Source organism: Dermochelys coriacea, chromosome 9, assembly GCF_009764565.3.
Source record: "Dermochelys coriacea isolate rDerCor1 chromosome 9, rDerCor1.pri.v4, whole genome shotgun sequence".
In the NCBI taxonomy this organism is placed as follows: Eukaryota; Metazoa; Chordata; order Testudines; family Dermochelyidae; genus Dermochelys; species Dermochelys coriacea.
In genome coordinates this window covers 59,588,650-59,732,198 of record NC_050076.1, presented here as the reverse complement: position 1 = coordinate 59,732,198, position 143,549 = coordinate 59,588,650, and the positions used below count along the sequence as shown (strand labels likewise).

The 143,549-nt window shown below is 48.1% G+C and overlaps 2 protein-coding genes and 2 long non-coding RNA genes across 7 annotated transcripts; 3 read left to right on the top strand and 1 right to left on the bottom strand.

Annotated features, from left to right (window-relative positions):
* The first annotated feature begins 41,474 nt into the window (after nucleotides 1–41,474).
* On the top strand, nucleotides 41,475–49,001 carry LOC122455946. Its single transcript, XR_006274487.1, has 3 exons — nucleotides 41,475–41,948; nucleotides 46,935–46,941; nucleotides 48,676–49,001. It is a non-coding gene; the product is annotated as an uncharacterized LOC122455946 (long non-coding RNA).
* Nucleotides 43,674–101,499, bottom strand: LOC119861220 (protein eva-1 homolog C-like). 2 transcript variants are annotated; one of them, XM_038416037.2, is made up of 8 exons: nucleotides 100,722–101,416; nucleotides 84,865–85,064; nucleotides 68,484–68,607; nucleotides 67,666–67,818; nucleotides 66,466–66,609; nucleotides 65,372–65,443; nucleotides 62,730–62,819; nucleotides 43,674–45,293 (listed from the first exon to the last, which is right to left on the bottom strand). In XM_038416037.2, the coding sequence occupies exons 1-8, from the start codon at nucleotides 100,828–100,830 to the stop codon at nucleotides 44,905–44,907; spliced, it is 1,281 nt and encodes a 426-aa protein (XP_038271965.1). In that variant the 5' UTR covers nucleotides 100,831–101,416; the 3' UTR covers nucleotides 43,674–44,904. The 2 variants fall into 2 exon arrangements, with proteins under 2 accessions (XP_038271965.1, XP_038271966.1); XM_038416038.2 differs by lacking the exon at nucleotides 62,730–62,819 and having other exon boundaries at nucleotides 100,722–101,499.
* On the top strand, nucleotides 82,952–91,217 carry LOC122455945. Of its 2 annotated transcripts, none has more exons than XR_006274485.1 (3): nucleotides 82,952–83,199; nucleotides 84,479–84,603; nucleotides 88,921–91,217. It is a non-coding gene; the product is annotated as an uncharacterized LOC122455945 (long non-coding RNA). The 2 variants fall into 2 exon arrangements; XR_006274486.1 differs by having other exon boundaries at nucleotides 84,479–84,567; nucleotides 88,921–91,216.
* An 8,717-nt stretch (nucleotides 101,500–110,216) lies between the features above and the next one.
* On the top strand, nucleotides 110,217–128,179 carry CLIC2 (chloride intracellular channel 2). 2 transcript variants are annotated; one of them, XM_038416039.2, is made up of 6 exons: nucleotides 110,217–110,703; nucleotides 118,740–118,849; nucleotides 119,847–119,972; nucleotides 122,644–122,750; nucleotides 123,801–123,982; nucleotides 125,870–128,179. In XM_038416039.2, exons 1-6 carry the CDS (start codon nucleotides 110,647–110,649, stop codon nucleotides 126,029–126,031), a joined length of 744 nt encoding a protein of 247 aa, XP_038271967.1. In that variant the 5' UTR covers nucleotides 110,217–110,646; the 3' UTR covers nucleotides 126,032–128,179. The 2 variants fall into 2 exon arrangements, with proteins under 2 accessions (XP_038271967.1, XP_043348941.1); XM_043493006.1 differs by lacking the exon at nucleotides 119,847–119,972 and having other exon boundaries at nucleotides 110,280–110,703.
* Nucleotides 128,180–143,549: the final 15,370 nt, after the last annotated feature.

Here is a 143,549-nt window from a genome sequence, read left to right as displayed (position 1 = left end):
TTAACCTGGGTCCAAGGCTCTCTCAAGCTTTCAGAGGTGCGTATGGCTTGTTCCTCTGTCTACCATAGCAGGTGAGGAGGCCAGGCCTGGTCTGTGCCCTGCCAACATCCTATGGGAAGAATTCTGTTTTCATTGCTTTACAGTTTCTGCTTGTTTTGTTTCCTATTGTTTAGTTCTCCAGAATTTCAAGATATTCTCTCTCCTCAGGCAGTACCTACAAGGTCACAGTTACAGGGACATCCTACGAATTCCTCCTCCTATTGTTATTGGATCCAAATTGCTGACTGCTTACAGAGGTGGTCAAGGCTGATTCCCCATTCTGGCAAGAAAGGAAAAAAACCTCCCTGGCTTTGCAGGCTGCCAAAAGGAAAAATGTGCCCTTTTAAAATCCTGAGACCCTTGCTGCCCTCTGGTTCAAAATGATCCCATCGCTCTGCCACCATGTCAAGGCTGATTCCCCATTCTGGCACTTCGAGTGCAGAAGGTGGGAGCCCGCAAGGACTCTAAAAATTAACACTTGCCACTCCAGCCTGGTATTAAACTCCCAAGGTTACAGCTTTTCTCTGACCTTGGATTGGTAGATGCTGCCACCACCCAAATGGAAAACCCCCTTGAGAACTCAAGAAGGTGCACTTGGGAATTTCTTTCTTTGGGATACCAATAAGCCCTTTTACCACCACCACCCCCCATCTGGGAAAGAGCTGAGAAGAAAAAGAAAGGAAATCAGCTGTTGCCACCAGCTAATTAAACAAACATGTGCACAAACCTCTTAGGACCACAAAAATCCAATTTTGTTCTTAAAAAAGATAAATTTTATTAATTAAAAAAAAAAAGAAAATAAATTTGGAATTTAGGCTTTTTCTAGATGAAAAAAAAAACAGTTACAAGGATTAAGCATCAAGAAAAGCTCTTTTGAGGTCCAGCTTAAAGGTTACAAGCAACCAAAAGCGCCTGTGGTTAGCACAGAGGAATCCATAAGCTATAAAGAAATAAAAGGGATAAACCTAATCACATCATCTGAAACATTTCCTGATCTACTTACATATTTGGAGTTTTAGATGAGTAGTTTTTAGGTATGATACTGATAATTTTTCATACCTGCCTAAAGCTTTTCACAGCAAAACTGCTCCCTGTCTGCCTGTCCCCAAGAACAATGATAGACAGACAAAAGTGGAGTCTTGTTTTAATTTTAAAAAGTTCTAGCATTCCCGTTGGCTCTTTTGGCCAGGTGCCCACTCACTTAATCAATTCTGAAGCGCTTAGAGGATAGGAAAGTGATCAGGAACAGTTCAGCATGGATTCACCAAGGGCAAGTCATGCCTGACTAATCTAATTGCCTTCTATGATGAGATAACTGGCTCTGTGGATGAGGGGAAAGCAGTGGACATGTTGTTCCTTGACTTTAGCAAAGCTTTTGGCACAGTCTCCCACAGTTTTCTTGCCAGCAAGTTAAAGAAGTATGGGCTGGATGAATGGACTATAAGGTGGATAGAAAGTTGGCTAGATTGTCAGGCTCAATGGGTAGTGATCAATGGCTCCATGTCTAGTTGGCAGTCGGTATCAAGTGGAGTGCCCCAAGGGTTTGTTCAATATCTTCATTAATGATCTGGAGGATGGTGTGGATTGCACCCTCAGCAAGTTTGCAGATGACACTAAACTGGGAGGAGTGGTAGATATGCTGGAGGGTAGGGATAGGATACAGAGGGCCTAGACAAATTAGAGGATTGGGCCAAAAGAAATCTGATGAGGTTCAAGAAGGACAAGTGCAGAGTCCTGCACTTAGGACGGAAGAATCCCATGCACCGCTACAGACTAGGGACCCGAATGGCTCGGCAGCAGTTCTGCAGAAAAGGACCTAGGGGTTACAGTGGACGAGAAGCTGGATATGAGTCAACAGTGTGCCCTTGTTGCCAAGAAGGCCAATGGTATTTTGGGATGTATAAGTAGGGGCATTGCCAGCAGATGGAGGGACATGATCGTTCCCTTCTATTCGACATTGGTGAGGCCTCATCTGGAGTACTGTGTCCAGTTTTGGGCCCCACACTACAAGAAGGATGTGGAAAATTGGAAAAAGTCCAGCGGAGGGCAACAAAAATGATTAGGGGGCTGGAGCACAATGACTTCTGAGGAGAGGCTGAGGGAAGTGGGATTGTTAGTCTGCGGAAGAGAAGAATGAGGGGGGATTTGATAGCTGCTTTCAACTACCTGAAAGGGGGCTCCAAAGAGGATGGATCTAGACTGTTCTCAGTGGTAGCAGATGACAGAATGAGGAGTAATGGTCTCAAGTTGCAGTGGGGGAGGTTTAGGTTGGATATTAGGAAAAACTTTTTCACTAGGAGGGTGGTGAAGCACTGGAATGAGTTACCTAGGGAGGTGGTGGAATCTCCTTCCTTAGAAGTTTTTAAGGTCAGGCTTGACAAAGCCCTGGCTGGGATGATTTAGTTGGGGATTGGTCCTGCTGTGAGCAGGGGTTGGACTAGATGACCTCCTGAGGTCCCTTCCAAGCCTGATATTCTATGATTCTATGATTCCTTTTACCAATCCATAGAAGTGAATCTTTTTAACCCTTACAGGTAGAGCAATTAGAGAACAGCTACTAAGAGGGATTTTATAGCTACTGGCTGGATGGGTGTCCATAAAAGGGAGCTATCCCCCCACTTCATTTGTCACATGCCCCCCAAATCACAGACGGTGTTGGCCAGCCTGGTTCAGGTCAGGTCAACACCGGCTGGGATTTCTTCCTGGAGGTTTAGGAAAACAGAGTTCATACAATACATGAACCTCTAATTTTACTAATAATTACATGAAGAACTAAACAGTATTTTTAGTTATAAAAATAAGAACTGAGCAGTTTGGGTCCAAACTGCTGACACTTACAGAGGTGATAATGCAGCATTAAGGGCAATTATTGTAGCATATAGGAGTGATTGTCCTCAGGAATTCCTCTCAGCCTTTCTCCCCTTCCTTTCTACCTCACCTCTTGGTCACCAGATAAGGATGCTTGAAGCCCAGAATCGCAAGGAGTATTTGTACTGGGTGTGCGGAAGGACAGGACACTGGGCAGCTGGAGAGAGGCACTTGGGTTCCTGCTCTGATTTAACCCCTTCTGATGAAGAGTCCATGCTTTCCTCCTGTTGTCTTTTGCTCTTTGCCTGACATACGTGGTATAAAGGAGCCACCTGGGCATAGTGAAGTGCAAATCACCCATGTACTAAACATACATAACATGCCAGACCTAGCTACTTATATACCCTACTGGTCTGGCAGGGTCCAAGTGGCTTCTGAAACCTAGCCCATGGGGGCCATTAGAAGGCTCACAAACTTTTTAAAGGGATACGACCCAATTCTTATATGTTATACCTTCCTAGCAAACTTCCCCTCCCTCCCTTCAAATTCCAGCAAGAAATCAGAGAAGGAGCACAGACCTGCGGTTCTTTTGGGACTCGAGTCTGGACGCCTTCCTAAACTCTCGCCATAGCTGCCTCTGCCCTCATTTCATTTGCTCATTGTGGGCCTGATTCTGCCACCCTTGCTGCCCTAAGTGCCATACTATGCAGTTATTCGCATTGATTACAGTAAAATATGGAACCACGGTTTGAGAGTCCAACTCTACTTGTCTATCCTGGGATCTCTCTGTATCAGAGATCTGCTGGGCTCAGGGATGGATTGCTTATATCCATCTTGATTCTCCAAAAGATACAGGAAGTCACTGCTTCTAGGGCTGTGACGGATTTGACTTGATTATAACCACGGATCTGGCAGGATACAACACAAAGGACAAACCTCTTCCTAAGGCCTCGTCTACACTAAACAGTTTTGTCGACAAAAGTCAGCTCTTGTTGACAAATCAGTGGAGGTGAATACCCTGAAATGCTCCTCCTGCTGATGTAACTCTCCTGCTATGCCAACATAATAAACCACCTCAACGAGAGGCATAGGGCTTATGTCAGTGTAGTTAGGGTGATGCAGTGTGTGTGTAGACACTGTGTCTCTTACATCATGGCTCTGCTGAGCCATGAAATTGACAAGAAAGCCAGCTCCCAAGCTGGGCTGCTGCCTGGTCTTTGCCTCCAAGTTGGGCTGCCACCCAGGCTCCCAGCTTGGGCGGCTGCCAGAGCTCCCCACTCCGCCCTGCTGCCCCCCAAGGTTCTGTCTCCCTACTCCCCTTTGGGAGCTGGGCAGCCAACCGGACTCTGGATCTGGCTCTCCCCATCAAAAGCCCAGGCAGCTTCTCTCCCTACTCCCAGCTTAGAGTGCGGAAGCAAGAAACAGGGGACAGCTGGGCTCCTGGTCAGGAGCTGTGTGGAGGTGTGAAGTTTGTCTCTCAGGTGTAGGATGGGCTCTCCCTCCCCTGCACTCACTGTCTGTATAGGAAGGTAGCAGCACAAGGGAAGAGCAATCTACACATGGCAGCTACTTCCTGTGCTGAGACCCCGTCATAGTGGTGGATGGATGTGTGGATATAGATCCAAATTCCCTATAGTTTGGGGGTGTTTGACTCCAGGGTTTAGTTCTGGCCCCTCTCTACTGGCTCCACCATCATTCTCAGTCATTCCTGCCTGATTGACTAGTTACGGGACAGAGTATTGTGACTGCTCCAGTTGTCACTAGCTGTCCCCTGTAGGCCTTGATGAACTTCAGACAAGTGGATATGGGCAGCAGGTATAATAGGCCAGGAGAGGGTAAGACTCCCCATACACCACCGACGCTGCCCCACCGCCAGAAGACCTGGGCCTTGGTGGCCAAGCCTGGGCTTCGCCTCTTCCCCTCCCTGCTCCACCCGTTCCTCGAGGCCCCACCACCTGCCGTTGCCTGGTGAATCCCTCCTCACTTCTCTACTCCATTCCATCCCCGCTCCCTGTGAGACCCCCCCACCCGTATCCCTCCTCTCCTCCACCACCATCCCCCGTGAGACCCCTCCTCCCACTACATCCCTCCTCATGGCCCCACCCCTGTGGGGGAGGGGAGCAGAGGGGAGCAGGGCTGGAGCACCCACGTGGAAAAAATGGTGGGTGCTGAGAACCCACTGGCAACCAGCTCGTTTCCCACCCCCCCGGAGCCTCCCGCCTGCTGACAGTGCTGCCAATCAGCACCTCCTCCTCCCTCCCAGCACCTCCTACCCACTGCGATCAGCTGTTCCATGGTGTGCAGGACGCACTGGGGGGGGGAATGGGAATGGGGCGCACTCGGGGGCGGGGGTGGAAAGAGGTGGGAAAGAGGTGGGGCAGGGCAGAGCGGGGATGGAGCCTTGGGGGGAGGGGTGGAGTAGAGCTGGAGTGGGGGCAGGGTGAGGCAGGGCAGGGGAGGCTTGGAGGAAGGGGTGGAGTGGGGAATGGGCCTGGGGCAGAGCCCGGGGTTGAGCAACCCCCTGGCAGATTAGAAAGTCAGCACCACTGGCAGGCGGTGGAGAAGCTCGTGGAGGAGCGGGGAGGAGAGGAGGGATGTGGAGAGCAGTGGGGAGGGGGCTGAGTGGGGAGGGAGTGGGCCTGGGGCAGAGTGAAGTGGAGTGTGGGTGGGGCCACTGTTGGAAGAGGTAGGACAGGGAGCTAGCCTCCCCCAGGGAAAGCTTTGCCCAATGCCCAGACATATGGAGTTGTGTTCAGTGTGAGGGCCAAGAATGTGCTCAGTTACTGGCCAAGAATGATGTGATTTGGCATTTCCTGATATGTGCCCCAGAAATGCCATTTGTGTGATGATGTATTTTGTCAAGTTCTTTTAAAAGTAAATAAGAAATAACATTCTCTGTCCATTCCCTCTCCTTAACACGAAATCATATCTAAGTGGCTGCTATAAATATGTTGTGTAGAAATTCCTCGGCCTCAGCTGAGTCTGAATAAACAGACTAAAGATTCCTCCTTCTTTATCAACAAGAAAGTGAAACCAGTCCCAGTCTGACCTACAGTGTTGGCTTTTAGCATCTCAGCAAGTTGCAAAGTTCATGGTCTCATACACACGTTCAGTTCTTGTGCAAGACAAGAAAAAACATTTCTGAACCGTGTTTAGAACCTTAGATTAGAAATATAATAAAAGCATATGCAAAAACCCACATTAATGCAATTTGTACATCTGAATTCACAGCTATCTTCGAGACACCACTGACTTCCTGAGGAAACTACAATCTATCGGTGATCTTCCTGAAAACACCATCCTGGCCACTATGGATGTAGAAGCCCTCTACACCAACATTCCACACAAAGATGGACTACAAGCCATCAGGAACAGTGTCCCCGATAATGTCATGGCAAACCTGGTGGTTGAACTTTGTGACTTTGTCCTCACCCATAACTATTTCACATTTGGGGACAATGTATACCTTCAAATCAGCAGCATTGCTATGGGTACCCACATGGCCCCACAGTATGCCAACATTTTTATGGCTGACTTAGAACAATACTTCCTCAGCTCTCGTCCCCTAATGCCCCTACTCTACTTGCACTACATTGATGACATCTTCATCATCTGGACCCATGGAAAAGAAGCCCTTGAGGAATTCCACCATGATTTCAACAATTTCCATCCCACCATCAACCTCAGCCTGGACCACTCCACACAAGAGATCCACTTCCTGGACACTATGGTGCTAATAACTGATGGTCACATAAACACCACCCTATACCGGAAACCTACTGACCGCTATTCCTACCTACATGCCTCCAGCTTTCACCCAGACCACACCACATGATCCATTGTCTACAGCCAAGCTCTATGACACAACCGCATTTGCTCCAACCCCTCAGACAGAGACAAACACCTACAAGATCTCTATTAAGCATTCTTACAACTACAATACCCACCTGCTAAAGTGAAGAAACAGATTGACAGAGCCAGAAAAGTACTCAGAAGTCACCTACTACAGGACAGGCCCAACAAAGAAAATAACAGAACGCCACTAGCCATCACCTTCAGCCCCCAACTAAAACCTCTCCAACGAATCATCAAGGATCTACAACCTATGCTGAAGGACGACCCATCACTCTCACAGATCTTGGGAGACAGGCCAGTGCTTGCTTAAAGACAGCCCCCAACCTGAAGCAAATACTCACCAGCAACCACACACCACACAACAGAACCACTAACCCAGGAACCTATCCTTGCAACAAAACCCATTGCCAGCTCTGTCCACATATCTATTCAGGGGACACCATCATAGGGCCTAATCACATCAGCCACACTATCAGAGGCTCATTCACCTGCACATCTACAATGTGATAGATGCCATCATGTGCCAGCAATGCCCCTCTGCCATGTACATTGGTCAAACTGGACAATCTCTACGTAAAAGAATAAATGGACACAATTCAGATGTCAAGAATTATAACATTCAAAAACCAGTCAGAGAACATTTCAATCTCTCTGGTCACTCGATTACAGACCTAAAAGTGGCAATTCTTCAACAAAAAAACTTCAAAAACAGACTCCACGAGAGACTGCTGAATTGGAATTAATTTGCCAACTGGATACAATTAACTTAGGCTTGAATAGAGACTGGGAGTGGATGGGTCATTACACAAAGTAAAACTATTTCCCCATGTTTATTTCCTGCCCCCACCTCCCACTATTCCTCAGATGTTGTTGTCAACTACTGGAAATGGCCCACCTTGATTATCACTACAAAGGTTTCCTCATCCCCCCCCCCCCCCGGCTCTCCTGCTGGCAATAGCTTATCTTAAGTTATCATTCTCCTTACAGTGTGTATGGTAACACCCATTGTTTCATGTTCTCTATGTATATAAATCTCCCCATTGTATTTTCCACTGAATGCATCCAATGAAGCTTATGCTCAAATAAATTTTAAGTTCTAAGGTGACACAAGTATTCCTTTTCTTTTTGAGAATACAGACTAACACAGCTGCTACTCTGAAACCTGAATTCACAGTATTATTATTAATTATTATTATTCTAGCATTATTAGAAGCCTCATCATGTTCCCATTGTAATCAATGGGAGTTTTGGTTTTGGCCACAATGAAAAGCACCAAAGTGAAAATATGTACAACCATGGGATTCGGGGTGTTTGTCACCCCTCATCCCCTGGACAAACCTGCGTCTCTATTGATTTGCACAACCCTGTGGAGATAACACAAAAGGTAACAGCTATGTAAAAAGGAATAGCTCCTATGGGTCATTGTAATTGGCAAATGGTTGTCACATTGCTGAGTGTTGTGTCATTTTTTAAACAAAAGGCCCTATTGTAATCCATAAATCCAAGGGGGACTCATTGGACCAGATTTTCAGCTGATCTACATGGCACAGCCCCAGTGAGTGCAATCAATGGAGCTACGCTCATTCGCACCAATTTATGATGTGTCCCATTATTCCGAATCACCTAATACGAGAGAAATTAAAATCTGAGCACCTCATTATCCTCTCACTTGTTTCAGTGTAAACCAGGTGTAACTCCAGTAAAGTTAATATAGCTATCCCAGTGTGAGGGGAGAATTAGGGCTTGGCTACACTTGCGAGTTAGAGCGCATTAAAGCAGCCCCGGGCTCCATAACTCACGATGCGTTCACATTGGCAAGGCACGTTGAATGCCCAGACGCCACAGCTGGAGCGTTCCTGGTAATCCACCTTGAAGAGAGGCATAATGCTTGCTGCACCCCGGCTGGAGTGCCGTGGCACCAGAGTGGACGCCCTGGTCTATTAATACGCTCTGATCGGCCTCCAGAAGTGTTCCACAATGACTGTTCTAGTCACTCTGGTCATCACTTTGAACTCTATGCCCTGCCCTCCGGTGACCAACCGTCAGACCCGCCCTTTAAATTCTCTGGGAATTTTGAAAATACCCTTCCTGTTTGCTCAGCAAGGCATGGAGTGCTCTCAGAGAATCTTTCCAGGTAACCATGCCTCCATGTGCCAGGCGATTCCTAGTATGGAGCAATGGCAAAGTTCTGGACCTCATCAGTGTTTGAAGGGAGGAAGCTGTCCAGTCCCAGCTGTGCTCCAGCCGTAGGAATTATGATACCTTCAGGCAGATATCAAGGGACATGATGGAAAGGGGCACACTGCAGTGCAGGGTTAAAGTGAAGGAGCTGTGGAATGCCTACCACAAAGCCTGTGAGGCAAACTGCTGCCCTGGTGCTGCCCCCGCGACCTGCCATTTCTATAAAGAGCTGGACGCAATACTTGGGGCTGACCCCACCTCCACTCCGAGGACAACCATGGACACTTCAGAGCCCAGTTCAACAAGGCAGGAAGAGGAAGAGGAAAGCAGGAGTGAGGGTGCTGAGGAGGAGGGAGACACCCCAACATCCCTAGATGCATGCAGCCAGGAGCTGTTCTCAAGCCAGGAAGAAGGTAGCCAGTCTCAGTGGCCAGTGCTTGGGGAAGGACAAACACCAGAGGAGGTGCCCGGTAAGCGGCTTTTATTTTGGGAAGGAAGTTGTTCGGTGCTGGCTCTTGGGGCGAGGAGGGCTAGGGCTGCAAGCATGCCTAGATGTGGAATAGGACATTGATGTGCTCTCTCGCATCGCGGTAATCGGCCTCAATGATCTCTTCAAAGGTCTCATGCAGAAGCTGGGCAATGCACTTGCACAGGTTCCTTGGGAGAGCTACTGTATTCCTTGTCCCAGTAAGGCTAACGTGTCCATGCCACTGTGCCGTGAGGGGCTGGGGGGACCATTGCTGCACACAGGCAAACTGCATATGGACCAGGGCAGAAGCCACATCATAGTAGAAGACCCTCCTTTGCTTCCCAGGTCACCCTCAGCAGCGAGATATCTTCCAGGATGAACTCCTGTAGAAAATGTGGGGACAATGTTCAGTATAGGGGGCCCCTGCAGCTGTTAGCTCTCCCCAAGCCACAGAAACCCAGAGGACAGTATAGCTGTGAAACAATCAGTCCCCCTTACCCCTGTGCTTACTCACCATTTTGGGACTCCTGTGGGTTATGTGCACTTGCTTTGGGACAGGCAAATTCTGCTATTATGTAGACTGTGCTTGTCTTTAAGTACGGGCAAATCATTACTCTCTCTGGTGTGAACAATGCTGCCTCTGTTAAGTGTTGCATTTTGCCTTTATAGATGCAACCTGAGATCTCAGCCATCTGTGTTATCAACAGCCGAAAGACTCCAAAGAATTAGGAAGAGGCCACGTAGAAGCAAAGACAACATGCTGCATGAAGTAATGCAGCAGTCCCTTAATGAAAATCAAAAAGCGCAGGAGTGGTGGGAGAGTAAAAGAGGGTCCGCCAGCAGAATGTGGATCGCCAGCACCAAAGCATGGAGCGGCTGCTAAGCATTATGGAGTGCCAAGTGGACTCGATACAGGCACTTGTAGCCATGCAGGCGAAGCACTACCATACCTGCCCCCCCCCTGCAGCCCTTGTCACAAATTCTTTCCCTTGTGCCCCCATCTGACTTCCAATCCACTTTCCCCCACATCCAGGTTCTTCTCCACCAGCTGCCTCCAGCACCTGTAGCTTCACTACCCAGCCCTGCAAACTATAACCCTTACCCACTGCACTCAACCCCTGTCATAACCATACAGCTAAGGGTAGTCTAGAATTCCTCCTTACCTGTAAGGGTTAAGAAGCTCAAATAACCTGGTTGGCACCTGACCAAAAGGACCAATGGGGAAAGAAGATAGATACTTTCAAATCTTGTGGAGGGGGGGGGGAAGGCTTTGTTGTGTGTGTTCTCTTGGGAAGCAGAGAAGCATCAGATCAGAAAACTCCCTCTCCTATAATCATCCTAAAGTCTCTCATATTACAAAAATTGTAAGTAAAAGCCAGGCAAGGCATGTTAGATTATCTTTTGTTCTGCTTGTGAATTTTTCCTTTGCTGGAGGGAGGTTTATTCCTGTTTTTTGTAACTTTGAAACTAAGTCTAGAGGAAGTTCTGCTGTGTGTTTGAATCTTTTGTTACTCTGTAAATTTATTTGTCATTCTGATTTAACAGGGGTGATTTTTACCTTTTTTAAAAATAAAATCCTTCTTTTAAGAACCTGACTGATTTCTCTATTGTCCTATGACCCAGGGGTTTGGGTCTGTGATCACTTTGTAACCAATTGGTTAGGATATTATTCTCAAGCCTCTCCAGGAAAGGAGGTGTAAGGGCTTGGGGGGATATTTTGGGGGAATAGGACCTCCAAGTGATCCTATCCCTGATTCGTTGTTAAATCACTTGGTGGTGGCAGTGTACCGTCAAAGGGCAAGAATTTGTGCCTTGGGGAAGTTTTAACCTAAGCTCATAGCAATAAGCTTTGGGGGTCTTTCGTGCGGGTCCCCACATCTGTACCCTAGAGTTCAGAGTGGGGAGGGAACCCTGACAACATCCATTACCATGCATTTTAGCCAGCCTGAAGTGCAGCACTCATCCCACAGCACTCCAGACAGGAAGGTTGAGTAGGATAACAGGACATGTGGAAATCTATGATTGAACCATTCACCACCCCACCCCCTTGCTCTTTCTGTTTCCCAAGCAGTTGTGTTTCTTTTCAATAAATGAATTTTCTTTTCAATAAATGGATTTTTTGGCTTTGAAAACATTCTTTATTAGTGCATTAAGTAAAAGATACCTTAGCCCAGGAAATCAATAGGCACTGCAAGTCAGTGTAGCAAACACAGATTCCTACTAACATTGGAACCACCACTTTTCACTCCCGTGCAGGGCACCAAACATTACTGGTGACTTTCAACCTCAAATTGCTCCCTCAAGGCATCCCCAATCCTTGCAGCCCCATGCTGGGTCCCTCCAATAGCTCTGCTCTCTGGCTGTTCAAATTCAGCCTCCAGGTGTTGAACCTCCGAGTTCCATGCCTGAGTGAATTATTCACCCTTCCCGTCACAAATGTTATAGAGGGTACAGCACATGGATATAACCGTGGGGATGTTGTCATCGGCCAGGTCCAGTTTCCCATACAGACAGCACCAGCGGCCCTTTAAATGGCCAAAAGCACACTCCACAGTCATTCTGCACCGACTCAGCATGTTGTTGAACCGCTCCTTGCTGCTGTCAAGGCCCCCCTGTGTAGGGTTTCATGAGCCACGGCATTAAAGCATAAGCGGGGTCTCCAAGAATCACAATGGGCATTTTGACTTCCCCTACAGTGATCTTCTGGTCTGGAAAGAAAGTCCCAGCTTGCAGCTTCCTGAACAGGCCTGTGTTCTGAAAGAGCATGCGTCATACACCTTTCTGGGCCAGCCTGCGTTAATGTAAATGGGATCCATAAGCGCCTGGGGAACCATAGAAAATACCCCTTCCAATTAACGTACTCGGAGGCTAGATGGGCTGGTGCCAGAATTGGAATATGCATCCCATCTCTCACCCCACTGCAGTTAGGAAAACCCATTTGTGCAAAGCCAGCCACAATGTCATACGCATTGCCCAGAGTCATGGTTCTTCTGAGTAGGATGCGATCAATGGCCCTGCAAACTTGCATCAACACAATTCCAACGGTCGACTTTCCCACTCCAAACTGGTTAGCGACCAATCAGTAGCTGTCTGGAGTTGCCAGCTTCCAGATTGCAATAACCACCCGCTTCTCCACTGGCAGGGCAGCTCTCAATCTCCTGTCCTTGAGCCGCAGGGTGAGGGTGACCTCATCACATAGTCCCATGAAAGTGGCTTTTCTCATCTGAAAGTTTTGCAGCCACTGCTTGTCATCCCAGACTTGCATGACGATGTGATCCCACCACCAGTGCTTGTTTCCCGAGCCCAAAAGCAGCATTCCACAGTGGTGTGCATGTCCGTGAATGCCATAAGCAATCTCATGTCATATGCGTTATCATCATCGTCGGACTCCTCACTGTCAGGTTGTAGCTTAAGGAGTAACTCAACTGCCAAACATGACGTGCTGGCGAGACTCATCAGCATATTCCTCAGCAGTTCGGGATCCATTCCCACAGACCGAAAGGGAAGACAGAGAGCGCAGTACAAAAAATGTTGAAAGATAGCGCCAAATGTGGATGGAAACATAGGGATTGCTGAGCTGTGAAGCGATGCATCACGGGGCATTGGGACAGGACCAGAATGCCCCGCACCCCCCACCCCTTCTCACAAGCCACTGCACCAGAATGGGAAGAAGTGCTCTGTGGGATAGCTGCCCATAATGCACAGCTCCCAATGCCGCTGCAAGTGCCGCAAATGTGGCCATGCCAGTGTGACAGTATGAACACACCGCAGCGCTTTCCCTATTGTGCTCTCCGAGAGCTGGTTTAATTCACAGCACTCTACATCTACAAGTGTAGCCGTGCCCTTGGTCTCTAAACCTTTCATAGAATCATAGAATATCAAGGTTGGAAGGGACCTCAGGAAGTCATCTAATCCAACCTCCTGCTCAGAGCAGGACCAATTCCCCACTAAATCATCCCAGCCAGGCTTTGTCAAGCCTGATCTTAAAAATCTCTAAGGAAAAGATTCCACTACCTCCCTAGGTAACCCATTCCAGGATTTCACCACCCTCCTAGTGAAAAAGTTTTTCCTAATATCCAACCCAAACCTCCTCCACTGCAACTTGAGACATTACTCCTCGTTCTGTCATCTGCTACCACTGAGAATAGTCTAGATCCATCCTCTTTGGAACCCCCTTTCAGGTAGTTGAAAGCAGCTATCAAATTCCCCCTCATTCTTCTCTTCCACAGACTAAATAATCCCAGTTCCCTCAGCCTCTCCTCATAAGTCATGTGCTCCAGCCCCCAAATCATGTTTGTTGCGCTCCGCGGGACTCTTTCCAATTTTTCCACATCCTTCTTGTACTGTGGGGCTCAAACTGGACACAGTACTCCAGATGAGGCCTCACCAATGCCAAATAGAGGGGAATGGTCACATCCCTCGATCTGCTGGCAATGCTCCTACTTATACAGCCCAAAATATAGTTAGCCTTCTTGGCAACAAGGGCACACTGTTGGCTCATATACAGCTTCTCATCCACTGTAACCCTAGGTCCTTTTCTGCAGAACTGCTGCCTAGCCATTCGGTCCCTAGTCTATAGCGGTTGCATGGGATTCTTCCGTCCTAAGTGCAGGACTCTGCACTTGTCCTTGTTGAACCTCATCAGATTTCTTTTGGTCCAATCCTCTAATTTGTCTAGGGCCCTCTGTATCCTGTCACTACCCTACCGTGTTTCTACCACTCCTCCCAATTTAGTGTCATCTGCAAACTTGCTGAGGGTGCAATCCACGCCATCCTCCAGGTCATTAATGAAGGTATTGAACAAAACCGGCCTAAGGACTGACCTTTGGGGCACTCCGCTTGATACCAGCTGCTGACTAGACATGGAGCCATTGATCACTACCCGTTAAGCCCGACGATCTAGCCAGCTTTCTATCCACCCTATAGCTTTCTATTGAAGTCCATTCATCCAGCTCATATTTCTTTAACTTGCTGGCAAGAATACTGTGGGAGACCATACCCAAAAGCTTTGCTAAAGTCAAGGAATAACATGTCCACTGCTTTCCTCTCATCCATAGAGCCAGTTATTTCATCATAGAAGGCAATTAGGTTAGTCAGGCATGACTTGCCCTCGGTGAATCCATGCTGACTGTTCCTAATCACTTTTCTCTCCTCTAAGTGTTTCAGAATTGATTCCTTGAGGACATGCTCCATTATTTTTCCAAGGACTGAGGTGAGGCTGACTGGCCTGTAGTTCCGCTGATCCTCCTTCTTCCCTTTTTTAAAGATGGGCACTACATTAGCCTTTTTCCAATCATCTGGACCTCCCCTGATCACCATGAGTTTTCAAAGATAATGGCCAATGGCTCTGCAATCACATCTGCCAACTCCTTTAGCACCCTCGGATGCAGCGCATCCGACCCCATGGACTTGTGCTCGTCCAGCTTTTCTAAATAGTCCCAAACCACTTCTTTGTCCACAGAGGGCTGGTCACCTCCTCTCCATGCTGTGCTGCCCAGTGCAGTAGTCTGGGAGCTGACCTTGTTGGTGAAGACAGAGGCAAAAAAAGCATTGAGTACATTAGCTTTTTCCACATTCTCTGTCACTAGGTTGCCTCCCTCATTCAGTAAGGGGCCCACACTTTCCTTAATCTTCTTCTTGTTGCTAACATACCTGAAGAAGAAACCCTTCTTGCTACTCTTAACATCTCTTGCTAGCTGCAACTCCCAGTGTGATTTGGCCTTCCTGATTTCACTCCTGATGCCTGAGCAATATTTTTATAGTTTATATATTTATAGTCCTCCCTGGGCATTTGTCCAAGCTTCTATTTCTTGTAAACTTCTTTTTTGTGTTTAAAATCAGCAAGGATTCACTGTTAAGCCAAGCTGGTTGCCTGCCATATTTACTATTCTTTCTACATATCAGGATGGACTGTTCTTGCAACCTCAATAAGGATTCTTTAAAATACAGCCAGTTCTCCTTTACTATTGCAAGGACAAAGAATCAATCTAAAGCCTATTTACGTCAGTGGGAGTCTTTCCATTGACTTCAACTGACTTTGAATCACGCCCTTAATTTTCAGCATAACATTTCCTGTTCATAAGCTTTTATATCCTCCTGCAGTGACAGAGCAATGTATATAACACCTTCGTAATATCAGTTGAGTAACATGAACAAACACAGTGAACCCACTAGATAAAGGGAAGTGAGAGGTTGAAGACTGAAGGAAAGTGTTTGAACAGGCTGAGTGACTGAGTCGAGTTGCCAGATGCTGCCCTAAGTACATAAATTTGCAGTGTGCTAGCCATATAATTCTCCTCACCCTTAGCCACTCGACATGCTGCTAGGAGAATCAATGCATTTGCAGGGGTTAAATGGATATGTATTCAGAGACATGGTAGGAGCATATTTGCACTCTTGGCTAGCTCAGGAAGGAAGGATGGTCCAGTAGTTAGGGCTTAGAAAACTCAGGTTCAGTTCTCTATTCTGCCACAGTCTTCCTGTGTGACCTTGGGCAAGCCACTCTGGGTGCATCTTTACAGACCCCATGGCAGCGAGTCTCAGAGCCTGGATCAACTGACTTGGGCTTGCACTGCAGGGCTAAAATTAGCAGTGTAGATGTTCCCACTCAGGCTCCCACTCCCTTGGCCAGGTTTCAGAGCCAGGGCTCCAGCTCAAGCTTGAATGTCGGACCTGCTATTTTTAGCCCTAGAGCACAAGCCCTGAGAGCCTGACCCAGTTGACCAGGGTTCTGAGACTTATGGCTGCGGGGTCTCTTTTTCAGTGTGGACATACCCTTAGTCTCTGTCTCAGCTCCCATCTGTATAATGGGGATTACAGCACCACCCCATCTCATAGGGTGTAGGAGGGCCAATACATTAAAATTGTGAGATGCTCAGATACTCCAGTGATGGGGGGCACATACAGGCCATAGATCGGAAAGGAAAATATGTGTTTATAAACCCCCTTTCCTCTCCCCATTAACAAATCTGCTTGAGGGCTGAGAGCAAGTGTCAGAGATTTGAGCCCAGTGGTTATTCTTTGAGCCTGTTTTATATGGTTTGAAAATTGGGGCTTAGGACCTAATCCTGAGACTCTGTTTCCAGTTAAGATAAGGCCCCCAGCAGGGCCATCCATAGCTATTCTGGGGCCCTATGCAGCCCCCGTGGGGGGGGCAGGCCTCTTTGAGGGTGCAACGGGGAGATGGCCCAGGCCTCTGTTGGGTGGGGGCAGTGCTGGTTTTGGGGGAAGGGGAGAACCACCCCCCAGCATTCACCGGTGGTGCAGCTGGGGCCAGGTCGCTGCACTTCCTGCCACCGGTGAGTGCAGGTCCAGCCCCGCTGCAGAGCTCAGGGGAGTGGGGGCAGGGCTGGGACAGAGCAGGGGCAGGAAGAGGCAGGCCTGGGTGGAGCAGGGGTGTGGGCCCTGTGGAAGAGCTGGAGCAGGGGCTGAAGCAGCACGCAGCTGCCCAGGGCACCAGGAAACTGCGTACTTTGCGTATGGGTAAGGATGGCCCTGGCCCCCCAGAATGCAAGCGCACCACTCAATCACATCTCTTAGCAGCACTATCAAAAGAATAACTTGCACCTCATCCTTGGTCAATATTGTGGTGATAACGATAATGAATTGTGGCTATTTCACCTAATCGCCAGCTGTTTGTGACACACTCACTTCTACACACATACCAGATATTTCATTGTCTATGCTCAAGATCTGTGGCTCCATATGCCAGCCAATTATCAGATGTCATTAGAGATGGAGAAGCCACCATTTCTCACATACACACCTCTTAGAGCATGAAATGATAGCACTTCCATGAGAATACCCCAGGGCAGAGTGGTGACAAAAACTGGCATCTAGTATTACAGCCGTGTATAGTCAACTGGCTGTAAAACTGGTATGTAAAATCATACTCCCTGGTGCCATTAGATTCTCCTCCTGTAGTGGCAGATGGATGGGAGACTGGCTTCTGGAAAAGAGCAAGGAGGAGGCAGACCAAATGCTTCATAGATTATAAAGCTAGAAGGGACCTCTGTGATCCTGGTGTGACATTGCACCCCATAATGCTTTATAGAAATATGCTTATGAGTGTAAATATGACATAACTGGAATATGTTTTATGCTACATATGCCATGTAACATATATTTGCAAAGGTTATGTTCTACTGAATGTATTCATCCTATTTGTATGCATGTATCATTTTTATATCTGAAGTTATGAGTGTTGGCTCTATGCTTGTATTTAAAGCTTATATAGAGTAAACTCACAAATTGTTTGCCCTCTACAACACTGATAGAGAGATATGCACAGCTGTTTGCTCCCCCAGGTATTAATACCTGCTCTGGGTTAATAATAAGTAAAAAGTGATTTTATTAAATATAAAAAGTAGGATTTAAGTGGTTCCAAGTAATAACAAAACAAAATTAATTACCAGACAAAATAAAATAAAACACATAAGTCTAAGCCTAATACAGTAAGAAACTAAATGCAGGTAAATCTCACTCTCAGCAATGTTCCAATAAGCTTCTTTTACAGACTAGTTTTCCTCCTAGTCTGGGTCCAGCAATCACTCACACCCCTCTAGTTACGTCCTTTGTTCCAGTTTTTTTCAGGCATCTCTTTGGGGTGGAGAGACTCTCTTTTGTGCCAGCCGAAGACAAAATGAAGGAGTTATCCGGGGCTTATTAGTTGCTTTCTTGTGGGGAAACCCCTCTCTCCCCCTGTGTAGAATCACAGCTACAAGATGGAATTTTGGAGTCACCTGGGCAAGTCACATATCCAGGCATGACTCAGTTCTCGACAGGCCAATGCCATTACCTTCCCAAGAAAACTCAGATGTGGATTTGGTTTCTATCAAGTTTCATTGTTAGTTAAGTACTCCCAATTACTTGAATAACCCCTTCACACTATGTTGATCTGCCTTAGGTGCTTCCTACAGCAAAACACTTGAATACAAGCATAGAGCCAATGCTCATACTTCAGATATAAAAATGCCCTCACCCTTGCTCCTATCCCTGTTGACCCCGTGGCTCCCCCCTTGCCACTGCCCCTGCCTGCCCCAGCGGCTGATCTCTTGGGCCACCTCTAGCCCAGACTCGTCACTGCCATGGCCACCCCTTCCACCGGCAAAAAGGGCCAGGGGAACAAAAGGGCACAGACACCGGCTGCAAAACAAAACTCCCACAGGCGGGGCTGCCCTCCCTGCCGCAGCCCTGACATCTGCTGCAGCCCCTTCCTCCCCAGCCGTTTCCCTCCACCAGCTTGGGGGCTTTCCATCCCTAGCCCCCAGGAGCATATGCCCAGGTGGCAGCCACCCCTCCATACACCGCTGAGCCATCTGCCTTACTGCTGCCTCCAGCACCATCCCTGGCATCCGGGGACCTTCCCCTCGCTGACAGGAGCACGGTATCCGCTGCTCCCGGTTCCTGCCTTGTCCCATGTTGAAACATACGTGCAGGCGCTGGCGGAGGGTGGTGGGGTGAGTGATGTATGGTAAAGTCGTTGTTCTTCCTAGTGTCGGATGGCTGCCGCACAGGAGGTGGTAGAGAAGGGCCCTCGGTGGTGGGGGGCATGTTCGTCCTCTAGAACCTCTGGAGGACTGTGGCGTACGGGTGGTATTGACCTCCATCCGCCCTTCCTGCCCAACGCTGCCCTGTTGCTGCCCTCTCCACCCTGGGGAAGCCCATTTCCATCATCAGCCTCTCCCGCGGGCTGCAAGGGACCCCGCCCTCAGCCACGTTCTGTCTTCTGCCGGCAGGTGCAGATCCAACTGCCACCCAGCAAAACATGGCGGGGTGGCACTCAAGGGGTCCTTCATGGTGCCCTATCAGGGGGCCATTACAGGGTCCATTATTGGACGGGGGAGGCCTGGTGCTTCCTCTGCCGGGCAATGGGCACGTCCGGAGGGACTGCCCCCGCCCAGCCTGGAGGGACATCTGGGACCCCGAGACCCAAGAGGGTACCAGCCCCAACTCACCAATGGACCCCTGACGGCACCCAGCCGCCGCTGCCCCTACTACCTTGGAGGAGAGAGTGGCAAGACCCCTTGCCAGCTGAGGGAGAGGGCCCGCCCCAGGAGGAGGTTCCCTTCTCCCGGCTGTCCTGCCCTTGCTGCCCTGTGCCCCAGACCCCTTGCCCCTGGCCCCGCCCCTGCTGACCAGCCCTCCACTTCCACCTCGGAGGGCAGGGTACTCTTCTGGGGACAGTGCAGCACCCACAAATCGCAGGCTCAATCCCCTCCCCTCTGATGAGGAGGGATGAGGAGGCCCCCCCAAAAGATGCTGCAGGGGGCTGATGTTGCTATATCTTCCACCGCACCCCCGGAAGGAGCCGGGCAGGAGGCGCTAGCCACCGGGAGCCATGCAGCAGACGGAGACTCCACCGTCCTCCTTGTTGAGTCCCCACCACGAGGAGGCTGCTGCAGAAGTTCCCAAGGCCCCTATACCACCTGTACCCCCCCGCTGTCGCTGATACTGGGGCCAACTGTTGCCCCCTGTGACTGGTGGGGAGGTCGCTGCGGCTACCTCAATATTTGATGAGATCGGGGCCTGGGTCTGACCCTGGTCACCCAGGGGCTGGACGACCCTCTGCCCGCAGGCCTTGATCTGGGCGGCGCCTTACTCCCGCTGCCCCCTCCTCCTTTTTTCTGCTCTCACCCCCAACTGTTGCCCCTGCACTGGTCCTCGGGGCGCCCCTGGCCCCTCCCTATCTGTCCGGCCACGGATGGCAACTTTGCCTGAGGCCGCTGAGTCCCTAGAGGGGACAGCTGGTGCTGAGCGGTCGGGCCCCGGGCCTGTAGGCACATCCTCCACCACCCGGAGAGAGCGGTTAACCTCCACTCTGGAGGGGGGCCACCCATGAAGTTTCTGTTGTGCCTGACTCTGTGGCTGAGGGTGACATGTTTATCACAGCTCCCATGCCCGGCGTTGGTGAAGGCTCCCCATTAGCCCCGTCCCCTTGGCCCCCATCCTGGTCAAGAGAAGCTGCCCTCTAGCAGCACGGCTGCTGGGGACGTGAACCCACTCCTGTTTTAACTATGCTGGCTCTGGGTCGACCCAACAGAGAGTGCCAATTCAGGACAAATTGCTTCAAGCAGGGCAGTTACAGCCCAGGGCTGAGGTTTTTTTCCACCTCTAAGGCAAACCAAACCAGCCAAACAGAGTAGACTTTGGTTTCACCCACTGGCTAACCAAAGTCACACAAGCAATTCCCTTAGACACTCCAGTTTCCCAGTATCTCACCAATGCCACTCATCAACCATATGAATGGTTGTGAAAACCAATACCCCAGTAAAAGAACAAAAGGTTCTCTGATCCCAAAGGACCAAGCCCCAGACTGAGGTCAATATACAAATCAGATCTTACCCACAAATCACGCTGTTGCCAATCCTTTAGAATCTAAAATCTAAAGGTTTATTCATAAAAGGAAAAAGATATAGATGAGAACTAGAATTGGTTAAATGGAATCAATTACATACAGTAATGGCAAATTCTTGGTTCAGGCTTGCAGCAGTGATAGAATAAACTGCAGGTTCAAATCAAGTCTCAGGAGTACATCCACAGCTTTCAGTCCTTGGTTCAAAGCTTCAGTGTAGCAAAGTTCCTCCAGAGATATGAAACAGGACTGAAGACAAGATGGAGGAGCTGCAGCAGCTTTTATATTCTCTTGCCATGTGGTCTTTCTTCTTTGTCCCAAGGACAATCCCGTCCATCACATGGCCTGGAAAACCTCAGAGTTCTGTCCATAGGCATGTCCCTGCATACCTTGCTGAGTCGCAAGACATCTGCCTTCTCTCAGTGGGTCAATTGTATAGCTGATGATCCTTAATGGGCCATCAAGCAGGCTAGGCAGAGCTGACACCAACCTGTCTGGTGTGTCACCCAGAAGCATAGCATATGTTTGAAATACAAAAGGAGTACTTGTGGCACCTTAGAGACTAACACATTTATTTGAGCATAAGTTTTCGTGAGCCACAGCTCACTTCATCGGATGCATTTGGTGGAAAATACAGTGGGGAGATTTATATACACACACAGAGAACATGAAACAATGGGTTTTATCATACACACTGTAAGGAGAGTGATCACTTAAAATGAGCCATCACCAGCAGCATGGGGGGGAAAGGAGGAAAACCTTCAATGGTGACAAGCAAGGTAGACTAGTTCCAGCGGTTAACAAGAACATCTGAGGAACAGTGGGGGGAGGGGTGGGGGAGAGAAAAACATGGGGAAATAGTTTTTACTTTGTGTAATGACTCATCCATTCCCAGTCTCTATCAAGTCTAAGTTATTGTATCCAGTTGGCAAATTAATTCCAATTCAGCAGTCTCTCGTTGGAGTCTGTTTTTGAAGTTTTTTTGTTGAAGGATAGCCACCCTCAGGTCTGTAATCGAGTGACCGGAGAGATTGAAGTGTTCTCCCACTGGTTTTTGAATGTTATTATTCTTGATGTCTGATTTGTGTCCATTTATTCTTTTACGTAGAGACTGTCCAGTTTGACCAATGTACATGGCAGAGGGGCATTGCTGGCACATAGGGCCTAATCACATCAGCCACACTATCTGAGGCTCGTTCACCTGCGCATCTACCAATGTGATATATGCCATCATGTGCCAGCAATGCCCCTCCAATCTATCCGGTCACTCGTTTCACAAAGTAAAACTATTTCCCCATGTTATTCTCTCCCCACCCCACCCCCCACTGTTCCTCAGATGCTCTTGTTAACTGCTGGAAATAGTATACATTGCTTGTCACCATGAAAGGTTTTCCTCCTCCCCCCCCCGCTGCTGGTGGTGGCTCATCTTAAGTGATCACTCTCCTTACAGTGTGTATGATAAAACCCATTGTTTCATGTTCTCTGTGTGTGTATATAAATCTCCCCACCGTATTTTCCACCAAATGCATCTGATGAAGTGAGCTCTAGCTCATGAAAACTTATGCTCAAATAAATTTGTTAGTCTCTAAGGTGCCACAAGTACTCCTTTTCTTTTTGCGAATACAGACTAACACGGCTGCTACTCTGAAACCTATCGTTTGAAATACAGACAATATAGAGCCAATATTCATAACTTCAACTACAAAAATGATACACACATATCAACAGCATAATCATAACCAGCAAACCATACCTTGTCTTAGACGCCTAATTTGACCACCTTTATATAAGATTGGTGCCACTACAGGACCTTGGTTGCAATGATGATCTATACGGTCCCAGATTATATCAAGAACATCCACACCTGTCCCCGCCTCCTGCCCCTATCCCTGTTCCCTACCCCTCTCCCTGTCCCAGTCCCAATATCAGCCCTTGTCCCTGCTCCCGCCCTTTCTTCTGCCCTAGTCCCTGTCCCTGTTCCTTCCCTGATCCCACTTCTGTTCCCAATATGTTGCTCACCCTGTTCCCCTCCACCTCCCATGCTATTGCCACCCCTGAGGTTGTCTCGTTCCCGCTACTCACGGACAACCCTCAGGGGGTAGTTTTAGTGTCTCCTCTCCCCAACACAATGAAGGCTGCCTTATTCCCTCCACCCCTTGCTTGCCTGTCTCCACAGGCCGCAAAGATCTTCAGGGGCCCCACTGGAGGATGGCAGCAGGTTGGCTGCCGCATCCCTCTCTGCGTTGAGAGAAGAACTGCGCCATTTCCTAATGGACACCTGTGGCTCAAAGGGCAAGGTGCTAGCTCACCCTCCAGCACTGGGGTGACTCCATCACGTCCTCCGGGCCATGAAGGCCCTTCTCGGAGCGGGGAGAGGGACCGGGAGGCAGGGCATCGCAGCCTACTAGCGGGCTGGCAAGTTCCCCAACTCCTTGATGACCTTTGGGGTTGAACATGGGTTGTTGTGGGGCCCGTGGAGGCTGTCGATCACCCTGCCTGTGAGGATTCGCCCCAGCCCTCCCTATGAAGGACACCATCTTTGCTACAATGAACACCAGGGGCTGTAGCGTGGGTCTCCGCAGGAGCCAGGTGCTCGTCTTCCTTCAGGAGTGGGGGTACTCTGATCTCCCTGCAGGAGACCCACATGGCTCCAGTCAATCGAGGCTAGTGGTGGCTGGAGTGGGGGGAAAGAGGTTTACTTTAGCCACATCAGTGCTCGTTCAGCTGGGGTGGCCACCCTGTTCTCCCCAAGCTACGGCCTGAGGTGCTGGGGGTAGCCGAGGTCGTTCCTGGCCGCCTGCTGCATGTCCGGGCCTGTGTGGAGGGGATGATCTTAAACCTAGTCAACATCTACGCCCCGAATGTGGGCCCGGAACGAGTGCATTTCTCCCAGCAGGCATCAGCCTTCCTCAACACCTTGGATCCTCACGAGTGCCTGGTCCTGGGATGGGACTTCAATACCACCCTCGAGGACTGGGACTGCTCAGGAGTCAAGACATCCCAGGCATCCTGGGTGTCCTCAGGGAGATCGTGGACCATCACAACCACCAGCCAGATGATGATGCCACCTTTACCTATGTCCAGGTGCAGGAAGACAGGTGACGCCACTCCCGGTTGGATCGCATTTATTCTCATGTTTCCGTCTGGCCCCGTTCTCAGATCACCACTTGGTGATCGTGATGGCCTCTCTCAGTTCAGAGAGGCTGGGGCGGCCTATTGGCATTTTAACAACAGCTTGCTGGAGGACGTGGGCTTCTTGGTGTCCTTCTGGAAAGTTCTGGCTGGCTTGGCGGGGGCAGAGGTGCGCCCTTCCCTCGCCGAGGTGGGTGGTGAGATATGGGAAAGACGCGCGCATGACTCTTCTGCCACGACTACACCTGGGGCGCCACCCAGCGGAGGGATGCGGTGATAGAGCAGTTGGAACGGGATGTCTTAGGGCTAGAGAGGCATCTGGCTCGGCCCCGAGGATTCACCGGGAAGAGTGGGAGGAGCTCCGGGCCCTGGAGAACCATTGGGCCCGGGGTGCCTTTGTTGATCCCGCATCCATCTCCTTGGGAGATGGATCCCGGCCTCCCACTTCTTCTATGCCCGGAGAAAAGGAGGGGGGCCAAAAAGCACATCACCTGCCTCCTGCGGAGGATGGTACCCACCCCTCATGGATCCGGAGGAGATGCGTGGAAGGGTCAGGGCCTTCTACGCTAGCCTCTTGTCCAGGATTCGACAGACACTGAAGCCTGCAGGGTGCTCTGGACACGAACTCCTGACTGGAGCTGCCTCTCTTTCTGGCAGAGCTCTCGGAAGCCCTCCACTGCATGCCCACCAATAAATCTCTAGGCATGGACAGGCTGACGTGGAGTCTACCGCGTGTTCTGGGGAACAGCCTCGGCCCAGACCTTGTCATCTTCTGGCCGAGTCCTTGCAAAGTGGGGTCCTCCCTCTCTCGTGCAGGCAAGCCGTGCTCACCTTATTGTCAAAGAAGGGGGACCTCTGTAACTTACGGAATTGGCATCCCGTCTCACTCCTCAGCATAGACTACAAGGTCGTAACAAAGGCCATCTCACTGCAGCTCGGGTCCGTGTTGGCTGACGTGGTCCTTCCCAGCCAGACCTACACCGTCCTGGGTCGGACCATATTTGATAATTTGTATTTGGTCCTGGACCTCTTGGAGCTGGGGCGTAGGGATGGTCTGTCATTCGCCCTCCTGTCCCTGGACCAGGAGAGGGCGTTCGACAGGATGGACCACGGATATCTCCTGGGCACCCTGCGAGCATTCGGCTTCGGGCCCCAGTTTGTGGGTTTTCTCCAGGTGCTGTATGCTGACGCAGAGTGTCTCGTCAGGCTCAACTGGACCCTGACCGAGCCGGTCAGCTTCAAGCAGGGAGTACGGCAGGGGTGCCCCCTCTCTGGCCAGCTGTATGCTCTGGTGATCGAGCCCTTCCTCCGTCTCCTCTGCTGGCGGTTTGACAGGGTTGGCGCTGCAGGAGTCAGAGCTGCGGCTGGTCCTGTTGGCGTACGCCGGACGATGTGCTCTTCGTGGTCCAGGACCCGGACGACCTGGTACGGGTGGAGGCTTGCCAGGCTGTTTACTCCGGCGGCCTCCTCTGCCGGGTCACTGGGTCAAGAGCTCTGGCCTGGTGGTTGGGGACGGTGGTAGGTGAGCTCCCTCCCGCCCACGCTTCACGCCATCTGGTGGAGCGTGGGTCGCTGCTCTATCTTGGCATCTATCTATCCGCCCATGCATCCTTCTCCACTGGAGAACTGGGAGGATTTGGAGGCCAGGGGGGTGAGCGGCTGCAGAGGTGGACAGGAATGTTCTGGGTCTCTCCTGCGAGGGAGGGCACTGGTGTTGAACCAGCTAGTCCTGTCCATGCTCTGGCACTGCGCTCAACATCCTGAGCCTAGCCCTGAGGAATCCTGGCCAGGCTCCAGAGGATGGGTCTGGAGTTCTTCTGGCCAGGGCTGCAGTGGGTCTCTGCAGGGGTCCTGAGTCTCCCCCTGGAGGAGGGAGGACAGGGCCTGGTCTGCCTCCGCAGCAGGTCCATGTCTTCTGCCTCCAGGCCCTGCAGAGGCTCCTTTATGGTGCGGTAGTCTGGCATGGAGCACGTTGGCCACATGCCTTCCTCCGCCGCCTCCTAGGGCTCCCAATCGACTGGCAGCTTTTTTCTCCATCCGAGCGGTCTTCCGCAAGACCTCTCCGAGCTGCTGGTCTCCTCCGGACCTGGAAGTTTTTTCGGTGACCATGGTCCTTTGTGGCCACTGACGGGGTGGGATCGCCTCATGGAACCCCTGCTACAGAACCTCGATCTACATGTGCAGGTGGCGGAGTCTCCCTCAGTGCATCGGAGACTTGGTCCTGGCAGAAACCACCAGAGTCGGGAGACCTCCTGGACTACAACAGGGGGAACTGGGTGACGCCCCTCATGCTCGGTCGATGCATGGGTTCTCCACACTTCCAACCCCCAGGCATGTACTCCAGGAGGTGGAGGCTGCCTTGTCACCCGATTCTCTCGTTTTCCTGTGGCGCTTTCTGCCACCTCCTCATCCCTGGCTCTGCGGACATTTTTCTTCTGCCCCTGTTTTGTGAGCCCCCCCTCAGCCTTCCTGCTCCCCACACTCTGAGCCTGGCTGCCACACTGCAGCACGGTCTGGTTTCGAACCATGCCCAGAAACCATCTATACACGCTCCATGCTCCATACACTGCACTTCCTCACCCTTGTGTCCCGCCCCCAACACCAAATGGCCAGACTATCTTCCAACTAAAAAGGGTGAGGAGCCCCGGTGGGCCAGCCTTATTCCATCTTGGTCCCATGCCTGCCGGGGACATCGGTGGCGGCTCCTTATGGAAGCTGTGAGCACGGGCATGCACCTGGCAAGGTTCACCCCTATATCAGAGGCCTGCCCCTTTCAGGTGAGAGAGAACTGGTGCACACTTACCTTGAATGTGCCAGGTTTCCAGCCCCTATCTGGCTCCTCCAGAACCCCTTGTTGAGGTTCTGGCTGCACCTCATCCCGCTCTTGTTCCTCTTTGCACACCCTATCCGTGGCCCCACGAAGACGCCGAGACCTCCTTGTCAAACCTCCTCCTGGCCCAGGCCAAGCTCTCCATCTATAATACCAGGAGGAGGATGTTGGATGAAGAGATGCTCTGCGTCTGTGGGGCCTATTTCAGTTCCTCCCTAGTTTCATGCATCTGGGCAGAGTTCCACTGGGCAGCGACGCTGGCTCCCTTTGACAGCTTGATGGAGCAGTGGGCGCTGTCCAGGGTTCTCTGCGGTATCCTCCTCCCGGTACCCTACATTTTGAACTATGACCTTCACTCAATCCCTGTTTTTCATTAGTGTCCCACGCAATCAGTTGGTCTCTGGGTCCAGTGGTCCCTCCCGCTAGGCTGGGGGAGGTGCCTTTAGAAGTGGGTGGGCTTGCACCCGCCCACCTCCCCCGTTTCCAATATGATCCCGCTACAGTAGCATTAAACACTTCTAGTTATATCATAATTACAGCCATAAGCATATTTCTACAAAGCATTATGAGGTGAAATGTAACACCTGGCAACTCTGCATTGGCTGGGGAACTCCTTACGCAGAGGGTATCCCCAGGGGCATTATTTTCTGCAGCGTTAGGACCCCTTTGTGCCGCCTTGATGCAGGAGGAAGCGGGCTTACTTTCTACATTTTCACTGATCAACCAAATAGCTTTTTCCCCTTTTCAGAACACGCTTCCCTGGCCTCTACCTCCATCCATGAAATTACACTGAATCGACTCAAAAGCACAGGACCTGAAACACACTAAAAAACATTTATACCCAAAGGGTAATTGTAGTTCCTTTTAACGCCGCGTAGCAGCTAGGACAGAGGAGAAGCCAGAGTCCATATGAGGAGCCAGCTCTCTGCGAGTCACTAGCAAGCATCTGCAGGCCACAGTCTGGGAACCTCTGTTCTCTGCCAAACACACAGGCCAGGATAGCAGAGCGGAGCAACTAATGATTTTTTCAGGAGGCCAACACAAAGCTGGGGAAAAAATCTGCTGGATGTGAACCCAAACTGATTTTTTTCAGGTTTTTTTCGTTTTTTTAACAAATTTGAAAAAAGAAGAAAAGAAAAGACACACTGTTTCAGAGCAACTGACACGGCTCAGTCAACCCCAAATTAATTTGGGGAGTTTTTGGTTTCATTCTGGGTTGTTTTGGGGTGGTTTACACCATCTTGCTTGCTTGCTTGCTTCTCTTAAAATCACCCAAATTTGGAACAAAGTTCTGTTTTCAATGGAAAAACTGGAATGAAATGTCAACACGTGTTCTGAAATAGCTTAAATGAACCATTTTGACTTTTCTGATTTTTTTTTCAGCTGAATCTATTGGCAAATTTGATCTAATTGCAAAATCATTTGGCACCCTGAAAAAGCATTTTCTGGAGCATTTACTATTTGCTGAGAGGCTTTGGCCATCTCTCCAGTGCAGCACATACCTCTCTCCCTGTTGAAAGGCTTGTACAGATTTGATCACTTGCTTGGAGTGCGGCTGACTGCTCCCACTTATGACCATGCCCCAGAGATCAGCCTGGCCTGTCCCTTCCCCTGCACCGCCTGGCAGGAAGATAAACTTGTACATATACAGTCACATTTGCAGCTACTGTCTGAAAGGAAAAAAAAAACTGCCTTCAAAGTCTTCTTATTGGCACTCCAGTGTTGGGTCCAATTGCCCTATGTCACAAGAGCCACCTATTTCCAGAATTAATCCCACCTAGCGCTTGTGACAAAGTCTCCTGGTCTACACTTGGTGGGTCTTGCGGCTTATTGGCGGATTTGCTCGCCTTGGAGCTTCACGGCAGCCCTCAGCTTGGCCGTTTTTCTGAACCCACAGTCCAGGTCAACTCCTCCTGTGTCTGACCAGGAGTTGGGAGGATTTGGGGGGAACCCTGGTCCGCCCTCTACTCCGGGTTTCAGCCCAGGGCCCTGTGGAATGCAGCTGTCTAGAGAGCCTCCTGGAACCGCTGTGTGACACCTACAACTCCCTGGGCTACTTCCCCATGGCCTCCTCCCAACACCTTCTTTATCCTCACCATAGAACCTTCCTCCTGGAGACTGATAATGCTTATACTCATCAGTCCTCCCTCTCCCTTCTCCCTCTCCCTCTCAGCTCCTAGTGCCTCTTGCTCCCAGCTCCCACACACACACACAAACTGAAGTGAGCTCCTTTTTAAACCCAGGTGCCCTGATTAGCCTGCCTTAATTGATTCTAGCAGCTTCTTGATTGGCTGCAGGTGTTCTAATCAGCCTTAATTGTCTCCAGAAGGTTCCTGATTGTTCTGGAACAACAATTGTTCTGGAACCGGTCAGTTTCGGGCGAGGAGTATGGCAGGGGTGCTCCCTCTCAGGCCAGCTGTACGCTCTGGCGATCGAGCCCTTCCTCTCTCTCCTCTGTAGGAGGTTGACAGGGTTGGCGGTACGGGAGCCGGAGCTGCGGGGTCTGTCAGCGTACGCCGACGAAGTGCTCCTCGTGGTCCAGGACCCGAGCGACTTAGCGGGGGTGGAGGCTTGCCAGGCCGTTTACTCAGCAGCCTCCTCCACCTGGGTCAACTGGGTCAAGAGCTCTGGCTTGGTAGTAGGGGACTGGAGGCAGGCGAGCTCCCTCCACCCGCGCTTCAGGCCATCCGGTGGAGCGTGGGTCCGCTGCTCTATCTCAGTGTTTACCTTTCTGCCACGCATCCGTCTCCGCCAGAGAACTGGCACAGTTTAGAGGGCAGAGGGTAGAGCGGCTCCAGAAATGGACAGGACTACTCCGGTGTCCTCCCTTCGGGGGAGGGCACTGGTGCTTAATCAACACTAGTCATGTCCATGCTCTGGTACTGGCTCAACACCCTGGTCCCGGCCCCAGATTTTCTGGCCAACCTCCGGACGTTGACTCTGGAGTTCTTCTGGTCAGGACTGCACTGGGTCTCTGCAGAACTCCTTCATCTACCCCTGGAGGAGGGAGGGCAGGCCCTGCAGAGGCTCCTTTATGGTGCAGGTAGTCTGGCGTGGAGCGTATTGGCACACGCCTTCCTGCGCAGCCTCTGGGGGCTCCAATACGACCGACAGCTCCTTTATTCCATCCGAGAGGTCTTCCGCGAGAAACTGTTTGCAGTGACCAGGTCCGTGGCGGCCTCCGAGGGGGCAGATTTCCTCGCGGAGTCCCTGCTACACAACCCCCAGCTTCGTGTGCAGGTGGCGGAGTCCCCCGCAGTGCCCTGGAGGTTGGTCTGGCAGAAGTCACCAGAGTTGGAGACCTCTTGGACTACGACGGGGGAGACTGGCTGGATTCCCTGACACTCGCTCAGCACATGGGGCTCTCTAGACCTTGTACTCCCCTGCGTGTACTTCAGGAGGTGAGGGCCGCTTTGCCGCCTGCTGCTTGGGTTTTTCTCGACCGGGTTCTAAGGGAGGGTGTGCCCCACCCACCCTCCATGCCAAGCCCTCCGGACCTTTTCATCGGGCCCCTGCTCCGTGGACCCGACTGGCCGCACTGCCTCTTCACTGTGAGCCGGCTACATGGGCTGCAGCCGGTCCGTTTTCAGACCGCGCCAAGGAAACATCTGTACACGCTCATGCTCCACACCCTTCACGTCCTCACCCTCGCGCCCCACCCAGATACAAAGTGCCAGGACCTCCTGCCACCCTTAGAGGGTGAGGAGCCCCGGTGGACCGGCCTCTATTCCACATTGGTCCCGAGACCCGCCAGGGATATCAGTTGGCAGCTCCTTCACGGGGCCATGAGCACGGGTGTGTACTTGGCGTGGTTTACCCCAATCCTGGACACCTGCCCCTTTGCGGCGTGAAGGAAACCCTGGCACACGTCTACCTAGAGTGCGCCAGGCTGCAGCCCCTATTCTGGCTCCTCACGAATATTCTGTTAAGATTCTGGTTGCACTTTTCCCCTCACCTTCTTATCTTTGCACTCCCTGTCCGTGGCCTCACCAAGTCACGGGATCTCCTGGTCAACCTCCTCCTGGCCCTGGCTAAAGTGGCCATCTATAAAACCAGGGTGAGGAGGTTGGCCGATGGAGTCTCCTGTGACTGTGGTGCCTATTTCCAATCCTCCGTCCGTTCACACCTCCGGGCAGAGTTCCTCTGGGCAGCGTCCACTGACTCCCTTGATACCTTCGAGGAGCAGTGGGCGCTGTCTGGGGTTCTCTGCTCGGTGTCCCCATCCCGTTCCCTTCGTTTGACCGCACCCCTGTCCCTGTTGTCATTAGTTGTCTCCCATAATTATTTGGCTTTCCAGGTCCTGTGGACCCTCCTCTTAGGCTGTGGGGGGATCCTTTAGCAGTGGATGGGCTTCACCTGCCCACTTCCTGGATCCCAATACGGCTACTGCTGTTGCTGATCCAGCTGCTCCCTGGCTGGGCCAGACACTACCCCCTTTCTCTGCTACCTGGTTGGGCTGGCTGCTGGACCCCCACCCTGGGTGCTGCTACTGCTCCAACTGCAGCCCCTTGGGGGGGCCAGCTGGCCCACTCCCCAGAAGGGGGGAGTGAGGGACCCCAGCCCCAGCCGTTGCTGTGGACACCACCACCACCACCACCTGAGAGGGGTCCTTTCTGCCTGCCTGGACCATCACCTGGAGTTCCTGGAGCTGCTGCTGCTGCGGAGTCTGCTGCCTAGAGCTGCTGAAGCCCCAAGGAGGAGAAGAAGAGGACCATCTACCAGTGGGGGGAGCACCTAGAGACTTTGTAGACCACTGTGGAGGAGGCCTTAAGACTGAGTAACTCTCGAACTGTGCTCTTGTGATGGGGGTCTTGACTGTGTTTCCAGGGACACAGGGAGTGTGGTGTGGAGCTGCCCCCGATCCATCTGTGTGTCCCCCCAAACCCCCCCACTGCTACCACCACTGCTGCCCCCTCCAACACCTCCACTGGCTGTATACCATCTGCCTCAGCTCCTGCCTCTGGACTCAGCTGCTTGCTTGGCTTGCCATGCCCTGATTCCACCCTTTGGCCCAGGAGCAGCAACCAGCCTAAACAGACTTTGTGCAAGCACACGTGGGCGCATGTCCCCCCCCAGACTGCCCACTCCACAGCTTTGCCCTTGCAACCTGCCCCATTTGCCCTTTGCAGCTTTTGCCCCCTTATGCCCCAGCCCCCCCTTACTAGCTTCAGTTTGTTTGCCTGCCCCACCCATTTCCTTCTGCAGCCTTTGTTTGTTTGACCTGCCCCAGCCTCTGAAGCTAGCCCCTTGGTTTCCCTGCCCTAACTCCAGCCCGCTTAGCCCCTTGCTCTGTGTGCCCATGCCCTCTCCCAAGCGCTTGTGCAATTCCCCATTTTAGTTTCAACCCTCTTCACTGCACCCCCAATGCTGTTGTATCCCCCTCTCCCCTAGTGCAGAAAGAGGAGCTGGAATTCCACCCTGTGTTGGTGACTGATCCCTAACCCCTGATTACCTCCCCATCCAGCCCACCCTTTTGGCGCCCTCCTCCCCTGCCTGCAGCCTAGCGGGGAGGAGTGGTCGACATGCTTCCCCTTTCCCCTCCTTCTTCTGGTGTCTCCACTTCCCTCCCTGCTCATGATGGCAGCGGAAGAGAGGGGTGGGGCCCCTCCAGCAGCCCGAGCTGCCCCTCCCTGCCTACCCCTCCGTCACCCCCACAAGCCTCTACCTCCACTGCCGCTGCTGAACCATCTGCCACCGCCCCCGCCAGGGCACCAGCAGAGACGGGCACTGGGATGACCTCCGCTGCTGCCATGTCCTTCCCCCCTCAGATTCTGGGGGAGCCCCCCAGCCAGTGGGAAGGGCCAGGGTAAGAAGAAGGGTAAGGGCCCCGTTAAAAAGACCAGGCCCTCCATGGCAGGAGTTGCTCCCACTGCCCCGGCCCCACCACCGGCCACGGCATCCATCCCCTCTGTTCCCTCCACCAGCTATGCGGGTGTCCTTCCCTGGGCCCCCAGGGCGTATGCCCAGGTGGTGGCAGCCCCCTCGCCTGCCGCTATGTCATCTCCCGCCCACCGTCTCCGCTACCATCTATAGCAGCCGGGGCCCCTTTCCCACCATGACTAGGAAGCACGGTGTCTGTTGCCTCCTGGTGCCCGCCTCGCCCCACGTGGAGACCTATATGGCATTGGCGAGGATGGTGGGACCCACGGCCATTGTGGCGGCCTCCAAAATGTACGGAAAGGTCGTCTTCTTAGCATCGGAGGCCGCCACCCAGGAGGCGGTGGAGAAGGGCCTAGCAGTGGGGGGGTGTTCGTCCCCCTGGAGCCGCTAGAGGACCTGGGCGTCTGCCTGGTCATGACCTCCGTCCTTGCCTTTCTTCCCAATGCTGCCCTGTTACCCGCCCTCTCTACCCTGGGGAAACCCATCTCTGTCATCAGCCCTCTCCCGTTGGGCTGCAAAGACCCCGCCCTCCGTCATGTCCTCTCGTTCCGCCGGCAAGTGCAGCTTCAACTGCCGCCGGTGGCGCTTGACAGAGAGGCGCTGGAGGGGTCCTTCCTAGTCCCCTACTGGGGGGCCATTACCGGGTGCATTACTCCACGGGGGAGGCCCGGTGCGACCTCTGCCGGGCGATGGGGCATGTCCGGAGGGACTGCTCCTTGGCCTGGCAAGGAGGGGCATCCGGGACCCCCGAGCCCCGGCAGGGCACCGGCCCCGCCATTGCCGGCGCCTCTGGTGGCCCGGCACCCAAAACCACCCCTTCTCCTTCCCAGTCCACCATTGCTCCCGCTTGGAACCCACTATGCCCAGATGAGCGGGAGAGCCCTGCCCCCGCTGCTTGCAATCTGGCGGGGCCTGTGGAGGAGGGTGCGGCAAAGACACCGCCAGGCATGGGAGAGCGCCCGCCCCAAGGGGAATCTTCTCTCCCTTGTGCTGCCCCGCCTTTACCCCCTCGAGTCCCTGAGCCACCGCCTCTGCCCCCTGACACAACCCCTGCTAGCCAGCCACCGGATGATGCCATGGAGGGCTGGGCCCTAGTCCAGGGGAAGTGGGGCAAGCGGAAGGCTTGAGCTCTGCTCCTCCTATCTGATGCAGAAGCCCCCGGAAGACCAGGAAGGGGGCACTGATGCCGAGCCTTCAGCTCTACCCATGGGTGTGTTCCATCCACCAGTGCTGGCTGGGGAGTCCCTTCTCTCCGAGGTCCCCGAGGGAGCCCCCACTGCCCTGGCACCATCTGAAACCTCAGTAAGCCCCAAGGCGACCATCGCGTCGGGTGCTGGTGGGGAGAATCCCAGGGCGGCGGAAAATGATTTCCCATCCATATATGAGGAGATTGAGGCCCTGGGTCTGATCCCGGTCACCCAGGGGGAGGACGATCCTATGCCAGCGGGCCTTGATCTGGGCGACTTCACTCCAGCCCCCCTTTCCCCATGCTCCCTCCCCCTAACTTCAGCTCCCACCTCCGAGGAGCCCCCGGACTCCTCCATCAACCCGGCTACAGATGGCACCCTGCTGAGAGCCGCGGAGCCTGTTGAGGCGACGGCCAGTGCCATGCGGCCAGGACCTGAGCCACCAGGAGCACCCCTCGTTGATGAGGAGCATTCGACCTCCTTCCCGGGGGGGGCCCTATAGAAGACAGTCCACTTCTGATGCCGTGGCTGCCAAATCCACCATAGAGCCTGCACCCGGCATCACTGAGAGCCCTCTCCCCGCCCAGAATCTCACCTCTAACCCTGCCCTGCCCCTGCCCCTGTCCCTATCCCTATCCCATCCACCTCCCGAGATGTTATTGCCGCCCCTGGGGCTGTCTCCTTCCCTTTTCCAATAGATGACCCCCAGGGAGCGGCCTTTGTGTTTACCCGTCCCGACCCACCAGGGGCTGCTATCCTCCCTCTGCCGCCCCCTATTGCCCCAGGGTTCGAGACGGGCCTAGTGGCGCCAACCCATCAGCAGCCCCGGCGGGGGTCCGCACCCTGTCTGCCAGTCTCGGTGGGCCACGGGGCTGTACCAAGGGCCCTGTCGGGGAGTAACCAGGATACCGTAACCCCACCCCCCATGTGCTGCGAGAGGAGTTGCATGAGTCTTTAGAAGATGTCCGTGGCTTCTGCAACAAAGTACAACTTGCTCTCCAGTGATGGGGGGACTTTCATCAAATCCTCCGGGCCGCAAGGGCCCTCATGGGGGAGGGTAAAAGGACTGAGAAGCAGGGCGCCGTGGCCTACCAGCGGGTCTGCCTCTTCTGTGACTCCTTACTCACCTACGGGGTAGGTCACGGACTGCTGCGCAGCCCGTCGGGAGCCACGAGCGTCCCTGCCAGCAAGGATCCCCCAGCCCTCCTCATGGCACCTCTTACCATCGCAACATTGAACACCCGCGGTTGTAGCATGGGTCTCCGCAGGTCCCAGGTGCTCTCCTTCCTTCAGGAGGGGGGTTACTCTGTGGTTTTCCTGCAGGAGACCCATATGGATCCAACTGCCGAAAACAGCTGAGGGCTGGATTGTGGGGACAGGCTCTACTTTAGCCATCTCACATTCGTACGGCTGGAGTGGCGACCCTGTTCTCCCAACCTACGGCCCGAGTGCTGGGGGTTGCCGAGGCTGTGCCGGACCGCCTGCTGCACCTCCAGGTCTGCATGGAGGGGCTCATAGTCAACCTCATTAACATCTATGCCCCGGCAGCGAGCCCGGAGCGGCTGCAATTCTATCAGCAGGCGTCTGCCTTCCTTGGTACCTTGGATCCTCATGAGTGCCTGGTCCTGGGAGGGGACTTTAACATCACTCTCGAGAAGCGGGACCGCTCGGGGACCGAGCAGAGCCCAGCCGCCGCCACCGTCCTCCAGGAGATAGTCAATCACCACTCCCTGGTGGACGTCTGGCACGACCACCACGGATGACACTTCCACGTTCACCTTTGTCCGGGTGGAGGCCCATCGGTCGCGCCACTCCCGGTTGGACCACATTTATTTATCATGCTTTCATCTTTCACGAGCCCACTCCTCCAGCATCCGGCCAGCCCCATTTTCTGACCACCATTTAGGCACAGTGATGGCCTCCCGCTGCGCGGAGATGCCGGGGCCGGCCTATTGGCATTTCAACAACAGCTTGCTGGAGGATGCGGGCTTTGTGGCATCCTTCCGGGAGTTCTGACTGGTCTGGCGGGGGCAGCAGCGTGCCTTTCCCTTGGCGCGGCAGTGGTGGGAGTTAGGGAAGATGCGCGTCCGGCTCTTCTGCCGTGACTACACTCAGGGCGCCAGCCGATGGAGGGATATGGCGATAGAGCAGTTGGAACGGGAGGTCTTAGAGCTGGAGAGGCATCTGGCTGCCAGCCCCGAGGATCCGCCCCTCTGCAGAGCGTGCCAGGAGAAGTGGGAGGAGCTCCGGACCCTCGAGGACCATCGGGCCCAGGGTGCCTTTGTTTGATCCCACATCCGTCTCCTTCGGGAGATGGATCGCGGCTCCCGCTTCTTCTACGCCCTGGAGGAAAAGAGGGGGGCCAAGAAACATGTCACCTGCCTTCTGGCAGAAGACGGCACCCTCCTCACGGATCCAGTGGAGATGTGCGGGAGGGCGAGAGCCTTCTACGCAAGCCTTTTCTCCCCAGATCCGACCGATCCTAATGCTTGCAGAGTGCTCTGGGAGGAGCTCCCGATGGTCAGCGTGGGTGACCAAGACTGGCTAGAGCTGCCTCTCACTCTGGCCGAATTCTCGGAAGCCCTCCGTCGCATGCCCACCAATAAATCTCCGGGCATGGACGGGCTGACCGTGGAGTTCTACCGCGTGTTCTGGGACGTCCTCGGCCCAGACCTAGTCACCTTCTGGGCCGAGTCTTTGCAGAGCGGGGTCCTCCCTCTTTCGTGCAGGCAAGCCATGCTCGCCTTATTGCCGAAAAAGGGGGACCTCCGCGATTTATGAAATTGGCGTCCCATCTCGCTCCTCAGCACGGACTACAAAGTCGTGGCAAAAGCAATCTCTCTGCGGCTAGGGTCCGTACTGGCGGACTTAGTCCACCCAAACCAGACCTACACCATCCCAGACCGCAACATCTTCGAAAACCTATATCTGGTCTGGGACCTTTTGGAACTCAGGTGTAGGGATGGTCTGTCGTTCGCCCTCCTGTCCTTAGATCAGGAGAAGGCGTTCAACAGGGTGGATCATGGGTATCTCCTGAGCACTCTGCAAGCGTTTGGCTTCGGACCCCAGTATGTGGGTTTTCTCCGGGTGCTGTATGCCTGCGCAGAGTGTCTGGTCAGGCTCAACTGGACCCTGACCAAAGCGGCCAGCTTCGGGCGAGGAGTACGGCAGGGGTGCCCCCTCTCGGGCCAGCTGTACGCTCTGGCGATCAAGCCCTTCCTCTGTCTCCTCCATAGGAGGTTGACGGGGTTGGCGCTGCGGGAGCCAGAGCTGCGGCTGGTTCTGTCAGTGTACGCTGATGAGGTGCTCCTCGTGGTCCAGGAGCCGGGTGAATTGGCGCGGGTGGAGGCTTGCCAGGCCATCAGTTCGGCAGCATCCTCTGCTCAGGTCAACTGGGTCAAGAGCTCTGGCTTGGTGGTAGGGGACTGGCGGCAGGCGAGCTCCCTCCCACCCAGCTTCAGGCCATCCGGTGGAGCATGCGTCCGCTGCTGTATCTCGGCATTTACCTTTCTGCCATGCATCCCTCTCCATTCGAGAACTGGCAGAATTTAGAGGGTGGGGTGATAGAGTGGATCCAGAAACGGACAGGACTACTCCAGTGCCTCTCCCTTCGAGGGAGAGTGATGGTGTTTAATCATCTAGTCCTGTCCATGCTCTGGTACCGGCTCAACACCCTGGTCCCGGCCCTGGGTTTCCTGGCCAACCTCCGGACATCGATTCTGGAGTTCTTTTGGTCAGGACTGCACTGGGTCCCTGTAGAGGTTCTCCATCTCCCTTGGAGGAGGGAGGGCAGGGCCTGAAATGTCCACTTACTCAGGTCCATGTCTTCTGCCTCCAGGCCCTGCAGAGGCTCCTTTATGGTGCAGGTAGTCTGGCGTGGAGCATATTGGCACACACCTTCCTGCGCCACTTCCCAGGGCTCCAATACGACCGGCAGCTCCTTTATCTCCATCCGAGAGGTCTTCCGCGAGACCTCTCCCGGCTGCCGGTCTTCTACCAGGACCTCCTCTGGACCTGGAAACTCTTTTCAATGACCAGGTCTATGGCGGCCACCGAGGGGACAGATCTCCTCACAGAGCCCCTATTACACAACCCCCAGCTTCGTGTGCAGGTGGCGGAGTCCCGCTCGGTGCACCAAAGGTTGGTCCTGGCAGAAGTCACCAGAGTCGGAGAGCTCCTGGACTATGACCGGGGAGACTGGCTGGCTCCCCTGATGCTCGCTCAGCGCATGGGGCTCTCCAGACCTTGTACTCCCTGGTGCATACTTCAGGAGGTGAAGGCCGCTCTGCTGCCTGCTGCTCGGGTTTATCTCGACTGGGTCCTGCACGAGGGCATGCCCCGCCCACCCTCTACCCCAAACCGCCGGACCTTTTAATTGGACCCCTGCCCCGTGGACCCAGCTGACCCCCTCACCCCTTCAGTGTAAGCCAGCTGCACGAGATGCAGCCAGTATGCTTTCAAACCACGCCAAGAAAACATCTATACACGCTTATGCTCCACACCATTCACGCCCTCACCCTCGTGTCCCGCCCCGATACAAAATGGTGGGACCTCCTGCCAACTTTGGAGGGTGAGGAGCCCCGGTGGGCCAGCCTATTTTCCACCTTACTCCCGAGGCCCGCCGGGGATGTCGGTTGGCGGCTCTTTCACAGAGCCGTGAGCACGGGCGTATTCTTAGCGCGGGTCACCTCAATCCAGACACCTGTCCCTTTTGCGGCGTGAGGGAAACCCTGGCACACACATACCTGGAGTGTGCCAGGCTGCAGCCCCTATTCCGGCTCCTCACCAATATTTTATTACGTTTTTGGTTGCACTTTTCCCCTCACCTTCTTATTTATGCACTCCCTATCCGTGGCCCCACAAAGTCATGGGATCTCCTGGTCAACCTCCTCCTGGCCCTAACTAAAATGGCCATTTATAAAAACCAGAGTGAGGAGGTTGGCCGATGGAGTCTCCTGTGAGTGTGGGGCCTATTTCCGATCCTCGGTCCGTTCACGTATCCAGGCAGAGTTCCTCTGGGCTGTGTCCTCTGACTCCCTTGACGCCTTTGAGGAGCAGTGGGCGCTGTCTGGGGTTCTCTGCTCGGTGTCCCTGTCTGGTTCCCTTCGTTTGACCCTTTGACCACACTCCTGTCTCTGTTGTTTCATTAGTTGTCCCCCAGAATTTTTTGGTATCTAGGTCCTGTGGATCCCCCTTTTAGGCTGGGGGGGATCCTTTAGCAGTGGACGGGCTTCGCCCACCCACTTCCCAGATCCCAATAGGATTACTCTTCTATAGCCATCTAGCCCAACCCTGTCACAGCACTTACAGAGACCTGTCATCAGTGGATCTCAAAGTGCTTTACAAAGCAGGTCCATAGCATTAGCCCCATTTTACAGCTGGAGAACTGAGAGACAGAGTGGGGAAGTGACCTGCACAGCACAAAGGCACCCAACAGGCCAGTGGCAGGGCCCAAGACTAGAACTCAGGTCTTCCAAGTCCCTGGGCTGTATCCACTAGGCTACATTTTCTCCAAAAGTGCCAAAGGGGCTAGGAAAGTTCACCAGAGACTTTTTGAACCAATCAGAACCAAAGACTCCCATCCCATCCATCCCCCAGGGAGTGGGGCAGTAAAAGGGTGATGAGAGGCCATCCGAATCTGTGGAGTCAGCTGGGAGCTCTGGGGGATGGAAGGCTCAGCCAGAGCACTCCCAGGTAATCCTCTGCAAGGCCCAGGTTGGGTGGCAAGGCTAGACAGAGCCTGCTTGCTGATACCAGGGACCATTATCCTACTGCTCAGTTACTAGGGCAATGGGGGCCAGGAAGACAGATTAAGAGATAGGATGAAGAAGCGAAGTTGAGTGCTGAGGAGGAGTGCTAACCCATGGCAAAATGGCTTTTGTACCTACCACAAATTGGATTCTCCCCTTTTCACATTCTAAACTCTCCTACTGTTTCCAATCCTAATATACCATCTCGCTCCCCAGATAGAGCTCTGCCCAGCAGCCAGTACAGAGATTCCTGCTTTGAGAAGTCTCTAGTCAGTACCAGAGCCCAGCTCCACAGTGTTGGAAGCTCAGCCTGGTAGAGCTGTGCTCTGGGAAGCTTTGTCGTTCTCATTTAAATACTCCTTGGTCAGTAACTGGGCTGTGAACTGCCCTTGCCCTTGTTGCCCAGCTGCAGATGCAAACGACTGGCCCTCAGCAGCAGGTAGATGAAATCTCTGCATCCCCCCTCATGGAACCCCCAGCAGCATCAAGCTGTCAGACTGGTTTATTGGTTTTCATTCTGGGTATGCATCCGATGAAGTGAGCTGTAGCTCACGAAAGCTTATGCTCTAATAAATTCGTTAGTCTCTAAGGTGCCACAAGTACTCCTTACTCCTTTTCTTTTTGCGAATACAGACTAACACGGCTGCTACTCTGAAACCTGTCATTCTGGGTATGGATCTGATCACCTCTGCAGCCCCCTAACAGAAGGGCAACAGCCCTCGTCATTAGTAACCCAAAAATCTTTTATCCTTTAGTTCATCCTTTAGTTTATCCTTTAGTTTCTCAGCTGGAGGTCCTGCCCCTGAGGGGGTCACAGAAGACAAGGGTGGGGGTATGAGAGGGGGTTGTGAGACACAACTGTAAAACCAAGTGTGTAGCTCTGGTGTTACATACACACATGGTACATACACACTGTCTATGACACAAATGGCACACATGCATGTCTAATACACCATTGGATCTGCAGGTGGGAGGCATGTGTTGGCATCAGATGCATTAAGAGGAGACCAAAGCCCGCTATCTATCCTCAGGCAGCAGCAGCTTTGCCCCAGGCTGCTCTACCAAAGGGCCACAAGGTGCGTTGCTAAGAGGGAACAAGTCATTCCTTGTCTCCTGGCTGAGCCTGCCCCCAGAGAAGGCTATAGCTGACACCAGTGCGGGTGCTCCACCAAGCCAGGACGGCTGTGCTACATCTATTTCTCCTCAGATTCTCTGGAGCTAAGGGAGGCAAATCACTCAGTGTAGGATATTTGCTCTAGATACAGGTGATTCACTATAGACAACTGACCCTTCACACACGGAATGAAACCAGGACACGTAACTCCCAGTCCCAGCCCTCCCCACGTCAAAGGAGAGGGCTGCTCTCCCAGCTCAGAGTAATATGGCAGCCCACTGCTAAAAGGACAGCATGCATTTGTTACAAGTGTTTCCAACAGTAACGTCAATGTCTGATGCGAACACATCCAAGCCAACAACTGATTTTTTGGTTTGATGGGTGAACCACAAAAATCAGGGAGAAAAATCATTTGGGGTCGACTCAAAATGAAAATTTTTTGAATTTTTCTCAAACCAAAAAAGTTTTTTTAAAAAAATGGGTTCAGGTGGAACAAAACGTAATGTTCGATGCAAAATGAAACATTTTGTTTTGGTTTTGAGAGTTTTTAACCCTTTAAAAACGACATTGAAATAAAATTTGAAGCAAAAAGTCATTTTGAGTCGAAACATTGAAAAGTTTTGATGTTTTCAGAATTTTTTTTCTGATCCAGACAATTCAGCAAATTAGACCCAAATTCACCTGATGTTTCAAACAATCTGACTCTGCATTTTTCAGTGAAAAAAGACTCTCCCCATGCCCCTGTAATTGGTAGCAGTCCAAGTTTAATGAAATATTTAGTTTTTGCTTATTTATTGAAAAAGGACCATGCCAGTTTAGCCTGTTACCTAGAAACTGAATCGCGTTGGCCAAGCTAGAATAAAAGCAAAAGAATTTCACAAAGCTTTCAATGAGAGTTGAGTGATTCCTTACTTTTGGAGCAGTTATGCAAGCACCATGAAGGGATAATTCATTTACCTCGAGCTATGGAAAGTAAACGTATCAACGTTGTTTGATACGTTACAAGTGCATAGCACATTATTGATATTTCTGGGTGTGATTTTTCTTTCGGGCAATAGCTGGTCTTCCTGAAATTGAGAGACAGAAAACAACAGCTGGGGACAGAAGAAGGCAAAACTTCAGTTGCCAGTTTGTTCCCAGGGATCGGCAACGTGTCCGTACACGGACACTAGTGTCCATGGTAAAAATGTTGAGGTCCGTGGGGGCGCTCACCTTGGAAGCCTCCCCACAACTGGCTCTCCATCCCTGCTGTTGCTGGCGGAGGCATGGCCAGGTGGCTCTGCAGGCTGCCTCTGTCCCCCGTCCCTGAGCGCTGACTCTGCAGCTCCCAACCTATTGGCGGTAGTGGCAGTAGCGGTGGCTGTGAGCCCCCAGGCCCTTTTAAATTGCCACAGGGCTCCTAGGCACGTGCCCCATAGCTACCCAGAGTCAGCGAGAATGGGGGGCAGCAGCAGTGCTCGCGCCTAGCACCGCCCCGCAGAGCCCTTCCCTTTCCTGGTGGATCAGGGGATTGGGAACATGGAGAGGGGAGGGGGCCTCTTGGCTGTGCCAAGATCCAGCCTTCCCCAATGCTCCCCTTTGGGGGCCGCTCTCCTGTGGGCTGGCCTGAGAGTGCACGGAGCTGATCTCGAAGAGGGGTCTCTCCTTATGCCTGGTCAGGCCCTGTTTGCATTAAAATCCCCCTCCGCATTTAAATAGCACCAGCCAAATATTTCACGCAGTTCTCAGAGGTGTTGAGACTGTGTCAATCTCCATTTCCCCAGGGAGTAGCGAGGAGCTGTCTGCACCTTTGAAGAGGCACTTTGAAATGAGAACTGGGCTGCTCAGGTTTATCTGCATGTGAATTGCTGTGAATCAAGGCAATCAACTGGGGACACTGTCCCTTTACAGGTTTCAGAGTAGCAGCCGTGTTAGTCTATATTCGCAAAAAGAAAAGGAGTACTTGTGGCACCTTAGAGACTAACAAATTTATTAGAGCATAAGCTTTCGTGAGCTACAGCTCACTTCATCGGATGCATTTGATGAAGTGAGCTGTAGCTCACGAAAGCTTATGCTCTAATAAATGTTAGTCTCTAAGGTGCCACAAGTACTCCTTTTCTTTTTGTCCCTTTACAAGCTCACGAGGGGTTCATCCCCCAAACCAAGGGGAGACCCCATTGCCAAGGTCATCCGTACCCATATGCAAAGTATGCAGCTGCATAGGGCACAAGGAAATGTGGGGCACTAAATTTCCTGGTGCCCTGTGCAGCTGTGTGCTGCTCCAGCCCCTGCTCCAGCTCTTCCCCATGGCCCCCGCCCCACTCTGCCCCAGCCCCGCCTCTTCCCACCCCAGCCCTGCCCCCACTCCCCTGAGGAGTACAGCAGGGGTGGGCCTGCACTCACCGGTGGCGGGAAGTGCAGCGTCCAGGCCCCAGCCTTGCCGCCAGTGAGTGCTGGGGGGTGGTTCCCTCCAGCCCCCAAGCCAGTCCTGTCCCCTCACAGACGCCTGGGGCCACACACACACACAGACCATGGGGGGGCTGTGTAGGGCCCCAGAATAGCTAGGGATGGCCCTGCCCATTGCACTGCCTGGTTTCCACTCCCAGGCCTTGCAGGCGGCTCTGAATCAACTCCCTGAAGATTAGAGCAAAGGCCAGTAATGTTACACTGCTGCTTCAAAACCCATTCCCATACTAGGTTACTGTTTTTTTTCAGTGTGGAAAATTGTGTGTGCTATTTTACAGGTTGAATGGCTGAATGACATAACCTTCCGCCAATGTCAGTCACTAAGTCAGGTAATTTTGTCAAGTGTCCGTCGTGCAACATGGTGATACTGACCTGTTTGTTCCTAATACACTCAACCTTGTCTGTAGCATTGCTAATTCAAGTACTGGATCTTGCACAGCTCTGACCTCTTGTACCCACCTCTGTTCTAGTCCAGTGCCTCACACAGCACTGTCTGTCTTACTCATTCCTCCCTCTCTCTCTCATTTTTACTTGGAATATGCATCTTTATTGATTTTCCCATACACCCCAAAAAACAGACTCTGATCTCCTTGGCTCTCTATCCACACAATGTTATCACATATCATTAAGGAACAGTGACCATGAATTGTAATGTAAAATGACATAACTGGAATAAAAAACAGAAGACAGTTAGGAATCAGTGAAAAGGAGGATAAAGGGGCCTTATAAATAGGCCTATAGACAAGAAGTTAACAGTAATTGAGTGTTAGCAATTGACTGCAACACAACCATGAGTAAGCAGAACATTCAGTATGAACTGCATCATTAATTGGCTAAAATTAGTCACATGTCAACAAGAAAGCAGACAAAACACCACATAATGTACCAGTCTGATTCCTTGCTTGATATTATTGAGATAGCCTTTCATAACTGGTAGGTTCACTGACCCTACAAACACCCAACTGTAATGACAATCAAGGTTTCCACTTCTGGATTCTTCTTGGTAACCAAACCAGGGTAACTCCCAGTCAGAACTTCCAGCTGAAATGACAGACAATCCCATTCAATCCTGCCCTGCAGCACTCCCTGCTGTTTTAAACCAGGATCTCAGGGAGGACAGAAGGATTTTGAGATTTCAAAATTTTTGTTTTTTCTAAATTGAAGATCTCAAAGTTTTCTGCAAAGGAACATTCCAAAAAAATATTTCATTTGGGGTGATCCAAAACATATTATTTCAATTTTGACTTTTTTCATTTTGTATTATAAATACATTTTACTACAAAATGCAAAAAAATTGAAACTAAAAGTTGTTTCAAAACAAAAAAATCAAAAAAGTTTCATTCTGAAAATGTTGGTACAGGTCATTTCAACATTGTTGAAATCCATTTTCCGCCATGTATTTCTTCCTAAACAAAGTTCAGGCAGAATTCAACCCAATTTTGTGAAACGTTTTGCTTTCAACAGAACTGTATATTCTGATGAATACAGTTATGTCTACATTTCTCCAACCAGCTCGCCTCTTGAGCAGAGACTGCTAATCGTAACAAATATGCTTCTGTTGTGTGTGATATAAATACTGATTATGGAATCTATGGTTTCTATAGCAGGAAAGTTATTACATGGCGTTCACAGAATCTATACTAATTTGCCTAGCTTTGTTTGAGTCATGACAAATCTCTGTCAGGGATCTGACTGTTATCAACATACTCGTTGCACATGACCTAAGCCTGTTATGAGTTTGGGTCCCCAGAGATGAAAATTGTCTCCCTTCCCACCCCGCCCCCAGTCCAGGAAAAGCTGCTTGCTGATGTGGAGCCAGTGCTGGCTCATTGCTCTCACGGGTGGCCCCTGCTCCTTGTTCTCATTTGGTAGCAGATTTGAGTTTGTGAATAGCATAGGGGCTGGACTCTTTGAGCATCCAGATCTCCTCTCCCTCATGGGCCCTGTGCTCAGCGACACTCTCCAGGGCTGCGGTCAGCTCTGGGCTGAAGACGTTGTTGGATGCATGGTAGGTGCGGCTGAGGTGGCGGAACGAGGAGTCTGAGGAGCTGTCGTCGTTGTGATTGTCCTCATTGTGGTCATCCTGTAACTTGCCCTGGCTCAGCTCTAAGCTGCTCCCCACTTTTGAGTCTTTTAAGACCTCCTTCATGTCCTGTATGAAGGCCATTTTGGGGCTGAAGATACAAAGCAGGAACACCAGGCCCCCAGAAACCCCACACAGAAAATAGAGGCCCATTTTCTCGGGGACACCTAAGGAGAGAAGTGCAAACAATTCAGAAGAGAATATTAATTACTCCTAAAGAGCAACAGGTGTCATTCTCCCTAGCAATGAGCTACCAGTCTTGTAGCCCTACTGAGCAAGAACGAGAGCAAGTGGGAAGAAGGGATGTAAAAGAACAAGGGCCCTCAATCTTCATTCTTCACAGTATAGGGGTCAGGAAGGAACCTCCCCTGTTCCCCATGATAACATATTATGGAATTAGGAGAGTGTGACATTCTATACCTTGGGGGAGTGTCCTGTAACCCCCATATTCCTCATTTTTATATAATCAGAATCTTATGTATAAAACATGCCTTGCAAGGTATCAGGGGAAAGGGTATGATTTTCTGAAAGTCATTTATCTATCCATATAGGTATATCATTAATGCATATGAAGTTATGAGAATTGTGTTGTATGGTTGTCACTAAAACATGCTGTAAATTGGAGAATTAGCCAGATATTAGCTTCCCAGAGGCAACACCAAGGAAAGAACCAATGCCGGGGCGGGGTGTGAAACAACCCATCATCAGCCATTGTCCAGCAAGGCAGCTACAATTCAGTGACTTATCTGCATGAGGCCACACCAGGGGAATTGCTCAACCTTGCCTTGGGGACTCAGCAATTCCCACCAGACATGCTTGGACTTGAGTGTTCCCAAAGCACATGGGACTCAGGGTATAAAGCAGAACATAGCAGGCCCATGATGGGCCTTTCTCCTGCCCCCACCTATGTTGCAAGCAACAAAGACACTGAGAAGAACACCGAAGACTCCAACAGAGGAGACTGGCCCAGATTTAAGGGACAAAACTGTATATTAAGGACTGCAATATCCAGTGAGGTGAGAAAAACTGCTTAATCTAGATGTTGCCCAGTCTAATGGGGTTGAGAGTTTAGACTGTGTGCTTATATTTTCTTTTCTTTTCTTTTGATAACTAACTCTGACTTTTGCCTATCACTTAAAATCTATCTTTTATAGTCAAAAAATTTGTTTTACTGTTTATCTTTGCCAGTGAGTTTGTATGAATTGTGTGGCAAATCTGCTCATGTTTTGCAAAGGCTGGTGTATATCCACTTTCCACTGATGAAGTGGTGAACCAATTAATAAATCTGCATTGTTTTTCTTGAGCAGAGCAAGACGGTATATTTCCTGAGGTGCAAGGCTGGGACGATTGGGCTGGTGCCTTTCCCTGTGCGATTCATGAGTGGCTCTGGGAGTATTCATGTAATATAGCTGGGAGTGGGGCTTCACATGCTGTTGTGATGAGTGATCACAGTGCCTGAAGGGACTTGCTGCTTGTCACTTGCAAGGCATTGTGAGAGACAGCCTGGGCTGGGAGAGAGTTCAGGGGGCACAGCAGTCCCACCGTCACAGGCTGCACCCGGGGGATCCCATCACAGTGGCGCAGCAAGCAGGGTGACATACACAGCTTGTTGTACTGAGCAAGACTTGTACTTCATACACTGATGTAAAGATTTTAAGTGAGGCTTTAAGTGTGGTGGCTAAGGACAGTGAGGAGGAGGCTACCGATTTGTTATTTTCTGTTTGCTTATTTTGAGAAAGGGAAGTAGGGACAGAAAGGCAGGAACCTGACTGAAACAATGAAGCCATTGCAAAGCTGGAGCTTTTTAGACTACAGGTTGCAGAAAAGGAGAGAGAAACATGGGCGGCGAGTCCTTCAGGCCCATGGTGCCTGGGCACCAGGAATATTCCTGGCCTGGGCCCGGCTCCGGCAATGTCTGAGGCCAGGTCTCTCCCTCGGCCCTGCCTGCCTTCCGCCCTGGGTGCCCCCACCCCGCACGCCCCCCAGGCCATTTAAAACAGCCCAGGGTCCCCACTCACCACCGGCAGCGCAGTGGAGCTGGGTGGCTTCCTGCCTGCTCGCTCCATGTGACTGCTGCCCCCTCCCTGCAGCCCCTGGGCCGGATGGGTCTGTGTCCTGCCCCAAGTGCCCTGCAGCCAATAGGAAGCTGTGGGGGCAGTGTCTGGGGGTAGCAGCACATGGAGACTCCCGACCTGCTCTACCTAGGAGCCCCAGGTAAGCTCTGCACCCCCGCTTTGGTCCCCAAACTCCCTCCCAGAGCCTGCACCCCTCCCATCACCAAGGTCCCTCCAAGAGCCTGCACTCCTGCCCAGAGCCAGCACCCAAACTCTGTCCTAGAGCCTGCACCCCTCACCCCCTCCTACACCGCCACTCCTTGCCCAAGATAAAAGCCTACACCCAAACTCCCTTCCAGAGCCTGCACCCCATCCCTCTGCACACCCTCCCATCCCCAAGTTCCCTCCCAGAGCCTGCACCCCAGCCCTCTGCACTCCCTCCCAGAGCCTGCACCTAAACTCCTTCCCAGAGCCTGAACCCCTCCCCCACTCCTGCACCCCCACCCCTTGCCCAAGCCCAGATCCTACACCCAAACTCCATCCCAGAGCCCGCACCCCAGACTCCCTCCCCCACCCAAACTTCCTCCCAGAGCCCAACCTCTCACCTGTCCTGCACCCCAATCACCTGCCACAGCCCAGGGCCTGCACCCCAGACCTCCTTCCTCCCATCCAAACTCCCTCTCAGAGCCTTAGGCAGGTGTGGGGTGCAGTTTGGGGGGGATGGAGTTTGGGGGGGGCAGGTTCTGGGCATCACCAAAATTTCTACAAACCTGCCACCCCTGTTCAGAGACTATTGGAACTGAAAGACCTGGAGATAAAGGAGAAGCAGGAGGAAAGAGAAAGAGAGCAAAAACACCAACTGGACTTGCTAGAGAAGCAGCACCAGAACACACCGACCCCAGCGATTCCCATCACTCCAAAAATCCACAATTTTGAACAATTTATGTCCTGCATACAAGGAGACAGATAATATTGCTGAATATCTGACTACCTTTGAAAGGCTGTGTGCAGTGCATGAGATCCCTGATGCCAAGAGAGTTCCTAGCCTGATTGCAAAATTAACTGATAAAGCTCTGAATGTATTCAATGAAATGCCTATTGAGGATGCTTTAGACTACTGTAAATTTAAAACACTGTTTTGCAAAGGTTTCAGATTACCTCTGAAACACATAGAGTTAAATTTAGGAATCTTGAGAGAGATACTGGTGTGAGTAATGGGGAATATATGAACAAAATGAAAGATTTGATGGGAAAGTGGGCGAGGAGCAAAGGTGTTACGAGCTTTGAGGGAATGTTGGATCTTGTTGCTCAAGAGCATTTCCTAGGCATATGTAAGGCGGATGTAAAGCAGTGTCTATGGGACAAAACTGTGAGTCTGTGGATGGAGATGGCGTCTCTAGCTGATGCCTTTGAATAGACCCAGGCATCTATTTAAAACAGCACTGAAAGAGGCATTTAAAGCTGGTGGGAAGGGAAGATCCCATTTTATCCCTAGCAAGAGGGAGGGTGGCTGGGAGGATGGGTACTCACCTCCCCAAAACCATTCCTCTAACCCTCATCCCAAATCTCCTGTAAAAGCAGAAGAGCCCAAAAGGGCTATCAGTGTAATTCCACTGATCACCTGAGAAATAAATGTCCTGTGCTAGGAGGAAGCAGGCAACCAATAGCTCATGTTAGTTCTGCTGTCCTCAACACAGAAGTCCCCCAAGCAATTGAACCCTATCATATTGGTTTTGTGAGATTAGCCTCTGCAGAACCAGAATGGAGCACGTTAAGGTTGTCAGAATTAATGGCAGAGAATACTTGGGGCAGAGGGATACAGGACCCAGATCTCTCTGATTAAGCAGAGTGTGGTCCCAAAGGCCAGTATGTTACCTTGCCAAATGGCAGAGATTGTGGGGGTGGGCGAAAGCAGATTCCTTGTACCACTAGCTAAAATCCATGTGGTGTGGGAAGGTTTTGGAAAGCATTTTGACTGTAGGGGTAATGGAACACCTCCTAGTTGACCTGCTTCTTGGTAATGATTTTTCCATGTAGCTCAGGTTAAAGTATTTGCCTGCAGCAGGAGGGAGTTTCATGCTGGGACCCCAAGGGAAAGGGTAAGGTCTCAGGAACTGCTGAGAGAATTGGATTCCTCTGCACAGGGGGAAGCCACATGCTTCCAGGTGTGGGGGTGGTTGAGACCAGCTCCTGCATTGCAGCTACAGGCAAAACCAGATTAGGAAAAGATGGGGATTTAATGCCTGTCAGGGAGAGAATTGTCCAGGTAGTTAGCTACCAGCAAGTTGCAGATGAACCAGAGACAGCCCCCACTCTAGGAAGCATAGGGAAATATGTCCCAAAGGGGAGTCCAGAGAAGGGGGAGGGAGTCTCAGAAACCACTGAGGTGGGTGAGGATCCCTGCGACTCTGTAACACAGGGAAGCACTGTGCTTCCAAGTATGGGAGGAACTGAGACTAGCTCCTTTCCAGCAGAAGGCAACATGTCCTCAGGAGCAGGGGCACGAGAGGTGTTGTCAGTGATAAAGGAAACTGTTCCAGTTATTAGCTGGCAGAGTTTTGCTGATGAACAAGGGACAGACAGTATAGGGTGTTACACCTTCCTCAGAAGCATCTGTCACTGGTCCCAGTAGGAGACAGGGTGCCGGGCTGGAAGACATTGGTTTATTCCAGCAGGATAAATTCTGTGTTTCTCTGACTAGCACAATCAAAGACGGGTTTGACTCCTGGCAGGGTGGGGGCAAGGCAAACAGTGAGTGGACTGGTAACTCCAGGAGTTACTTTGTAACTCATTTACACTAGTAACTTTCCAGAATGAGGGGTAGTTTGCCAAATGGTACAGCTCACACCGAGCTCGGGGGTCTGAACAATAAACCTTGTGAGGCACTGTCCTCCCTCTCTACAGAAATGGATGCAAATCAATATCCTGCAAAAGGCTATGGCTCTGGCTACACTGCAGTCAGAGGTGTGACTGCAGCATGTGTAGACAGACCCAAGCTAGCCCTGGTCTAGCTAGCTCCAGTGACAATAGCAAGGAAGTTGCGGCAGCATGGGCAGCAGCATGGGCTGTACAACTCCACCCAGGACCCTGGGTATGTTACTTGAGTGGCTAGCCCGTGCTGATGCACCTTCTCTGCTATTGCTGTTGGAACTAGTTAGATTAAAGTCAACTTGGGTCTGTCTACATGTGCTGCAGCTACCCCCCTGATTGCAGTGTGCAGACCCTTAAGAGAAGGGGGCCAGGAAAGGGGTGGCCCTGGAGTTCCAACAAGAGGCCAACCAGACTGGCATCTTTGCTTCTCCCCAGAGTGAATGAGGAATTCAGCAGAAATCACATTCTTTAAAGTCCTCTCTCAGATAGACTTAGTACTGGTTTCAGAGTAGCAGCCGTGTTAGTCTGTATTCTCAAAAAGAAAAGGAGTACTTGTGGCACCTTAGAGACTAACAAATTTATTAGAGCATAAGCTTTCGTGAGCTACAGCTCACTTCATCGGATGCATTTGGTGGAAAAAACAGAGTAGAGATTTATATACACACACACAGAGAACATGAAACAATGGGTTTATCATACACACTGTAAGGAGAGTGATCACTTAAGATAAGCCATCACCAACAGCAGGGGGGGGAAGGAGGAAAACCTTTCATGGTGACAAGCAGGTAGGCTAATTCCAGCAGTTAACAAGAATATCAGAGGAACAGTGGGGGGTGGGGTGGGAGGGAGAAATACCATGGGGAAATAGTTTTACTTTGTGTAATGACTCATCCATTCCCAGTCTCTATTCAAGCCTAAGTTAATTGTATCCAGTTTGCAAATTAATTCCAATTCAGCAGTCTCTCGTTGGAGTCTGTTTTTGAAGCTTTTTTGTTGAAGTATAGCCACTCTTAGGTCTGTGATCGAGTGACCAGAGAGATTGAAGTGTTCTCCAACTGGTTTTTGAATGTTATAATTCTTGACGTCTGATTTGTGTCCATTCATTCTTTTACGTAGAGACTGTCCAGTTTGGCCAATGTACATGGCAGAGGGGCATTGCTGGCACATGATGGCATATATCACATTGGTAGATGCGCAGGTGAAGGAGCCTCTGATAGTGTGGCTGATGTGATTAGGCCCTATGATGGTATCCCCTGAATAGATATGTGGACAGAGTTGGCAACGGGCTTTGTTGCAAGGATAGGTTCCTGGGTTAGTGGTTCTGTTGTGTGGTGTGTGGTTGCTGGTGAGTATTTGCTTCAGATTGGGGGGCTGTCTGTAAGCAAGGACTGGTCTATCTCCCAAGATCTGAGAGAGCGATGGCTCGTCCTTCAGGATAGGTTGTAGATCCTTGATGATGCGTTGGAGGGGTTTTAGTTGGGGGCTGAAGGTGATGGCTAGTGGCGTTCTGTTGTTTTCTTTGTTGGGCCTGTCCTGTAGTAGGTGACTTCTGGGTACTCTTCTGGCTCTGTCAATCTGTTTCTTCACTTCAGCAGGTGGGTACTGTAGTTGTAGGAATGCATGATAGAGATCTTGTAGGTGTTTGTCTCTGTCTGAGGGGTTGGAGCAAATGCGGTTATATCGTAGCGCTTGGCTGTAGACAATGGATCGAGTGGTATGATCTGGATTGAAAGCTAGAGGCATGTAGGTAGGAATAGCGGTCAGTAGGTTTCCGATATAGGGTGGTGTTTATGTGACCATCGCTTATTAGCACCGTAGTGTCCAGGAAGTGGATCTCTTGTGTGGACTGGTCCAGGCTGAGGTTGATGGTGGGATGGAAATTGTTGAAATCATGGTGGAATTCCTCAAGAGCTTCTTTTCCATGGGTCCAGATGATGAAGATGTCATCAATGTAGCGCAAGTAGAGTAGGGGCATTAGGGAACGAGAGCTGAGGAAGCGTTGTTCTAAGTCAGCCATAAAAATGTTGGCATACTGTGGGGCCATGCGGGTACCCATCGCAGTGCCGCTGATTTGAAGGTATACATTGTCACCAAATGTGAAATAGTTATGGGTCAGGACAAAGTCACAAAGTTCTGCCACCAGGTTAGCCGTGACAGTATCGGGGATACTGTTCCGACGGCTTGTAGTCCATCTTTGTGTGGAATATTGGTGTAGAGGGCTTCTACATCCATAGTGGCTAGGATGGTGTTTTTAGGAAGATCACCAATGGACTGTAGTTTCCTCAGGAAATCGGTGGTGTCTCGAAGATAGCTGGGAGTGCTGGTAACGAAGGGCCTGAGGAGGGAGTCTACATAGCCAGACAATCCTGCTGTCAGGGTGCCAATGCCTGAGATGATGGGGCGTCAGGATTTCCAGGTTTATGGATCTTGGGTAGCAGATAGAATACCCCAGGTCCTGGCTCCAGGGGTGTGTCTGTGCGGATTTGTTCTTGTGCTTTTTCAGGGAGTTTCTTGAGCAAATGCTGTAGTTTCTTTTGGTAACTCTCACTGGGATCAGAGGGTAATGGCTTGTAGAAAGTGGTGTTGGAGAGCTGCCTAGTAGCCTCTTGTTCATACTCTGACCTATTCATGATGACGACAGCACCTCCTTTGTCAGCCTTTTTGATTATGATGTCAGAGTTGTTTCTGAGGCTGTGGATGGCACTGTGTTCTGCATGGCTGAGGTTATGGGGTAAGCGATGCTGCTTTTCCACAATTTCAGCTCGTGCACGTCGGCGGAAGCAGTCTATGTAGAAATCCAGGCTGCTGTTTCGACCTTCAGGAGGAGTCCACCTAGAATCCTTCTTTTTGTAGTGTTGGCAGGAAGGTCTCTGTGGGTTAATATGTTGGTCAGAGGTGTGTTGGAAATATTCCTTGAGTCTGAGACGTCGAAAATAGGATTCTAGGTCACCACAGAACTGTATCATGTTCGTGGGGGTGGAGGGCAAAAGGAGAGGCCCCGAGATAGGACAGATTCTTCCGCTGGGCTAAGAGTATAGTTGGATAGATTAACAATATTGCTGGGTGGGTTACGGGAACCATTGTTGTGGCCCCTTGTGGCATATAGTAGTTTAGATAGCTTAGTGTCCTTTTTCTTTTGTAGAGAATCAAAGTGTGTTTTGTAAATGGCTTGTCTAGTTTTTGTAAAGTCCAGCCACGAGGAAGTTTGTGTGGAAGGTTGGTTCTTTATGAGAGTATCCAGTTTTGAGAGCTCATTCTTAATCTTTCCCTGTTTGCTGTAGAGGATGTTGATCAGGTGGTTCCGCAGTTTCCTTGAGAGTGTGTGGCACAAGCTGTCAGCATAGTCTGTGTGGTATGTAGATTGTAATGGATTTTTTACCTCAGTCCTTTCGGTATGATGTCCATCTGTTTGCATTTGGAGAGGAAGATGATGTCTGTCTGTATCTGTGCGAGTTTTTTCATGAAGTTGACAGATTTCCACTCTATACGGCTAAATTCAGTGCCTTGCATAATCACAGGTTTCAGAGTAGCAGCCGTGTTAGTCTGTATTCTCAAAAAGAAAAGGAGTACTTGTGGCACCTTAGAGACTAACAAATTTATTAGAGCATAAGCTTCGTGAGCTACAGCTCACTTCATCGGATGCATTTGGTGGAAAAAACAGAGTAGAGATTTATATACACACACAGAGAACATGAAACAATGGGTTTATCATACACACTGTAAGGAGAGTGATCACTTAAGATAAGCCATCACCAACAGCAGGGGGGGAAGGAGGAAAACCTTTCATGGTGACAAGCAGGTAGGCTAATTCCAGCAGTTAACAAGAATATCAGAGGAACAGTGGGGGGTGGGGTGGGAGGGAGAAATACCATGGGAAATAGTTTTACTTTGTGTAATGACTCATCCATTCCCAGTCTCTATTCAAGCCTAAGTTAATTGTATCCAGTTTGCAAATTAATTCCAATTCAGCAGTCTCTCGTTGGAGTCTGTTTTTGAAGCTTTTTTGTTGAAGTATAGCCACTCTTAGGTCTGTGATCGAGTGACCAGAGAGATTGAAGTGTTCTCCAACTGGTTTTTTGAATGTTATAATTCTTGACGTCTGATTTGTGTCCATTCATTCTTTTACGTAGAGACTGTCCAGTTTGGCCAATGTACATGGCAGAGGGGCATTGCTGGCACATGATGGCATATATCACATTGGTAGATGCGCAGGTGAAGGAGCCTCTGATAGTGTGGCTGATGTGATTAGGCCCTATGATGGTATCCCCTGAATAGATATGTGGACAGAGTTGGCAACGGGCTTTGTTGCAAGGATAGGTTCCTGGGTTAGTGGTTCTGTTGTGTGGTGTGTGGTTGCTGGTGAGTATTTGCTTCAGATTGGGGGGCTGTCTGTAAGCAAGGACTGGTCTATCTCCCAAGATCTGAGAGAGCGATGGCTCGTCCTTCAGGATAGGTTGTAGATCCTTGATGATGCGTTGGAGGGGTTTTAGTTGGGGGCTGAAGGTGATGGCTAGTGGCGTTCTGTTGTTTTCTTTGTTGGGCCTGTCCTGTAGTAGGTGACTTCTGGGTACTCTTCTGGCTCTGTCAATCTGTTTCTTCACTTCAGCAGGTGGGTACTGTAGTTGTAGGAATGCATGATAGAGATCTTGTAGGTGTTTGTCTCTGTCTGAGGGGTTGGAGCAAATGCGGTTATATCGTAGCGCTTGGCTGTAGACAATGGATCGAGTGGTATGATCTGGATGAAAGCTAGAGGCATGTAGGTAGGAATAGCGGTCAGTAGGTTTCCGATATAGGGTGGTGTTTATGTGACCAACGCTTATTAGCACCGTAGTGTCCAGGAAGTGGATCTCTTGTGTGGACTGGTCCAGGCTGAGGTTGATGGTGGGATGGAAATTGTTGAAATCATGGTGGAATTCCTCAAGAGCTTCTTTTCCATGGGTCCAGATGATGAAGATGTCATCAATGTAGCGCAAGTAGAGTAGGGGCATTAGGGAACGAGAGCTGAGGAAGCGTTGTTCTAAGTCAGCCATAAAAATGTTGGCATACTGTGGGGCCATGCGGGTACCCATCGCAGTGCCGCTGATTTGAAGGTATACATTGTCACCAAATGTGAAATAGTTATGGGTCAGGACAAAGTCACAAAGTTCTGCCACCAGGTTAGCCGTGACAGTATCGGGGATACTGTTCCTGACGGCTTGTAGTCCATCTTTGTGTGGAATATTGGTGTAGAGGGCTTCTACATCCATAGTGGCTAGGATGGTGTTTTTAGGAAGATCACCAATGGACTGTAGTTTCCTCAGGAAATCGGTGGTGTCTCGAAGATAGCTGGGAGTGCTGGTAACGAAGGGCCTGAGGAGGGAGTCTACATAGCCAGACAATCCTGCTGTCAGGGTGCCAATGCCTGAGATGATGGGGCGTCCAGGATTTCCAGGTTTATGGATCTTGGGTAGCAGATAGAATACCCCAGGTCCTGGCTCCAGGGGTGTGTCTGTGCGGATTTGTTCTTGTGCTTTTTCAGGGAGTTTCTTGAGCAAATGCTGTAGTTTCTTTTGGTAACTCTCACTGGGATCAGAGGGTAATGGCTTGTAGAAAGTGGTGTTGGAGAGCTGCCTAGTAGCCTCTTGTTCATACTCTGACCTATTCATGATGACGACAGCACCTCCTTTGTCAGCCTTTTTGATTATGATGTCAGAGTTGTTTCTGAGGCTGTGGATGGCACTGTGTTCTGCATGGCTGAGGTTATGGGGTAAGCGATGCTGCTTTTCCACAATTTCAGCTCGTGCACGTCGGCGGAAGCAGTCTATGTAGAAATCCAGGCTGCTGTTTCGACCTTCAGGAGGAGTCCACCTAGAATCCTTCTTTTTGTAGTGTTGGCAGGAAGGTCTCTGTGGGTTAATATGTTGGTCAGAGGTGTGTTGGAAATATTCCTTGAGTCTGAGACGTCGAAAATAGGATTCTAGGTCACCACAGAACTGTATCATGTTCGTGGGGGTGGAGGGGCAAAAGGAGAGGCCCCGAGATAGGACAGATTCTTCCGCTGGGCTAAGAGTATAGTTGGATAGATTAACAATATTGCTGGGTGGGTTACGGGAACCATTGTTGTGGCCCCTTGTGGCATATAGTAGTTTAGATAGCTTAGTGTCCTTTTTCTTTTGTAGAGAATCAAAGTGTGTTTTGTAAATGGCTGTCTAGTTTTTGTAAAGTCCAGCCACGAGGAAGTTTGTGTGGAAGGTTGGTTCTTTATGAGAGTATCCAGTTTTGAGAGCTCATTCTTAATCTTTCCCTGTTTGCTGTAGAGGATGTTGATCAGGTGGTTCCGCAGTTTCCTTGAGAGTGTGTGGCACAAGCTGTCAGCATAGTCTGTGTGGTATGTAGATTGTAATGGATTTTTTACCTTCAGTCCTTTCGGTATGATGTCCATCTGTTTGCATTTGGAGAGGAAGATGATGTCTGTCTGTATCTGTGCGAGTTTTTTCATGAAGTTGACAGATTTCCACTCTATACGGCTAAATTCAGTGCCTTGCATAATCACAGGTTTCAGAGTAGCAGCCGTGTTAGTCTGTATTCTCAAAAAGAAAAGGAGTACTTGTGGCACCTTAGAGACTAACAAATTTATTAGAGCATAAGCTTTCGTGAGCTACAGCTCACTTCATCGGATGCATTTGGTGGAAAAAACAGAGTAGAGATTTATATACACACACACAGAGAACATGAAACAATGGGTTTATCATACACACTGTAAGGAGAGTGATCACTTAAGATAAGCCATCACCAACAGCAGGGGGGGGAAGGAGGAAAACCTTTCATGGTGACAAGCAGGTAGGCTAATTCCAGCAGTTAACAAGAATATCAGAGGAACAGTGGGGGGTGGGGTGGGAGGGAGAAATACCATGGGGAAATAGTTTTACTTTGTGTAATGACTCATCCATTCCCAGTCTCTATTCAAGCCTAAGTTAATTGTATCCAGTTTGCAAATTAATTCCAATTCAGCAGTCTCTCGTTGGAGTCTGTTTTTGAAGCTTTTTTGTTGAAGTATAGCCACTCTTAGGTCTGTGATCGCAGCCTGGATTTCTACATAGACTGCTTATTTCTACATAGACTGCTTCCGCCGACGTGCACGAGCTGAAATTGTGGAAAAGCAGCATCGCTTACCCCATAACCTCAGCCATGCAGAACACAGTGCCATCCACAGCCTCAGAAACAACTCTGACATCATAATCAAAAAGGCTGACAAAGGAGGTGCTGTCGTCATCATGAATAGGTCAGAGTATGAACAAGAGGCTACTAGGCAGCTCTCCAACACCACTTTCTACAAGCCATTACCCTCTGATCCCAGTGAGAGTTACCAAAAGAAACTACAGCATTTGCTCAAGAAACTCCCTGAAAAAGCACAAGAACAAATCCGCACAGACACACCCCTGGAGCCAGGACCTGGGGTATTCTATCTGCTACCCAAGATCCATAAACCTGGAAATCCTGGACGCCCCATCATCTCAGGCATTGGCACCCTGACAGCAGGATTGTCTGGCTATGTAGACTCCCTCCTCAGGCCCTTCGTTACCAGCACTCCCAGCTATCTTCGAGACACCACCGATTTCCTGAGGAAACTACAGTCCATTGGTGATCTTCCTAAAAACACCATCCTAGCCACTATGGATGTAGAAGCCCTCTACACCAATATTCCACACAAAGATGGACTACAAGCCGTCAGGAACAGTATCCCCGATACTGTCACGGCTAACCTGGTGGCAGAACTTTGTGACTTTGTCCTGACCCATAACTATTTCACATTTGGTGACAATGTATACCTTCAAATCAGCGGCACTGCGATGGGTACCCGCATGGCCCCACAGTATGCCAACATTTTTATGGCTGACTTAGAACAACGCTTCCTCAGCTCTCGTTCCCTAATGCCCCTACTCTACTTGCGCTACATTGATGACATCTTCATCATCTGGACCCATGGAAAAGAAGCTCTTGAGGAATTCCACCATGATTTCAACAATTTCCATCCCACCATCAACCTCAGCCTGGACCAGTCCACACAAGAGATCCACTTCCTGGACACTACGGTGCTAATAAGCGATGGTCACATAAACACCACCCTATATCGGAAACCTACTGACCGCTATTCCTACCTACATGCCTCTAGCTTTCATCCAGATCATACCACTCGATCCATTGTCTACAGCCAAGCGCTACGATATAACCGCATTTGCTCCAACCCCTCAGACAGAGACAAACACCTACAAGATCTCTATCATGCATTCCTACAACTACAGTACCCACCTGCTGAAGTGAAGAAACAGATTGACAGAGCCAGAAGAGTACCCAGAAGTCACCTACTACAGGACAGGCCCAACAAAGAAAACAACAGAACGCCACTAGCCATCACCTTCAGCCCCCAACTAAAACCCCTCCAACGCATCATCAAGGATCTACAACCTATCCTGAAGGACGAGCCATCGCTCTCTCAGATCTTGGGAGATAGACCAGTCCTTGCTTACAGACAGCCCCCCAATCTGAAGCAAATACTCACCAGCAACCACACACCACACAACAGAACCACTAACCCAGGAACCTATCCTTGCAACAAAGCCCGTTGCCAACTCTGTCCACATATCTATTCAGGGGATACCATCATAGGGCCTAATCACATCAGCCACACTATCAGAGGCTCCTTCACCTGCGCATCTACCAATGTGATATATGCCATCATGTGCCAGCAATGCCCCTCTGCCATGTACATTGGCCAAACTGGACAGTCTCTACGTAAAAGAATGAATGGACACAAATCAGACGTCAAGAATTATAACATTCAAAAACCAGTTGGAGAACACTTCAATCTCTCTGGTCACTCGATCACAGACCTAAGAGTGGCTATACTTCAACAAAAAAGCTTCAAAAACAGACTCCAACGAGAGACTGCTGAATTGGAATTAATTTGCAAACTGGATACAATTAACTTAGGCTTGAATAGAGACTGGGAATGGATGAGTCATTACACAAAGTAAAACTATTTCCCCATGGTATTTCTCCCTCCCACCCCACCCCCCACTGTTCCTCTGATATTCTTGTTAACTGCTGGAATTAGCCTACCTGCTTGTCACCATGAAAGGTTTTCCTCCTTCCCCCCCCTGCTGTTGGTGATGGCTTATCTTAAGTGATCACTCTCCTTACAGTGTGTATGATAAACCCATTGTTTCATGTTCTCTGTGTGTGTGTATATAAATCTCTACTCTGTTTTTTCCACCAAATGCATCCGATGAAGTGAGCTGTAGCTCACGAAAGCTTATGCTCTAATAAATTTGTTAGTCTCTAAGGTGCCACAAGTACTCCTTTTCTTTTTGAGAATACAGACTAACACGGCTGCTACTCTGAAACCTGTGATTATGCAAGGCACTGAATTTAGCCGTATAGAGTGGAAATCTGTCAACTTCATGAAAAAACTCGCACAGATACAGACAGACATCATCTTCCTCTCCAAATGCAAACAGATGGACATCATACCGAAAGGACTGAAGGTAAAAAATCCATTACAATCTACATACCACACAGACTATGCTGACAGCTTGTGCCACACACTCTCAAGGAAACTGCGGAACCACCTGATCAACATCCTCTACAGCAAACAGGGAAAGATTAAGAATGAGCTCTCAAAACTGGATACTCTCATAAAGAACCAACCTTCCACACAAACTTCCTCGTGGCTGGACTTTACAAAAACTAGACAAGCCATTTACAAAACACACTTTGATTCTCTACAAAAGAAAAAGGACACTAAGCTATCTAAACTACTATATGCCACAAGGGGCCACAACAATGGTTCCCGTAACCCACCCAGCAATATTGTTAATTTATCCAACTATACTCTTAGCCCAGCGGAAGAATCTGTCCTATCTCGGGGCCTCTCCTTTTGCCCCTCCACCCCCACGAACATGATACAGTTCTGTGGTGACCTAGAATCCTATTTTCGACGTCTCAGACTCAAGGAATATTTCCAACACACCTCTGACCAACATATTAACCCACAGAGACCTTCCTGCCAACACTACAAAAGAAGGATTCTAGGTGGACTCCTCCTGAAGGTCGAAACAGCAGCCTGGATTTCTACATAGACTGCTTCCGCCGACGTGCACGAGCTGAAATTGTGGAAAAGCAGCATCGCTTACCCCATAACCTCAGCCATGCAGAACACAGTGCCATCCACAGCCTCAGAAACAACTCTGACATCATAATCAAAAAGGCTGACAAAGGAGGTGCTGTCGTCATCATGAATAGGTCAGAGTATGAACAAGAGGCTACTAGGCAGCTCTCCAACACCACTTTCTACAAGCCATTACCCTCTGATCCCAGTGAGAGTTACCAAAAGAAACTACAGCATTTGCTCAAGAAACTCCCTGAAAAAGCACAAGAACAAATCCGCACAGACACACCCCTGGAGCCAGGACCTGGGGTATTCTATCTGCTACCCAAGATCCATAAACCTGGAAATCCTGGACGCCCCATCATCTCAGGCATTGGCACCCTGACAGCAGGATTGTCTGGCTATGTAGACTCCCTCCTCAGGCCCTTCGTTACCAGCACTCCCAGCTATCTTCGAGACACCACCGATTTCCTGAGGAAACTACAGTCCATTGGTGATCTTCCTAAAAACACCATCCTAGCCACTATGGATGTAGAAGCCCTCTACACCAATATTCCACACAAAGATGGACTACAAGCCGTCAGGAACAGTATCCCCGATACTGTCACGGCTAACCTGGTGGCAGAACTTTGTGACTTTGTCCTGACCCATAACTATTTCACATTTGGTGACAATGTATACCTTCAAATCAGCGGCACTGCGATGGGTACCCGCATGGCCCCACAGTATGCCAACATTTTTATGGCTGACTTAGAACAACGCTTCCTCAGCTCTCGTTCCCTAATGCCCCTACTCTACTTGCGCTACATTGATGACATCTTCATCATCTGGACCCATGGAAAAGAAGCTCTTGAGGAATTCCACCATGATTTCAACAATTTCCATCCCACCATCAACCTCAGCCTGGACCAGTCCACACAAGAGATCCACTTCCTGGACACTACGGTGCTAATAAGCGATGGTCACATAAACACCACCCTATATCGGAAACCTACTGACCGCTATTCCTACCTACATGCCTCTAGCTTTCATCCAGATCATACCACTCGATCCATTGTCTACAGCCAAGCGCTACGATATAACCGCATTTGCTCCAACCCCTCAGACAGAGACAAACACCTACAAGATCTCTATCATGCATTCCTACAACTACAGTACCCACCTGCTGAAGTGAAGAAACAGATTGACAGAGCCAGAAGAGTACCCAGAAGTCACCTACTACAGGACAGGCCCAACAAAGAAAACAACAGAACGCCACTAGCCATCACCTTCAGCCCCCAACTAAAACCCCTCCAACGCATCATCAAGGATCTACAACCTATCCTGAAGGACGAGCCATCGCTCTCTCAGATCTTGGGAGATAGACCAGTCCTTGCTTACAGACAGCCCCCCAATCTGAAGCAAATACTCACCAGCAACCACACACCACACAACAGAACCACTAACCCAGGAACCTATCCTTGCAACAAAGCCCGTTGCCAACTCTGTCCACATATCTATTCAGGGGATACCATCATAGGGCCTAATCACATCAGCCACACTATCAGAGGCTCCTTCACCTGCGCATCTACCAATGTGATATATGCCATCATGTGCCAGCAATGCCCCTCTGCCATGTACATTGGCCAAACTGGACAGTCTCTACGTAAAAGAATGAATGGACACAAATCAGACGTCAAGAATTATAACATTCAAAAACCAGTTGGAGAACACTTCAATCTCTCTGGTCACTCGATCACAGACCTAAGAGTGGCTATACTTCAACAAAAAAGCTTCAAAAACAGACTCCAACGAGAGACTGCTGAATTGGAATTAATTTGCAAACTGGATACAATTAACTTAGGCTTGAATAGAGACTGGGAATGGATGAGTCATTACACAAAGTAAAACTATTTCCCCATGGTATTTCTCCCTCCCACCCCACCCCCCACTGTTCCTCTGATATTCTTGTTAACTGCTGGAATTAGCCTACCTGCTTGTCACCATGAAAGGTTTTCCTCCTTCCCCCCCCTGCTGTTGGTGATGGCTTATCTTAAGTGATCACTCTCCTTACAGTGTGTATGATAAACCCATTGTTTCATGTTCTCTGTGTGTGTGTATATAAATCTCTACTCTGTTTTTTCCACCAAATGCATCCGATGAAGTGAGCTGTAGCTCACGAAAGCTTATGCTCTAATAAATTTGTTAGTCTCTAAGGTGCCACAAGTACTCCTTTTCTTTTATAGACTTAGTACTGTTTCCTTGCCCGAGGGAGAGAGAGTTTAACCCGGGGGTTATTCAGTCCTTGAGTCTCCATGACATTGCTCCACCCCTGCAGCTGCATTTTGGATGTGGCTTCAATGGCCAGCCTACATCAGAGGGGCACTGATGGGCATAAAGGGAGCGCACAGTGCTGCAGGCTCTTCGCCAAGTGCCCCCTAACATGTCCATGTCTCCTTGCACACTAAAGCAAGAGAGACAGAGTGGAATGTGACTCTCTGCCCACACCCTCTCCACAGAGCATTGTGCACACGCTCAGAGAATTCACGTACCCCAGAGGTGGGCAAACATTTCCAGAGAGCTAGTAAAAATCATCAGATCTTCATGGAGCCTGGACAACCTCGGCCCACGGTACCAGCCACCTGCAGTGAACAAGGGGACATGGTCTTACTGGCTAGGGTACAGGGACGAGGCGCTTCTCAACGCCTTCATCCACTTTGTGGACTTGAACCTTCACCTATCACCACACATCTGCCAACTTTCACTCCCACCCTTCCCTACTCGGCTCTGCTCCTCCCAGGCACTTGGCACATCCCTCTTCCATGATCCTTGCCATCCCATCCCTAAGTTCTTCCTGTCCACTCTCAGTGCCTTCCGTTGTCTGCATTCCCACTCTTTGCTCCCCCACTACTGTCTCTCTCTCCTCCATGCCATGTTCCAAACCTTCTGCTCTAGCTCCTCCTAGTCTTCCTTTGCTCCTAGCCACTTCTCTCCCCCTTGGATCTGTTCTTCCCTTAACTCTTCCATAGTCCGCTCCCCTTTGCTATGTACTGTGGTACCCCTCCTCTGTGGGCCTCAGTGCTTCTCCTATCTGTCACTCTGCTCACTTCTCCTGGCTGGTCTGTGTCTATCTGTCATCTCCCCTCCAGAGATCCCCATGTTATTGCCAAACCATTTGGCCACATTCTCTAGATCTCACTCCGGGTTTTGCAACCTTGGTTTTGCTCATGAAAAAATGTTACAAAGCTAAGTGTGTGTGGAGGCAGTGCGGGGGGAAGAGTTCTCTTCCCACTTTTTGTTAGCCTTCCACCTACTGTCTTTTCTCTAATTCATCTGCCATTGCATGAACTCCCAGTGCAACCTGACTGCCACTGCTACCGTGCAGGGTGCCACAAATCCACCAAAGAGACAGGCCTCACAGAGCAACTCCACTTCTCTTTTGCGACTGGCAAAATGTATCCTGCAGTATTGGGCTGGGATCCTAGTCCACGCCCAGATAACTATGGGGACTGAAACCTGCCCATAGTCAAAAAGAAGGTGGAGTCCCCAGGAAGAGCTGGGGTCCATTGAGAGAGTGTGATACCGAGGAGAGAACAAACCCGGTGTGACGGTGCTCCCCATAAGGCTTTATGGAAATATGCTTATGAATGTGTATATATGACATAACTGAAATATATTTTATGCTACACATGCCATGTAACATATCAAGAAGCATTTAACGAACAATGGATGTTGGAAGGCTCCAATCCACATAAGAAGTTTTCCTGGAGACATTCAAGATACCATGTGGGCTGCCTGTAAAAATACTAAGTCATGAATGGACATGTGATTTGCCCAGGTGACTCTAAAATTCCATCTTGGAGCTGGACTTTGCTTAGGAGAAAGCAGGGGGTGTCCACTCACAAGAGAAAGTCTATTTAAACCCCGGGGAAACCCCTCCATTTTGTATTGAGCTGGCTAAAGAGAGAGCCTCTCCACCCCCAAGGATACCTGAAAGAAACTGGAACAAAGGACAGTAAAGGGTGTGAGTGATTGCTGGACCCAGACTAGAAGGAGCCTAGTCTGTAAAAGGAAGCTTACTGGGTGAGGATTTTATCTGTATTTAGTTTTACTACTGTACTAGACTTAGACTAGTGTGTTTTATTTTATTTTGCTGGGTAATTCACTTTGTTCTGTTTGTTACTATTTGGAACCTACTTTCTCTATTTAATAAAATCACTTTTTACTTATTAATTAATCCAGGGTATGTATTAATACCTTTGGGAGGGGGGCAAACAGCTGTGCATCTCTCTCTCAGACTTATAGAGAGCAAACAATTTATGAGTTTACCCTGTATAAAGGTTATACAGGGTAAAAAGGATTTATTTGGGGTTTGGACCCCATTGGGAGTTGGGCAGCTGAGTGTTAAAGACAGGCACACTTTTGTAAGCTGCTCTCAGTTAAGCTTGCAGTTTGTAGAACGTGGTTCAGACCTGGGTCTGTGTTTGTGGCCAGCAAGCGTGTCTGACACAGCCAGGCAGGGTTCTGGAGTCCCAAGCTGGCAAGAAAGGCAGAGGCAGAAGTAGTCTTGGCACATCAGGTGGCAGCCCCAAGGGGGTTTCTGTGATCCAATCCGTCACACCCGGTGAACGAATTCCCAGTGGAGAGGGGCCACTACAGAGCAGAGCTGGGGTCTAGTAAGAGCATTGATGGAGCAGCATTAAGAAATAAAAGACTGAATGAGCCATCCTCGTGAACAGCACTGCACTGAACTGTCTGCATAACCAGGCTGGGGAGCTCAAAGTAATTTCCCACACACAGGACACACAGAAGCTGTGTGCCTATATAAAGGAATACAGCCCTCCTTCTGTCAGCACATCTAGGATAGGCACATGAACTGGATCTCTGTGACCCCTGTGACCATCAGCCTGGTCCATGGACGGGAAAGGCCCTGATTTAGATTTCTGCTTCCCTTTCTCTGGGCTCGGACTGCATTCCTCATGGAGGGTAGAAGTGCCTGGCTCAGGGACTTCCCCCTTCACTGAGATGCCAGCTTTTGGGCAAACTTTCTAGCGCACAGCCTGTGTGAGAGGAGCCAGCCTGGCACATCACATACATGCGGTCCCCAGCCAGCCAGGAAACCTCAACCTGACATTCAAACAAGAGCTTTTCTTAGCCCACACAGCACAGCCCCAGAGGAACAGCAAGTGTTTACCATGTGTGTAGTCGGAGAGCGAGAAGGGGTCTGGGGAATCCTGGCCCACCTCCTCGAGCAGCTGCCTTGGCACTGTAATGAGAAAGGAGACTGCACTGAAAGGGCAGCTCATGTAGAACCCCTGGGATGGGGGTAGCAGCCAGGCCTGGAGAGGAGACATGAGGGCTGCATAGGTACCTCAGGTGAGGGGTGGATGGACAGAGCAGGACCAACCGCCACTGCCAGAAATGTACATACAAAATATTTCCCTATGTCAAAGCAGTGGGCAAGGAGACAGCACAGGTGCCAGACTCAGTCTGACCAGGGGAATTCTGTGGGTCAAGGAGGGAGGGGCCAGGTTGGGTAAATAATGTCTTTGGCCTTGACCACCAAAGACATGAGTTCAGTGAGTCACTTGTCATCCTCCTCTATAGTGGGCAGAGAGCAGACCCCGGGCTGAAATAGCAGGGGGGCTACTGACAGGACGGAGGCACGTTGGTAGAGTTGTACAAAGGTCCCAGGGGGTGCTGCAGGTCAGGAGGCTGGCATGTGGTACAGCCATGGGGGGAGAGGCAGCTTGCACAGAACCTGCCCATGCCCTGGCTAGATTGATATTAATCTTGCTTTCATGGGCCTTTAGATCCTTACAGTTTGCTACTTACAAAGAAAGACAAAAATATTTCCTCTAATGGGGAGCTTTGAGGATTCACTTTCTTTCTGTATGTGTGCACCCTGAAGCTTCCCATCTCCCCGCTCCCCACCCGCAGGCACATGGTTAAAGATCCATGTCCCAAGAGGAGAAGACAGAGCAACAGCTGCTCAGCATCTGACCTGTTTCTCGGGGCTCAGCTTTGTGGCCGTTTCTATAGTTCTCAGCCTGCTGCTGACAGAATGCACAAGCATCTCCCAAGGCAGGAGACATGGCACCACTCTCATCTAAATTGATCCTGCCCAGCAGCCTCAACAGCTACGCTAGTGGCTTGCTAGGCCAGCGGGTGCCCTTAGTCCTCAAGACACCCCTGCTCTCCGGGATCTGTGTTGTACATCGTAAAGCACTTGCTGGAGTCCTTCCAGCCCCTCCCCTGTGCAGTGTCAGTGTGACTGGGGACTCTTACCACATGTATAGGAGACCCTCAGCTGTTTCTTCATGCCAGGGAAGCAGGGGTCACCAAAGGTGGCCTTGTTAGCCAAGATGGTACAGTTCTCCTTCCTGTGACACTTCCGAGAAACTCTCCTCAAAGCATCAGGAGCTAAGCACTCTGGAAATATAGACCAAGTGGTCATGAGGCTGTGGCACCTGCATTCCCAGTAGCAGGCAAAAAAGCTTAGAAATTGCTTCGGAAACCAGGTAGCCCAAAGCTAGACTTGGTCTGTAATATCCCATTCAAATGCACCACGTAGGAGTATGCACGAATGAGCCCATAGTGGTGACCTTGTCAGAAGCGCATGCCTCCCTGCCCACTGAGCAGGGAGTTAGCTGTGAAGGAAGGGTGCATGTATTGTGTCCATGTGGCTGATTATATGCATACACCCTCAGCCCATATGGCAGCGAGCTGGCTGAGAGACTGTGTATCCCAGCGTCCGTGCAGCAGTGAGCTGGCTGCGTGTGAGTGCAGTGCTGTGCCTGGGTGACAGTCACCTATCCCCAGCAATAGGCTGGGAACATGCATGTCTTGATGCCCACACAGCAGTGATGCAGCTGTGCCCAATATAACATCTCTGCCAGTGTAATGACTTATTAAGAACATAAGAGCGGCCACACTGGGTCAGACCAATGGTCCATCGAGCCCAGTGTCCTGTCTTCCAACAGTGGACAATGCCACGTGCTTCAAAGGGAGTGAACTGAACAGGGCAGTTAGTGAGTGATCCATTCTTTGTCCATGCCCAGCTTCTGTCAATCAGAGGCTAGGGATACCCAGAACATGGGGTTGCATCCCTGACCATCTTGGCTAATAGCCATTGATGGACCTATCCTCCAGGAACTTATCTAGTTGTTTTTTTAACCCAATAACACTTTTGGCCTCCACAACACCCCCTGGCAATGAGTTCCAGAGTCTTCAATGTGAAAGGTTTCAGAGTAGCAGCCGTGTTAGTCTGTATTCGCAAAAAGAAAAGGAGTACTTATGGCACCTTAGAGACTAACAAATTTATTTGAGCATAAGCTTTCGTGAGCTACACGATGAAGTGAGCTGTAGCTCATGAAAGCTTATGCTTAAATAAATTTGTTAGTGTCTAAGGTGACACAAGTACTCATTTTCTTCTTTCAATGTGAAAGGGGCCCAGCCAGATTTCTAGTTCACACCTTCCCAACATACCTACATTGGGTCCAGTCCTGTTCGCAGAGTCACACTCTGGTTTGCCCCTCATGGATCTGCCATAGCTTGCAGAGTAAATTGCTAGGATGGATTTAGCTCTGCACTGCAGCCTCAGCTTATCATTCTCACATACGGTCTTAATGCGGTGATTAGCTGGGAAACAACAACATTACACAGTATTCTGTTGCAGCATTAACAGCTATTAACCTTTACCATTCCAAAAGTCAGAAAGCAAATTTTATGCAGTCCTCTCTGAAGTGGCAGCTCTGAGCTCCTCCCATTTGGCCTAAAAGCATCCCTTCCCAATCAATATATAAAACACCTAACAAGAAGAAACCAAGAGACTGAGCAATTCCCTTTGCTGTTCTCTCTGCAACCAGCTGGTGAATGTACTAGCTATTTGTTAGCATTTGCTTAAACGATTTGGCAGTTATTTTTCATCCTATGGGATTTTTGCAAACTGTTTGCTTTGACTATTTATCTGTGTCTAAATCACATGGCATAGTTTAGGCTCCTTAATGGAGACCATTGTCTTCCTGTGTGATTTCACAGCACATTGTCCAATAGGGCCTGTTCTGGACTTGGAATGCTACTGCAAGACAAGCAAAAAAATTATAATCTCCTTCTGTCTCCAGGAGTAGGATGATCTGTCCAGGACACAGGTGGAGTTAATTGACAATGGCTCGACAAAGACAATGAATCCCCTTTTTGCCTCTGGTACACTTATAGTGCTGATTGCACTAATAGTCTATGGAAAAACCAGAGAGGATGCTAAGCAACACCCTCCTTTGCACTTTAAAGCCATTTGCAGAACTCACCTGGTCTGCACTTGTATGAAACTATCAGGTACTTGTGTGTCCCGGGACACGGGTCTGGCCCAAACACTGGGCTATGCACAGAGAACTGGCACCAGCGCTGGTCCTGGCACTCATCCAGAAGTTTCTGTGGAGGGGCGGGGGCAGATGGGGTGACAGACATGAATTTGACATTAGAAATCCTGAGGCCACATTGGCATACCCTAGAATACCTCTATAATAAGAGAGCCAGGCAAAGTGCACATAGCCCGGGTGACAGGGACCTGCTGCTGCTACGCCCAAGCTCTATGTTGCTAGCAAAGCATCAGACTGCAACAACTACGCAAGTGCTGCCTTCTATAGCTGACCGTTTCGTCCATAAGAACCTTTCAAACCATTTTAAAAACTGCCAAGCCAGCAATCTCCTCTTGACAAGACAGTACCCAGTGGAGCAGACTGGATGATCACAATGGCTTTGGAATCTCTTACAATGAAATAACACTTTAGTTCAATTGCTCCCACTGACTCCCCTCCTTTTTCAGGCTGTTTAATATATTGTCCTGGTGGCTGCCACATTTGAAAGAGGCCACCCTGACTTCCCTCTGTCTTCACTTCATCTCAGGACGTATAGCCACATCTCTCTGGGAATGACACAAATAACTGAGCAGAGCAGCCGGGGTTGCTGAAGGTGACGTGCTGTGGCCAGTGAACCTGTGTATTGTGAGTTTGAGCCCAGCCCTTGATGACTTTCAGAGAATGTGTCTTGTACACATTGCTTTCACCTGTCTAGGAACAAATACCATGGGCTGTACTTTCAGGGAAGGGAACTCTTCTTTAAACCATGGTTTGAGGACTTCAATAGCTCAAACATAGGTGAGAGGTTTATTTCAGGAGTGGGCGGGTGAGATTCTGTGGCCTGCATTGTGCAGGAGGTCAGACTAGATGATCATAATGGTCCCTTCTGACCTTAATATCTATGAATCTATGAATGATGTTTACAGCCTTCCCATATTTATATCATGAGCTCTCCTCCTTAGTTTAGCTCTTTGAACCTTTCCTCAAATCCCCTTCCACTTCTCTCCCCCCTCCTTCTTGGGCTTGACTATGATTTGTGCTGCTCAGGGTTGGCCATACTGCCCTGTGATGAGCAGTGTGACCACAGGCCTTTGCATAAAGCTAAACTAAAGGAGACATGCATAACACCCAACACACACAGTGGTAAAGAGTGATCCGATCCTGATTGACAAGGTCAATTCTAAGAAATCTTGCAGGCCCAGTCTGGTGTTAGGGCCATCTACTGAGCATAGAGCTCTTCTCCCCAACACTGCTGCTCCCTGCTAAATTCTGAGCCTCTCATTGATCCAGGAAGGACCGGCCCAATCCCATTCTGGGCCAGCCACTCTCACAGCAGGAAGAAGATGTAAAGAGACAGGAAACTATTTTTAATGTACTTAACTCCAGGTGGCCTCCCTACCTGCTCTCTTACTGGGCCTCTCCCTCCATGGTGGGTCTATTCTCCCGCTGATCCTTATCTAAGGATATTCTTCCTCTTCATGCCACCACGTGACAGTATGGCTTTGGCCAAGGGGTAGGAGCAGACAGTTGCAACCGCTATCTGTAAAGTGGGCTAGATCTGCTATCACTCCTAGATCTCTTTTAGGATTACTGCTTAGGACTCTTTTAGGACTGCTATGGGGACCCACATGGCCCCACAGTATGCCAACATTTTTATGGCTGACTTAGAACAATGCTTCCTCAGCTCTCATCCCCTTACACCCCTACTGTACTTGCTCCACATTGATGACATCTTCATCAACTGGACCCATGGGAAGGAGACCCTTGAGGAATTCCACCAAGATTTCAACAATTTCCACACTCAATTAGAGACCTATAAGTCGCAATTCTTCAACAAAAAATCTTCAAAAACAGACTCCAGTGAGAAACTGCAGAATTGGAATTAATTTGCAAACTGGACACCATCAGATTAGGCCTGAATAAAGACTGGGAATGGTTGGGTCATTACAAAACCTAAACCTAATTTCCCCAATACTAATTTCTCCCTACTGTTATTCACACCTTCTTGTCAACTGAAATGGTTTCAGAGTAGCAGCCATGTTAGTCTGTATCCGCAAAAGAACAGGAGTACTTGTGGCACCTTGGAGACTAACAAGTTTATTAGAGCATAAGCTTTTGTGGGCGACAGCCCACTTCATTGGATGCATAGAATTGAACATATAGTAAGAATATATATATATAGACATACAGAGAAGGTGGATGTTGCCATACAAACTGTAAGAGGCTAATTAATTAAGATGAGCTATTATCAGCAGGAGAAAAAAACTTTTGTAGTCATAATGAAGATGGGCCATTTAGACAGTTAACAAGAAGGTGTGAGGATATTTAACATAGGGAAATAGATTCAATATGTGTAATGACCCAGCACTTCCAGTCTCTATTAAAACCCAAGTTAATGGTATCTAGTTTGCATATTAATTCAAGCTCAGCAGTTTCTCATTGGAGTCTGTTTTTGAAGCTTTTCTGTTGCAAAATCGTCACCCTTAAATCTTTTACTGAGTGACCAGAGAGGTTGAAGTGTTCTCCTACCAGTTTTTTAATGTTATGATTCCTGATGTCAGATTTGTGTTCATTTATTCTTTTGCATAGAGACTGTCCAGTTTGGCCAATGTACATGGCAGAGGGGCATTGCTGGCACATGATGGCATATATCACATTGGTAGATGTGCAGGTGAACAAGCCCCTGATGGCGTGGCTAATGTGATTATGTCCTATGATGGTGTCACTTGAATAAATATGTGGATAGAGTTGGCATAAGGCTTTGTTGCAAAGATAGGTTCCTGGGTTAGTGTTTTTGTTGTGTGGTGTGTGGTTGCTGGAGAGTATTTGCTTCAGGTTGGGGGGCTGTCTATAAGTGAGGACTGGTCTGTCTCCCAAGATCTGTGAAAGTGAGGGATCATTTTTCAGGATAGGTTGTAAATCTCTGATGATGCACTAGAGAGGTTTTAGTTGGCAGCTGAAGGTGACAGCTAGTGGCATTCTGTTATTTTCTTTGTTGGGCCTGTCCTGTAGTAGGTAACTTCTGGGTACTCTTCTGGCTCTGTCAATCTGTTTTTTTACAGGTTTCAGAGTAGCAGCCGTGTTAGTCTGTATTCGCAAAAAGAAAAGGAGTACTTGTGGCACCTTAGAGACTAACAAATTTATTAGAGCATAAGCTTTCGTGAGCTACAGCTCACTTCATCGGATGCATTTGGTGGAAAAAACAGAGGAGAGATTTATATACATACACACAGAGAACATGAAACAATGGGTTTATCATACACACTGTAAGGAGAGTGATCACTTAAGATAAGCCATCACCAACAGCAGGGGGGGGAAGGAGGAAAACCTTTCATGGTGACAAGCAGGTAGGCTAATTCCAGCAGTTAACAAGAATATCAGAGGAACAGTGGGGGGTGGGGTGGGAGGGAGAAATACCATGGGGAAATAGTTTTACTTTGTGTAATGACTCATCCATTCCCAGTCTCTATTCAAGCCTAAGTTAATTGTATCCAGTTTGCAAATTAATTCCAATTCAGCACTCTCTCGTTGGAGTCTGTTTTTGAAGCTTTTTTGTTGAAGTATAGCCACTCTTAGGTCTGTGATCGAGTGACCAGAGAGATTGAAGTGTTCTCCAACTGGTTTTTGAATGTTATAATTCTTGACGTCTGACTTGTGTCCATTCATTCTTTTACGTAGAGACTGTCCAGTTTGGCCAATGTACATGGCAGAGGGGCATTGCTGGCACATGATGGCATATATCACATTGGTAGATGCGCAGGTGAACGAGCCTCTGATAGTGTGGCTGATGTGATTAGGCCTCTTGTTCATACTCCGACCTATCAGCCTTTTTGATTATGATGTCAGAGTTGTTTCTGAGGCTGTGGATGGCACTGTGTTCTGCATGGCTGAGGTTATGGGGTAAGCAATGCTGCTTTTCCACAATTTCAGCTCGTGCACGTCGGCGGAAGCAGTCTATGTAGAAATCCAGGCTGCTGTTTTGACCTTCAGGAGGAGTCCACCCAGAATCCTTCTTTTTGTAGTGTTGGCAGGAAGGTCTCTGTGGGTTAATATGTTGGTCAGAGGTGTGTTGGAAATATTCCTTGAGTCTGAGACGTCGAAAATAGGATTCTAGGTCAACACAGAACTGTATCATGTTCGTGGGGGTGGAGGGGCAAAAGGAGAGGCCCCGAGATAGGACAGATTCTTCTGCTGGGCTAAGAGTATAGTTGGATAGATTAACAATATTGCTGGGTGGGTTACGGGAACCATTGTTGTGGCCCCTTGTGGCATATAGAAGTTTAGATAGCTTAGTGTCCTTTTTCTTTTGTAGAGAATCAAAGTGTGTTTTGTAAATGGCTTGTCTAGTTTTTGTAAAGTCCAGCCACGAGGAAGTTTGTGTGGAAGGTTGGTTCTTTATGAGAGTATCCAGTTTTGAGAGCTCATTCTTAATCTTTCCCTGTTTGCTGTAGAGGATGTTGATCAGGTGGTTCCGCAGTTTCCTTGAGAGTGTGTGGCACAAGCTGTCAGCATAGTCTGTGTGGTATGTAGATTGTAATGGATTTTTTACCTTCAGTCCTTTCGGTATGATGTCCATCTGTTTGCATTTGGAGAGGAAGATGATGTCTGTCTGTATCTGTGCGAGTTTTTTCATGAAGTTGACAGATTTCCACTCTATACAGCTAAATTCAGTGCCTTGCATAATCACAGGTTTCAGAGTAGCAGCCGTGTTAGTCTGTATTCGCAAAAAGAAAAGGAGTACTTGTGGCACCTTAGAGACTAACAAATTTATTAGAGCATAAGCTTTCGTGAGCTACAGCTCACTTCATCGGATGCATTTGGTGGAAAAAACAGAGGAGAGATTTATATACACACACACAGAGAACATGAAACAATGGGTTTATCATACACACTGTAAGGAGAGTGATCACTTAAGATAAGCCATCACCAACAGCAGGGGGGGGAAGGAGGAAAACCTTTCATGGTGACAAGCAGGTAGGCTAATTCCAGCAGTTAACAAGAATATCAGAGGAACAGTGGGGGGTGGGGTGGGAGGGAGAAATACCATGGGGAAATAGTTTTACTTTGTGTAATGACTCATCCATTCCCAGTCTCTATTCAAGCCTAAAAGAAAAGGAGTACTTGTGGCACCTTAGAGACTAACAAATTTATTAGAGCATAAGCTTTCGTGAGCTACAGCTCACTTCATCGGATGCATCCGATGAAGTGAGCTGTAGCTCACGAAAGCTTATGCTTTAATAAATTTGTTAGTCTCTAAGGTGCCACAAGTACTCCTTTTCTTTTTGCGAATACAGACTAACACGGCTGCTACTCTGAAACCTATTCAAGCCTAAGTTAATTGTATCCAGTTTGCAAATTAATTCCAATTCAGCAGTCTCTCGTTGGAGTCTGTTTTTGAAGCTTTTTTGTTGAAGTATAGCCACTCTTAGGTCTGTGATCGAGTGACCAGAGAGATTGAAGTGTTCTCCAACTGGTTTTTGAATGTTATAATTCTTGACGTCTGACTTGTGTCCATTCATTCTTTTACGTAGAGACTGTCCAGTTTGGCCAATGTACATGGCAGAGGGGCATTGCTGGCACATGATGGCATATATCACATTGGTAGATGCGCAGGTGAACGAGCCTCTGATAGTGTGGCTGATGTGATTAGGCCCTATGATGGTGTCCCCGAATAGATATGTGGACACAGTTGGCAACGGGCTTTGTTGCAAGGATAGGTTCCTGGGTTAGTGGTTCTGTTGTGTGGTGTGTGGTTGCTGGTGAGTATTTGCTTCAGATTGGGGGGCTGTCTGTAAGCAAGGACTGGTCTGTCTCCCAAGATCTGAGAGAGCGATGGCTCGTCCTTCAGGATAGGTTGTAGATCCTTGATGATGCGTTGGAGAGGTTTTAGTTGGGGGCTGAAGGTGATGGCTAGTGGCGTTCTGTTGTTTTCTTTGTTGGGCCTGTCCTGTAGTAGGTGACTTCTGGGTACTCTTCTGGCTCTGTCAATCTGTTTCTTCACTTCAGCAGGTGGGTATTGTAGTTGTAGGAATGCATGATAGAGATCTTGTAGGTGTTTGTCTCTGTCTGAGGGGTTGGAGCAAATGCGGTTATATCGTAGCGCTTGGCTGTAGACAATGGATCGAGTGGTATGATCTGGATGAAAGCTAGAGGCATGTAGGTAGGAATAGCGGTCATCATGAATACGTCAGAGTATGAACAAGAGGCTACTAGGCAGCTCTCCAACACCACTTTCTACAAGCCATTACCCTCTGATCCCACTGAGAGTTACCAAAAGAAACTACAGCATTTGCTCAAGAAACTCCCTGAAAAAGCACAAGAACAAATCCGCACAGACACACCCCTGGAGCCCCGACCTGGGGTATTCTATCTGCTACCCAAGATCCATAAACCTGGAAATCCTGGACGCCCCATCATCTCAGGCATTGGCACCCTGACAGCAGGATTGTCTGCCTATGTAGACTCCCTCCTCAGGCCCTTCGTTACCAGCACTCCCAGCTATCTTCGAGACACCACCGATTTCCTGAGGAAACTACAGTCCATTGGTGATCTTCCTAAAAACACCATCCTAGCCACTATGGATGTAGAAGCCCTCTACACCAACATTCCACACAAAGATGGACTACAAGCCGTCAGGAACAGTATCCCCGATACTGTCACGGCTAACATGGTGGCAGAACTTTGTGACTTTGTCCTGACCCATAACTATTTCACATTTGGTGACAATGTATACCTTCAAATCAGCGGCACTGCGATGGGTACCCGCATGGCTCCACAGTATGCCAACATTTTTATGGCTGACTTAGAACAACGCTTCCTCAGCTCTCGTCCCCTAATGCCCCTACTCTACTTGCACTACATTGATGACATCTTCATCATCTGGACCCATGGAAAAGAAGCTCTTGAGGAATTCCACCATGATTTCAACAATTTCCATCCCACCATCAACCTCAGCCTGAACCAGTCCACACAAGAGATCCACTTCCTGGACACTACGGTGCTAATAAGCGATGGTCACATAAACACCACCCTATATCGGAAACCTACTGACCGCTATTCCTACCTACATGCCTCTAGCTTTCATCCAGATCATACCACTCGATCCATTGTCTACAGCCAAGCGCTACGATATAACCGCATTTACTCTAACCCCTCAGACAGAGACAAACACCTACAAGATCTCTATCATGCATTCCTACAACTACAATACCCACCTGCTGAAGTGAAGAAACAGTTTGACAGAGCCAGAAGAGTACCCAGAAGTCACCTACTACAGGACAGGCCCAACAAAGAAAACAACAGAACGCCACTAGCCATCACCTTCAGCCCCCAACTAAAACCTCTCCAACGCATCATCAAGGATCTACAACCTATCCTGAAGGACGAGCCATCGCTCTCTCAGATCTTGGGAGACAGACCAGTCCTTGCTTACAGACAGCCCCCCAATCTGAAGCAAATACTCACCAGCAACCACACACCACACAACAGAACCACTAACCCAGGAACCTATCCTTGCAACAAAGCCCGTTGCCAACTGTGTCCACATATCTATTCGGGGACACCATCATAGGGCCTAATCACATCAGCCACACTATCAGAGGCTCGTTCACCTGCGCATCTACCAATGTGATATATGCCATCATGTGCCAGCAATGCCCCTCTGCCATGTACATTGGCCAAACTGGACAGTCTCTACGTAAAAGAATGAATGGACACAAGTCAGACGTCAAGAATTATAACATTCAAAAACCAGTTGGAGAACACTTCAATCTCTCTGGTCACTCGATCACAGACCTAAGAGTGGCTATACTTCAACAAAAAAGCTTCAAAAACAGACTCCAACGAGAGAGTGCTGAATTGGAATTACTTTGCAAACTGGATACAATTAACTTAGGCTTGAATAGAGACTGGGAATGGATGAGTCATTACACAAAGTAAAACTATTTCCCCATGGTATTTCTCCCTCCCACCCCACCCCCCACTGTTCCTCTGATATTCTTGTTAACTGCTGGAATTAGCCTACCTGCTTGTCACCATGAAAGGTTTTCCTCCTTCCCCCCCCTGCTGTTGGTGATGGCTTATCTTAAGTGATCACTCTCCTTACAGTGTGTATGATAAACCCATTGTTTCATGTTCTCTGTGTGTGTGTATATAAATCTCTCCTCTGTTTTTTCCACCAAATGCATCCGATGAAGTGAGCTGTAGCTCACGAAAGCTTATGCTCTAATAAATTTGTTAGTCTCTAAGGTGCCACAAGTACTCCTTTTCTTTCTGTTTTTTTACTTCAGCAGGTGCGTATTGCAGTTTTAAGAATGCTTGATAGAGATCTTGTAGGTGTTTGTCTCTGCCCTGACAGTGGAACACCCGCATAGAAATGCCCCACAGTCACAGTACTGGGTCAAAGCTCCTGACCTGAACTCATGGGACATGTATGATTTGAGCCCGTGACTTCCTGGCCCAGAGCTAAGCAGGTTAGCATCAGGTATTTTAAAGGGGCAGTGCTCCAATGGTGCTAAAAACAGCAATGAACATACCTAGAAAATAAATTCAGAGGTGGCTGTTGAGGAGTTCTGCGTGGATCGTTTCCAGCAAAGGATGGAGTTGGTTGCAGCATGCAGGATCTGAGCTGAACTAATCCAAGACTCATGGCATTAGTCATCCTGCGTGATCTCCAGTGATGGGCTGGAGCAGGCGCTCAAAAGCCTCTTCTTAAAATACAACAACCATTTTGAAAAGAAGTTTGGGGGTGATTGTCCCACGATGAAGGTACTCCTGCTTTGGACTTCAATATGGTGAGTTCTTTGGGGGAGACATTCCCCAGTCCCTCCATACTACTCTCAGCAGAGCCCATGCACCCCAGAGACACGGGGTTTAGCACACACAGAGAAGGTTCATTTTCACCGCAGTCCCTAGGTAAAATACTAGCTTTGCTGCAACCTCAGTCAATGGAAGCCCTATATAAGCAGCCAGAGCCAGGCCTGAGGTGGAACCAGGTTTGGAAGAATTATTTTAAGAAGACATTGTCAGCTCTTCCATTGAATAGGCAGAGCAAGTGGGAGCTTAGGGCAACAAACTCTGTACGAGCATTTCCAGAGCTCTCTACGCTCCACGGTTCACCAGCTCTAGCAAGAGGTTTAGAAGAGTCTGCAACAAGATTGTGGGGGTTGTTTCTAATGGGAGTGCCTGGGTGCCACAGCTTTGCAGAGGGCAGGGAAAAAACCCCACCCCAGAATGACATTACTGAAAGCTTGGTAGCAGCTGGGAATGGCATTGAGAGACCCAGAAATTACCAAATCAGGGATAAGAACTGATCGTCTGGTCTAACTCAATTTAATCTAAACTGATCTACTGCATTCTGAGCCTGTAGTCAACCCAAGAAGTGCTGGCCTGACACCTACAGCTGGCATTCACTCAGAGGACAGGGGAAAGATTTAGAGCAGGGGTCAGCAACTGGCAGCATGCGTGCCAAAGGTGGCACGCCAGCTGATTTTTAGTGGCACTTTGCTGCCAGCCAGGGTCCTGGCCACTGGCCCCGCTAAGCCCACTGCTGGCCTGGATGGATGGAACCCTGGATGGAGGGACCGGCGGATGGAACCCCAGACTGGCAGCGGGCTGAGCGGCTCAGCGCACTGCCGGTCTGGGGTTCCATCTAACGCCAGCACAGCCAGTCTGGGGTTCCTTCTGCTGGCCCCTGACAGCCGGGGTCCCGGCCACCGAGGTTCTGCCCATCCAGGCCGGCAGTGGGATGAGCGGGGCCAGCGGCCGGGATCCCAGACCTGCAGCGAGGGCAGCAGATGGAACCCCCAGACAGGCAGCGTGCTGAGCTGCTCAGCCCGCTGCCAGTCTGGGGTTCCATCGGGGGGCCCCTGTAAATGTAAAATTTATTACTGACACATGAAACCTTAAATTATTGAGGACTTGGCACGCCACTTCTCAGAGGTTGCTGACCCCTGATTTAGAGAGTCAGGAGCCTATTTCTCATATATCTTACTCCAGTCTTTTCATAGATTCACAGATTCCAAGGTGGGAAGGGGCCTTCGTGATCATCTGGTCTGATCCCCTGTATAACACAAGCCAGGGAACATCCCCACAGTAAGTCCTAGAACAGATCTCTTAGAAAAACATCCCTTCTTGTATTAACAATGGTTGGTGATGGAGAATCCACCACGACTCTTGGTACATTGTCCAATGGTTAATTACTCACTGTTAAAAATGTATGCCTTATTTCCAGTCTAAATTTATCTAGCTTCAACTTCCAGCCATTGGATCATGTTAGACTGAAGAGCCCATTGTTAAATGTTTATTCCCCATGGACTACTGACTAATCAAGTCACCCCTTAACCTCTGTTTGTTAAGATAAATAGATTGAGCTCCTTGAGTCTATCACCATAAGGCAGGTTTTCTAATCCTTTAATCATTCTCATGGATCTTCTCTGACCTGTCTCCAATTTATCAGCACCCTTCTTGATTTGTGGGCACCAGAACAGGACTCAATATTCCAGCAATGGCCACATCAGTGCCAAGTATGGCTCCCTGGAAGCCCCCTGCCCCCCCCCTTTTTTTTTTTAGGAAAAAGCTAAAACCAGAAAGGTCACATACAATAATCCCTTTCTATCTACTGATGCAACTTTAAATGTAGCCAATATGGAACAATTCTTTGACATTCTCATCCTGAGCTAGCTTCCAAAGCTCCACCGATGGAGACACATGTTGAGAAGAATGATTTTAAAAGGACACTACCAGTCTGGGGCAGCACAGCTCTCCTATTTACTATGAGGAGAACAAGTGGAAGCCTAGGGCAAAACATTCTGTATTAGCACTTACAGATCCCCATGTACAATGAGGGGTTAGTTCTGAACTTAGCCATGAAACCACAGCTGGAAGGAACATGTGCAGGCAAAGAGGCTTTAGAGTCCCAGACACTGCAAAATGTATGTGAGCTGCTGTTACACTTCTGTGTCTCTCTATTACTCTGTGTCTCTCTTCTACTGTAGTGCCCATGCAGACTCTTTCCGGTGTCCGTTGTCTCTAAGACCAGTGCCTGCAAGAGTCAACACTAGATATGACAATAGAAAAATATCACACGAAATCCTAGGCCCCTGACAGGACTCCACTGTCTGAGGGCTGTGTACCCAATCAGGTCATTCCGATCTGGTGTTATATCTGTCCTGCATCTTTCAAAGCATACTGCACTGGTTTCAGGGTGACCCCACACACCAAGACAAGACATTTGCTAAAGCCTGGTCTTTATGGCTAGCCCAAAAACCAGGCAGCCTGGGAGATCAGGGATGCTTAGTAGAAGTGATGAGATGCAAAGTTAAACTAGGCAATGAGAGTGTTTAGCTACCGCTCTGGAGACAATCCTGGATCAGTTCAGAGCTAATTCCCAGCAGACAAGCCAGGCACACTTCAGTGAGGAAGGATGGTCCAGTGATTAGTGCACTTGTCTGGGCTGGGAGAGATCTGGGTTTGATTCTCTCCTCTGCCACATGTGACTAGACAAACTCCTTAATCCTCACCTTGTAAAATGAGACTCATAGCCCTGCCCTGCCTCACAGAAGGCTGCTAAGATAAGTATTCCCATAGTGGGGCCAGATAGAAACCTGCAGTGTATACCTGTGCTGTGCTGAAATCCACAGAGTGGTGTCTCTGATAGCTCTGCAGCCCGTAGGAGGCTGAGAAACTGCTCTCTATAATTGTGAGATGTCTCTTACTCACTGTACTTAGCCCTAGGGTGACCCTGTCTGGATGACCTTGGTGGGGTGTCACCCAGAGCTGTTATTTACATACCATTTCTTTGGTTCTAACCCCATCATCTTGTGCACATGAGATAACTGGAGGCTTGAGTGACTTCATGGATCTAGCATAGGGACTTCCCTTAAAGGGCCAGAAGCCTTCTGACCTCATGAGAGAGGCAGTTGGGGAAAAAGGGCACATACCCCGGAGCACTTAGTTTAGAAAGCCCCCTAAGAAATGCCCTGCATGCTGATTGTGGTGAGTAAGGGAAAGTCAGTGGGCCCCACGAGTGGCAGGAATAGGGGACTGATGGATACAGGCCATAAAGACAAATAACTCAATAAGCCTCCAAACCTGGTGACTGGTTCCCTCTACACTGTATCTGTAATGACACAAATGGAAAACAACTTTGACCCATTTCACTCTTAAGCCTCAATATCTTAAGTCAACGGACCTTACTTCAGGGGCCCCTACTCCAACACTAGGGGTTGACTGCTCCCAGCGGCTGCTACTCCCCATGGACCACTCTCCAGATGACTTCCTGAGCTGCCCCTGGGGCCGCTGCTGCTTGGGCAGTCCCCGACGCACCCGGGACCAATGCTCAGGTGCTCCCCGGAGCCAGCCACACCAACTGGTGCCTGGGCGCTCCCTGGAACCAGCTGTCTGGGGCCACCCAAGCAGCGGCCGGTGCGGCCAGCCCTGGGGATGGCCTGAGCAGCTGGCTCTGGGGTCGTTCCAGCAGTGGCCGGTGTGGCTGGCCATGGGGACCGGAGCAGCTGGTCCTCAGGCCATCTGCTCGGGTGACCCTGGAGTCAGCCGTACCAGCTGCTCTGGAAGTCCTGGAGGTCACAAAAAGTCACTGAATCCGTGACTTCTGCGACCTCTGTGACAGAATCACAGGCTTATCCATGATTAAAATGATCAGCGGCTGAACCAAACGATATTTCCTAGTTTGCATACTTGGACTGGCCAGGGAGATTCAGTCCCTGGAGGGAACCAGGGAGTTACCCACACCCTCCTCTAGCTGGGTCGATGAGCCCAGAGTGTTGTAACTAAAGAGAGGCTCAACACAAGGAAAGCTCAGCTGATGTGAGATGTTTGATGGGGAACAAAAGTTGGGAATGGAAAGCCCAGCCCGTGGGTGAAAAGCCTTTGGTATGTTTATTAAGTCAAAAGTGAAATGGCAGAGAAAGAACTAGAGCTGCTGGGCTGGGGAATCTTCCAAAGAGACAAAGCTACTGTAACTAATTGTGTGATTTATGCTCCATTATTTTCACTGAAATCAGGTTGGTTTCCAGACAGCCAGGAAAGTTGGGGTGAGGGGATTGCCCTAGCGGTAACCCATGTTAAGAGTGGTGATGGATAACTATAATAACTGAGCTATGGGGAGATGGTAACACTGCTATCCCCTGTCTGCCTCATTCCTTATTCCATTCATGACTCAGGGAACATGACATCCAGGGCACTCCTAACTGCCTATGGAGGGTTGTTCTTATTAGTGAGGCATGTATTATGAAAGGTTCAGTCTGAGGTTATAAGGAAGGTTCCAATCAGCTCTAGTTCTCCTGTGCTGCTCTGCCCACCTCTTGCTCTAATATTCTTTGTAAGTCCAGCTGCCCTTGGCAGCCAAAGGCACAAGGACAAGGATTTCCACTCTCTTGATGAATCTAGAACAAGGAGGTGATGGTGAGTAAAAAGGAGCTCAGTGGTGTTACCACAGGCTCAGCTACAAAACAAGTCATAGCTCTCAGTTCAATAGCAAAACCCAGCTGCATCTTATCCCCAAGATAAGCCAACAGGAGGCAATTAAATTTCACAAGTATAAAGTCCCCTGGCTCATGAGATCAGAGACCCAGGATCAGTCTAGGCTCATGGCTCCATTTTAACTCCCTGATATGTCAGCTGGGACAGTCAAGAATGTTTCTACTAAATGAAAAGGATGAAGATCAGCTTGCTCTAAATGGTGATAAATGGCCTGTTACTAAATAAAAACATTCCACTGTGATTGTGACGAGGACCTAACTGGTGTCAGAAAAGTCACTGCCTGTTCCAGACGGTTAGAGGATGCCTCCCACCTCAAACAATTTTTACAGTAGTTGTCAGAACCTAGTGAGGTGGGGGCGGTTCAGTTGCTTTAAAACCCCAACATATTTCCTAGTTTCTTATCCAGACACCCCTCCTTAAAATGGTGACACTATCCATACCCAGAATGAAAAGTTAGCTGCTGCTAATGTCAAAGAACCTGTGCCTTTATCTGGCTTTCTGATTTTTTGGCACACAATGTCTTTCCTTCATAAGCCCACATGAAGGCAGATCTCTTCCCCGCAAAGTGCAATGTTAAGGAAGTATTTAACCAGGTTTAAAAATTATTTTGCCATTGGACTCTACACAATAAAAGCACCTCTTGAAGAATCTCTTGGGTGAAAAGAATAATGACTTAGGTATTCACCTCCACCATACATGACTCGAGTACCCAGAGTCAAAGGATAACAATGATTTCCTTTCATTCTGTATTAGCCCCAGTAAATTAAAAACCATGATCTCTCTGTATTTAAATCTCTGAAATTTACATTTCCTAAAGAAGTGGTTGATACTGGGCATGTGTGAGTGAGGTAATTGCTGATAAGAATAGAAAGGTATATTAGGAGAGAGCCACAGTGCACCATAAAAGGTCAGCTGCCACCAGGCAGTTTTGGAGTCTGAGTCAGAGAGAGATTCAGTCGGGAGCAGACGGAGGAACTGGAAAGCAGCAAGAGAAGCCAAAGGAAAGAAGTCAGAAAAGCTGCTGCAGAGAGAGACAGAAAAAAGAAAACTGGAGCAGAGCAGAGCAGAGCTGACTGACCAGGAGCTGAACAGCGATTAAAGAAGAATACTAAAAGATTTATCACAGCCGCAGTAGTGATATAAAGGATACCAACGAATTTATAAAGTAAGCTTGCCAGTTTTAATATAATTTTAGTGTAGTGTAGTCTAGCATAGTATTTAACATGTATATGCTAGAAATGTGTGTCTTTTAATTGTATTTTACTTATGCAAAACTTAAAGCAGTGGTTCTCAACCAGGGGTATGTGTACCCCTGGGGGTAGTCAAAGGTCTTCCAAGGGGTGCTCAACTCATCTAGATCAGTGTTTCTCAACCTGGGGTTTGCAGCCTCCAGGGGCATCACGGGATGGGGTTGCAAGTGCAGGGCCGAAATCAGTGGGTGACAACCAGGGCTTCAGCCCTGGACAGCAAGGCTTGGGCTTCAAACAAGGCTCACAAGTGAAAAACAGGCTCAAGTATCACACTGAAATGTAAAAAGAAAAGGAGTACTTGTGACACCTTAGAGACTAACAAATTTATTTCAGCATAAGCTTTCGTGAGCTACAGCTCACTTCATTGGATGCATGAGCTGTAGCTCATGAAAGCTTATACTTAAATAAATTTGTTAGTCTCTAAGGTGCCACAAGTACTCCTTTTCTTTTTGCGAATACAGACTAACACAGCTGCTACTCTGAAAACTGAAATGTAAGTACAATATTTATATTCCAATTGATTTATTTTTTAATTATATGGTAAAAATGAGAACGTGAGCAATTTTTCAGTAAGTGTGCTGTGTCCCTTTAGTATTTTTATGTCTGATTTTGTAGCAAGTAGTTTTTAAGTGAGGTGAAACTTGGAGTACGGAAGACAAATCAAGACACCTAAAAAGAGTACAGTAGTCTGGAAAGGTTGAGAACCACTGATTTAAAGAACTAATGTCAGCAATTTGTTACAAACTGGCCACTTGTAACAAAGCACTTTGCTTAGAATCATAAACCATATACTATTGTGGTTTAAATGCTCTTTAAACTTGGAACAAGGGATTTGTGTCTCGGGGATTTTGTGTTTGTTTAGAATTTTTAGGATACAGTGTACTAGGGATTATTAGTTACTTTGTTTTGGAAAACAATACTGCCTGTGTCAATTACTTTATCCGAAGGTTATATCCATGTACTTTAGCGTTTCCTTAACAACCCTGGAAACTTATACCTCGGGAAGGACAGTTTAAGGGCGGTAGGTTATTATAGCGGCATACCAAAATCAATTTTTCGGGGTTACACAGTCACTGGACCATCCTTTCTCTCTGGATTAAGCCCTAACATTGACAAATTTCTCACAATTAATTTTTTGTATGCGTATTCCAAAATTAATCTTGGTTAAAATAAATCTGTAATGCCTCTTCCTAGGTTTATATCCTCAAATGCAGTTCCAGGAGGTGAACCCCACCCAGTCCATCAATGAAGTCCCATTGTCAGTACCTTTCATCACTCCGCTGGTAAAATAGCATCCTGAATTCCTTCTGCATGTATAGGTAAGGGGCGGGGCTTCACTACAAGGTCCCAAACCACCCACCATTTTTTAGGATGGGACCTGAGGCTACAATGTTTGAGGGCCAGTTGGAAGATGTGGGGGCACTTTGGGGGGCCCCTGATCAGACAATCTGATCTCCCTTGCCTGAACCCAAGAGTATCCCATGTCACCCTGAACACCTCCATGCATGGTACTGCCCTGGTTTCCTGCAGTCCCTTGGAATGTTGTTACTTATGAATTTCAAGGATATTTTTGCTTTTACCTGGCGGGCTGTGGCAGACACACACATGGTACTCTCACCAGAGATATTGCCAGTGCTCGGGCAGAGGTTCTGGCTGGGCACTCGACGCCCATAAAATGCAGATAAGATGCTAATGGAGGTCTTGTGGGGACAAATGACTCCCAGTTGCTCCCCATCACAGGCGTGGGCTGTGTGATTCTTCAGCACCTTTTGAAGGTAACCTGAGAGGAGTAAAACACACAGATGTTGTATGCAGGGTTGTTGTAGCCATGCTAGTCCCACCTTGTCTCTATAAAACATAGAGAGTCATTAGAGCTGGGAAGTGTTAGAGCCGCAGGGAATGAGAACACAGCCTTCAGACTCCTGGCAGCAGGGGGAGGAAGGTTCAAGACCCAGTTGGAGGAGATGACCCTGAAGTATCCCAGGCAAATGCAAACTCAGGGAAGGAGGGAGATATTGTGGCAGGGAGGGGAATGCACTTTTCTGCCAGGCAAAGGGAAGGGAATATTGTACCAAGGTCTATACCAGCAGTTCTCAAACTATGGGTCGGGACCCCAAAGTGGGTCACAACCTCATTTTAATGGGGTTGCCAGGGCTGGCATTAGACTTGCTGGGGCCCAGGGCCAAAGCCTAAGCCCTACCACCCAGGACTAAAGCCAAAGCCTGAGGGCTCCCACCATGGTTGGTAGGGCTCAAGTTACAGGCCCCCTGCCTGGGGATGAAGCCCTTAGGCTTTGGCTCCCGTGCCTGGGCCAGTGAGGCTTGGGCTTTGGCTTTGATCCTCCCCACCTGGGGCAGCAGAGCTTAGGCAGGCTCAGGCTTTGGTCCCCACTCCTGGGGTCATTTTTGTTGTAGTAATTTTTGTTGTCAGAAGGGGGGTCACAGTGCACTGAAGTTTGAGAACCCCATGTTTACACTAAGGGTTGTCCAAAGTGGGATAAAAGTAATAAAAACCAGCTCAGCCACTTGGAAAGAATAAGCAAGAGTTGGAGACAAACATTTGAGTTTTTTTAACCTGTCTTTAAGCTAAAAGAACCAATTGGGGGTTTTCAAGGTTTTTGGTGACATAACAAACTTACTGTAGAAACAGACCCAGATGGTTCATAGATTCATAGCTTCTAAAGCCAGGGGGGACAATTATAATAATCTAATAGTTTTCATAACAGACCACAGAAATTCACCAGCAGCACTTGCCTCAAGCCCAATCACTTGGGGTTGAACTAGATCTTATCTTTAAGAAAGACATCCAGTCTTGACTTAATGACACCAAGTGAAGGAAAATGCCCTACCTCCCTTGGTGAGCTGTTTTGATGGCTAATTATTCTCACTGTTCAAAAGTTACACCTTATTTCCACTTCAATTTTTCTAATTTGAATTTACAGCCATTGGATCTTGTTACACCTTTGCCTGCCAGACTAAAGAGCCCTGTAGTATCAGATATTTTATGTGAAGGTACTTCTAGACCAAGATTAAGTTGCCTCTAGAGACACAATGCACAGGCACTCAGAGAATCGGAGTTCAGATCACCAGCTCTTCCACAGCCAGTTCCTCACATTGTTCTCCTACTCCCCAGCTGAGCAGAGGGCTTGGGGCACTGAGGAGACATCAAGTTTGCTCTGGAGGGACCTGCACTAAGACCTCTCCAAGGTCACTTCTACATTAAAAAAATGTAAGCCAGGCCTTATCCTGAGAAGACTATCACAGGAAGTGGCCATGTCCATGGAGCCTTTGGGCCTGGTTCTGGTCTCATTTACACAGGAGTAAATCAGGAATAACTCCACCAAAGTTGGCAGAATTATACACTAGTGTAAGGGGAGTATTAGGCCCTTCACTTTTTAGCTTCTTCCCCTTCCCCTCATCACTGTTATTCAGCTTTTTAAAGCAGGGAATGAGATGTGCTCAGTCTGACATGAAAGCTTCTACAGAAGCATTTCCCCATGACTGAAGCTCCAGCCCTGTGTCTGAAGTACATGGCTTGTGTCGGGGAGCTTTTGCTTATCAGCCAGCTGAGCAGCGGTGGTTTCATTGAGAACAAGAGAAGCAGCAAGGAGGCAAAGTTAAGAAACCATGAAAGCTTGGTTCTAGATATTGAGGGGCCAGTGCTCCACACATGAGGTTTTCAGGTCTCACATGGGTCATTCCTCACCCCGATCTTCTCTCTCCAGTTCCACTATTCATACTATATCTCCCTCATTGGGCCCCACTCAGCTACACAAGGAAATAAAACCAGAGTAAGTTACAGTTGCGTCCCTCACCATTCTCTGTGCCATTTACAATGATTAATTTAATGACATAGATCTACCAAGTGAAGGACCATGAGGAGAGGCTCCCCCATGTAGATCCCTGACCTCATTAACATGTGATCCTGTGCCACTGAAGTCAAGGGGATCATTGGCAATGAGCTGTACAGTAGCAGAATCTGACCCTCAGAAGGCACCAAAGCAACAAGAGCTACAGGGCTTAAAGCCAGCCAAGGCCGCAGCACAGCTTTGAGGGCCACTTTCAGTTCCCCTTACCATGCACACTTCAGCCTGAGTATATCCTGACACTCATGACTGTGGCCAGACTTTGAAGGAAAGGTCCCTAGGGAAACCTCCCTACTTCACACCTCATGAGCCCATATTTAGACAGACACCTATATGGTCCATTCCAGAGGACAGCACTGTCCTGCGTTCAATGGAGCGCCACTGCCTCCCAATACTGCACTTTTTGCAGACATTGTGGGCAAGGCCAGGTATACTGTTCAGGCGTTGGGCCTACATCCAGTATAAAGGTCTCTTGGTTTCTATGACCATCTGGGGAGTCAGGCTGAAAAATCCACAACAGTTGGAGGTGAATTACAAAAACAGAAGCTTCTTATGTTGTTAAATATAATCCAGTCTGGGTACCAGGTTATTTCACGCCGTTAATTTCACTCAGCCCCTGAAGATCAGTTCTCAGTGCATGGCAGATACTGCCATGTAGGCCTCAGCAGTGGGGAAAAGGGAGGTTTTGGTAGCTGAGGAGGTGGCAGTTGGGACTTTTGGCTGCGTGGAAGGTGATGGAGGCAGAGTGGGATTGTGGGATGAGCACATTAGCTGGATGTTGGTGCTAAAAGGGCCAGTAGTGAAATAGCAACCAACTTAACTAATTAAGTGGTCTTCAGTGGGTTTCAGAGTTAACACTGCAGCTCAGCTCTCTTGTTTAAGACTGTCAGGCTGTCTAAGGCAAGACTGCATCTGCTTACACTCAATTTTCTTCTGGCAGGTTTTCTTTGCAACCATTTTGGGGTGGGGTTGGTTATTTATAATGAAAGTTACAATCTTTAGTGCATTTCTCTGGCAAGGGGTGGACATTGACAAATGCTGCAGCTGAAGAATCATGGAATACATAGCACCCTGACTGAGTGACTTGCCCTCTCCCTGCCTAAGGTGGGTAGTGAATTGGTCAACCTAATGCCAGCTTCCCTTCTAGGTTTTAGGCCTTGTCTACACTGGAATTTCAACCCCTGATATAGCTGCATCTCTGTCTGCAGGAGTCTGCACTATTTACACCAGTGCAGATCTCACCAGACTGGCTACATGAGGCATTTGTAGACCAGGCCTTAGAGATCTACAACCAGCAGCACCCCAGGTTTACAAGCAAGAGTCAAAGTCTAAGAAACCCTTGGCTTAGTCTATGACTGAATAAAGGAGTCAATTGACCAGATTATTTTTCACTCACTGGTCTGAGAAGCTCTGAATTCACAGCTGGTGAAGGATCTGGAGAGCCGTGTGGCGGGACTGTATACATCCAGCTATCCCCCATCCCTCCAACTGAGCTATCTGGGGAGAGAGCTGCCATCCACACCGAGTGTATTCACACCTGCTCTCTGAATCCATCCAGAAACACTGGTACCAGACTCTGCTGTACAATGGACTCTTTTAGCTTCCCGGTACTCAGGGCTAACCCTTTAATGTCTGGCGTGAGAGCTCCTCATAGTGCAGGTTTTCCTGAATGCAGACTCGCTCCGGGCCCCACAGGGTTAATTTTACACTTGGACACAGCAGTAGATTTTTTGATCATTTTCTTTCCTTCTCTTTTCATTGGTGGGAAAAGATTAACCATCTGAAATCTGTCCCTGGAGGGCCTCGGCGTTTCATGACTGGTTCGTTCATCTTAATGCCACTACAAAGAAGAAAACGAGAAAGGAAAGGAGGAGGATGGAAATGCAGCCAAGAGGGCAGCAGATCAACTGCTCTGGTGGGGTCCCTGCAAAGCCCACCTCCCCCAGAGGGGAAGCAATGGCATTCCTTGGAATGGGCACTGGTTCCAGGAAAGAACAGTGCTGGCCCAACAAGGGTGAAAGAGGGAAGCTCTTGGGGTACTGGTGTCCACTGAGAGAGGGGGACAGGATCAACAAGGCCACAGAGCAACATTCATACCCTGGAAAAGTACTGCTCTTCAAGGATCCCCACAGAGTACAGTGGTTCGAGTGTGTAATAGGCTTGCCTAGAGGCCCCAATTAGGATCAGGTCCAATTTGTTCTAGGCACTGCACATACCTGCTAAGAGGCCACCCCTACTCCAAAGAACTTATGATCTAAAGAGATGAGACAAACAAAGGGTGGGAGAAAGCAAGTGTAGTTATTCCCATTGTACAGATGGGGAAACTGAGGCAAAGGGAGATGAAGTGACCTGCCAAAAGCCATGCAAAGTGGTGGTGGTAGAGCCAGAAAATGAATCCAGGGTTCCTAATTCTGAGCCTGGTGCCTTATGCGTCAACATTTAATTTAGTGCTGTGAAACAAGACAGGCTGACAGCCCCAAAAACCAAAGTGTTCCACTGAGCCAAAGAATGATGGTAGTGCCAATTTCCCCCATTGGGGCTACTCTTCGTAGCCCATTCAGGCAGTTGGGCTCCCTGTGCCACTGCCTGAAAGAGGCCAATTACTGTAAATTAATGTGGGTACCTCTCTATCAAAAGCTAGACACAGTGCACGAGTTCATGTCACAAGCAATGTATCAATAGCCATCAGAATAAAGGTGTCCATCGACCAGTGAACCTCCAGGGCACCACAGCAAATACCCTTTAAGTGTAGGTGGCAAGCAAATGACAGAACCAGAGGCTCAAGTTGATTGGTGGAGGAGGGTTCTGACAGGTGAGATACAAAACAATAGCCCATCCAAGTTAGAACTTACTGCTAAGGTGCTTAACCAGCAACAGTAATAATTCCTGGCAGAGGTATGTCATTGATACACCAAGGAGGAAAATGCACTGTGATAGGTGAATCTAAAAGCCCGACGCTGCCAAAACCTCTGGATTCAGCATCCAAAGAAGTGTTGGCATTTCTCTGTAAAATGCAGGGTGCTGGGAATTGTATAACAAGACAGATATGTACAATACACCACAGTCCATGGGGTTTCATTTTTGTAAGGAAACACACTGACCTTGGCTGTACAGCTAAAAATCCGCTAAGCACAGCGACACACCCAAAATATCACTTATTTTTAGAAATATTCATCATCTTGATGCGTAGTCACAGTTGTAAGCATGTCATATTCCCTTCTAGATAAGTACATAGACTCATAATCACATGGTCTTCTCCTGAATGCTTCCCTCCTCTTAATTCACTTTCTCACTGTTGTCTCATCTGCACAAAGGTCCAGTTGTTCAAAAATGTATGCATCTGTTTAACTTAATGCACACGAGCAGTCAATTGAAGTCATTGGGACTATTTATCATATGATTTTGCAGGATGACCAGCTTAGATTGTAAGGTCTTCAGGACAGAGACTCAGTCTTTATCTATATTGTAAAATATATGCTAAGCACATCTATGATTCTATATAGGTTATAAATGATAAAGTTAATAATTATTACTTCTTGTTGCAGATTCTAGGTAGTATAGTCCAAACAGCATTGCCTATGCTAAAAAGAACTAGGATTTGAACTACCATTACATTAATAGATTTTTAAAGTCAGAAGATACGTTTTTATCAATGTCTTGGAAGTAGGGCTGTCGATTAATCGCAGTTAACTCATGCGATTAACTAAAAAAAATTAATCACATTTAAAAAGATTAATCACGATTAATTGCAGCTTTAATCACACTGTTAAACAATAGAATACCAATTGAAATTTATTAAATATTTTGGATGTTTTTCTACATTTTCAAATATATTTATTTCAATTACTACATAGAATACAAAGTGTACAGTGGTCATTTTATATTATTATTTTTATTACAAATATTTGCATTGTAAAAATGATAAAATAGTATTTTTCAATTCACATCATACAAGTACTGTAGTGCATTCTCTTTATCATGAAAGTACACCTTACAAATGTAGATTTTTTTTGTTACCTAACTGCACTCAAAAACAAAACAATATAAAACTTTATCGTCTACAAGTCCACTCAGTTCTAGTTCTTGTTCAGCCAATCGCTAAGACAAACAAGTTTGTTTATATTTATGGGAGATAATGCTCCCTGCTTCTTATTTACAATGACACCTGAAAGTGAGAACATGGTACTTTTGTAGCTGGCCTTGCAAGGTATTTATGTGCCAGATAGGCTAAACATTTGTATGCCCCTTCATGGTTTGGCCACCATTCCAAAGGATATGCTTCCATGCTGATGATGCTCGTTAAAAAAATTATGCATTAATTAAAAATTTGTGACTGAACTCCTTGGGGGAGAATTATATGTCTCCTGCTCTGTTTTACCCACATTCTGCCATGTATTTCATGTTATAGCAATCTCAGATGATGACCCAGCACATGTTGTTCATTTGTCATTGCAGATTTGACAAAAAGCAAAGAAGGTACTAATGTGTGATTTCTAAAAATAGCTACAGCACTGGACCGAAGGTTTAAGAATCTGAAGTGCCTTCCAAAATCTGAGGGACTAGGTGTGGAGCATGCTTTCAGAAGAGCAATATTTAAAAGAGCAACACTCCGATGTGGAAACAACAGAACCTGAATCTCCAAAAAAGAAAACCAGCCATCTGCCAGTGGCATCTGACTCAGATGATGAAAATGAGCATGCATCGGTCCGCACTACTTTGGATCATTATCGAGCAGAACCCGTCATCAACATGGACATATGTCCTCTGGAGTGGTGGTTGAAGCATGAAGGGACATATGAATCTTTAGCACAAATATCTTCTGGCACAAATATCTTGCAACACTGGCTACAACAGTGCCATACAAATGCCTGTTCTGACTTTCAGGTGACATTGTATACAAGAAATGGGCAGCATTATCTCCCGCAAATGTGAACAAACTTGTTTGTCTGAGTGATTGGCTGAACAAGAAGTAGGACTGAGTGGACTTGTAGGGGCTACAGTTTTATACTGCATTCAAAAACAAAGTAGTTATTTTTTGTACAAAATTCTTCATTTGTAATTTCAACTTTCATGATATAGAGGTTGCACTACAGTACTTGTAATGGGAGAATTGAAAAATACTATTTATTTTATCATTTTTACAGTTCAAATATTTGTACTCAAAAATAAATGTAAAGTGAGCACTGTACACTTTGTATTCTGTGTTATAACTGAAATCAATATATTTGAAAATGTATAAAACATCCAAAAATATTTAAATGATATTCTATTATTGTTTAACAGCATGATTAATCATGCAATTCATTTTTTTAATTGTGTGATTAATTTTTTTTAATCGCTTGACAGCCCTCCTTGGAAGAAAACAAAATCATCACTGATAAAGTTTGCAGATGAGACAAAAATTGGGAGAGCAATAAACAATGACAAGGACAGGTCACTAACTTAGAGAGAGTAGGATCACTAGGTAAACTAGATGCAAGCAAACAATGTGCATTTTAATACAGCTAAACATAGATGTATACATCTAGGAACAAAGAATGCAGGCCACACTTACAGGCTGGGGGACTCTATCCTGGAAATCAGTGACTCTGAAAAAGATTTGGGGGCTGTCATGGATAATCAGCTGAACAGGAGCACTCAATGTGATGCTGTGGCCAAAAGAGCTAATATAATCCTGGGATAAACAGGGGAATCTAGAATAAGACTAGAGAGGTTATTTTACCTCTGTTTGGCATTGGTGCAACCACTACTGGAACACTTTTCAGAGTAGCAGCCGTGTTAGTCTGTATTCGCAAAAAAGAAAAGGAGTACTTGTGGCACCTTAGAGACTAACAAATTTATTTGAGCATAAGCTTTCGTGAGCTACAGCTCACCTTCATCGGATGCATTCCTTCATTGGATGCAACACTGTGTCCAGTTCTGGAGTCCACAATTCAAGAAGGATGTTGATAAATTGCAGAGGGTTTCAATTAAAGGATCAGAAAACCTACCTCAGAGTGATAGACTCAAAGAACTCAATCTTTTTAGTTTGACAAAGAAAAGGTGAAGGGATGACTGGATCACAGTCTACAAGTATCTACATGAGAAACAGATATTTAATAAAAAGAAAAGGAGTACTTGTGGCACCTTAGAGACTAACAAATTTATTAGAGCATAAGCTTTCGTGAGCTACAGCTCACTTCATCGGATGCATCCGATGAAATGCATCCGATGAAGTGAGCTGTAGCTCACGAAAGCTTATGCTCTAATAAATTTGTTAGTCTCTAAGGTGCCACAAGTACTCCTTTTCTTTTTGCGAATACAGACTAACACGGCTGCTACTCTGAAACCTGAGATATTTAATAATGTGCTCTTCAGACTAGCAGAGAAAGGTCTAACACAATTCAGTGGCTAGAAATTGAAGCTGGACAAATTCAGACTGGAAATAAGGCATAAATTTTAACAGTGAGAATAATTCATCCTTGGAATAATTTATCAAGTTTCATTGTGGATTGCTGCATTGCTGACCATTTTAAAATCAAGATTGGATGTTTTTTCTAAGAAATCTGCTCTAGGAATTATTTTGGGGCAGGTCCCTGGCCTGTGTTATACAGGAAGTCAGACTAGATGATCACAATGGTCCTTTGGACCTTGGAATCAATTAATCTGAACTCCTGCATAATCCTGGTCATAGACATTCATCCACTGATTCCTGTAGTGGATAGACTTATTCTTTCCAACTATATAAATCAGCCTATCAAGCTCAATAATTTTGTGGCATTTAAAACATACCAGGCGAAATTCAGCCCTGGTGTAAGAATATACCAATGTACTTGACCTATGAGCCAAATCCTGAAGTCAACAGAGTCACTAGGGATTTACACTGGTGTAACTGAAGACAGAATTTGGCCCTTTGCAGCCATCGACTTCAGTGTGGCTGCACTAGAACTGGGAGAAATTTTTTGGTTGAATAGTAAATTCACCAGAAAAATGCAGCTTTGTGGTGACCAAACTATTTAAATCTTGATTTAAAGACTTCAATTTACAGAGAACCCACCATTTACTCTAGTTCAAACCAGCAAATGACCCTGATCCCACACTTCAGAGGAAGCAAAACCCCTCCATGGTCTCTGCCAATCTGACCCAGGGGAAAATTCCTTCCTGACCCCAAATACAGCAACCTGTTAGATCCTGGGAATGTAGGTGAGACTTGTTAGGAGAATATGAAATAAATAGGGTAGAGACTAAACAATAATCTTGCTTCTGGCCTTGCTTTTAATTTAAACCGGCTGAATAAGCAAGCAAGAGAATATAAGTGAAAGTACAAGGCTGCACTCCCCCCTCCCACCGCAAGTGGGTAGCCTTGCCTTTCAGTAAGAAGATAAGGGGCTAATCAAGCTGCGGGAGGGTATAAGAAGGAGACGCAAAGTCTGCAAGAAAGTGACCATGGCCAAAAGAAACCCTGCTCCTTACCCCTCCCATCAGGTACAAAAGAGGTAGTCTCATCCCCCCTAGACTCAAGACCTCCCAGAACAGAACACAACCATATATTGGAAGGGGTGGTACCAGGGGAGGGACAATAAAAATATAATTAAGTTTGCCAAGAAGGGGGGGGGGGGAAGAGGGAAGAGGAGGTTCCATCAGTGTGCAAAGCCAGGGGTTAGGAGAAGAAGGGGGTTCTATCAGCATATTGAACTGTAGTTGAGGGAGGGGAAAAGGTAAACTCTATCAGCGTATGGAGATAGCCCAACTGGTGTGAAGGGCTTTGGAATACGATGGCTTGCTTAACCCCAATAAACCCATTGAATTGCTTGCAGACTGGACTCTGGACTGTTATTTTCCAGTGAACTGTGTCTGGGAACTGAGAGGAGCTGGATTCCTGCCAACAAGACCTACCAAGCAGACACCCGGGAAAAAAAATTATCTGTAGTAACTCAGAGTCCTTCTCATCTAGTGTCCCATCTCCACCTGTTGAAATGCCTACATTAGCAAGATTTGGCCCAGTGAGCACATATTATTATTACATTTGCTGTAATAAATTATTCAGGAACCAGAACCATAATTTATTTTTTAAAAAAACCCTTAAATAGCAAGATTCAAAGGGGGATTGAACATTTATACATATAACAAGACTATGCAAACGTCAGAATTAATGATAAGAACAAGAATATAGGAAGGGATATAAAACTTCCTGCTTCAGGGTTTAAGACAACCTCTAACCATTAGGGATCAGGAAGAGATCTTTCTGAGGGACAGATTATCACCCAACCACCTACTGCAGAGTTTCTTGTACCTTCCTCTGAAGCAGGGTGGATTTGATTTAAATCATGATTTAAATCACTAGTCAGGAAGACTAGATTTAATCATGGATTTCTACATAAAAGTGCATTCTTGTTGGTTGTTATAAGCTTAATACATATTCTTCACAACTCAGAGATAGATGTAGGTTTCATTTTTAGAAGGTACACACTATATATTTTAAGTGATTTATTTTGACAACTTTTCAGATTAGTTTTACAACTATATCAGAAAATAAATGCTTGATTATTTCATTTACCAAAGGTAATTGAAGCAGATATTTATGAAGTCATTGGGAGGTAAACTATCTCCAGTTCAATAGGTTAATCATTAATATTTGGAGGATTTTCTTGCCATGCTGTATTAGGAGGAGAACATCATCAGACAGACATTTAAATTGTTTTATTTAACTACAACAACAACGTTATGAATACTGGATTTTTTTCTTCAACAGCAAACATATAATATTTTAACAAAACAAGCATATTAATTTTTGAATTTAGTTAAAACATTCACGTGTTTTAAAATCAGGTTTGTTTTTGTTAAAATTGTTTTTAAATAAAATACTTAAATGAAATATTAAAAAAAAAGAAATTAAATCGACTATGTCAGCCATATTGGCTTCTGCAGCTAACTCAGTCGTCTTCACCTTCATTTTCCTGTTTGTTCATAATCTGGAAAAGAAACACAAGCTTTCCTGCTTTTTTCAGGTCCCAAATGATTTCTCAATTTGGAATGAATTAGTCCAAAGGAAGAAAATATTCTTTCTACACTGGCAGAAGAAACTACTGCTGTTAAAAGTGAGATTATCACTTCAACAGTCTCTGAATCCAAGCGCTTAAGCGATTCCACCAGTTCACTGGTGTGTCTTTCTTTAAAAGATCATCAGCAAACATATTTCTTGAATGGTTCTTATTATCAAACTGGGTCTCTTTTACAGCCTGCTGCCATTATAGGTCTTTCCTTCTAGTGAGAGAATGGTATGGTCGAGCTCAAATCAATGAAGGCTACACTCAGAAAGACCTTAAAACTTCTGGAATATGCTGCTCAAACAGTTTCACTTTTGTGTCTAATGCCTGTCCCTCCCTTCTCACATTTATCTCCAGACTTCTTCTCCTTGTCCAGACCTATTCTGCCCCCAACAATCTTCTATTCATTGAACTTTTTGAAACTTTGCACTTTTAAAGAGAGGTAAGGGATTGACTCTGTGTACACAAATTTGCAGAGTGACAATAGGGTTAAGGTCTGTTATTTCTCACCTCTATATATTATTTATTTATTTAAAACATTTTTGCTGTTAACAAGCATTTTATCTCTGGAGACACAAAATCCACAGTTTGAGAATGGCAAAACTAAGCATCTCTGATGGTATCTTCTAGACTGAGCACTGAGTCCCATTGGGTAGATAGAAAGATTAACCTAAATGATCTATACAGAAGCCCCTGGAACCCCATAAAATTGGGTCCCTAATCCATGAACTATTGGAACTCATTTACAAAACTTTTCTTAAACATTACATGAATATATTGTCTCATACTATAGAATTAGAATTTATAATCCCTAGTCCATTATGAAAAAAGAAAAGGAGTACTTGTGGCACCTTAGAGACTAACAAATTTATTTGAACATAAGCTTTCATGAGCTACAGCTCACTTCATCGGATGCATTCCATTATGAGATATCGTTGAGCTATAATGTATCTTAATTAAAACTATCTTTAGATAGGTTTTTTCCTCAAGAAGCATTTTATCAAAAAATCTGATTTAAATAAAAAAAATCCAATTCCATAATCTGGAAAAGAAAAACAAGCTTTCCTGCTTTTTCAGGTCCCAAACGATTTTTTTTTAATCCAATCTGGAATTCCTAGGTTCCTTAGAACAGGAGCATTCTGGGAACTGTAGTTCAAATGGTCTCACAGGTCCGGGAGGGTGTGGGGGGGGGAGGAAAAAAAAAATCACACTTTTGGCAGCCCACACCACCTCCAAGTGTTGCCCAAACAAGAGAGATTTCATTGCTTGATAGCCTGCCATACATGGTGCTGACCTGTTCTTTAAACTCCTATGTATATTGAATGGCCAACTGATCTTACAATGACAACTTAATTGTTGCCAACTCTCATGATTTTATAATGAGCTTCATGACTTTTGATGGTTTCTTAAAGCTCCAATTCCTGGAGTCAAGTGACTATATGGAACTCTCACTTTTTTTTTTTAAAGTAAGTTTCTAGCCCTGATGGTCATGGAGAAAAGCTTGAAAACATGATCTGAGGGCACCCTAAAAGCTGAAAACTCAAAAGGCATCTAATAATCCAAATATATATAAAATGTATTGGGCTTTTCTTTAGTCTCATGATTTTAGGTGCCTGATGCCAAGCATTCAAAAATGATCCAATACCACAGTGTGCTCCCAACTCCCACTCTCTCTTGTAGCTGGCACCTCCCAGCAATGATTATCCTGACAGTTCAACAGTTTTCTTTACAACTATTAGGATTAAAATCTTTTATTTTAAAATGAAATCTGAAATGAGGCCAAAGCTGGTGAAGGCACTGGTGGAACGTGAGTATAAGGTATATTGCTTAATACCAGAATCCAGCCTCTGCTTTCATAGCTGTGGGTGGATTGGGGTACATTGTTTTAGGAGTGTTAGAATTAAACGGACTTCAGTCCATAATTTGTTTTAAGGAACAGGGCTTGCAGGGAATTGTTCTTGCCTCGAGCTTCCAGTGACTCAGTCCCTCTTCTCGTGATTATGAAGTTATCATAACCCTGCCTGATGAAGCCATTTCCTTTTATCTTACTGCAGCCCCATCTGTTATTCTTAGTAACATCTTGATATGCATTAATGCTTCTACAAGATGCTTAGGTTTAATGAAAGGCAGGCAGTTCAGTTTATTATCCTACTAGCTCTGGGCTGTTTACTGTGATAACCAAAAATACACAGCAGGTTTCAGTTTACCACAAAATGGGAAGCAGCTGGGTTTCGCTCAAACGCTTTTTGGTCCAGGAGTCTTTGGACAAAGATGGGGGAAACATTTTGCTCTTTCTGGCTAGGCACAAATCTCTAGAGGCTGAACTGGAGTTTGACTGAGCTTAGTTGGAGAAATGTCACAAACTGTAATGGTCACATAGTAGGGCCAGTTTCTCTACTTGCATAAATGGCTGTAGCTCCACTGAAGTCACAGGAGTTTGAGTGTTCGGCACCATTAGGCCCAGAGAAGGTACATTTAGCTGGGCTCATAAATTCTAAGGCCAGACATTTAATTGCTCTAAGAAACCCCTATCTGCTACTCCAGCACCATGAAAGGACCTTGAAGCAGGTGTAAGCAGCCCCCAAAGACTACCTGCAGTGCAAGGGTGCTGGTTCAAATCCAGGCATTAGAATCCAAATCACTGCCCTTCTGAAGCCCTGCACAATGAAAAATTCCAGCTCTCTCGTCCCAGACAGAGACTCCATTTGTGGCTGTGCTCTACCCAACCCCTCATTTCATCCTGTTCATTTCACAGAAGCAAAACACTGCTAAAATGAGGGTCCTAAATATATATGGCATCACTGGGCTCCCCCGACTTGGGTGCCCTCCAGGGTCAGGCTGTGCCTACCAGAGTTTCCCCAGAGTGTCACCCACACAAAGGAATATTCTCTCCCTCTGTGGCAAATGCAAACCCTTTTAGTCATAGAAAGAGCAACAGTTTGCGGATCCTTCATGGTAAAACAAAACCCCAAAGTAAAATACACTCACAATGCACCAGCTCTTCAATCCCATACAAAGGTCTGTTCCCAGATCTCCCACCTGAGTCATTAACCACCATTAACCAGTTCCATTCCCCTGTCCCAGGGCCTCACTCTCCAGGCCTCCACCTGAGAGTTCCCAGACCTACTGCTCTCCCATGAGCCTTGAAGCCATTAAGCCTTGCTCTTCCTTGAAGAGTTGGGGCTCAGCCTTCTCCTGTAGCCCCAAGTGAGGTCACCTGTGAGAGGGCCCCCCTCAAGGCTCCACTGCCCCAGGGGTCCTCACCTGTGTGCCCCACTTCGCTCAGGGGAACCTCCCTCTAGGACCATCTTCTTATCCCTGGGCCCCAGCACACACCGAGCAAACTGGTTTTTCCCCTCATTCTCAAGGGCCTCTGCAGCAACTTTCCCACAACTTTCCCAGGGTTCTCCAGCTCTAGCCAGTCCTCCCCATGGCCTTCCACAGAACTCACCCCAGCAGCCACAGTTACTGTTCTCCTCCAGGCTTCCTGCAACTCTTTCTCTCTCTGGGGCTAGTCTCTGTTCCTTCTGTCTCTGTTCTGAGGAAGCTCTCCCCTGCCCCTTCCTGTCTTCCTCCCCCTCAGCCCCAGGTGCCTTACCTTAAGCCCAACTGGAAGGCAACTGGCCAGTCACAGGTGCATTGTACCCAACTCCCTCTTCAAGGTCCCCGTCACACTATGACACGTGGGTTCTAAAGGCTGCTCAGCTTTGTCTCTGTGCCTCACAGCTCACTCGTTCTATGCCCAAACCTCCTCGGGGCAGGGAGAAAATGTCACTGGGGTTAAAGCCTCATTGATTCTCGTCTCACATAAGGGATCTTCCTAGAATTCATTTTCTGCTTTGTGACTTCGTCATTCTAACTTGGCCAGCAGCAGCAGTGGCAGTCAGGGCCCTTCTCCTAGACCATTCGTAGCAAACACAGAATGGCCAGAGCTCAGGGAAGGTATTGTTTACTTCGGGGTCTGATCTGGGCCAGACTGAGAATAGTCTTGCTGGTGAATCACAGCCGGCTTGAACTCAAACGGGATGTGTTTGTTTGTGTCACTCATTCCCTGACTCACCAGCACTAAATACAGCCTGTGCCACCTCCACACCTCTGACAAATATAACCCTGCCCTACCCCTGCATCTGCACTGGTGGGAATCCCTCCCTAGATAGGTCTGAGAATCTGATCTCTTGGCTGTACAATTAGAGGAAATTGTCCACCCCACCCCATCCTCATTCACTGTCTGCTAAGAAGTTGTAGTGATAACAGGGCTAAGACTTCAGAGTAGCAGCCGTGTTAGTCTGTATTCGCAAAAAGAAAAGGAGTACTTGTGGCACCTTAGAGACTAACAAATTTATTAGAGCATAAGCTTTCGTGAGCTACAGCTCACTTCATCGGATGCATTGAAGTGAGCTGTAGCTCACGAAAGCTTATGCTCTAATAAATTTGTTAGTCTCTAAGGTGCCACAAGTACTCCTTTTCTTTTTAGGGCTAAGACTGAAGAAGATTCTCCTCCCTACAACCTACCCTCACCCTCCACTATGCCATCTCACAAACTCACCTGAGAACTCAGGGGCTGCCTTCAGCACTGTTGAGAAGAAAAGGAAGCCCAGCGGTGCCCCCAGACATGAGATCCAAGCCCCAAGCAACCGCTGAGACACAGTCATCATGTAGCTTGTCCCAGATTCCCTGTCGCCTGGGTGCCAGAGCCACCGTGACTCCAGTCCGGGTGGGATCTCATCTTTCGTTGCCACTGGTGCTGTAGCTCAGAGGCTCCTATTGTCCATTAACAATGGGTTGGTTCTTTTCATTGCCAGAATTACTAGGAACTTGTGTGTGTGTGTGTGTGTGTGTGCGTGTGCGTGCGCGTCTCTCTCCCTTCAACGAGAAAATGACTCATTAATTAACCAGTAAAGTCTCAATTTTCAGAGCTGGGATGTCTTCCCCACCACCACCACCACCACATGCACTTTAAAAGGAGGAATATGTCACAATAAAGGTCCACTGGAATTCTGCAGCAAGACCTGGTGGGGAATTGTGCCACGGAGCAGCGTGCACAGAGTTTTCACTGACAAACGCAAACAAGGTCTCTCCACAAATCAGGGTTTCATGTACATGCTACAAATTTCTAGCTTATACCTCTAGTTTCTCAGAAAGATGAAAAGCCATTTTCCCTGTTTAAACCATGAATAAAGATATTAAATATATATAATCTCCATCTCAGTAAATGTCCAGTTAGTCTCCATTTTGCATTTAATGGAGTGGTGCCAGGCAGCTGCCTGCCACACAAAGAGGCATTTTCCAGAGGAAATGTGCACCCTGCACCAACCTCACAAATGCTCATAAAATGATCACTTGCATGAAAATTCACTCAGAGAAAGCAAGTAGGCTGGTTCTCCCTGGCAGCAGTAAAGCCCCATAGCTTCTACCACTATGTATGCAATTCTAGCTGCCTCTATCCATCCACAGCTGCTCTCCCCACCCTCCCCTGCTAAGAAATCAGTAATTTGCCTGAGGCATTGAACTGACTTTTTGGGGGCACTTGGGACACACAGCACTTTCACAAGTGGAGGAAAATCTTCAACACATTGTTGTTATGCCTGGCAGTCTGAAAGGGTTACAACGTGGGCTGTTACTTCAGCTGCAGAACTTTGATAAGCTGAAAGCAAAGGATTCCCTCCTCCAAAGTCCAGAGAATCAGCTTAGAATCTGAGGTCAGCACCAGAAAGACAAGACAACAGTGTCAAAGACAAGGGCACTGGCACAACTCTTTAAAGAGCTCTCACATGGTTGTTAGAAATCTGTGACTCCATGGTATCAAGCAATTTACCTGGAAAATGTCACTTGCAGCAACCTGCAAGGAACTTGGAGAGGGGAGCACTGGAGACAGGAGGGAAGAGTTTGGAGAAGGAAGTCAGTCTGTATGCACATGGTTGGCATGCTAGCTGCAGCATCTCTGTAAAAAAAGTCTCTTTAGAAAGAGCCAGGTTAGTTTTAGAAATCAGGAGCCTTCTCATGTTATTGCCCAGTATATAGTACATAAAATTGCCTTTTCTTGCTCAAGAACTGACTGCTATGTCCTTAGATTTATTTATGACTCTAAAATTGTTTGTCAAATAATTTGGGTCAGCACCTCCTTTGGAGCAGTTTGTTGGACTATTCAATAGCTGTGCTTTTTTGATTGGTCACATAATTTTGTTTCTGTTCCCCTACCGGACAAGCATAACTCTTAAAATCACGTTTTCCCCTTGTGGATACCCTGATTACAGATACAAAATGGGAAGTGTTTGTGCAGCATTATCTGTTTCAGGGAATATTCCTGCCAGTGAATTTGTTGGCTGGAATATTTGCAAAATGCACCCACGAAAGGGGCACAAGCACACGGTGAATTTTTGTTTCCAAATTCAAACAAATGACTGCAGCACTGCCCTATCTCTGGCTGTGGTATTTATTTAACGAAGAGTTGCCCTTCACGCTAAATGTTCTCTCTTCCCTTCCTCCAGTGGTCTTGGAAGAAGGGGACAGTTATTTGCCTTTTTTAAAGAATTGGCAGACTAGCTCAGACCATTGGTCAGTCTAGCCCAGAATCCTGTTTCTGACAATGGCCAGATCCAGATGCTGCAGAGGAAGGTGCAAATATCCCTGCAAAAGGCATTTATTTATAGCCTGCCCATAGGGAAAGTTTCTTCCTAACTCCCATTAATTAAAGGTTGGCTTATGTTTTAATATTGCTCTTTGAAAATCCACCAGAATTAATTTAACAGCCTTAAGATCAATGGTCCGAGGCTGCTCCTTCCCATCTCTTGACCTGTCCTGTGAGCATCAGTGCCGTTGAATAATAACGCTTTGCCTTCTCTAATGCATTTTACCTTGGAAGCTATAGCACTTTACAAATATTAATTGGTTATTTCCACCCCTGTGGTTGGGTGACCACCTTTTCAAAAGGCAAAAGCTGGACACATGCTGGAGCTCTGCCCCACTCTGTGGCCCCACCATCTGCCCCTCCACTTTCCCTGACTTCCCGCCCCCTGGCCAGGCCAGAAGCCGGAGGTGTACTGTGGTAAGAACTACCTGGGACCTCATGCCTCCGTGGGAAGCCCTGAACCATACAAATATGTGGAGGGTCTGTGGCTCCCCACAGCAACCCGTGCTCCCTGGGCAGCTCTTACCACAGCCTGGCTCTGGCTTCTGGCCTGGCCAGGGAGCAGGACATCAGGGGGAAGAGGAGGAGCGGGGCCTCATGATGAAGGGGGGGGGCTAAGGCCCACTTCAGCCCCTCCCCCCACTGTGAAGAGGCTGGTGCCACCCCTGTGCCTCAGGCAGGCATGGGCTGTGCCACAGGGAATCCGGGACAAATGCTGTACCAGAGTCATTCAGCCCGGGACCGCAACTTGAACTGTGCATTTCGGGACCGTCCCACACAATTCAGGATGGGTGGTCACCCTTCCCATGACTCAAGTTTCAGATAAACAGCCCAGAATCAGTGCACTTCCCTTTTCTCCTACTTTAGATCACTGTCTACTGTTGCCTGCAGCACACCTATTGCTCCATCCCATTGTGAGACCCTGCCACTGTTCTGTGTCAGTTTATGAGAGTTCCTGTCCAGGCTATGTCTCAGTGTATTGATTCCTAGCTCACCCCAAATGTACTGTGCTCCCCTCTTTGTTATACCTCTGTGGGCAGGCCCAAGTAAAGGCAGGAAAACGGGTACTCTACCAGGGCCTGGTCCAACAAGGGGCCAGGCTAGAGGGCCACAAGCCTGTCTCCATGAGAAAAAAAATTCAGGCTAAATTGCATTCGACTAAATGTTATTTATATGTTACTAAATATGTTTACATGTTACTAAATGACTAAATGTTATTCATATGTTAATTATATCATCCCAGTGAGTCTGTTTGTATCCATGCAGTATCCAGATCTAGCAAGATCTGCTGACATTTACCAGAGCTACTTAACAGAAGCAATATTCCGAACAGGGAGCTGGTCCTCCAGGGTGCCTAGAAGGGCTAAGACAAGATCCCAGGGACAGGGAATAGTACCTCCAGGGTGCCTAGAGAGCATTTGTCACTGGTTATTAATATATGTTCCATACTGCCATGTCTGGCTATCAATACAAATCAGAAAGTCAGGAGTATAAAGAAAGGGGGGTGGGGGGAGAAGATAAAGGTCTCCAATCAAGACACTGTTTTTCCAGACAAACAAGACCTATAAACAGTATAGCTCAAGCAATGCACAAACTGGGGAACTGGATGAAAGAACCAGCAAGGTGAAAGGGATTTCAATATAGAGGCTGTGAAAAGTGATGAAGACAAGCAGCCAGATGAATCATGTGATTCCAATCTAATGACTTCCCAAGATAGCCGAGTAATATCGCCACCAGCACCACCAGTCTCAGAGGAAGGTTTTCAAGAAACAGGAGAGAATAGGGTCACAGTCCATACTGATTCATGTTTTTTAAAAGTTCCAGGATTATGACCTAAATACATTACAGATTCAGTTCATCAAAAGCATATTCTGTCTTGTGCACCGAATTTCCGAGTAATGCAGAAGCTAGTAAAGTCAATGCCAAAAGATACTGACGGCCGTAGTTTTCCCTGAATTTCTTCTCAAATGTAGGTCTTCCTTCAACAGAGAAAAGACTGGTTTCAAGTCTACTTTTGGAAAAAAACTTAAGCTGCCACCACATATCTTACTTAATGAGATTGACAGCACATAACAACAACTAATTTTCAGTGAGGTGTGCATAGCCCTATGAATTTTTTACACATTGCCAGTGACTGTGGCAGAAGCTGAAAGACATTTCAGCAAACTAGCACTCATCAGAAACTGCAGCCAATCTACTAGGGCACAGGAAGGCTTAGGTCACCTTGCTGTTTTGTCTATTGAGTGTGAACTTGTAAGAAAACTTGACTTTAGTGAAGTTGTTTGTGATTTTGCCATGAAAAAGGCCAGAAAAGGCAAGTTGTAAAGAGACAAGGCCTATTTCTGCCATTTCAAAAATCAAAGAGTACTTTTTCTTTCATTAACTAATGTGTCTGTGTGGGATGGGATAGGGGCCAGTGTTAGGAGTTTGCCCTGGTCCCAGTGAAATGTTGCTTGGGGCCTGTCAGTGTACTTGTTATAATTACACACCAGGGAACTCATGTCTCCCACAGCCGTCATACATCAGTATACAGATGCTGTCCTGCATCTGTTTTACCTGAGTTCATTGCCAGTGCCACTGCAGGCAGGGGATAACCGAGGCTGTCAGCACTAAAGGAAACAAACTCAGTGCCCTACACACAGGTTCCCTTTCTGAGTGGGCAGCATTACAATTGGTTTAAGTAATACTCCTGATATACAATAAGAGCATCTCCTGAGTCTAGGCTATTGTAAGGCCAGCCGCAGGAGGTGGGTGAGATACCTCAAAGAGTGTCTCTTCCTTCCTGACCTTGGGCAGGAGGTGAACAGCAGAGGTCAACTTCAGAGCTGCAGGGTATCACCAGTGGTTGTGTCTTATGGCTCCATGCTATAACAGCAGGAGCTCTGAGCAGAAATGCGTCCCATGCGCTCCACTGCAGCAAACAACTTCGGTTACCAAAATGTCCTTACAATAACTATTTTCTGACCGGTGGCATGCTCATTTTCAGAAATCTCTGAATTCCCTCTGCAACTCTGGGGTGACTCATTCAAGACAGGAAGTAGGGGCTGTGTGCTGGGTGTGAGCTAATCCTCAGCATACTTAACACTTTCGTGGCACTTATTATCTCAGAGCACTTTAGAAAGGGATTTTTGCCCCCATCTTACAGATAGAGAAACTGAGGCATGGAGCGGTGAAGGGACTAGCCCAAGATCACACTCAGTGTCAATGTCAGAGCGGATGAATCCACCATCTGACTTAAACAACAGGCACTTATTAGGGGGAAACAGCAGCAAACCAAACAAGCCGCTTTCCATCAGAGTTTCCAGCTTCATCATTATGTAAGCGGGGTAATAGTCCCGCTCTTGTGGGGAACTTTCCTGGCTTCTGCACTACCCCAGTGAAGTGGGCCAGCAAAATGATCTGAGTCCTCGCTCCCACTTCCTTTACCCAGTGGCCTCCCTGCCCTTAAGGACTCCCCTTTCCACTCTCCTGTCTGGCAGAGTCCTCGTAACCCCAACAAGGCTGGGCCCAGGATTCCTGGGGGGCTCGACCCCCAACCCTGCTGTGGTCACCTAGGACGGGGCTAGGATGTCCCCACTTCGGGGTACTCTCTCTGCACTGGGCACTTCTCTGACCCACTGACCATTACATATAAGTTAAAGCAAATGCAAGTTATTTAATCAACAATCAATTTTAAAAAGAATAAGGAAAAATGGGAAAGGTTAAAGGAAACACATCAACCCGCTCTGTGGCAGGGAACATCACAAACAGTGTCTCTGCAATGTCAGGGCAGTTCACAGTCTGTTCCTTGTAAGTCCCAGGCCTTCTTCTCAGGCCCTGGCTGTGCTGCAGGGATGCTGTGGGTTGGACACTCGCTCTGGTGGTGGCCACACACTCTCAGGCTTTAAGAGGTAGGACCCTTCTTCCCAGTGTTGCACCCGCCCTGTCGGGGTTATGATCCATGCCTGGCCTGCAGAGCCCCTTGGCTGAGACATCTCCCTGTGCTGGGCCTGCTGCCCAGGGTCCCCCTTGGTCTCCCCAGCTGCTCACCGCACCCAGCTCCGGACTGCTCCAGCCCCAGCTCCACCGCTCTGTCTCTGCACTGCTGCTGCTGCTGCTCTGCCTCCAGCTCCCTGGGCTGCTTCTTTGGCCCCTCTGGTTCTGGTTGCTGCAGCTCTGCTCCCAGGACAGGTCTGCTCTGTAGGCTGCTTCTGTGACTCTGCTCCCAGTACTGACCTGCTTCCTGGGCTGTTTTTCTGGCACCTCTGGCTCTGGTTGGTGCAGCTCTGCTCCCAGGGCAAGTCTGCTCTCTCTGGGCTGTGCCTCTGGCTTTGGGGCTGCAGCTCTGCTCCCAGCACAGGATCTGTGTTCTCTGGGCTGCTTTTCTGGTCCCTCTGGACCTGGCACAGCTCTGCTCCCCAGCTTTCTCCTTAGCTTGGCCCTACTCTGTCTGACCCAGGCAAATCCAGCTCACACAGAGGATGGGACTTCCCTGATCTCCTGACTCCCTGATTAGCCTGCTTGACCTGTCATTCAGGCTGACCTGGAGCACTGGCCTCTCCCCATTGTTCCTGGGGGCTGTCAGTCTCAGGGTCCTGATTCCCCATCAACCCTTCCCTCTTTTTAGTACTGAGAGCTAGCAACTAAAACAGCCCCACTGAATGTTAGTAAGGGGGCAACAGTCCTCTTAAAATTAAATCAAGATTGCATGTTTTTCTAAAAGATGTGCTCTAGTTCAAATAGGAATTTTTTGGGGGAAGTTCTATTGCCTGTGTAGTACAGGCGGTCAGACCAGGGTAATGTCTACCCTAGGAGCTTAGGGTGCGATTCCCCCCTCATGTACACATGCATGCTAGCTCTCAGTGAGCTCGCATGAGCATGAATAGCAGTATAGCCTTGGTAGCAGCAGCAAAGGCACTGATTTTCCATGCCTAGGACAAACCTACCTGAAACCGGTGGGTACACGACTAATCCGTGTTCCCACTGCTGCTACCAATACTACTGCAGCTATGCTGCCATTTATACTCACACTAGTTTGATGAGAGCTAGTGTGAGTATATGTACACGAGCAGGGAAATCATACCCCAAGCTCCTAGTGTAGACATAGCCTACATGGTCTCTTCTGGCCTTGGAATCTATGAAGCCTCCATTTTTGCTTAGTCCCACAGCCTTTCTGAAATTTTCAGTATAGCCCCCCTAGTTGCTGAATAGCATAACTGCAAGCAGCTATCATTACAGAGCACAGCTCCCCTGATTCCAAGGCTGGGGCTTGTCCAGAGTAGAATCGACCAGCACTTTTCACTGTGGCTGACAGTGGGTGCTGCTGCTACAATACCGAAGTGTGCGATGCTGTTCCAGGCAGAAGCATTATTCTCTGACCCTTGCTGGGGCTCAGCCTATGTCCTGAAGTATGAGGGCTGGCAGGATATCTGTGAAAATAACTGAGTTTTTGGTTCAGTGGCCACATGGGAAAAGTCAATGAAGTTTAGTTTCAGGTGGGAGGAAATGGCTTGGTTTTGAGCGGAGGTATTTTTTAACTTTTTTTAAAGTCAGCGTGAAGTGAAATTTGAAACAAGTCAGTTCAAAGCCCAAATGGAAATGTTTTGGCTTCTTTCCAAGTTTTTTTTTAAACTGAAACAATTCGGTGAATTTGACCTGAATTCACGACATGGTGTGATCAACCTGAATCCACATTTTTCATTGAAAAAAAGTTTCATCCAATAAATTGCCCCCTGCTGTAATGGAGAGGCTTCACTTTTGTTTTCCTGGTAGATGCTCTAGCTCTAATCAGGAATCCCAGGGTGAGGGTGGGAGGGGGAAGGGAAGGGCAGCCAGCCAGTAACAACATCCTTCCCTTCTGGAGAAAAAGCAAGTTGGTCATGTTTTCTAATGAAATAACTTCATAGAATCATAGAATATTAGGACTGGAAGAGACCTCAGGAGGTCATCTAATCCAACCTCCTGCTCAAAGCAGGACCAATTCCCCACTAAATCATCCCAGCCAAGGTTTTGTCAAGCCTGACCTTAAAACCTCTAAGGAAGGAGATTCCACCACCTCCCTAGGTAACACATTCCAGTGCTTCACCACCCTCCTAGTGAAATAGTGTTTCCAATATCCAACCTAGACCTCCCCCACTGCAACTTGAGACCATTGCTTCTTGTTCTGTCATCTGCCACCATTGAGAACAGCCGAGCTCTGTCCTCTTTGGACCCCCACTTCAGGTAGTTGAAGGCTGCTATCAAATCCCTCCTCACTCTTTTTTTCTGCAGACTAAACAAGCCCAGTTCCTTCAGCGTCTCCTCATAAGTCATGTGCCTCAGCCCCCTAATCATTTTCGTTGCCCTCTACTGGACTCTCTCCAATTTGTTCACATCTCTTCTGTAGTGGGGGGACACTACATCATCTCCAGTACTAGGCTCTTACGCTGAGTCTGATTGAGAGATTCCCTGCTAAGGCATAGGGCAGTCACTTCCCCCAATCCTGTGCTGCAAGGAAAGCAGCAGCGCCCCCTATTGGTCTCTGGGAGTCTCTGGGCCAAAGAGAAGGAGCCATCCTCAACCTCCGTGTTTTTGTCTGAAGAGCTGATCTATTTGTGATGGACTTTCATTGGGCCAAAGCAAACTCTTTGTCCCAGCAGCCCCCAATCAGCAAAGGACAGAGTGTGGAGGGCAGACAGTAAAATTCTCCAGCTTCTCCTAAGTTCCTGGGTGTGGGGCCAGAACTCCCCCGAACCATTGTTCCCCTCCATTTCACCAAGCATTCCCTCTCCTGCGCGACCGGTGCTAGGGCAGGGGACACCTGGAGATATTCCCTTGTTTACTATGGACCAAGCAGATCCCCACCTCTCCCCTGTCACGCAGCCCTTGATGATACACACAAATATCCTTGACAAATCCATGAAACTCTCTAAGGAAATGGGGGAATAACACATGGAAAGTGAACTTAATCCAGAGGAGATGAGCCAGAGCCACAGCTTCAGATCAGGATCAGAATTGAAACTCCTGCCGATTTGGGGGTTGCTCACATCTGGGGTTCTAGCTCAGCCCACAAAAGTGAGAGGCCAGAGGTATGAAATTCAGACCCTTCCCTGGATCTCTGGGGCTTTCCCCAAAGGGCGGAGAGAGATTCATATCTGAGCTGCCAGTATGGGCCCTGCTCAGATGTTGATGTTTAAGGCAGTTACTATGTATTTTAAAGTTGTGCCTAGTAGAGGGAAATAGGCCTCTTTTATCGGTGAATCTGAGGTCTCTCCCAACAACGCTTGCTTTCTCTTAGTGAGAGTTGTGGGGTAGGGAAGGATGTGCTCTGGAGCTGGGGACTTTTGCCTCCTGGAAAGGATAATTAGATAAGTGATCTCTCCAACTGATGAAGCACAAGACACTTCCAGCCCATTTCCTGTGATAAAAGATCTCATGGGTGGGAGGTTACAGTAACAGAAGTGGAAGGATCTTTTCTGGGACATGAGCCCACGGCTCAGAGAGAGCTCAGGGCAGCATCTGGTCTGCTTGATAGCTGACAGGGGGACCTCATGCATGCTCTCTGATAGATTAGGATGCTGAGTCACAACTGGGAGGCCCTTGTGGAAATACCCTTGCCCCTCCAGCAGCTGCAGCACACACTCTGTCACTCCTCCTCAGTTCAGAACTCAGGAGGAGGAAGGAAAAGAGCCACGATAGAACTGCCCATTGGTAAGTGAAGCTGGCAACGGGGCTTGGTATATCTTCATTAGAGAGGTCCTTCACCGTACACCAACTGCTCTCCCACTGGATCGCCACCTGCTTCCACTCAGAGGTTCAATAACAGCAGAGAACAGAGCAACTTGTTGCAGTGGAGAGCGGCTAGCAGTTTGAACAAGCAGAGAGGATGGCAAGCCAGTGGCACAGCCCTCGGAAGGAGCCCGAGATTGAGCTTTTTGTGAAGGTGAGTTTCAGAGACATGTACGCTTATGAATTCTGCCCACTGGATTCATGCCAGGCAGGAAGGACAATGACCCACTGAACTCACCAGTTACTTTTGATGAAGTTACCTGCAGATTTTTTTGCAAGTGCTTTATCATTTCAGAGTGGGGGCATTGTCCCATTTGCAATTGTCAGCGGTACATATGGTCAGATAGACCCGTGACTACAGGTGTGTGTGCACAGCGGTTGGCAGAAAAGGGTGCCAAGCATGCCCAGACTGGAGGAATTCCGAGTCTAGGCTCTGCAGGGATCTATGCATTCTACTTCATGGTGCCAAAGGAACTGTCAGGTTATAAAGTTATCAAGGGGATCAAGTTCTTTTGGTGTGATGTTGTGTTGTTAATTGTTGTTATGCTGATATAAATCATATGTACAGCAGTGTAAATATGGCATGTGCCTTACAGAGACCGATAAGGCGTGATCCTGTCCAGAAGAGATAACAGACAATAATACAAACACATTCATTCAATTTCTGCTTCTTTCCAAGTTGTGATTGCAAGACAGACTCTCTGAACTGCTCTGCCTCTCTTTTACTCTGTATGTGTCAATTATTCAGCTGAAGGCTGTTTTGTTGTAGAAATGTTTTCCCCTCAGTTAAGTGCTTTGGGGACGATTTCCTTTGGAACACTTCAACTCCCCTCTTCAAAACATTCTTAGCAAAAGTGGAGAGAGCAATAAATAAATCAGATATCTTGAATTTCCAAATGAATGTCTGAGAGAAACATGACCCTGAACAACTTCCATAACTTTAAATTCCCCGGCCCTGTGCTTGTTACTTGGCTGGCCACTGATTACACCATCACAGTAATAGAACAACACGTGACTTTATCTAGGGCATTTTGATGCAAACAGCAAATGCTCAAGATTTCAGGCTGCAAATATTGTTGAGATTATGAGTCTTTTAAAAAGAAATGTTTAATGTTCTAAAAGTGTCATTTAAATGAGAGGTTTCAGAGTAGCAGCCGTGTTAGTCTGTATTCGCAAAAAGAAAAGGAGTACTTGTGGCACCTTAGAGACTAAAAAATTTATTAGAGCATAAGCTTTCGTGAGCTACAGCTCACTTAAATGAGATAGAAGGTTTTATTCCCCAACTATTACAATGAATCTTTCCCACAGCAAATAACAGAAGGCTATCACGGTCTATGTTAGAAATCTAGGGACTCAGTCTCCACTCTCATTGTTGATGTACAGGACTGTCCAAAGTAAAACTATTCAGGGTTAGGTAAAAGATATTATCTGTCCTTAACCTCTCAAAGCCTAGGTTAAGTTGCTGAACATAGATACTTCATTAAGATCATTTCCTGTTTACTGTCCTTCAATTGTTAAAACCAAACTTGGCCCAAGGTATTTTGCTGGTGAATTCAATGCTTCTGTGGTTCCCTGTTTTATCACTGTTACCTAGCTAGTCCCTAACTATCTTAGGGAGAGGCAGGAATATGATACACAAGATTGTTTCAAAACTGCATCAGAATCAAGGGGCTTTTTATTAGAGAAGAGAAACAGAAAACAAAGGTTTAGTCAGTACTTCCCCTAAAACTTACTTAATTTAGCAATAAAAAACCCCCTTGGAACAAGTATTTTGGTGGTAAACTAACAGTCCCCTACCATAACAGTCTCTGTGTTTTAATCATCTTTGGCAGGCAGGCTTTAATGAAACAGGGTCTGATCTAAAGGGGTGTTGAGCAACCACAGATCCCAATGGGAGTTGCAGGCACTCAGCACCTCTCTAGATCAAGAGCCAGATCCTGCTCCCCAAGTAACACTGGAGTAACTTTAGAATTACATCCCATTCACACCAGTGTTGGTGGGAGAGAATCTGTCCTTAAACCCTGACCCTGTTTTGTGGGGGAGAAGAATCCCGTGAGATGCTGAGTGCTTCCCGCAAGGTGTTGAACATGTAGTTCCAAGCACCTTACAGGACTGGGTGCTTGGCGCCTGGTTAGTCTCCTGGCAGAGATATTGACCCATAGGACATGGATGGTGTGATGCAGCTGCCCTTTTACCTACCTTTGCTAATGTTCCCAGAGTGGCAGTTCCTGAAGATCTATTGAGAACTTCTTGGTCTTGATTTTTCTTCCTTGTAACTCATGCATCTTCAGATGGTAAAAGCTATTATTTGTGATCATTATTTCTATTCCAGAGGCATATGCTGTTGAGCCAGGCACTGTACAAACACATAGTAAGAGACAGTCCCTGGCATGGCCCCTGGGCATGTCTTCATTGCAGTTCACTTGAGTTAGCCACACTCAATTTACCACTCTGAAGTTAGCCTCACGTACGTGACAACAGTCAAACGGAGGACTAACACTTGAGTTGTTGTGTCCACACCAGCATACATTGCATTCACTCATGTGTGGCATGATGGCTGTTGGGGGCCATCCGATGGTTCTTTGCATTATTGTAAGCTGAGCCACTCTATGATCTCTTTGTCAGTGGGTTGTGGGGAAACTTGCCTCTCCTTTCTGGGTACATGGGGAATTGTGGGAAGGCATCAGAGGACTATCAGGACTCGAGTGACGCTAGCCTACATTCACACTGCAGAGTGGTCACACCAGCAGCTGACAAGTTGTACTAACTTGAGCTTTACCCTATACCCACACTTGGGCTCGTCTACAGGAAGTAACAGCATCATCACACTAGAGTCAAGGGTTTTGTGTCTGGATGGGACTTGATTTATAACTCGAGTCAACTTTGTGGTGAAGACAAGACAGACAGGGTGGGAGAAAGGAATGATTATCTCCATTTTATAGATGGGGAAGAGAGGCACAAAGACATTAAGGATGTATTTTAAAGACACCGAATTTCCCTTGATTTCCAGGGGGATTAGTGCCTGAATACCTTTAAAAATCTGACTTGAAGTGACTTGCCCAAGGTCACACAGGAAGTCTGTGTCAGAACTGGTGATGGACTGGCCACTGCCTTAACTGTTAAACTAAGAGCCAAATCCTCAGCTGCTATGGATCAGTGCAGTGCCACTGAAATTGGTGGAGCTACACCAATTTATATGAGTTAAGGATCTGTCTGTCTGTCACTGGATTGGCTTTTTTCTACAATCGTCATTCTGTTGTTAAAATTCAGCTCTGTCTAACATTACCCAGCTCTGGATTAATTTGTAAAAGAATAGAAAAAATATAGATCTTTCCTGTGCCCTCACTCTGGCACTTTGCTCCAATCAATTTCTATCCCTTCACTCCCCCTTGGTCTGCAAGATTGGTCCTCTCTTTGGGTCACCCAACCAATAATCTTTCTGTGTCTGTCGCTCTCCCTCCCCAGCAGCTGTTCCTTAGCTGTCACTGAACTCTCAAGCCTGGATGATATGGCTGCCCCCATTGCAATGGCAGGGAGAGCTCCTTTCAGCTCAGGAGTGTATTGTAAGGGTCCATTTATCAAATTGCAAATTGCACTAGTATGACGTGATATATGCCATCATGTGCCAGCAATGCCCCTCTGCCATGTACATTGGCCAAACCCGACAGTCTCTATGCAAAAGAATAAATGGACACAAATCAAACGTCAAGAATTATAACATTCAAAAACCAGTTGGAGAACACTTCAGCCTCCCTGGACACTCAGTTATAGACCTAAAAGTGGCAATTCTTCAACAAAAAAACTTCAAAAACAGACTCCAGTGAGAAACTGCAGAACTGGAATTAATTTGCAAACTGGACACCATCAAATTACATCTGAATAAAGACTGGGAGTGGATGGGTCATTACACAAACTAAGAAGTATTTCCCCATGCTAATTTTTCCCCCTACTGTTACTCACACCTTCTTGTCAACTGTTTGAAATGGGCCAACCTGATTACCACTACAAAAGTGATTTTTCCTCCTGCTGATAATAGCCCACTTTATTTGATTTGTCTCATTAGAGTTGGTAAGGCAACCCCCATATTTTCATGTTCTCTGTATATATATATATATATATATATATATATATATATATCTATCTCTTCCTACTGTATTTTCTACTCCATGCATCTAATGAAGTAGGTTTTAGCCCATGAAAGCTTATGCCCAAATACATTTGTTAGTCTCTAAGGTTCCATAAGTACTCCTCGTTCTTTTTGTTGATACAGTCTAATACGGCAACCACTCTGAAACCTGTCACCATTCTTTCAGTACCACTTGTATTGTAGCTGTGGAATTAGGAGACCATTCACTCCTTGCAAATAGGTCTCCATAAATCAGCAGGTAATGACTTGCAGCAGTCTGTGGCCTAGTCTGAATCCGAATCAGCCATCTAGCACTGAAAAGCTCAGCTTCCCATTATCAGTGGCTATAGGGTAGCCAGTCTCCACCTTAGGTTTATGGGTTTGGTATTTTTTCAGTTCTCTGCAGTAGTAAAGGTCTCGGAGAAAGGCAATAAAGCTCTCTAAGCTTTCAGCACCCAGAAGAGTTTCCTCATTTGTAAATATGACTATTTGAAAAGATTTTAGTTATTACCTTTTTTAAAATCAACAAGTAGAATTTTGCGAGCAGTCCAAATTATTTTATTACACACCAATTAAAAGAGAGGGTGACAAACACAGCAGAGAAGGGCATGAAGTGGAGGTGAGGCAGAAGAACGTCTGAGTGCTGGTAGGTTTCAGAGTAGCAGCCGTGTTAGTCTGTATTCGCAAAAAGAAAAGGAGTACTTGTGGCACCTTAGAGACTAACAAATTTATTTGAGCATAAGCTTTCGTGAGCTACAGCATCTGATGAAGTGAGCTGTAGCTCACGAATGCTTATGCTCAAATAAATTTGTTAGTCTCTAAGGTGCCACAAGTACTCCTTTTCTTTTTGTGAGTGCTGGTAGATATACAAATTGATTTTTAAAAATCATATTAATTCATTTGTTCATATTTAATCAGTTCATCCCATTTGGCCTACCTTTGTTTCCATAATTTCATTGTTTGTCTAACACATAGGAGTTAAGCACCCAAATACTTTTGAGGATCTGGACCTAAATTACTCCATTTCTCTTAATTCTTTTATTCTGATCCCCCTCCCCCCCTTCCGTAAATGGTATATGCTTCAGCAGCAAGAGGGCACAGTCCTGCAAACACATGGGCTTGGCTTTCAGTCTCTGAATAGTCCTACTGACTTGGGTGGAAATGCTCAGGGGCTTAAAATTAGGCATGTATGCATTTGCGGTGCTGAGGCCTTATAGTGACTAGTGGCTTATTCTTGTTCCATATGACTTTTGAGATGGAAATTATTGATTACACAGCTGTTTGATCAGAAATGGTAACAGAAAATACTCTTGGGAGAATATTCATTTGAATAGTTTCTTTTCAGCATAGTAAAGGTAAGGGGGGAACATTTTTAAATTGCCATTTTGTTTATTTAAACCATCAACTTTCCTTGGTTTAATTCTGATGCACTAGTTGCCTTATAAGAATGAGATGGATCAGGGTAAAATTTCCAAAGGTGCCTATGTGAGCAGGGGCCTGATTTTCCAAGCTATGTAGGTACAGGAGCCTAAAGTTGCAGACAGATACCTAGTGGGATTTCCGAAAGCCCTAAGCAGGCTGGGTGCCTCACTCCCACTGAAAGCCCATGGGAGTTGGGTGCCTAACTTGTGTGGGATTTTTAAAGTACCTCTTAGGCACCTAGCTGCATCTTTAGGCACCTGAGCACCTCTAAAGTCTGGCCCTTGACTTTCAATGGGACTGAGACTCCCTCAGTGCCTAAGGGTATGTCCACACTGCAATAAAACCCCTGCGGCTGGCCTGGGCCACCTGATTGATGGGCTCGGGCTGTGGGGCTGTAAGATTGCTGTGTAGACATTGGAGCTGACCAATTCCAGCAAGTTAGGGGCCTAACAACCTTTAAAAATCTACCCTTAGGTACTTCTGAAAATGTCACCCTGAGAGCCTAGTGTGGCCTGCAGATGCACGAGAAGGAGCCCATCTTATGGATTTATAAATGTGGAACCCCTCAGCTGGCATTATTACAGTCACTTTTCAGAGTAGAACCCCACTTGGAGAAGGGGACATCAGTTTGAGAGTTATTATAGCCTCGTATTGAACGATCCCACCTCTCCTATACTGACCTGGGCTGGAGTCAACCCAGAGCCTTCCAAACACATGCAAGACTCCTGGAGGAGCCTGTCTAGATGTATTTGTTTATTAGGATTTCTACAGAGAATGAGGGGTGTAATCTGTGTCTGACAAGGTAGCCCCAGTACTTGCCCAGTAGGCTTGCAGTGTTTTTCATTTTTGTTGCACTGGCTAAAGGCTGACTTTCGTTTTTAAAAAGGGAATTATTTCTCTGGTTCATGGAAAATCTGAGCCTTTGGGAATTTATGCCTTGTCCCTTTAAATCAGCAAGTGAACAGCGAAAAGAAAACAAACTACTGTTTTCCTGGAACACGTTAGTGCATTTTCTCCCACACCCTCCCTCTTGAGTTTTTCCTCCTGCCAGTGAGGAGCCTCCCTTCCTGTTGAATCCATTATCAAACTCCATCCTCCTTTTGTGCCTCCCTCCCCGACTGCTACCACCAGTCCTGAGTGTACCAGCCTCCCCCTCCCTTTCGCGCTTCCTGTCTCAGGAGCCCCTGACAATCCAGCTTCTAGAGACAGGCTTTCCAAAATATGGCAGCAAGGGGCACAGAGAGCTTTCATATTGCCTTCCCCTCTGACCCAGCTCCCACCAGGAAACAGAAACAATATTGTACTGACTTACAAAATAATCATTGTGAGCGGTGTTTGTTCATGGTTCATGAACCCAGGAGCCCCACTAGGGGCATGGCCCACCTGCTCTGATGACAATCAATGTTGGTGCATTTCAGGTGCTCAGATACCAAGGTGACAAGGGTGGTATAAATAGCTAGATTAAATTCAGTCTTTCAGAGGGCTGCTAAAGTGTGACTTGATAATGTTATGTTTCAGAGTAGCAGCCGTGTTAGTCTGTATTCGCAAAAAGAAAAGGAGTACTTGTGGCACCTTAGAGACTAACAAATTTATTAGAGCATAAGCTTTCGTGAGCTACAGCATCCGATGCATCCGATGAAGTGAGCTGTAGCTCACGAAAGCTTATGCTCTAATAAATTTGTTAGTCTCTAAGGTGCCACAAGTACTCCTTTTCTTTTTGATAATGTTATGTTTGCTTTTGTATGCACTGGAGGGGTTCAATGCACGCTTTTTGGGCTAGTGAATCCAGCCTATGGCCACTGCCACCTATAACTTATAACTCCCCCCCAACACAACTCCACTGACTTAGCTCCCCAAGTCTGGGTGAAGTTAATGTACTAGGGGCTAATTACTTCCTGCTTTGCCTCATGTGTGATCATTCACAGTTGTGCAAAGGAGCTGTGAACTGCCACCAGATCAGAATGCTAGGCCTACATCCATGGCCCCAGCAAAGCTCAGAAATGCATGGGTACAGTAGTGGCCACTGCACTTCCCCAGTACTGGGCTGTCTATGCACTCAGCTTCCCCCACCTCTCCCCTTCATCTTCCCCATGTAATTTCAATCAACCTGATGCCCTTTCTCTGTAATGGACCCTCAACCTCTAACCACCCCCAGACTTCTGGGAAGGGATTTCCAAAATACAGACACAAACCTAGATCTGAATTTCATGCTTAGGTGTCTCTCTGTTTAATGGGATGGGCTAGACTCCTGAATCCTAACATATCCCTTAAAAAACCTAAACACATATGCAAATGGTGTAGCCTGGGCCTATATCTAGATAGACTATAAATGTGCCATGTGACTTAGATTATAATTGCTATGAGAACCATCTGAGCATCTGCCATTTCTGGTCCATTTGAAATCTCAACTATAATGTTGCATTGAATCTCCTTTTTTAAAAAAATGGAGAGAAAGGCATCTTTGATGATCTGGGCCTAACTCCCAATGAAACCAGTGAATCACCTGTTATGCTGCCACTGCCTGTTTACCAAGCCCGGAGCTGTGCTAGCAGCTCCTTGCCCAAAGCCATTTGCAGAGGCCCAGCTGTGGGAGACATCTGATGCCCAGTGAGCAGCATTGGTCTATTTTGCTTCTTCTGCAGGCTGGACTGGATGGCGAGAACATTGGGAATTGTCCCTTCTGCCAGCGTCTCTTCATGGTTCTGTGGCTCAAAGGTGTCAAATTCAACGTGACCACAGTGGACATGACAAGGTAAGGAAACAGAGGTAATTCTTGCCAGTGAGACATCCAGAGTACACAGCAGGACTCAAACTTGGTTTGTGTGCACCAACAAAGTCTCTAAGGTGCCACAAGTACTCCTGTTCTTTTTGCGGATACAGACTAACACAGCTGCAACTCTGAAACAAAATCTTAATGTCATATGGCTCAATTGCTCTTCAATCTACACTTCAGATCTTTCCCACTGTCAGCATCACGTTCCCTTTCATTACATCTGCCACGTCACTGGCATAGATGTAGTTGACTGGCATCATTACGAGGTCTAGCTGTGACCAAATTCTCACCTCACTTATTCACCTCCCCGCCGCTGACCTCCCTGGAATTACACAGGGGATAAGCCTGCAGGGAATTTGGCCCCAAAATCAACAGTTCAGGCCATTGTACCTTAAGCAATTGGGGACACAGTGTAAACAACAAACATTTGTCCATGGATATTCATGCAAGATGTCCTGTAGTGACAGGGCCATGACAAGATGGCAGTCAGCCCTCTTGGCAAATTGAAATGACTACACATCCCATGGGCTGCCAAAGATGGATGTCCCAATGGCCAGTGAAGTCAATGGGAGCTGTGAACTCAGGGTAGAATTTGGCCCTTTATCTAGGGCGCTCCCTCTCCTGACCAGCATGGCTCTGGCTCTAAAACAAGGGGCCCATGATTCCTTTTCACCACTGTGTCTCCTCCATGTACTAATCTGTGTCTCTCACTATTTGATGCCTTCACCATGTGGTGTTTAAGAGCAGGTTGGACAAACACCAGTCAGGGATGTTCTAGGTTTACTGGTCCTGCCTCAGTGCAGGGAGCTGAATTAGATGACCTCTCAGGATCCCTTCCTGTCCTGCCATTCTATGTTCTTTTTGGTGGTTGTGCGTGGTGATGAGATGAGATTGTGACACTGCACTTGCAGTGAGGCCTTCGCCTCCGCAGTGAATCCCTCTTTTTTTTTTTTTTTTTTTTTTAAATTCATTTCAGGAAACCTGAAGAACTGAAATCTCTGGCTCCGGGGACCAACCCTCCATTCTTATTGTTCAACAAGGAGCTGAAAACAGACTTCATTAAGATCGAGGAGTTCCTGGAGCAGATGCTGGCACCTCCTAAGTATTTAATATCATAGTATTATGTACTTCTTTGCCACCTTCCGGCCAGGAGATGTGAACTGCCACCAGGTCAGAACACTGGGCCTAGATCCGTGGCTATGGCAAAGCTCGAATGGCCTGGGTGCAGTAATGGCCATTGCACTTACCGAATTCTGGGCTTCCCCCACCTCCCCTCTCACTCCTTGCACTTTGCAAACATCGATCAGTTCAACAATGGTACTCATCTTGTTATCTTGTGTGGCGGGGGGACGGACAGAGGCACAGAGAGGGACTGGGAGCCAGTGGCAGCGAGTAGAATGTTGGAGCCCTGGTTCTAGTTCCTTGCTCTGAGCAATGTATTGCTCTCTCCATGAAGGTATTGCTCAGGCCAAGGTACGGCTGTGTGTCCCTGGGAAGAAGCAGAGATAGGCTTTTGCCTAGTGTGAGACAGTTGGTTTAAGGTTGTGACCCCCCACCCCCTTCCTCTATGAATAGCTAAGCAGCAAGGAAACAGTTTGGCCTGTGAGATAACACAATTGAAGGAAATTCACTGTGTGATCTCTGGATGCAGGCAAAGAGGGAAAGGGGCTCGACAGGCAAGTCACAGGGCTGGGGGATGTGGTGAGAACATGCAGGTGGATTGGTTTAGAGACCCAAGAAGCAGATGCCGTTATTTTTGAAGCAGGGGAGGGGAAGGGATCTGAAAACCTTTTTTCTGCTTGTTTTTGAAAGGGGCAGGTGCATGTAGCTGAGCCAAGGCGAACACTCCAGCGCAGGGGTTAGGAATGCAGCCAGCTCCTGGCTGGGCGGTTATGATGCACTCACTCTTGGCTCTCTCCCCGGCTGTTCGCTGCAGTGGTAAACAGGAGACACCTTAAAGGGCCGGAACAGTTCACAGCTGGGGCTTTAGGCCAGATCCTGAGCTGTAGAAAGTTGCATGGCTCCCTCGAGTCTTCCCCCCCACGCCCCTGATGAGTTACCAGCTGTTGCTGGCTGCATGGCTGTCTGGATGGAACCCAAAGCGACACTCTTTGGATAGCAGGGAGCAGAATTCTAGCCTGGGTTTCCTCCTTCAGCTCCGTATTGCCCTGAAAACTCCCCTTTGTGCTTAATCAGGCTTTGGGACATACCGAGCTAGAGGTCATCACTGCATGTCCCTTTCCAGATTGCACCCACGTCCCAAGCAAGCTGGTATGCGGGCACTCCAGGAGCTCATGCTAGAGGAATCCAAGGTATCCTCTAAGTCCTAGGGCCAGATCTGCAAATGAGCTCAGCACATTGGGTGCATGTTGGATGCTGGGATCTTTTGCAAATCTGTCTATGGTGGCGGGGGCTGAGCCCCTCTGAAAGCCCTGGCCTGAGAGGCCTGATTCCTGTGGAAGTTAGGGGCTGAAATGCCTCTGGAGGAGTGCACCCTTAGCGACCATGGGACACACCAACACTCAAGGCTCAAGCATTTCACTGGGCGACTGCTGAGCACATGAAACACTGAGGCTTTGCTCTCCATCCTCACTCACCTAACAGCTTTCAGCCCAGCAGGCACAGCACAGAGATGAGGCAGGTGTGAGTCTCAACTCAGTGCAGTGGCATGGTGCAGTCCTGCCCTCTCCTCTCCCAGACGAGAGCACTTGGACCAACGGCTTATGGATTAACTCCTGTACAGAGTACAAAGCTCTTTAGCCTCTCAAGTCTTTCCCTTATTCTGGGAGCTAATTCAAGCCTCTTCCCCTAAGCTCAGGAGTCCCACAGCCTCCTTTATGGCCTGAGTAATAATCCAAGCAGGCTTACTTCCCTTGCATTTCAGAGTCCGCCAGTCCCCCTCCTGCTCTGGGAAAGCTCAGCCAGCAGTAGTGCTGATCTCCTGGAGAACCTCCTCTAGTAGCACCCGCCGCCAGCTGAACTACCTTTCCTCAGGTCCAGGAACTCGTTAGCTGCCAACCAGCCGCCTGGGCATGGCATTAATGACCTACAGGTGGGCTGAGCTGGGGTTGCTCTCCTTAAAGGGGACAGCCACACTGTGACAAACAGACTCATGGGAAAAAGCATATTACCTGCTCAGATGGTCAGGTCTAGTTACAGAACAGCACCCCCTGCCAGGAGAGGTTTTGGTACCTGCAACAGTGTTATTTTGGGGCACCCTTCAACCTTCTTTACTCATGCCTCACCTCAGACCACTGGATAGGTACTGGAGCTGCTAGCCTGTGCTGCTACAGCTTTGCTGCTATTGCTGCCAGAGCTAGCTAGATCAGAACCGGCTTGGGTCTGTCTACACAGGCTGCATTTCCTGCTCTGACTGCAGTGTTGACAGACCCTGAGTCTGGCAAAGCCCATCTTAGGGCTAGTGCCGGGCTGGGCCTAACACAACAGCTGAGCTAATATTGGCATGCAGGGTATACTGGGATACCTCGAGAACAAAAGGCATTTCCCCATGGGTGCTGTGTGAGTTTCCATCTCCCCCTCCGTGCCAATCCGTGCACACCTGTCTGAAGCCAGCATCCTGGAAGTGCCATCAGAGCTTCCCTCTATCCCTTGGGCAGGAAGCTAGATGAGGCTGATCATTGCAGGGCTTTATGCTTTTGAACCCATCTCAGTGCTTGTGGGTTGTATAGTCACTAGAGGAGAATGCAGCTGAGTATCCTGCTAATGGCAGAGTGAATTCTCCATATATGACTCTTCGCAATTATCTGTTTAAGGTATCCACACCTGAGCCCCAAATACAAGGAGTCCTTTGATGTGGGCAGCAACATCTTTGCCAAGTTCTCTGCATACATCAAGAATCCCCGCAAGGAAGCAAATGAGAGTAAGGAACCCTGGGGTATTTTTACTTATTATTCTGAGTCCATCATTCCCCTGGAAATTTACTTCCCTGGATCCTGAAGCAAAACCTATTAGAAAAATAGCTCGCTTAGCCAGGGGGATCCAGAGGGTGTCTCAGCTGTTCACAGTCCATGAAGGTGGGGATGTCGGTGCACAGAATGGGAGCTACAGAACCTCCAGGAGAGTGGCGGGGGGGAGGGATCTAGAGGTGCTGAGTATTTGTGACAACTCCTGTGTGCAGGATTCCCACTCTTTGAGAGGGCATCCTATGGCTGGGCTGGAGTCCCCGCTCTCTCCCACACTCCACCCGCCCAAGTGATGCCCCTGGCAATTAAAGCAATAAAGTGGAAGGACAGAAGCAACCCTGCCTTTCACCCAGCGCCATTTGAGGATCATGATCCATAGCTTGTGCTGTAAAGGCCTGGAAGCAGCATAGCATCAGGATAGGTGGCTGCTAAAGGAGCATCTCTGATAGCTCTGCCTGCACAGAGCCCTGTTCTGTACACACTCTGAGCAGTTCTGGCACACCTTACTGGGGGCAGCGGGACACCACACTGTGTTTGGTGGATCTGGGCTTGGGGAGGCGGTCTACCACTGGTTTGGCCAACCCCCTCTAATCAGTCCCTCTCAGAGAAGGTGGCAATACGTATTAGGGGCATGTTCAGATCCTAAAGCTCTTTGAAAGGTGCCGAAAGGATAAATTCCAGGGTTTCTCCACCAAAATCCCAACAGTGGTCCCAGGTGAAAACCCCTTTTCAAGTATGGCCCAGCTCAATGGTACAAATATCAGGGACATGTCTATGAAGGTGGAGGTTTTTTTGGTGGGGGCAGGGGTGCGGATTGTGTCTATACCTACACATTGGGGCAGGTTCATTATCTCATGCCAGGGGCCCTGATTGTGATCTCAGTTGGGCTGGTGTAGATCAAAAGTAACTCTAATAAATCAATGGAGTTGCAGTAAAACTGGTGGGTGTGAGAGCAGAATCTGCTCAAGATCTTTCACACTAACACTGCAGTTTCTCCTTGGGTGCAGATTTTGAGAAGGCTTTGCTGAGGGAGTTCAAACGCCTGGATAACTACCTGAACAACCCACTCCCTGAAGAAATCGACCAGGACAGTACCGAGGAAGTTCTGGTCTCCAACAGGAAGTTCCTGGATGGGAACAGGCTGACGTTAGCTGACTGCAACCTGCTGCCCAAGCTGCACATCATCAAAGTAAATCCACCTGCTAGCTACAGAGGTCACAACCTCTGGGTCAAAGGGCAGGCCAGCACACGAAGTACAGGATTTTCAAAAGTGCATTCATGCCCAGGGAGTGCAAGGTCCTGTGACAGTTAGCAGGACTTGTGCTCCTAAATCACTTAGGCCTACCTCCTCTTGAGATCAATGCCCGTTAGGCACATGAGTACCTTTGAGGATCTGGGCCTTAGGGACTTGTGAGAATCACCTCCCAAAGCGGTACAGGTTCCTTTACACTCCCAACTAGAGCCAGCTCACCACATCTGACCTTGTGAAGCTTTGGGGAGCTGAGGCGCTGTCCAATTCCAGCTCAGAATATTCTGACTCAAACCTGTCTGTACTCATCCGCTTTGGCGCTATCCCCTGCTCTGTCTCACTTGTCCCTTCAGTAGGCATTTAGCTGAGCAGTGGACTGGCAAGGGAGGCTAGAACAGCTGAGCCAGGTCTGAGCATTAAATATGGGTGAATTTCATCCCAAAGAGAGTGAAGGAAGCTCTGTCACTTGAGGGATCTAAAGCTAAACAGGAAAAGCACTGGAGAGAAACCTGTAGGGGCAACCCCACTCCAGCCCCTGCTCTTTGTGAGGGACCAACAGTACTAGCCAGACCCAAACACAGTACTGTCAACCAAAGTCTGGGAAGCTCCTGGCTAGCTCTCAAAGGCGATGTCCCAAGTAAAGGCTTCACAGTATCACCACTTCCGTCCAGTGTGAAGCTCTGATGTTATTTTCAGGAGTATGGCTTTCACAGCTGGTACTTTTGGAAGCACTGGGACACCTTTGTGTCTCTGGTTCAAAGCCAGACTGGCTGGACAGCTCCCGTCCTGCCTGCAACACTCCCCTGCTTCTGGAGTTAACAGCCTTGAACCCATCGATCTCATCCATGATGAACAATAAGTTTGAATTAGGGAGACGATTGCTGCAGGAACAGAGCACAGTGTGTAATAGCCATCCCTGACATGCTGGATGGATGAGCCAAGAAAGCTGAGATTTTGAGCTGCAAAGCTGGCTGTCTTCTTCCTCTGAATGAGGGTATTGATCCAGAAGGGACAGGAGGGATTTGTGGGAACTCAATGGACTTCACTGTTTCATCCACTTCATGATTTTCACTCCTGCTCTTACGTGGATTGCCTTGGCCAACCTTTAGGGGGCACCCTGGGAGTTCCAAATCAAGATTAGTTGCTCATGGAGTCCTGTTTGGTCCAACATGCTACAATGGAACCTCAGTTACGAACGCCTCGAGAATGGTTGTTCGTAACTCTGAACAAAATGTTCTGGTTCTTTCAAAGTTTACAACTGAACAGTGACGTAACACAGCTTTGAAACTTTACTCTGCAGAAGAAAAATGCTGCTTTTAACCATCTTAATTTAAATGAAACAAGCACAGAAACAGTTTCTCTACCTGGTCAAAAAAAATTTTAAACTTTCCCTTTATTTTTTTAGTAGTTTACATTTAACACAGCACTGCACTGCCTTTTTTTTTTTGGTCTGCTGCTGCCTGATTGCATACTTCCAGTTCCAAATGAGGTGTGTGGTTGACTGATCATTTTGTAACTCTTAGGTTCTACTGTAGTACCTAGAGGCCCCAGCTGAGATTGTTGCCCCATTGTGCTGGGCATAGCCCAAGGTGGGATTATTGTCCCCATTTTACAGCTGTGAACTGAGGCACAGAGAAATTAGGTGAGTTGGCCAAGGTTGCCCAGGGAACCAATGATGGAGCTGGGAAGTGAATCCTGAGTTTCTGCATGCCAGGCCAGTGCTTTAACAACAAAGCCTGTGGGCTTCCAGGTCCATGGGGCCAGATCTTATCCTGATACCCAGAAGTCTAATAATCACCTGCATTTTCTCACCCTTCACCCTTCTAGATTGCTGCCAAGAAATACCGTGACTTCGAGATCCCAGCGGAAATGACAGGCATCTGGCGCTACCTCCACAATGCCTACTCCCGTGATGAGTTCAGCCACACATGCCCAGCCAATGAGGAGATAGAACGCACCTACGCCAGTGTTGCCAAGAAGATGACCTAGGGGGCAGCCAAATGAGCTGGTTTTTGAAACCCTTCTTTCCATTGGAAACACTGCCATGAAAGTTGCCTTCTTCTGAATGGCCATGCCAGTAGAACAGCCCAGTCCTGTCACCTGCAAACATTTCAGGATCTAGGAACTGCAGGAATCATTATGATGTAATTAGTAACTGCCTTTCAGAAAATAACCCCGTGCTTCCAGCTGCTGCAGCTACCCTATTCATGTGTACATTGACTGCACCCTGATTGTACAGCTATAATTATTGCATGTATAGAAATGGCACCACTCAGCTGCCAAGGCAGCTGCTTTGTCATTCCTTAGAGGCTAGGATTTCCAACCGATTTGTGGGATCACCAATGTTTATTGTGCAAAACTGCGCAGAGCTGGTGACCATGTGGCATAGTGCGATTTAAGTATCACCCTTTTGAATCTGGAGGATGGGGTACAAATGATGTCTTAGAGCTCAGAAAAATGGGTTTTCACAGATGCATAGAGTTTAGGCCAGAAGACACCATCAGATCGTCTAGACTTACCTACCATGTATAACACAGGACATTACATTTCACCCACTTACCCCTGCTTTGAGCCCAATCACTTGTGTTTGGCTAAAGTATATTTTCTGGAAAGGCATTTGAAGACATCGAGAGATAGAGAATCCACCACTTCGCTGGAGAGTTTGTGCCCATAATTTAATCACCCTCACTGGTAAAAAGGTGTGTGCCTGATTTCTAATTAGAATTTGAAGAAGCTCCATCTAATTGCTGTGGAAAGATAGTGTGCTCAGGATGTGCACAGGACTGCACCAGCGGGGGCTGCTCTAGGTGAAGAATGAGGTGCCCTGGAGGAGCTGTGTGAAGGCTCTAGAATGGGAGGCTCTGCAAGTCACAAACATACCAACAACAGACACTGAACTACAGTGCCTTCCCCTCCTCCGATACCAGGTTTCCATTGCTCTGTCTCCACTGACTTCAGCGGAGTTCCTCCTGAGGCATGTAGGTGTAGGTTCGAAGTGGATCAGGCTCACACATATCACAATCTCAATACAGAGCACCAGCAGCAAAGAGCCATTTCTTATACAAAGTTCACCCGGTAAGTGTCAGTGATCAGCTTGGAAACTCTTGCAAGAGAACTGCCCCGTCTTACTCCTGGAATGTGCACTGCTAAGACTCAAGTGCTCCATCTCCAGATCTCCCTGACCTCCTGCAGCAATGCAGCTTGACCAGGAGAGGTTCCCCTTTCAGGTACAGGCAGTGTGGGAGTTTTCCATGATTGGGCAGGAGGCTGTGAACCCTGATCCCACACAAGCTATACCCACCTGCCCAGCCAACCAGGGTGGACAAAAATTGATTTGCTTTCTAAAACAAAAGGGTTTTTGTAATTGATGAGCAGCGTATCAAGGTCAAACTGTGTGTGCGTGTGCACAGAGCACCCAGGCCCATTTCCACCGCTGGGTGAGCCAAGCACAGTTCCACTGAAGGGCGACACCAGCTGAGGATCTGGCCCACATAAGCATGGAGTGACTGATGCTGGCTCAGAAGTATGACCCTTGAGGCCCTTTTCTGCCACTGTGACCTTGGGAGTTGCTACTAGCTCCGGCATAGTCCAGGAGGCAACTGATAGAGGTTTGCTGGGAGGGGCTGTCTCAGGTATCATGGCCACACTTTCCCCTTCTCCATTAGATGGCCTGAGTTTTATGGCCACACTCTCCCCTCCTCCATTAGATTTGTGATGCTGGTGCCTCTTGCCAAAATCTGTACCCAGGAATCTGTCCCCTCCCCCCAAATAGTACAGAAGCTAGTGGCAACATAGATATTCTGTATAATGCAATGGCATGCCTATATGTACTAAGCATTACAGATCTGCACTGGGCACTGAGATGGTAAAAGCCCCCTAGAAAACTCACTAAGCTTCTCTCTTGTACTTTTGCACTAAAAAGTGTGTACTCGCAATTCTGCTTTTGATATATTTGTTAGTTTCATTAAAGTGATAATAAACTTTATTTTATATACAACTTTCACAACCCGGCCCCAGACTGCTGTCCAGGAGACGCTGAGAGCTAGAGAAGGCAGTAGAGCATAAAAAGGTGTGTGGTTGTGCTGAGAAAGTGAATATTAATTGCCCTTCTAAAATAAACAGTAATAATAACCTCCATTTTCTGTGCTGTCCCTTGTGCTGGATCCCAACATGCTGTACAGACTAGAGGGATATAGTCACCACCTGGAAGGCAGCCTGCTCAGGGGTGGCACACTGCATCTGCTCTGCATCCCCAGTTCTACAGGAATTCCATGGCCCCTGTACTCCCCTCAGAACGTGCAGAATGGGAGACGCCACAGCAGCATAGTAACAACTGTGGTATCCTTGATGATGTCACTCACTTGCATTAGGAACAGTGCAAAGGAAGGGGCCTGCTGACCACATGTTGATTGAGGACATGGCCCTCCATAGGGCTCCCAGGCCCCTCAGTTTTGGCAGCATGTCCTGTCTCTTTGCTGTGCTGACATTAGTCCCCTGTTGGCATCTGAAGTGCCCATGCCACCAGTGAGGGGTGCAGAGCAGGTAGGGCACTTACTGCTGGTCAGTAACCTCCGCCCTTGCTTTCTGCACCATGTGCTTGGATTTGGGAGAGGAACACTCTGCATCCAGGACTGGTCTCTGACTTCTCCCCAAGGGGTAGGCCCCATCCCCCATTTCACCATGTCCATCACGGTCCCCAATCCACGGCAAACATGAGTCTGTTCGGCAGCAGCAAGCTGTAGTCACTGGTGCTTTTAGCTCTTGAGGTCCCCAGTTCAGTCCCTGATGTGCAAAGGCCTCCATGTTGCCTGGGTATTCTACACAGTGCTATCAGATGCCACCATGCAGCAGCATTTCCTGTCTTTCTGTGAGCCTGTTATGCTTCATTTACTCCCACCTGTTTCCTCTGTGCAATACAAGGGAGGGAAGTAGAGGGGCCAAAGACACTAAACAAGATGGACTCAGAGAGTAAAGAGAAAGAGTCAAACACACAAGAAATCAAGAACATGTATTAAACATGTCAGGGTTTATTAAATAAAATAGCTCTAAGTGGGGTTAAGACACCAAGTGCTAGAACTGGGGGAATGAACGGCAGCAAACCTGGTGAAATGGACAATTCCTAAGTGTATATCCTGGAAGCTTGGAAAATGATCATCAACGGGTTTTCTTTTTCTTTTTCCCACTTAGCTGTCCCTGTTGCTAGACCAAGTCTGGCCTTTATCCTTCAGCAGCTACGCCATTCCACTGCTATAATCCACACAGCCACAAGAATGGTTTAGCTGCTTTACGAGTCAGTCATGTGATGTGCAGGAAACCAGCGCAGCTGCCTTGTGGTTTTCAACATGAGACTTTGATTGTTCAATTTTCTTCTTAATCATCTGCTGATCCTGGGGCATGGAGCCCTCTCTCCTTCTGACCTCTGCAATGGGCCTGACAGGCATAAGTACCAACTGACTCATACCCAGCATTTCAGAGTAGCAGCCGTGTTAGTCTGTATTCGCAAAAAGAAAAGGAGTACTTGTGGCACCTTAGAGACTAACAATACCCAGCATGCGTTATGCTATTTTGTCTTCCTAGTTTATCTGAAATTTTCAATTCTGAAACAAGCCTAGAACAGCCCTTTAAGATTCATCCTATAGTGCAGCCCAGGGATGTCTCTTTCCAGGATCTCAGCATTATTCAGTGAAATTCACCGTGCAGGATAGGGGGAATCTTTAAAGGCACCAGATGCCTGATTCTCACACTGCAGGATACTTGACTCCAGTGGGTTTCCATGCATGCTGTGGCAGGGGAATACAGCCCCAGGACTGTAGCCTATATTTCATTGGTTCTCAAACTTTTGTACTGGTGACTTCTTTCACATAGCAAGCCTCTGAGTGTGACCCCCCCTTATAAATTAAAAACACTTTTTTATATATTTAACACCATTATAAATGCTGGAGGCAAAGCAGGGTTTGGGGTAGAGGCTGACAGCTCGCGACCCCCCATGTAATAACCTCGTGACCCCCTGCGAGGTCCCAACCCCCGGTTTGAGAACCCCTGCTATATTTCAATATGGACTATTTCATCTGAATAGAGTCAAGCCCTGTTCTCTCTCTCAACATACTAAGCCAGTTACCCTCTTAGGGTATATCTACACTATGAAATTAGGTCAAATTTATAGAAGTCGATTTTTAGAAATCGATTTTATACAGTCGATTGTGTGTGTCTCCACTAAGCGCATTAAGTCAGCGGAGTGTGTCCACAGTACCGTGGCTAGCGTCGACTTTCGGAGTGTTGCACTGTGGGTAGCTATCCCACAGTTCCCGCAGTCTCCGCCGCCCATTGGAATTCTGGGTTGAGCTCCCAATGCCTGATGGGGCAAAAACATTGTTGCGGGTGGTTTTGGGTACATGTCGTCAGTCACCCCTCCCTCCATGAAAGCAATGGCAGACAATCGTTTTGTGCCTTTTTTCCGTGCGGGCGCCATACTGCTTTCAGCAGATGGTGCAGTAGGGATGCAAACAGTCGTCATCGAGTGCTATGAATCCACCTTTGCAGGTCCTCTATATGACCGTCGTCATCCACCGCTTCTGCTGCCACTCTGCTCTCCTACTCTCCTGGTGATCTCACAGGTCCTCTATATTACCGTTGTCATCCGCCGCTTCTGCTGCAACTCTGCTCGGCTGCTCTTGTCTCGCCCATACCATGGCAAGCGTGCAGCCCACTCAGCTGTTGTGTCCTGGCAGCAGACAGTACAGTAGGACTGCAAAACTGGTCATCCAACCACCGTTTCCCCTGCAACTCTTCTTTCCTGCAGACGCCATACCACGGCAAGCATAGAGCCTGCTCAGATCACCACAGCAGTTATGAACATTGTAAACACCTTGTGCATTATCATGCAGTATATGCAGAACCAAAACCTGCAAAAGCAGGCGAGGAGGCAACAGCAGTGCGGTGAGGAGAGTGATGAGGACATGGACACAGAGTTCTCTCAAAGCATGGGCCCCAGCAATTTGGCCATCCTGGTGGCAATGGGGCAGGCTCATGCCATGGAACACTGATTCTGGGCCCGTGAAACAAGCACAGACTGGTGGGACCACATAGTGTTGCAGAACTGGGATGATTCCCAATGGCTGCAAAACTTTCACATGCATAAGGGCACTTTCATGGAACTTTGTGACTTGCTTTTCCCTGCCCTGAAGCGCAAGAATACCAAGATGAGAGCAGCCCTCACAGTTCCCAAGCGAGTGGCGATAGCCCTCTGGAAGCTTGCAACGCCAGACAGCTACCGGTCAGTCGGTAATCAATTTGGAGTGGGCAAATCTACTGTGGGGGCAGCTGTGAGACAAGTAGCCAATGCAATCACTGAGCTGCTGCTATCAAGGGTAGTGACTCTGGGAAATGTGCAGGTCATAGTGGATGGCTTTGCTGCAATGGGATTCCCTAACTGTGGTGGGGTGATAGATGGAATGAATATCCTTATCTTGGGACAGGAGCACCAAGGCAGCCAGTACATAAACCGAAAGGGGTACTTTTCAATAGTGCTGCAAGTACTGGTGGATCACAAGGGACGTTTCACCATCAACATGGGATGGCCAGGAAAGGTACATGACGCTTGTATCTTCAGGAACTCTGGTCTGTATGAACAGCTTCAGCAAGGGACTTACTTTCCAGACCAGAAAATAACTGTTGGGGATGTTGAAATGCCTATGGTTATCCTTGGGGACCCAGCCTACCCCTGAATGCCATGGCTCATGAAGCCATACACAGGCAGCCTGGACAGTAGTCAGGAGCAGTTCAACTATAGGCTGAGCAAGTGCAGAGTGGTGGTAGAATGTGCATTTGGACGTTTAAAAGCGTGCTGGTGCAGTTTACTGACTCGCTTAGACCTCAGCAAAACCAATATTCCTATTGTTATTACTGCTTGCTGTGTGCTCCACAATATCTGTGAGAGTAAGGGGGGGACGTTTATGGTGGGGTGGGAAGTTGAGGCAAATCGCCTGGCTGCTGATTACGTGCAGCCAGACACCAGGGCAGTTAGAAGAGCACAGCAGGGCGTGCTGCACATCAGAGAAGCTTTGAAAACCAGTTTCATGGCTGACCAAGCTACGGTGTGACAGTTCTGTTTGTTTCTCCTTGATGAAAACCCGCCCCCTTGGTTCACTCTACTTCCCTGTAAGCCAACCACCCTCCCCTCCCCCTTTGATCACCGCTTGCAGAGGCAATAAAGTCATTGTTTCAAATTCATGCGTTCTTTATTAATTCGTCACACAAACGGGGATAACTGCCAAGGTAGCCCGGGTGGGGTGGAGGAGGAGGGAAGGACACTACACTTCAAAATTTATTGAATGCCAGCCTTCTGTTGCTTGGGCAGTCCTCTGGGGTAGGGTGGTTGGGGGCCTGGAGGGCCCCTCTCCGTGTTCTTGGGCATCTCGTTGAGGAGGCTATGGAACTTGAGGCGGAGGGCAGTTGATTACACAGGGGCTGCAGTGGCGGTCTGTGCCTTTCCCGCACCTCAACCATACACCAGAGCATATCAGTTTGATCCTCCAGTACCCTCAGCATTGCATCCTGCCTCCTCTCATCACGCTACCGCCACATCTCCTGTTGCTCCAGCCATCTATCCTCTTGCGCATCCCTCCTGTCCCTGCATTCATTTTGTGCTTTCCTGGACTCTGACATTGTCTGCCTCCACACATTCTGCTGGGCTCTTTCAGTGCGGGAGGACTGTGTGAGCTCAGAAAACATTTCATCGCGAGTGCGTTTTTTTCGCCTTTTTATCTGTGCTAGCCTCTGGGACGGAGATGCTAGTGGCAGCGTTGAAACATTTGCATCTGCGGGAGGAAAAAAGGGGAGAGTAACATTGAAAAAGACACATTGGCCATTTAAAAGGAGAGGCTGATGTTTTCGGATTAATGTGCAGCACAAACCCAACTAAACCCCCACTCAGTACTCTGGGAGATCGCTTCACCATAGGCGGCAAGTTATATGAGCTCTTGGAGCCTTGGCACCAGGAATATTCAGAGCTGGGGGCCCTGCTCCACCAATATTTGGAGCTGGGTCTCTCCCTGGGCCCTGCCTGGAGCGGGCCCCAGCCACCTGCCACGCATGCTCCCCTGGCCCCAGAGTGTCCCGGAGCTCCCCTGCCAGAATGAAAGCAGCGGGCGACTCTCCCTTGCTCGCCGGCCTGCGCTTCCGCTTCTGGCTGCTGCTGCCTATGACAACAAGAGACTCCGGCAGCAGGCTGAGCACTCAGGAGCGGGAGGAGGCACATGCCACACATGCTTGGCAGCCCTCCCCCGGCACCCACCAGAAGGAGACGCTGAGGGGATTTCCAGCGGGAGACCTGATCATCTGCAGTGGACCTCACTCACCTGAGCAACTGCTGGGGCTTCGGTGAGTGTTTGACCTGTAATCTGCCCTCCCTCTCCTCAGCCACCACTCCTGCCCCATGCTGGGCAAGGGGCAGCCCCACCCCCAGTGAGGCTACGGTGAAGGGCAGCAGGGAAGGAAGGAAGCCACATGTGATGGCAGTCCCCTCCCTTCCCCCAGCACCCACCCACTGCAGGGGAGTTGGGGTGGGAGGCTTCCTGGAACTGAGCAGCTGGGGCTTGGGTGAATTTTGTGACACTCTGCCCTTCCCCTCACCCTACAGCCATCACTCCTGCCCCACGCTGGGCAAGGGGCAGCCCCATCCCCCAACCCCAGTGAGACTACGGTGAGAGGCATCAGGGGAGCGGAAGGGTCCCTCATCCAGAGCTCGCTGCTGCCGGCGGGGAGAGGAGAGGGGGGAAAGTCCTCTCTGACCCTAGCCCTAGGGCAGCCTATCTGCACCCAAGCTCCTCATCCCTGGCCCTACCCCACCCCAGAGCCTGTGCCCCCAGCACCCCAACCCTGAGCTCCAGCCCTGAGCCCCCTACTGCACTGTGAACCGCTCATCCCCAGAGCCCTCACCTGAGGGGAAAAAAAAAGCAACTTAAATTTAGCGGTCAGTTTGGGGTATGATCCTGTTTAGCACAATACTTGATTATTTTATACCCTTTAAAGTATATAATTGGTTGTATACAGGTGTTACCAGACTTTGATTCCCTCAGGGAACAGATGGCCAGGATACCCTGGGGGACTAACATGAAAGGGAAGGGAGTCCAGGAGAGCTGGCTGTATTTCAAGGAATCCCTGTTGAGGTTACAGGGACAAACCATCCCGATGAGTCGAAAGAATAGTAAATATGGCAGGCGACCAGCTTGGCTTAATGGTGAAATCCTAGCGGATCTTAAACATAAAAAAGAAGCTTACAAGAAGTGGAAGGTTGGACATATGACCAGGGAAGAGTATAAAAATATTGCTCGGGCATGTAGGAAAGATATCAGGAGGGCCAAATCGCACCTGGAGCTGCAGCTAGCAAGAGATGTCAAGAGTAACAAGAAGGGTTTCTTCAGGTATGTTGGCAACAAGAAGAAAGCCAAGGAAAGTGTGGGCCCCTTACTGAATGAGGGAGGCAAGCTAGTGACAGAGGATGTGGAAAAAGCTAATGTACTCAATGCTTTTTTTGCCTCTGTTTTCACTAACAAGGTCAGCTCCCAGACTGCTGTGCTGGGCATCACAAAATGGGGAAGAGATGGCCAGCCCTCTGTAGAGATAGAGGTGGTTAGGGACTATTTAGAAAAGCTGGACGTGCACAAGTCCATGGGGCCGGACGAATTGCATCCGAGAGTGCTGAGGGAATTGGCGGCTGTGATTGCAGAGCCCTTGGCCATTATCTTTGAAAACTCGTGGCGAACGGGGGAAGTCCCGGATGACTGGAAAAAGGCTAATGTAGTGCCCATCTTTAAAAAAGGGAAGAAGGAGGATCCTGGGAACTACAGGCCGGTCAGCCTCACCTCAGTCCCTGGAAAAATCATGGAGCAGGTCCTCAAAGAATCAATCCTGAAGCACTTAGAGGAGAGGAAAGTGATCAGGAACAGTCAGCATGGATTCACCAAGGGAAGGTCATGCCTGACTAATCTAATCGCCTTTTATGATGAGATTACTGGTTCTGTGGATGAAGGGAAAGCAGTGGATGTATTGTTTCTTGACTTTAGCAAAGCTTTTGACACGGTCTCCCACAGCATTCTTGTCAGCAAGTTAAGGAAGTATGGGCTGGATGAATGCACTATAAGGTGGGTAGAAAGCTGGCTAGATTGTCGGGCTCAACGGGTAGTGATCAATGGCTCCATGTCTAGTTGGCAGCCGGTGTCAAGTGGAGTGCCCCAGGGGTCGGTCCTGGGGCCCGTTTTGTTCAATATCTTCATAAATGATCTGGAGGATGGTGTGGATTGCACTCTCAGCAAATTTGCGGATGATACTAAACTGGGAGGAGTGGTAGATACGCTGGAGGGGAGGGATAGGATACAGAAGGACCTAGACAAATTGGAAGATTGGGCCAAAAGAAATCTAATGAGGTTCAATAAGGATAAGTGCAGGGTCCTGCACTTAGGATGGAAGAATCCAATGCACCGCTACAGACTAGGGACCGAATGGCTCGGCAGCAGTTCTGCGGAAAAGGACCTAGGGGTGACAGTGGACGAGAAGCTGGATATGAGTCAGCAGTGTGCCCTTGTTGCCAAGAAGGCCAATGGCATTTTGGGATGTATAAGTAGGGGCATAGCGAGCAGATCGAGGGACGTGATCGTTCCCCTCTATTCGACACTGGTGAGGCCTCATCTGGAGTACTGTGTCCAGTTTTGGGCCCCACACTACAAGAAGGATGTGGATAAATTGGAAAGAGTACAGCGAAGGGCAACAAAAATGATTAGGGGTCTAGAGCACATGACTTATGAGGAGAGGCTGAGGGAGCTGGGATTGTTTAGTCTGCAGAAGAGAAGAATGAGGGGGGATTTGATAGCTGCTTTCAACTACCTGAAAGGGGGTTTCAAAGAGGATGGCTCTAGACTGTTCTCAATGGTAGCAGATGACAGAACGAGGAGTAATGGTCTCAAGTTGCAATGGGGGAGGTTTAGATTGGATATTAGGAAAAACTTTTTCACTAAGAGGGTGGTAAAACACTGGAATGCGTTACCTAGGGAGGTGGTAGAATCTCCTTCCTTAGAGGTTTTTAAGGTCAGGCTTGACAAAGCCCTGGCTAGGATGATTTAACTGGGACTTGGTCCTGCTTTGAGCAGGGGGTTGGACTAGATGACCTTCTGGGGTCCCTTCCAACCCTGATATTCTATGATTCTATGATTCTATGATACGAAGTGGGAATGTTCTTAATGTTTTCTCTGAATGCTTTGTGAGTGCCTCAGTTTCCCCTATACATTTCTTAAGGATCTAGGTGGTAGGATAAAGGTGTGTGATTGTTGTAGAGCCCTAGAGGGCCAGTATGATGCTGTCTGCCACACCGTGCGCTTCCTGCAGTAAGTCTGCTCATGCGGGGCTCCTGGGGAAGCTAGAGGGCCCTGCACCCCAACTACACAGTCAGACGTGACTCTCAGCCAGCCAGTAAAATAGAAGGAACACAGTCTAAAACAGAGGTCAATAGCCATTGGGATAAAATACAACATGGTTTTACAGAAGGTAGATTGTGCCAAACCAACCTGATCTCCTTCTTTGAGAAGGTAACAGATTTATTAGACAAAGGAAATGCAGTGGATCTAATTTACCGTGATTTCAGTAAGGCATTTGATACGGTTCCACATGGGGAATTATTAGTTAAATTGGAAAAGATGGGGATCAGTATGAAAACTGAAAGGTGGATAAGGAACTGGTTAAAGGGGAGACTACAGTGGGTCATACTGAAAGGTAAACTGTCAGGCTGGAGAGAGGTTACCAGTGGAGTTCCTCAAGGATCGGTTTTGGGACAATCTTATTTAATCTTTTTATTACTGACCTTGGCACAAAAAGTGGGAGTGTGATAATAAAGTTTGCAGATGACACAAAGCTGGGAGGTATTGCCAATACAGAGAAGGACTGGGATATCATTCAGGAAGATCTGGATGACCTTGTAAACTGGAGTAATAGTAATAGGATGAAATTTAATAGTGAAAAGTGCAAGGTCATGCATTTAGGGATTAATAACAAGAATTTTAGTTATAAACTGGGGACGCATCAATTGGAAGTAACTGAGGAAGAGAAAGACCTAGGAGTATTGGTTGACCACGGGATGACTATGAGCCAGCAATGTGATATGGCTGTGAAAAAAGCTAATGCAGTCTTGGGATGCAACAGGCGAGGTATTTCCAGTAGAGATACAAGGCCCTGGTGAGACCTCATCTGGAATACAGTGTGCAGTTCTGGTCTCCCATGTTTAAGAACGATGAATTCAAACTGGAACAAGTATAGAGAAGGGCTACTAGGATGATTCGAGGAATGGAAAACCTGTCTTATGAAAGGAGACTCAAAGAGCTTGGCTTATTTAGCCTAACCAAAAGAAGGCTGAAGGAGATATGATTGCTCCCTATAAATATATCAAAGGGATAAATACTAGGGAGGGAGAGGAATTATTTAAGCTCAGTACCAATGTGGACACAAGAACAAATGGATATAAACTGGCCATCAGGAAGTTTAGACTTGAAATTAGACGGAGGTTTCTAATCATCAGAGGAGTGAAATTCTGGAACAGCCTTCCAAGGGAAGTAGTGGGTGCAAAAGACATATCTGGCTTCAAGATTAAGCTTGATAAGTTTATGGAGGAGATGGTATGATGGGATAGCCTAATTTAGGCAATTAATTGATCTCTGACCATTGGCAGTAAATATGTCCAATGGCCTGTGATGGGATGTTAGATGGGGTTGGATCTGAGTTACTACAGATAATTCTTTCCTGGGTGTCTGGCTGGTGAGTCTTGCCCATGTGCTCAGGGTTTAGCTGATTGCCATATTTGGGGTTGGGAAGGAATTTTCTCCCAGAGCAGATTGAGGGTTTTTCACCTTCCTCTGCAGCGTGGGGCACAGGTCACTTGCTGGAGGATTCTCTGCACCTTGAAGTCTTTAAACCATGATTTGAGGACTTCAGTGGCTCAGACATAGGTTAGGGGTTTATTACAAGAATGGGTGGGTGAGATTCTGTGGCCTGTGTTGTACAGGAGGTCAGACTAAGGTCAGAAGGGACCATTATGATCATCTAAAGTCTATGAGTCTAGTCTATGAATCACAACAGGTACAACAAAATAAAATATATTGAAGCAGGGAAGTGCTGCTTCTGACTTTCCACTTTTAGCTGACCCTTGTAAACTTGTGGTGCTGGCACGTTGTAGCTTCATTTTATCCCAGCACCCTCATCTCTTCCCACACGCCCCCTCCTGCACCCAAACTCCCTCCCAGAGCCTGCACCCCTCACCCCCTCCTGCACCCCCAGGCCCTGCCCCAGCCCAGAGCCTGCACCCAGCACCCAAACTCCCTCCCAGAGCCCAGCCTCTCAACCATCCTACACCCCAATCCCCTGCCCCAACCCAGGGCCTGCACCCCAGACCTTCTCTCCCAACCTAAACTCCCTTGCAGAGTCTTAGGCAGGCGGGGGAATGGAGTTTGGAGGGGGCAGGCTCTGAGCATTCTGGGCACCACCAAAATTTCTACAAACCTGCCGCCCCTGCGCTTCACCTCTCTCCCCACTGTGTGGCTAACCGCGGGGATGATTTCTTTTCAGCCACAGGCAAACAGCCCAGCAGGAACAGCCACCTCTGAATGTCCCTTAATAAAATTCCCCTATTTCAACCAGGTGACCATGAATGACATCACTCTCCTGAGGATAACACAGAGAGATAAAGAACGGATGTTGCTTGAATGGAGCAAACACTGGGACCACACGCTGCCATGCTTCCTTATGCAATGGTTCCAGACTACATGCTAATGGCCTGGCATGGTAAAGTGTCCTACCATGGAGGACACAATAAGGCTGCCCTCCCAAGAAACTTTTTGCAAAGGCTTTGGGAGTACCTCCAGGAGAGCTTCATTGAGATGTCCCTGGAGGATTTCCGTTCCATCCCCAGACACATTAACAGTCTTTTCCAGTAGCTGTACTGGCCGTGAATGCATCCCAAGTCTTCTGGGCAAATTAATCATTAAACATACTTGCTTTTAAACCGTGTATTATATTTAAAAAGGTACACTCACCAGAGCTGCCTTCTCCGCCTACAAGGTCTGGGAGCCCGGGTTGGGAGGGTACTGTCTCCAGGGTGATAAAAAGTTCCTGGCTGTCGGGGAGAACGGTATCTCCCGTTTGCCTGGTGTGCGTTATCTTCAACCTCCCCCTCCTCCTCATCTTCCTCATCCCCAAAATCCTCATCCCTGTTGCGTGAGACTCCCTTGCAGGAGTCCACATACAGGGGTGGGGTAGTTGTAGGGGCACCCCTTCGAATTGCATGCAGCTCATCATAGAAGCGGCATATCTGGGGCTCTGACTCTGAGTGGGCGTTTGCCTCTCTGGTTCTTTGGTAGGCTTGCCTGAGCTCCTTAAGTTTCAGGCAGCACTGCTTCCGGTCCCTGTGATAGCCTCTGTCCTTCATGCCCTTGGAGATTTTTGCAAATATTTTGGCATTTTGTCTTTTGGAACAGAGTTCTGATAGCACGGATTCGTCTCCCTATACAGCGATCAGATCCAGTATCTCCCGTTCAGTACATGCTGGAGCTCTTTTGAGATTCTGGGACTCCATGGTCACCTCTGCTAATGAGATCTGCACGGTCACCTCTGCTGATCAGCTTGCCACGGTGGCCAAACAGGAAATGAAATTCAAAAGTTTGAGGGGCTTTTCCTGTCTACCTAGCCAGTGCATCTGAGTTGAGAGTGCTGTCCAGAGCAGTCACAATGGAACACGCTGGGATAGCTCCCGGGGGCCAATACCGTTGAATTGCATCCACACTACCTGGCAATGTTGATTTCAGTGCTAATCCCCTCATCGGGGAGGAGTACAGAAATCGATTTTAAGAGCCCATTAAGTCGACAAAAATGGCTTCGTTGTGTGGACGGGTGCAGGGTTAAATTGATCTAATGCTGCTAAATTCGACCTAAACTTGTAGCATAGACCAGGGCTTACAAATGTTCTCCTTTTTCCATCGATGCATCCTCATTATTTGTAATGCTATTTACAAAGCAATGCCTGCTCTTCCATGGCAGCTGGGGAGAGGCTGGGGGGCACGAAGGCAGGCAAGGAAGGGACACAAGCATCCAAGGGGGATGAGTTTGCAGGCTCTTTTGGTGGAGGACTCACAAAGTGCATGTCTGCGTTGGGATGGCCATGTGGCAGGCCGCCTCAGTTAGAGACACAGTACTTAGATTCATAGATTCATAGATTCATAGATACTAAGGTCAGAAGGGACCACTCTGATCATCTAGTCCGACCTCCTGCACAGCGCAGGCCACAGAATGTCACCCACCCACTCCTATGAAAAACCTCACCCATGTCTGAGCTATTGAAGTCCTCAAATCATGGTTCAAAACTTCGAGGGAGCAGAGAAGCCTCCCTCCAGTCAACCATGCCCCATACTACAAAGGAAGGCAAAAAAACCTCCAGGGCCTCTCCAATCTGCCCTGGAGGAAAACTCCCTCCCGACCCCAAACATGGCAATCAGCCAAACCCTGAGCACATGGGCAAGATTCACCAGCCAGATACCCAGGAAAGAGTTTTCTATAGTAAATCAGATCCCATCCATCTAATATCCCATCTCAGGGGATTTGGCCTATTTACCCTGAATATTTAAAGATCAATTACTTACCAAAATCCCATTATCCCATCATACCATCTCCTCCATAAACTTATCGAGTAGAATCTTAAACCAGATAGATCTTTTGCCCCCACTGCTTCCCTTGGAAGGTTATTCCAAAACTTCACTCCTCTGATGGTTAAAAACCTTCGTCTGATTTCAAGTCTAAACTTCCTGGTGGCCAGTTTATACCCATTTGTTCTTGTGTCCACATTGGTGCTGAGCTTAAATAATTCCTCTCCCTCTCCTATATTTATCCCTCTGATATATTTATAGAGAGCAATCATATCTCCCCTCAACCTTCTTTTAGTTAGGCTAAACAAGCCCAGCTCCTTAAGTCTCCTTTCATAAGACAAGTTTTCCATTCCTCGGATCATCCTAGTAGCCCTTCTCTGTACCTGCTCCAGTTTGAATTCATCCTTTTTAAACATGGGAGACCAGAACTGCACACAGTATTCTAGGTGAGGTCTCACCAGTGCCTTGTATAACGGTACTAAAACCTCCTTATCCCTACTGGAAATGCCTCTCCTGATGCATCCCAAAACCGCATTAGCTTTTTTCACAGCCATATCACATTGGCAGCTCATAGTCATCCTATGATCAACCAATACTCCAAGGTCCTTCTCCTCTTCCGTTACTTCTAATTGATGCATCCCCAACTGATAACTAAAATTCTTGTTATTAATCCCTAAATGCATAACCTTACACTTCTCACTATTAAATTTCATCCTATTACTATTACTCCAGTTTACAAGGTCATCCAGATCCTCCTGTATAATATCCCGATCCTTCTCCGAATTGGCAATACCTCCCAGCTTTGTATCATCTGCAAACTTTATTAGCACACTCCCACTTTTTGTGCCAAGGTCAGTAACAAAAAGATTAAATAAGATTGGTCCCAAAACTGATCCCTGAGGAACTCCACTGGTAACCTCCCTCCAACCTGACAGTTCGCCTTTCAGTAGGACCCGTTGCAGTCTCCCCTTTAACCAATTCCTTATCCACCTTCTGATGTTCATATTGATCCCATCTTCTCCAATTTAACTAATAATTCCCCATGTGGCACGGTATCAAATGCCTTACTGAAATCTAGGTAAATTAGATCCACTGCATTTCCTTTATCTAAAAAATCTGTTACTTTTTCAAAAAAGGAGATTAGATTGGTTTGGCACGATCTACCTTTTGTAAAACCATGTTGTATTTTGTCCCATTTACCATTGACTTCAATGTCCTTAACTAATTTCTCCTTCAAAAGTTTTTCCAGGACCTTGCATACTACAGATGTCAAACTAACTGGCCTGTAGTTACCCGGATCACTTTTTTTTCCTTTCTTAAAAATAGGAACTATATTAGCAATTCTCCAATCATTCGGTACTATTCCTGAGTTTACAGATTTATTAAAAATTATTGCTAATGGGCTTGCAATTTCAGGTGCCAATTCCTTTAATATTCTTGGATGAAGATTATCTGGGCCCCCCGATTTAGATTTAGATTTTAAGCTGTTTCAGTTTCGCTTCTACCTCTGATATGGTAATATCTACCTCTATATCCTCCTTCCCATTTGTCATGCTACCATTATCCCCAAGATCCTCTTTAGCCTTATTAAAGACTGAGGCAAAATATTTGTTTAGATATTGGGCCATGCCTAGATTATCTTTAACCTCCGCTCCATCCTCAGTGTTAAGCGGCCCCACTTCTTCCTTCTTAGTTTTCTTCTTATTTATATGGCTATAGAACCTTTTACTATTGGTTTTAATTCCCTTTGCAAGGTCCAACTCTACTCGACTTTTAGCCTCTCTCACTTTATCCCTACATCTTCTGACCTCAATTAGGTAGCTTTCCTTGCTGATCCCTCCCATCTTCCACTCCCTGTATGCTTTCTGCTTCTTCATAATCACCTCTCTAAGATGCTTGCTCATCCAGCTTGGTCTACAACTCCTTCCTATGAATTTTTTCCCCTTTCTTGGGATACAGGCTTCCGATAACTTCTGCAGTTTTGATTTAAAGTAATCCCAGGCCTCCTCTACCTTTAGATCCATAAGTTCTTCAGTCCAATCCACTTCCCTAACTAATTTCCTTAATTTTTGAAAGTCAGCCCTTTTGAAATCAAAAACCCTAGTTGCAGATTTATTTTTGTTAATCCTTTCATTTAGTTTGAACTGAATTAGCTCATGATCACTTGAGCCAAGATTGTCCCCTACAACCATTTCTTCTATGAGGTCCTCGCTACTCACCTGCTACTTCCAGAAGCAGGCTGGGGCAAGGATAGTGGAGGAGAAGCGTGACAGTCAGTGGGAGGGGATACAGCAGAGTTCTGATACAGCAGCATCCTTGAGCTTTGTGGATACAGTTAACTAGCCAGGCGCCTATCATTGCCCTGGCAATCAGTTCCAAAGCCAGGTAGTTAGATGGCTCTCTGTTAGCGTTTGGACCCACCATTCTGCATCCACAATAGCTTGTGAGTAGAAAAGACAGATAAAGCACTTGAGGGTGTTCAACTGAGTAGACTGACCTCCCTAACCCTTTAATTCACCATATAGGTGAAACTTTGTGGTGGGAAATTAATGGTTTCAGTGGAACAGCTAAGAAGTCTCCATTTTTGAGAAGGGCTCCTGAAAATCCCTGTTTGGATCCTAGGCTGTCAAATTTAGGGTTCACACAGGATAGATAATGTTGCTGTCCCAGAGATGGAGACAGATCTCTGAAGAGACCTGGGTCCTGATTCAATCTCAACTCTGTTAAATTGGCTTTGCACAGGTGTAACTTCATTCACTGCACTGGGTGTACAATGGCATAAGTACACGTTACAGAGCCACAGAAAGGTACAGCTGGAAGAGAGCTTGAGAGGT

Bases quoted from the DNA above. Each gene is read 5' to 3' on its own strand.
- LOC119861220 (XM_038416037.2), bottom strand. From the start codon at position 100,830: ATGATGACTGTGTCTCAGCGGTTGCTTGGGGCTTGGATCTCATGTCTG. The intron at 66,610-67,665 runs GTATGTTGGGAA...CTATATTTCCAG, and splicing joins CAGGACTGGACCCAATGTAG to AGTGCTTAGCTCCTGATGCT. The intron at 45,294-62,729 runs GTACGTGAATTC...TTCTCTCCTTAG, and splicing joins AATGTTTGCCCACCTCTGGG to GTGTCCCCGAGAAAATGGGC.
- CLIC2 (XM_038416039.2), top strand. From the start codon at position 110,647: ATGGCAAGCCAGTGGCACAGCCCTCGGAAGGAGCCCGAGATTGAGCTT. The intron at 118,850-119,846 runs GTAAGGAAACAG...AATTCATTTCAG, and splicing joins ACCACAGTGGACATGACAAG to GAAACCTGAAGAACTGAAAT. The intron at 123,983-125,869 runs GTAAATCCACCT...TCACCCTTCTAG, and splicing joins CCAAGCTGCACATCATCAAA to ATTGCTGCCAAGAAATACCG.